The 144,179-nt window shown below is 37.6% G+C and overlaps 7 protein-coding genes across 7 annotated transcripts; 4 read left to right on the top strand and 3 right to left on the bottom strand.

Annotated features, from left to right (window-relative positions):
- Positions 1-27,153: 27,153 nt before the first annotated feature.
- LOC145770326 (uncharacterized) lies at positions 27,154-35,266 on the top strand. Its single transcript, XM_082581925.1, has 2 exons — positions 27,154-27,355; positions 28,185-35,266. Exons 1-2 carry the CDS (start codon positions 27,211-27,213, stop codon positions 28,586-28,588), a joined length of 549 nt encoding a protein of 182 aa, XP_082438051.1. The 5' UTR covers positions 27,154-27,210; the 3' UTR covers positions 28,589-35,266.
- Positions 35,267-37,959: 2,693 nt separating this feature from the next.
- On the top strand, positions 37,960-60,672 carry LOC145770046 (nuclear pore complex protein Nup85-like). The gene is made up of 20 exons (XM_082581633.1): positions 37,960-38,095; positions 40,204-40,306; positions 40,913-41,026; positions 41,638-41,701; positions 44,033-44,106; positions 44,906-44,934; positions 45,660-45,729; positions 47,267-47,418; positions 47,842-47,907; positions 48,146-48,193; positions 53,799-53,921; positions 55,799-55,930; positions 56,325-56,411; positions 56,505-56,605; positions 56,936-57,153; positions 57,325-57,410; positions 57,849-57,981; positions 59,327-59,426; positions 59,643-59,763; positions 60,058-60,672. Exons 1-20 carry the CDS (start codon positions 38,048-38,050, stop codon positions 60,160-60,162), a joined length of 1,974 nt encoding a protein of 657 aa, XP_082437759.1. The 5' UTR covers positions 37,960-38,047; the 3' UTR covers positions 60,163-60,672.
- On the bottom strand, positions 48,792-52,300 carry LOC145770047 (uncharacterized). Its single transcript, XM_082581634.1, has 5 exons — positions 52,109-52,300; positions 51,231-51,357; positions 50,491-50,611; positions 50,288-50,374; positions 48,792-49,784 (listed from the first exon to the last, which is right to left on the bottom strand). The coding sequence occupies exons 1-5, from the start codon at positions 52,246-52,248 to the stop codon at positions 49,585-49,587; spliced, it is 675 nt and encodes a 224-aa protein (XP_082437760.1). The 5' UTR covers positions 52,249-52,300; the 3' UTR covers positions 48,792-49,584.
- Positions 60,673-68,335: 7,663 nt separating the features above from the next.
- On the top strand, positions 68,336-79,126 carry LOC145771328 (uncharacterized). Its single transcript, XM_082583077.1, has 3 exons — positions 68,336-68,483; positions 77,576-77,741; positions 78,318-79,126. The coding sequence occupies exons 1-3, from the start codon at positions 68,387-68,389 to the stop codon at positions 78,457-78,459; spliced, it is 405 nt and encodes a 134-aa protein (XP_082439203.1). The 5' UTR covers positions 68,336-68,386; the 3' UTR covers positions 78,460-79,126.
- A 1,091-nt stretch (positions 79,127-80,217) lies between these two features.
- Positions 80,218-87,213, bottom strand: LOC145771270 (uncharacterized). The gene is made up of 6 exons (XM_082583005.1): positions 86,937-87,213; positions 84,680-84,819; positions 83,737-83,883; positions 82,112-82,280; positions 81,693-81,838; positions 80,218-80,387 (listed from the first exon to the last, which is right to left on the bottom strand). The coding sequence occupies exons 1-6, from the start codon at positions 87,037-87,039 to the stop codon at positions 80,238-80,240; spliced, it is 855 nt and encodes a 284-aa protein (XP_082439131.1). The 5' UTR covers positions 87,040-87,213; the 3' UTR covers positions 80,218-80,237.
- Positions 87,214-89,893: 2,680 nt separating this feature from the next.
- On the top strand, positions 89,894-100,813 carry LOC145771409 (glial fibrillary acidic protein-like). Its single transcript, XM_082583170.1, has 9 exons — positions 89,894-90,093; positions 91,914-92,066; positions 93,064-93,302; positions 96,059-96,215; positions 96,560-96,721; positions 97,308-97,433; positions 97,934-98,099; positions 98,254-98,399; positions 98,927-100,813. Exons 1-9 carry the CDS (start codon positions 89,944-89,946, stop codon positions 98,957-98,959), a joined length of 1,332 nt encoding a protein of 443 aa, XP_082439296.1. The 5' UTR covers positions 89,894-89,943; the 3' UTR covers positions 98,960-100,813.
- A 346-nt stretch (positions 100,814-101,159) lies between these two features.
- On the bottom strand, positions 101,160-126,905 carry LOC145771410 (monoacylglycerol lipase ABHD2-like). Its single transcript, XM_082583172.1, has 9 exons — positions 126,747-126,905; positions 124,364-124,574; positions 123,737-123,904; positions 119,744-119,927; positions 119,191-119,277; positions 118,286-118,402; positions 106,216-106,285; positions 104,291-104,375; positions 101,160-103,818 (listed from the first exon to the last, which is right to left on the bottom strand). The coding sequence occupies exons 1-9, from the start codon at positions 126,864-126,866 to the stop codon at positions 103,649-103,651; spliced, it is 1,212 nt and encodes a 403-aa protein (XP_082439298.1). The 5' UTR covers positions 126,867-126,905; the 3' UTR covers positions 101,160-103,648.
- Between the last annotated feature and the right edge of the window lie 17,274 nt (positions 126,906-144,179).

Below are 144,179 nucleotides of genomic sequence, written 5' to 3'. Positions count from 1 at the left end.
ACACCACCCTACCTGGCTGTTCTGCCTTCTCTGAACACTGATAGCTACTTACCTGATACCTGAGTAGTGAGTAGTCCTTATACCTTGCCTTCACTTTTATACCTACCCTACCCAGGGCCTCCGAGAGAAGTCAGCACTGGTCGGGAAACAATACGAAAAATGGGCCCCATAATATTTTCAGCAAATATACAACTAATTTGTATCTTGCGTTGCATGTTCGTGTTAAGCTGAAATTAGCCTAATTTCCTCAGCATGAAAAGAACTTCGTTCAATGTAAAAATCATCAATAATAATTAACAGAGATGTAGCCTACGTATACGCCGCAAATTCTACGCCGTAGACTTGCGGCGTATACTTTTGTTTAACGCTAACGCTTACGGCCACATTTTTTTGGATAGTTGTCGCTTGAGGCTACGCCGTAAAGTTTTCGCGGTTTTTTAGCGTATAGCGTCAACGTATAGCCTACTTTTTAATGTCTTAGCTGTTGTTTGCATTTTTTTTTATCAAACTGCGAAATATTTTTTTCGCTACATTACGCCGATGCCTTCCAGCGCTGCAGTTAAAAGAATGCTTTCAATGGGCAAAAGACATGTTAAAACCAAAACGCAGCAAAAGGTCAGATGAACACTTTCAGATGCTTGTGTTTCTTCGTGGAAATTCAAAATAAAACTTGTTTGTTTCGAGTGGTTTTTACCGTGTGAATGTTTGGCACCTAGCAAACAAAATTAGTTTACGCTAGTGTATGCACTGACACTGACGCCGCAAACTTTTTTTACAAGTTACGTTGACGCATACGCGTATGGTTTTTCGAACGTTTGCGTTTACGCTGACGGCGTCAATATTTTTTGTATGCGCGTACATCACTGATAATTAATCACTGGATTACACTTGCAGCAAAAATGCCATTGAGGCAAACTATTTTGTCTAGAAAGCTTTGTAAACACACAATAGGCTTACAGGCAACGAAAATAGTTCAACCAAGCATTTAATTCAGGAGTGTCCAAACTTTTTCCCACGCGAGCCAGATTTGATATTAAGTGTTCGCGGGCGAATAGCCACAATAATTTTTCTGAAAACTGTAAGTTGAATTTATATGATTTTGTGTGTCTGCAGGTCAAAAATAACACATTGCACAACAACAGGCGCGGGCCATACAAAAACGTCTCGTGGGCCGGAGTTGGCCCGCGGGCCGGACTTTGAACATCCCTGATTTAATTCAATTCTTTCTGGACTTTTTGCAATTCAAAGTTGCGAATCACAGCATCAAATGATAAAATTTTGCGACGTCTGAATTGATGCACAACATGTATAGTTAGGCTTTTCAATCGGTTTTGAGTCATAGGCCTACTGGAGCGCAAACAATTCTTTACAAATTTCAGTAATTGCCAGTGATGTACGCACATACAAAAAATATTGACGCCGTCAGCGTAAACGCAAACGTTCGAAAAACCATACGCCGTATGCGTCAACGTAACTTGTAAAAAGTGTTGGCGGCGTCAGTGCATACACTAGCGTAAACTAATTTTGTTTGCTAGGTGCCAAACATTCACACGGTATAAACCACTCGAAACAAACAAGTTTTATTTTGAATTTCCACGAAGAAACACAAGCATCTGAAAGTGTTCATCCGACATTTTGCTGTGTTTTGGTTCCAATATGTCTTTGCCCATTGAAAACATTCTTTCAACTGCAGCGCTGGAAGGTATTGGGTGTTGTAGCGAAAAAAATACATTAAAAAGTATGCGTTGACGCTATGCGCTAAAAAACCGCGAAAACTTTACGGCGTAACCTCAAGCGCAAACTATCCAAAAAAATGTGGCCGTAAGCTTTAGCGCAAACAAAAAGTCTACGCCGCAAGTCTGCGGCGTAGGCCTATACGTATATCTCTGGTAATCACTAAAATCACGTTTTCAAAGCGCAACCGTTGGAGGTAGTTACCGGAACACAAAACAAAATCATAACAAAACTATTTGGAAAAACCTTTCGAAAGTTGCAATCAATGATTCCTTGTATTGATTATGGGGTGGTTCGTTTTGGTTGGCAGCTGAAATTTGCGGTGTGGCTTTCTGTCAAAAGTACCAACTCATCCAAAATGTCTTGAAAAATGTCATTGTTGTAGCCTACAAATGGTTTAAATTTGTCCCACATGCCCGCAATTGCACAACAGACATACGATGAAATTTTCATGGAACTTCAAACTCATCGACGATATGTTTGAGTTTGTTGATACATTTGTCAATTACAACAACTATCGAATTCTTTGCAATGTACGGTAGAATACATTTCCTTCGAATGATTCAGCTATAGTTAAGTGGAGTTATAAAAGCGTTTTGTTCTCAGGAAAAGAAAATCATTTCCTTTTAAATTTATAATCGCCACTGCAACTTTAGTTTGCGAGCAGTAGCCTATTCTTTTCAGCTCTTACTGTACTTAGATTACACCTTCCCATAACTTCATTAAATTCATCAGTGAATCTTGTTTAGGACCGTAATCCACATAGGCTAATGCAAAGCAGTCACAAATTTAAAACTGCTAGTTGTAGGCTACTTTAGCATTGACTCAGCTTCCGATCAAGCTTTTATTGGTTTCAACTTGATGCATTTAAAAAACGTCTTTAGAGCTTCAATTGCAAAAGGATAATATAAAGCATTGGGTTTGACTGCACTACGCCTTGATTACCCTCTCGAAGTCAATTTTCTTTGCAAGATGATAGGACAGCTTTCTTTAAATTTTTCAGAATTTTTCCTCTGACTGGGCTATAACTTTAAAGATGCCACAAGCTTACAGATAATAATCAATTAGTCCAAAAATGATAATACATTTGAACAACGCTGTCTGTAGGCAACATTATGAATTCCAACTAGATTTAAGCAACAACATCCATAAACAAAAAACTCAAATAAAGAAAAAACTCACTAGGCCTACCTTCCAAAATGACATCATGAGAAGCATGACCAACAAAAGGCTACTTGACCATACGAAAACAGAAGATCTTTTAACTATGACAAAATTACATCTAATTGCGGCAATAATAAAATCAAAAGTTTTAAAACTGTTCGGCCACACTAAAAGATCACAATTCGGAATCAGCAAAGTTTCCACAGAAGGAAAAGTAGAAGGAAAAAGAAAACGTGGCAAACAACCAAAACGATGGCAAGACAACATCCAATCATGGACCGGACTCAACTTGGCGACACTGGGCGAGCTGGCTCAAAATCGCCACTCTTAGAAGCAAATAACTCATGTTGATGCGCAATCTGCTGCAGGCGGAGATGATGACTGATGATCAGAGGCGTAGCAACCACCCTCCGAACCCTCCGATCGGAGAGGGCCCCGCCAGGAATGAGGGCCCCTCCGCCGAAGTTTTTGGAAGACTATCGAAATACAGGATATAGGCTAATCACATGGTCACAAACGCACGTGAAATAGCAGAGCTTACTGGTATTGAGCAGGTGTTTTAAAAAAACACGGTAGGCCTACCGCGTAGGAAGAGAATGTTTGGTTACGAATGTGCCGATGATTCAAGTCGTCTTTCTGCTGAAGAAAAATTCAAATCGCAATTTTATCTTGTTCTCACTGATCAGGCCATATCTTCGGTTTCTTTGCGCTTTGACCAACTCGTGGAGTGATACAAGTTGTTTGAATTTCTGTAAAACGCCAGCAGCGTGAAAAAGTGTCTCAGAAAAAATGATTGGATTGGTTGGTTGGTTGGTTTTGAATCTTTATCCTCGGACTGACAAAGCCTTAATTGGTTATTACCTGGTAGTTTCGCATACTTGTAGAGACTCTTGACGCAGGGCCAGTGCCGGATTAACCAAGTGCGGGGCCTGTAGCAGATTGATTTAATGTACAGTATTTTACAGATTTGATATTTTTTTATGATAGTGCAGCCGCTCTTGCCCCATCGTGTTTCGTAGATAGGCTAGTTTTTCATCAACTTCAATTTTGAAAATGATCTCTCTCCGGTATAGTTAGTTACCATCATACATAGATAAATGCGTGACAAATTGTCAATGTCAGGAAACGTGGTGTCAATATTGTTTTCTTTAATGGAAGTGAAATAGTTGAGTTCTGGAGAGGAGCAATCAACAGCAATGTGCTTTACGAATTGGTGTATGCCTTGCGACGTTGCTCCAGCGCAGATTGTAGGCTGTCCAATACTGCATGGAAAACTTCCACCGGGAATCTGCCTTTAGCCTACTTGATATCCATTGCATCTGAAACTGAGCAGCCACTGCCTACAATCTCATCGCGCGTTCGATTTTGGACCATTCTTCTTGTGCTTGTTGGTCGGTAATCTGGTACTTAAGTCAGCTTCTACGCCTCTGACTCAAACTTAGCGAATTGTTCTTTGAAAGTCTGTAGGGATCCTGCCAAAGAGGCACACAACGCTGAAACAGTGTTGAGATTTTGCCGCTTTGTTTGAAGAGAGGCTTGACTTACTTGGAAGCGATCGGGTAAGCAATTTCAAAAAACCACTAAGGTTCCAATTTCGAGCAACTACATTTTCTCAAGGAGTCCATTTGCCTGCTGTTGACATTCTGCCTTTTGCTCTTGGTTATTTGCAAGTTTCTCCGGTGCCTCCTTTTTGAAAAGAAAACGTTCTTTAATTAAGTTGCCTAATGGCATCAGTTCTTCCGGACCACCGTGTTTCAGAGAGCTTCTTTAGCACTCCACCACCTGAACACTCCAGAACGGACCACCTGTGTGTTGAAGCAGCAAAGAATAGCCTAGGACAGACATTTTCAACGAAGTCAAAGAACTGAACTGTTTCTGGACACGATTGTGCAGCACATACACCAACTAAATTCAACGAATGAGCATAGCATGGAACATATTCTGCAACAGCACCAATTTTTTTTTTTTTACAAGTGCCTGTAAGCTTACTCCGTTAGGCTATATTTCCCGCTTATGTTGGACGCGTTGTAATAAGTCTGTCTAAGGCAATCGGCAAGATTGATACTCTTCTCACTGGTGTACAGTGCAGTCGAATAATCTTTCAAACAACTAGTATCGTGGGCTCGTGGCACTGGATCAGGCACTTGCCTCAAGAGGAAATTACCGGTTTTTAAAGTTTACAATAATTAGGAAGGGATAAGACGTTGGGACTAAGTAATTTAATCCTAAAACTATGGTATTCTCCCATGCCATTCCAGTTTGCAAGCCAAAAATTACTTACCAACTATGTTCGACAGTTTTTTTGCAAAAAAAATGTTTTGCTCACCAAGCGCGGGGCCTTGTGAAGCGCGGGGCCCGTAGCAGCTGCTACATCTGCTACTATAGTTAATCCGGCACTGCGCAGGGCCGGTTACCGAGATTGGTAGAGTGAAGTTTTCCGATTAATTATTGAAGTGTTGTTACCAGGAAATTATTCCATTTACTAGGTGCCGCTGAATGGAGAGCAGTCCTGAAATGCGTTGCTCAAGCGCACACCCCGAGAGTCGAACTTGCGCCGCGTGATCTTGAGCGGGCACGTAACCACTGAGCTAATGGGGCAGACAATGGAACTGGACAATCACTGCAAAAATATTAAAAGAAAAATGGGAGGCATTGATGCCAATGAATTAATAATGGAATTGAATCGTTTTATTTATGTCATCAAGAAAGAGAGAGGACTTGTCACGGCAAGCACTTTTTTAACGTAGCCTACAAGAACAGCCTTCAGGAGACATAAGCTATCCAAATCTTTGCATTTGCACCAGAATTCTTCTGACCGACCACACCAGCTACTGTCGCCAGTGCTGAAAGGACCATCAGCAGAATGAAACTGATCAAGAATATCCTGCGCTTAACCGTGGCAGATCACAGGCTTTCTGCTCTTGCAATTACCATCGAAAACAAGATTGCCAAATCCCTGGACTATGATGACCCATTACAATTTGCGCAGAACAAGGCTCGAAAGAAGCGCTTTGCGTAATTGCGGAATATATGTCCACACTGTCACTGTAGACCTATCCTATAGTATACACAGTGGTGGGCGCAGCTAATGTAAAAGTTAGCTTTCAACAAAGAAATCAGCGGATTTCCAATAAATTTACTTTCGCTATCGAGTCCGCTAAAATTTCTAAATATTAGCGAAAGTGCTAATCCGCTAACCAAAGCGTTAGCTTCGCTAATTAGCGGTTAGCGGAACTGTGCCCTCTACTGTGCATACATAATATGAACCCTGCATGTTGTGTAAAATAAATACCACATTCCAGTTTCTGCGTTGGAAGGAACCCCGGACTTATGTTCGGAGGGGGCCATGTTCTTTGTTGCTACGGCCCTGCTGATGATGATCCATAAACAAAAATATACAGGATGTACTTTCTTTAATCGTGCTTGGACTGATACCTTTAACTTTCCCAGATAACTTATGTTGGATACAACATCCTATGCCTGGAAAACGCAGATTTTGAAGTTAAGGTTCAGTTGTCAAGCAAAAATAGTTTCCGCTTAGCTAAAACAGCACCAGTTTTCAAGTTGAAACTATCAATACAATCGAAACCGTCCAGTGATACAGAAATCCTTTCAGCTTCAGATTTTACGTCTTGAAGCTGTTCAACATCGCCTACCTTAACACGAAAATGATTTGTTCTTGATGAGAAGCATCGAGAGTGACATTTACAATGATTGAAAAATACTTGGAACTACGCACTTCATTTAAGAATTTGTTGATTGTTTAGTTGGTACATTTTTACTTTAGTACTAAAAATGGGCCCCCCTCAAAAGTGCAAAAACAAAAAACTACTCGTTTTTCCTTTACAATGTTTTGCTAGGGGGGAAACTGACCCGACTTCCCCCCTCTCGGAGCCACTGACCCTACCTGCAATACCCATAGCCTACCCTGCTTTCACCTTTTATATAGGCTACCTAAGTTTTAGTCAAGGCTTTGGAGCAGGTAATATTAAGTTGCTGCAGCTCCGGAGCTCTCTTTTATCATAAATTAGCTCCAGCTCCTGAGGATGTCCGTTTTGCCCTGGGCATGAGGCAAAACGGACATAGTAGCCTACGGTAGGGGAAGGTGGGGATGGTTTGGACACTTTTTTGAAATTTGGCCGTAAAATTTTTTTAAACTTTTTTGAAGCTTAAATTTTATGTTAACTTATAGCTATGTCTTTCTTGAAAAAAGGATGCACAGCATAAATTTCTCAAAATTTGTTTTCTTATTAATTTTCCTAAAATGCTGACATCACTGAATTGTCCGAACCTACCCCAATGAGGGTTAGGTTCGGACAAGGTATGAGGCTATGTCGGACAAACCAAAATATGGTAGGGTTGCCATACCGTCCGGAAAATTCCGAACATGTCCGGAATTTAGGGTGAAGTTTTGCGTTCGGGAGGAATTTAAAAAATGCTCAAATGTCCGGAATTTTATGATGGGTGTTTTGGGGGAATTAAAATTGCGGGAATAATCCTGTAAATTAATGGTGTCGTAGAAAATTCGCTCAGCCAGCTCATTTTACAGCATCTGCAATCGTACTGTGCACACTGCCAATCCAGAACATTGATATTTCGTACCGTGTGCATTTTTTTTACTACGAGGTTGTACGGAACTATGATGTAACAGAGCGTTTTCCTTATCAATGATGTTTACCACTTAGAAGTCAGTGTTATCATTTTAGTCTTTTTAAAACCAAATCTGGTTTATTTTGCAACCGTTTGGTTTATTATTTTTCGATTTGGTTTATTATTTTATTTATTTTTTTTTGATTTATAATATGTTTTTTTAACATACTTTACGTCAGGTATTCGGTTCGTTGCAGTGATTATTTCACTCGAACAAATTTTTTAGTTTATTTCTGCTTCAATTTGGCTTATTCTGGTCTTTTTTGTTTAGCTTCATGTGTCGTAATGCGATTTATCAGTATTGTATGTTGGTTTATTTTTTAGTGTATTTCTGCTTCAATTTGGTTTATTCTGGTCTTTTTTTTTAGCTTCATCCATGGCCATCTGGAGATGCGGCCTGATTTGTCACATTTTGCAGATTTTGATTACAGTTACTGCTAGTGCTTAACTGATATTTTTTGAGATGTTTTTACTTTTTGCGGTTTCCTAATGACAAAAAACTTTTTTGTTGCCTTGGGGAAGCAGCAGCAAATGAGAAAAAGTAAGTTGAAAAACGCAAAATCAGACTGTTATTGAAAATTAACAGTCTGACTAAAATCTACAAATTCAAATTTTCTTTGTTTTTCAACATGTGAGGATGTTAAAACCTATTGTGTCATCTGGGAAAAAGAATAAAGAAAGCGTAAAAATCTAATTTTTAGAAAAATTTATTTAAACGTTCGCCTAAAGTTAGAAAAACCTGGAAATTTCTGCAAAATGTGACAAATCAGGTCGTATCTTTAGGTGGCCATGCTTCATCTAAGCGTCATCAAGTTGAGCGTCGCGACTATGAAAGGCATATTGACTCTTCAATATAATTTCAAAGATATGTACTGTAGTGAATTTTTCTCATTTTTGAAATCACACAAGGCCCTATTGAAGAGAAGAGTAGACTAGACAACCGAAAACAGGCATTGCCGTCGGCTGCATCGTGGGTCAGGTGTACGTCCAAAGGCGTACAGCGATGCATAGCGCTCATGTCCGCTTTCCCGCAATGCAGGATAAAGATATAACAAACAAACAAACAATTAGATCTTCAGGAAAATATGCAAGGCCAGAAAAGTAAATTTGTAGTGACTTGACTTACAAGCGTGTCTTTAATTTGTTTTAAGCATGCAATTGCTTTTCTTCTATTTTCGGCACAACCTAATTCTCATTATTATTTTTCACTCTGAAGTTGAGATTTTTTTCAGTGACGGTCCGTAGCTATATTTAGAGAGTGCTTACCCTGCCTGGTTTGAAATTCTGCTCGTGATAGAAGACAATACTTTTCACTTCGGTAGCTGGCGCTTTAGCATGAGTATCGTACAACGTTTACAGCTTTAGCACTTCGGTAGCGCATATATATGGTCTCATGAAAATAGTCATGCACTGTCCGGAATTTTGCTTTTTCAAATATGGTAACCCTAAAATATGGTTGAAAATAGTCTTGAATAACGTGTATTGTATCAATAATATTTACAAAGAAATCATGCAATTGTTTCATGTTGAAGGGAATAACAAAATATCAAAAATATTACAGAAGGTTTATATAGCCTAGGGGATACCCCGGACACTTAGATATCTTATGTCCGCGGTATCCCCATGGTCACGTGTAGCAAACAATGGCAGATTTCTACAAGTACAAAATGCTTTGCTAGAAAACTCTTTTGCTGTAAAGAACCTGCTATCTACAACGTATATCCTAAAAACTTTACGGCGTAAAGTACGGCGTCAGTTCTAAAAGAATTTGACGGCGTCAGCGTCAGCGCTAATTTCTAGCGCTATTTTAGCCAGGATCTCACAAAACTGAAGTATTGCAACCAAGTTTAGGCTAACAATGGCTATAATAAAGAGCAGGTTTTATGTTTTGAGACTGTATTGTAATTAGCTACCTAGCATTAGTTATTTCCTTATAGAAACACAAGCATTTCAAAACATTTGTCTGACAATCTGCTGCGTTTGGGACGCATAATGTCCTTTCCAAGTGAACTGAAAACATGCATTCCACAGCAGCGCTGAATGGTATCGGTGTGTTGTATTTCAAAAACAAGTCTTGAAAACGTTTACTCGGAAAGGGATCACTGTTTCAAGCGTGCTGTGATGGCTTAGCAGCCGTGGCCGAGTGGTTAGCGCGTTGGGCTCGCAGTCGAGAGCCTGCATGTTCGACTCCAGCCACCCGCACTTGCTGTTGTTTCTCTGGGCAAGAAACTTTACGATGATTGCCTCTACCTAGTGATCGATTTCGAGTAATAGGTAGTACCAAATTTAAGTCATAAGTAGAGTAGACATTCGGAAACAGACATTGCAGCGTGGGTCAGGTGTACGTCGGAAGGCGTACACCGATGCATAGCGTTCACGTCCGCTTTCCCGCAATGCAGGATAAAGATAAACAAACAAACAAAAACAATATATAAATTTAAATATATAAAATATAAAAGATGACATTCATTAATTTTTCGCTTACTCTCGCTGATCCCTCGTTCTCGATACTGCTCACGATATGAGTGATCACCATTTGGCGAACATTTTTCGCTTGTATTCCAGGTAGCCATTCCAATCAACGCGAAAGCGGGTAATTCGGATGAGTCGCGCTGGCCAGAATACATTGTGAAACTTTCGTTGTGAAGCGAGATTTTCCATGAAAACAAAAAATGACGCATAGCGCTTGAAGCTTAAAATCGGCAAAATAGTTGACGGCGCTATCACTTCCGTCAACTAAAAAATAAACTGACGGCGCTAGCCTCAGCGTCAACAAAAAGTTGACGCCGTCAACGTACAACACTGTGTATATACTACACTAAAGGTTGAAAGCTTTACTGCACAAACTTTTTTATAAAAGCTTATACGACGTTCATTGAAAATATTACGTCTTTGAGAAAAAAATATAAACTTCTAAATTTGAACAACTGAAGTTCTTATAACAGTCCTAACGCAGCTGGCAACTTTCACCAATGGTGAAAGTTGGCGTGCAAACTGCGTGGCGATGTGAAAATTAAACCGAAAGTTGCTTGTCCGGGGTATCCCCTTGTCCGAACCTTCCCTTATATATGCTATATCTGCTTTGCCTGGAAGTTTATCTTGTTAATTATTTGTCAAGATGACGCAATTTTTTATAAACTTGTTAGAATGAATAACTATGAATAAAACAGTCAGGTTTGGTGACCAATAAAGTTATTTATAAAAAAAGCTTTTGTCGTCATTGGTCACAGCGGTAAACCATAATCTCTTCGTGGAAAAATTGTAACATAAGATTCCCGAATCCGTTCGTCTGCATGTAATGACCGAAAAAGAAACACTCCTTTAAAACGTCTATTCAAATTTGTATTTCTGTAAAATTAGCCACCTGGCTGTCAAAAATGGAATGCAACGCCGTACACCACTAAAACTTGTCACTATACAGAACAGATTACTTGGATAAAAGACGGAAATTTTCGTCCAGCTGACAAGCACTAAGCAAACCAGTTAAACATGCGACCAACCTCTTCAAGCATCAATTTTAAAATGAATGACCAGAATAGATATCAATATCTCAAACTCACGTACGCAGTAGCCTACTGTGACGTAATAGTGAAAGACATTGTCACGCAATTCAAACAGGTGTTCAAAGGTGATGATGCAATATTTCATGTTTAAACAGGTTTGACACAAGTCTTACGAACGATGGTGCAATTTTGGCTCATTTTTAGGAAAAATTCCATGACGTAAGATTCAGTAGACCTGAACGGTTTTATATGACGTTTGATTTGTATAGAGATTGGCCGTAACATAGCGGCCCCTAGTTATGACAGTCTAACATGGCATACTGTAACTAAAAAGTAATTTAAGGACAATAGTGAGCCAATGAATAAAACACACGATACACAAATTGTTTGAGTCACTCACGTTTAAGTTAATACGCAAATACAAAGGGCAGGCAAAGAATGAACAGCAATAAGAATAAACACGACGATACATAAAATTGGTACCATAGGTACACGCTAAAATGACGCTATGTACAATGGTTGCGATAATAACCGACTGTTCTGGGCTCAGACAAGTGTCGGCCACCGCAGACAAAACTAGGCTCAAATCCTAACACTTAGGTGTTCTTTACGGGGGCGAGGCACGAAGTATCCCTCAACACGTAGTCTACTTTCACTTTCCCTGTACTCTCATTATAGTTGCAGACGGCAACTTTAGCTCTACGAACCACAGGCTTCCCTTTCCTAATTTGTGGAACTACCTCATGCACCCTCCCAAGTTGATACTTCCCACGTTTACCAATGTCTTGGAGAGAACCCACCACTACAAGTTGACCAGGCTCCAAATTCTCGGCCATTTTTAACCATTTTTTTCCGCCCTGAAGCCCTGGCAAGTAAAAATCGATCCACTTACTCCAAAACTGCTGAGAAAGTGACAAATTGAACCGATAATCCCTTCTTAATTGGTCACGATCATGTGGTTTCCCGACAGCACAGTATGGGTCTAAGTATGGGGTCAAAAGTGAGGCAGGGGTGATGACAGTAAAATCCCTAGGGTCGTCACTCAAAGGTACCAAAGGGCGTTCGTTCACAATCCGAACGGCACTGCCTGTGTACGTAAGCAGTCACAATAAAATTGGGCTTACGAATTGAAAAGTCCAAAATGTGAAAAAAGTACTTGGTCATATCGGCCACGAAACCAAATCTACTCAGCCGAAATCTAGCCAAGAGATCTGCCAGAGTGTTTAACAAGTCAGGACCCGAAAACATTACATCATTAACACAAGTTCCTCGAAATTCAGACTTGCCATCGTAAACAATACGCTTTTTTAATTGTGACGTCACAAAGTATGGTAAATACCATTCAAATCCCTTTACATTTTCTGCTTCACCAGCACGCTCAATATAGCCATTAGATTTAAGATCCTTCATGGTGTCAGTAAGGAAATCACAAAGTTCAGGTTGTTTTAAAGCCTTCTTCCTTAAAGCAGCAGCTCTATCTGACGCCAACACAAAATTGTTAGGTAGATCAATATCTTCCTTCAACGGAACAGGTATCTCAAATCGACCATCTTTCAACTCAATATTCGGTTCGACAAGTTCTCTAGCCAAAATATCATTGCGAGACAATTCACAGGTTTCATTTTGCAAAGTCAAATCCTGAATGACTTTATTCAGGTCTGCTATTTCCATATCACGAGACTCAATTTTACGCTGAAAGCCAGGATGACATCCGACTCTGAAGACGTCTGCACTCTGCACACTTTAGCAACGCTTTCAACTAAGGGTGACTTACCATCATAAGCCAACCAACCTAGAGGAGTGAGTAAAGCATGCGGTTCACTACGATTTTCACCAACACGCTCTTCTTTGGCCAACATCAAACAAGCGTTGTCGTTGCCAATCAGTACATCTACAGTACTACAATCATTCAAATGAAACATATTCACGTCATGAAAATGACGGAAACCACTTAAATCCTGTTTATGCGGTAAAGTTTTAACATCGTCAGCCCAAGCTGGGTTAACCACCGAAGTTATATCACAAAACAGTTCATCTGTCTCTAACGACTGGATGTTGAGTTTAACAAGGTTAGCACAAGTAGGTTTCTGACCAGCCAGAGGATCCATTTTAAACGACGCTTTATCATACGGTTTAAGGCCAAGTTTGCACACCAAATCACTCGAAACAAACGTCAACTGCGAACCAGGATCATGCTGACAATACACCAACTTCGATGTGCCAGTCATTGGATTCAAAACACGAGCAGCAGTAATGCGGTTAAAAGCTGCTTTAACATTTCCAATCTTAACATTACGCACAGGAACTCTGGCACCAGCATCATCTTTGCCAATCGAATCTAGAGAATCACGTGACGTCACATAAAAATCATGCAAAAGAAAATAGTGTTTCCTATCGTTGTTAGGCCCACACTTACGACAGTTGTTTGCATGAACGCAATCCCTAACCATATGCTGGCGCAAACAATTCAAGCACTTGCCAGCTTTCACAATAACATCTCTCCGATCTTTAGGTGTCAAGCGCAAAAATTCTTTACAGTTAGACAAAAAATGATATTCAACTTGACCACGTGACGAACAACAAATGCATGCCGGTAGGTTTTTACGTCTGGCTTCACCACCGCGCGGTGCGCCAACAGCAGTCGAGTACTGCGAACTCCCTGACATCCCATCATCGTGGGGTTTTACGGACGTCTGCCTAACCGGACATGAAGGCAATTTTCCTTTGCCAAACTTTTTAAAATGCTGCGACTCACCAGAATCGCCCATTAGCATAATGCTAAAATCAGTCGACTTACGCGTTTCCTCACGAACTACAAATTCAAACAAACTCTGAAAAGTAGGCTCATCAGTGCCACCATACTGATCACCTAAAAAGTCAAGATAACGCTGCTTAGCGTCAAACGGGAGTCGCTTAGCCAAATCCAAAACAAAACGTCCTTCTAATTTATCACGCTGACCATAAGCTTGCCCGTAAAGCAAACACTGCGACAATTCATCTTTAAACTCTTTCAAATCACTGAAAGAGATTGAATTCAATTTGCTACCATAGCGATACTTTTTAATTTCCGGTTCGGCGAAAAGACCTCCACGAACTCCAAAACGTTGGGACAAGCGAGCTAACGACATTTCTATCCTGTCTTCCTCTGACAAGCCAGGAGTGTCGGAAACCAAATTAGCAATCGTTTGCTCAGCTGTTCTAACACAAGCTGCTTGTAACAAAGTCAAACCAGTTCCCTTAAAGGGCGAAGCTGCCATCAAGGCCGTCATACGATTTTTAAAGAAGACAAATGGCATATTATTACCATCGTAACCAATCAAGGCCGCCTTATCGAAAAACGTCCTACTATTTTGGTATTCAAAAAAGCAATCCTGCTGTTGAGAACTCGATTTAGCGGGAGAAGACAAGCTATATCCCTTAAGGGGCTGATGGGGCTCAGTCACGTGCACAGCACGATCAAGATCCTCACAAACGTTAAAATCAGTAGACGCGACACGCCTCTCACAACCACCCAAATTACGTGTAGCTGGGCGATTAAAACCTAGCGGCGCAGAAAACTGTGAAGAGGGCAAAGCATTACTACTAATGGCGGCCCCGTGACCTGTACGCTCTGGGGGAGGAGTGCTGTTGTAATTCGCAGGCCTTGGCTCTACAGCCTTCGGAAGACCCTTAGCCGCGGCCCCGAGACCTCCTGAAACAGCTGGAAACCGTGTGGATTGGACTGGGCCACTTACGGATTGAACAGGTGTCTGGAAAAGGTTATCTAAATTTAACCGAGATTGATGTTCACTTCTGGAATGCCTAGAAGATCCCTTCTTAGAGCTACGCCGGGAGCCCAACTCTGAACGATATTCAGCTAAAACTACTTCTTTACGTTGTTCAGCCCTCAACTGTGCGTCTTTGAGTGCGAACTCAGCAGCTCTTGCTTCAGCTTTCGCGGCAGCCTTAGTTCGTATGGCCTCAGCTCTCGCGGCGGCCTCAGCAGCTCTCGCTTCGGCCTCAGCTCTCGCGGCAGCCTCAGCTCGAATGGCCTCAGCAGCTCTCGCGACGGCCTCAGCTCGTATGGCAGCCTCAGCAGCTCTCGCTTCGGCCTCAGCTCTCGCGGCAGCCTCAGCTCGTATGGCCTCAGCTCTCGCGGCGGCCTCAGCTCGTATGGCCTCCGCTCTCATGGCAGCCTCAGCAGCTCTCGCTTCGGCTTGTATCTGGAGCTCCTCTCGTCTTAGCTGTAGGTTAATTTGTGCCACTATCCGAGACGAACTCCTAGACATCCTAGTGCTTACATTTGAGGCACTATCCTCAGGATGTATGTCAGCATCCAACATATCTGAGAACTCACTTTCTTTTTGTTCGAAGTTATTTTTTAACGAGTTAAATTCGGGATCTACCCTATCACGAAGTTCTGCCAAGATTGCAGAGTTAAAAATTTTAGTCAAAAGAGCATGGAAATGCCGTAAATCCTCTTCCAAAGTAGAGAACTTAGATCTAAAAATTAACAGTTCCTGCTTCACTCAAAGAACCTAGGGCTACAGAAAGTTCCCCAATTTGAGTCAAAATATCCCTTCTAAGATGCCGGGCCTCTCGAACTGACTTAGCCTCATCGTTAATGAGCCCCTCCCCAGAATGGCCTGCCCGACCGCAAAGAACATCATCAGGCTTAAACTCAGTCGAGTCTACGGCGGCCGAGTCCCTGTCGCCACCGAGTGTAGACATATTAAATGTTGGGGCTAAATTAACAATTAAAAAAATTACGTTACACAAACACACAAAATATTAAGTTATAAAAAACTTAACTGCAAAGACCGTAAAAATACAAAAAGAATTTAAATGCACAATACCGTAATTGTACGGGTATATGAAGTCCTAAAGTTCCACAAAACTTGCTTGGATTCTTCGACTTGAATCTTCAAGCACAGATCGATTGTCTTTAATCTTTTATCTTGCCAATGAATGTCAATGTAGCTATTTCTTCAGAACCGACAAAGAAACGCCTTTAATTTTTAACTTGAAGTTCTTCAGTACCAACTGAGAAGAAATGTCTTTAATTTTCTTTTGCTTCTGCACCAAACACTAGACAGAGTAACGTCTTTTATTCTTTATGTGCTTCTAGTGCTTCTTGGCCTACCAGCTAACAAGTCACGTCTTTTATTTTTTATGGTCACAGCGGTAAACCATAATCTCTTCGTGGAAATATTTTTTTGGAATAATTTTGAGAGGGGACTGCCTTTTGCTTTCAAAAGAGTTGATACCTCATTTTTTGTTTAAAGAGAGAAATGAAAGTAAAAAGATCATTTTTCGTTTTTTTTCTCCAAAATTCATGAAAGTAATCACGGACCCCCAAATGCTTTTTCACGGACCCCCAAGGGGTCCGCAAACCCCAGGTTGGGAACCACTGCTGTATAGGCTACGACGTTAAAGAGACGCAAAATCACGTATATGTGAGTCAGGGATGTCTAGAGAAGGGGATATGAAGGCTCGCAGCGATTGCCTTATTCTCGTGACACTACCAGGGCGGTAGTTTGTAGTGCTTTAAACATGTGGTTCTTTTTAAAATCGTAGAAAGTTTTGTAGTGCAGCTGGTACAATGAGCTACAGGAGACAGTTAGCAAATGTTACGTAGAGCATATTTAAAGAATACTTGCTGACAAAGACAGTTGAAAAGTTACCAGTAAGCTATTTTTTTGAATAAAGCCTTTGTAGTAGGCTAGATGTAAAGCAAGTATTGCCTATGGGTAGTTGAATTAACAAGCAACCATGAGCATGCTGTGAATATCCAGGCCTGATGCTAATAGCGCAATGCAAGTTATCATAACAAAATTTATTAAACTACTATTGGTGGCCAATTGTCATTTTACGATAAACTCAGATTATTTACGATAAACAAAAGCCCTTCTATTGTCAGACGTAATAAAAGCCTTCGTATCCCCTTCTTTAGATATCCCTGATGTGAGTGCTAAAGTATCGGTTGCAAGGATGTAGGCTACTCAGTTTGTGTCATTCCAAGCTCTTAAGATGAAGAGCGCAAAAATTCCTAACCACGTCTCAAAATCCTAAAGCACAAATGCACAAGATTGAACAAATATTTGAAGCGTGAAGAATTCCCAGCTAGCGTCACACATATCTGAGCGACACAATGTCCTAAACAGGTTTCATGACGGTAACAAAACGTTAGAAAAACGCATAGCGCTGAAGCTAAAGCATAACGCTAAAGCAGCAACTGCAAATAAAGTTACAAGTAAAATATATATTTTTATGATTTAACATCACATGCAACAATGTTAGTTTCTGTTACCCCTGCCCAACTCTTTTGTTGCCTTAAAATTATCCTCCAACTATTTTACATTGATCACCGTAGTCCCCTACGCATTTCTAAATAATGTACAGGTTTTTATTTTCTGATGCAATGAACCAGTGTTGCCAATTGGCTCTCTGGAGCAGGTATGCCAGCTTGGCATTTTTATGTTGATTGGCATGAAAAAATCCTGTTTGGCATTTTTTCAAATTTTTTTTTTTTCGGAAGAGTGCGGTGCTCTCAAGAATGAAGATAGCTAGGTTGTGCAATAGCAGTAAGTGTAGGCTGAGCTTTGTTGCAGTTTTGTCCAATTTTTACCGAATCCATTACTTATTAATGAAAAAACCTTCGATTTTGCAGCGTTTTGCCAATTGCTATTTGGCATTTTTTTTTAGGTCATTTGGTATTTTTTGACCAGTTGTTTGGCATTTTTTCCATAAGTGGACCTGGCAACTCTGCTCTAGATTGCAAAAAAAAAAAGTAAAAAAAATTAGCAGGTTCAATTCAATTCAATTCAATTTATTTTTCTTTGTCAGAATGCAAAAGAAATGATATTGAGAAAAAGAAATACAGTAACAAAACTAACAAAAGGAAAAGGTGGCAAAACCTTAATGGTTTAAGACGTGCGTGAAAGGATCTAATATTGCGGTATATGCATCAATAAATATAGTCAAGCACGGCCACCAAACCTGATACTTTAAAATAAGTTGATGAATTAGTTAAGAATCAGTCGCCTCCTCGTCCCTGGAACAACTGGAGCGCCAATTCTTAAAGCAATGAGAACACGACTGAACCCAACATCACAAAAACAAACTAATATACACAGTTACACACACATATTGAAATTACATAACGGACTATCAAAACAAGGACTATTTACAGATTTCATTACTTTATTATATATTTATATTGTCCACCCAGGCATCCACAGGTTTCAAGTGAGTGATCAAAGTTGCCCCAACGATAGGGGTAACTTTGTTCAGTAGAAAAATAGATGTTGCACCATTATGTTACTAGGACTACGAACGCAAAATGTTTTCTTGGATAGGTGGGAGGGACCTGTAATGGTTGGTTTTAAATCTTTATCCTCAGGCTGACAAAGCCATGATGACTGGTTATTTCTGGTAGTTTTGCATACTTGTAGAGGCTCTTGACTCAGGGCTGGTTATCGAGATGGACAGAGTAAAGTTTTCCGATTGTTGAAGTGTTGTTGCCGGGTATTTTATTCCATTCACTAGGTGTCGCTGAATGGAGAGCAGTCCTGAAAATGCGTTGCTCAAGCGCACAGCCACACGCCACACCCCTACAGTCGAACTTGCCGAACTCGTTGCCCTACAGTCGAACTTGCGCCGCGTGATCTTGAGCCGGGTGCGTAACCACTGAGCTTTATCCTCGGACTGACAAAGCCTTGATAGGTTATTCCTGGTAGTTTCACATACTTGTAGAGGACAGCAAGTAACTAACTGTGATGGTGATGTTGACACTGAAATTGTGGAAATAGCAATCAATCTTTCTGCAAGCAGACGAAATCCTATTGTTGGGGCCGACGACACAGACATCGTTGTTATGTTACTTTATCATTGGAGGGAAGATTTTCAAGATGTTGTGTTTTTCCAAGAAAGGACTCAGAAGGGATGGAGCTCCGAGGCTGGGTAATGAAAACTGCATACGGAAATTGTTAAGCAATAGGAAAATAGAGTCAAAGGAAAAGGAGTGAAGCTGGAAACTTGAAGACAATCAATTATTCTCCAATAGTGACGGACAATGATGTTGCTCCAGAGTGTGTCCTGCAGGTTATAAGATGCAAATGCCAATCAACTAAGAATCAATGTAGTACAAAGAGATGTTCATGTAAGAAGCATGACCTCAGTTGTGTAACAGAAACCGCATACAGTGGTTGTCATGGTGAAGAATGTGAAAATAAAGAGAAAAGCAGTTTTTCAGTTCAATGATTTCCAACGATGCATTTCTTGGACAATCAAGCTTTAGTCAATAAAGATGAATCTAAGTATGAAAAGTCATAATTCACTTCAACAGAAGTACCGTAAGTCATGTGACCATCATGTTAGTTGTATAGAGTGACTTTAACTATATGTCAGGTGACCGGATGCAACCTAATTCGTACCATGAATAATTCGTATCGTCAGTTCGTACCTTAAAAAGATTGAGAGAAAAAATTAAAAAAGCCGAAGTCACTGATCGCAGTTTCTGCAAACATTTTAAAATTTTCGGCAAACAAAGAAAAACTCTTAGGATCATTACCAGAAATTTTAAAATGTTTGCGGAAACTCCGATCAACCCTAACCCTTTCAAAATGTTTGTGGAAACTCCGATCAACCCTAACCTAAACCCCAACCCTTTTAAAATGTTTGCGGAAACTGCGATCAGCGACTCCGGCTTTTTTAATTTTTTCTCTCGATCTTTTCAAGGTACGAATTGACGGTACAAATTGTTCATGGTACGAATTAGGTTGCACCCAGGTCCCAGGTGACCTGCAGTCAGATCAGGTATTTCATATCTTCAGATCAATGTTATTAATTTTAGGTACTTGAACTCTACGAATCATTTGATGACGATAATGAAGATAGACGGAATATCTTTGATTTATTCTAACATAAGATAAGGAAATGCTAGTACTTGGACATTGGTTACAAGATTTAAAAAACATTATTAACTTAAATTTGTTATAAGTGAAAACTAAAAGTGATCCTTTACTATTTAGGTCGGTGTTTTTTTGAAATGTCCCAAAATATAACATCTTGAATTTCATATTTTTTGACATAATTTCTACAATTTTGGTTTTTACCGGTCAACATTTTTTCAGTAGGCCTATATTGTATTTTAATATCAAAAATATGTCAATATTGGTTTGGGAGTAATTTAGGATAAAATATTCCAAATATATATAACTTATTATAGATTCAGCAACTTTTGAATTTCTACACTTTGCATTTTTTTTTAATTTTCCACTTTTATGGAGACTTGATGTTTATATATATATTAGGGTGAGGCTGGTGCCCCTCAAAAATTAAAAACTTGAGCTAGTCATTCGGCCCTTTGTATATATGTTCTACAGCCTCTCTATAATCACTATTTGAAAGAATAGATGTGAAAAATGACCATTTAAGGGTGCCAGTTTTGATCTAAAGATTTGAAAAAAATGTCGTTTTTGTTAAAAAAACGCCACATAAAGTGCGTTTCTAATTCAATCAAAAATTTGTTTTTGCCAAAAGGAACTTAATTGTCAATACCACTTTTCACAGTTTGATGTTTTTGAAAAGACGCAAGGTTAAAATAGGAATGATTTATAAAGTCAATTGTAGTCGTTTTTTTTTGGTTAGAGATTTGGTTCCGCTCATGTTCCAGAACTTGCAGCACATTTTGAAAGTTTTCTTCCAGCCTACATCTACTGATAAAATCACTTGTGAGTTTAACACCTCTTTCTGCACAATCATTGGTAACCAGCAGAGATTTGATAATCTTTGGCATTAAGAAAATTGATATCCGTTTTCCATGAGCAGACATGCTTATGCAAAAACTCTGTGTTATTGTTCAACACTTCAAAGAAAAACCAAGTTTCTCGTTTGAACCAATCCTTGTATGTAACTGAGTAAGCGAAAGTGCAAATATCAGGAAACTGTGGTTTTTTCAAACCCAGTGCCGTATCTTTTTAAGGGTTTTGATGTTTTTTCAAAAGACAGCAATTTTGTAGTTTTAGCTTGCTTGTCACTTTCATTTACCTTGTCACTGAACAAGATCACGGATTCACGGGGACAGATTCTGCTGTCAGATACCAAAAATGTTTTTTGAAGGCAAATAAAGCTGACTCTGCAATTTCTTCATCAATTTCTTTATAAAGGAGGATTTTTTTCAGAAGCTTGATGTTATTGTAAGCAGCATCAGCAGAGGAACCACATTCTATCCACCACTGAACATAAACCAACACAACTAATTTTACAAAACGTTGAATTTTCTGCATTTGTTTTGGGGTACAAATAGTGGGACTCTTTGGAAGGGCAAGAATTTCTTCGGATAAAAGTGACATTTTAATAGCATAAATCAGTTTTGCCATCCATCTGGCTTCATTTAGATGGCAATACAGCCAGCTGTGATGTGGCCAGTATTGGAGCTGGTGGTATCAAACACCATAGCTCCCACTAATGCTTTGCAGTTCCAATCATCAAGTAGCTTTTCTGTTGCAGTACTGATCAATTCTCCAACAGGTTCTGATGAGCTAGCAGGCAACTTAGGCGTTCTTAGTAGTTTAACGCCACTAGGATCAGAAACAAGGACAGGTAGCAGCCTTTCATCAATGACCTTTAAATTGAGGCTGGACATCAGCTTTCTATGTAGGGATCTAGTTCCAGGTAACGGAGGTTGCCACTTTTCTTTAATGGCACTGGAAATTTCTTTGGCTGTTTCAGTGCGATACCTCAGTGCCTGTGTATAATTAAGGTTTACCTTTAACATGTCTCCACCACACGCAGTGATAAATTCCCTTATCATTATGGAAGCGGCCACAGGATTAATCTTGTTCCTCAAACAACACCCAACTATCGAAGGGTATTTGAGGATATCATAAGGCACCCGAATCGTTGTGCCATCTTTGACGATGACACCTTTTGGAAGATGTTGGCAAAATAACTTCAGTTCCTGAGTCATTATCAGATAAAAAGTCTGCTGTTTCATCAAGTGTTGTGTCTATGAATTGTCTAACTTTTTCCTGTCTTCTTCCTTTTTAGCTAATTCTACAGAGTGCTGCTCTCGTTCCATTTTTCTTTTTTCTATTGTTACCATGTCTCGATCTGCAAATGTGGCAATCCTGTCTGTCATCATACTTTCTAAAAATTTGATATCTTCTTCATTCTCAACTTGAATATGTTTTTAAGCCAAATTGGCAAAGTATTGATTAAAACATTCTGAAAATTATTACATTGCTGTATTGTGATCACGATCAGCGGCATTTATCTTTTGCAACTTTTTTGTCGTAAAAATTAACAATTTTTTCCTCCATCTTCTTTTGGGTAATTGCATTTATGTTTGCAAGTGAATATAATCTAACCATTTGATTAGCAACTTTTTTGGCAGCGTTTTTATTTCATGTTCCACCTGGGTTCAATGCTTGTATTTTATCAGTAAAAGCAATACACCACTGCACTGCATGCCCCTCTGTACATACTTCCATGTTCTATGTTTCTGTAGGCTGAACTGAGATGATTTGAGAACCTACAGCAAATCGTTGACCACATTAGTACATTAGCCTTATATATAGCGTATGTTGCTGCCTTGTTGTTCTGCCATGATGGCAGGTAGCCTCCCTCGAAGCAATGCCTCCAATTCACATGTATTTACAAGCGGTATGACCATTACCTCACCTTGATCAATTGATCATATTCATGGCCTGTTGAGTAGATCCAAAATTGATTAAATGGCTAAAAATGGCAATTTCTTTAGATTTTGCTATACAAAGCTAGAGGGTATGCATGGCACACCACTGCAGGAATTTGAACACGAAACTGGCACCCCAACAGGTCAACCAATTTTTCTGAAAGTTGGGATTTTTACTATTTATATGATGTAGAACATTTGTTAAAAGGGCCAGAAAAATTAGGAGTCGTAGGGGCATCAGCCTCACCCTAATATATATATTGAGTTTTCCAAAATCAGTTTGGGAGTAACTTCGGAAGGAAAGTTCTATGCTTTTTCGTAAGCTCTGGCTTAACCATGAAATAATTCATTGCATGTCCAAGCCTTAAAGCAGACGGCGGCCATGGCGGCTAAGTAGTGCTTGAATGACCGCCGGTGCTACCTCCTCCGTCGGCCAAGTTTGGCCGCCGGTTTCTTCTAGCCAATTATTTAATTTCGCAATAGAATGATCGTGGATTAAATGTCGAAAATATGTAGTATCAAAGAGTGACGCAGAATCAGGTCAGCGCATCATAGTCACTAGGCCTACTATTGTATTGAATATATCCAGCTGCGATCACCAGCGTTGTAAGTTTTGTTTGCAATCACCGATGTTTATTTTAACGAAGTGTTAATCCGAAGTGCTAATTTACATCGGCTGGCAATATTGTCGTTTTTATATCGATTCAATGTTGTCGGATATTGAACCGTTGTTAAAAAGGAGAACTAGGTTAGTTGACATCCGTGGGTAAAACACGTGTCTTCATGTTCACTGGCGCCGACTTACGGGGTTACGGGGTGGCCACGCCACCCCGTAACCGCTATGGCGGGGTGGCAGCCACCCCGTTTAGGTTACATTACTTACTGCAAATAAATGTAATTTGAACGGACGTTTAAATCTTTTTTTGACCATTGGTTTTCGCTTCAAGTCAACGTGAAGCAAGAGGTGAACCAATACAGTATTGCGAACAAAATGATTGTTTTGTCACAAGCATGATACTAGCGAAACATCAAGCAAGCTACGTGAAGATTACGCAACACATGGCTGCAAGTTTTTTTCTTGTTGTTGTTGCGATCGTTTTATTTGTTACTTGTCATAAGTCATTGTTACGTTAGGTTTACAATGGGATTTATTAATCAATAAAATACGATCTTTCTATTGCCTCCCTCAAAAATCTTTTTTGAAAATTTTTAAACTGCTCGTAATATCGCTATAAATCATGACAGCTATAAAATACTTGGAAATAAACTTATCTGGATGATTGATAGCTCCACTCCCTAAATGAATATCTATTTTCAAATTTCATTAAAAAAATGCAATTTTCGAAACTTTTTGAGTTTTATTTAAATAGTGCACTTAGTAAAGTAGCTCAGTTTTAACGTTCTGCAAATTTACACGTTTATATGATTATATTCGAGGAAAGCTACACCCCCTGCCAATTCCCAATAATGAAAGCAACCTTTTTCAATTACTCAAGATTTTGCATTTTGAATTATTTTCCGATTTCAATTGTAGTGTACTGTCATCTACTTCATGCTTTAATTTCTACTTTGTAATCTACTTCATGCAATAATATTGCGTGACAAACTGTGAGGCGGGAATTTATTGGTCTGACATACTGTAGGAGTTGCTTGTTACATCATAGAAAAAATTACGAAAAGTTGTCCTGTAAAAGTCTGAGGCGAGAATTTATTGGTCTGACATAGGAGTTGCTTATTACATCATAGAAAATAAAGAAGACATAAACCCAACGCTTCTGCGTCTGGAATTGCAACAGCTGGAAAGTTTTCAACAGCAAACAGATTTTTGTTTCAACTATATCGCAACTGCTTGATCTATTTGCAAGCAATGAAACAATTTCATTAATGCTTCCAAACGTGGTCTGCGTTGTGAAAATATACTTATCGTTGCCTTCCACCACCTGCGATGCGGGTTGCGGGGTGATCATTTAGTGCACTCAGGCACATAAAAACCTACTTGCGATCTACCATGATGACGCAACAGCGATTGAACCATCTTCTAATTTTAAATGTTTATCAAGCTGAAGCTTCACGGTTACAACTTGACCAGTTGATTAGCAGTTGGATTGACAGAGCTGCTGTTCGCAAAAATACTTTTGCCAAATGTTAAGTGTCAGACCAGCAACGTAATAATAAAATTCACGACATACCTCCTGTGCTTTGTTTTAAAGTTGCTTTGTAAATTGTCGAGCTACAAATCAGGTGTGAAAAGACAATTGCATCTACGAAACACGCTTAGTAAAAATCAAACAAAAACATGCAGTTTGATAGTTTTTAGGTTGCCATATTGTGCTACCGCCACCCTGTGCAAAAATAAAAGTCGGCGCCTATGTTCGTGTTCATAGTTGAGAACGCTGTGGGTTAGTGACTTCACACCCTCAATGATGACATCATAACGGAATAAATGGTCAGGTTCTATGAAAGGCGGTATGTAGTTGAAACAGTTTACTGAGCTGCAAGCAGTTAAAATAATTTAGAGTCGTTAGATGGTCCCGCAATACAAGATTACAATCCCGATAAAGCATTTAATGCGTGGTACAATGATTCTATTACAGGATGTCGCCCAGACTTCAACAACGCTAAGTGATCATTTTAACATTGTTGCAAGTTTAATGCTATTTACTTGTGCTATCGTTATTGTATTTTGGCCTCCAAGCACGCAGATTTGGCCGCCGAGAAGGAGCTCTCGGTAGGCCACGATGGCTGCCGGAAAAAAACACGAGTTTTAAGGCCTGATGTCACTGCTCACAAAAATCCACCACCCTAAAGCCTAATGGTGTATTCCGCCTTATAGTCCGTATAATATTTATTTTTTTAATGGCTAATAACTTCAAATGGGACTAATAAAACTTTTCTGTTTTCATGAACCAACCCAGCAAACTGTCCACTTGAAGCGGTTGACTGTCTCGTATCATTACTATAAGACTTGGTACCTGGGTTTTTTTTTTCGCTCAGTTTTTTTTTTCGCTCAGAGACTTTTTGGTCATTTGTTTGAAATGACTTGAGAAAATTCGGCCATTTTTTATTTATTTCGGCCATTTTTAGTCACTTTTGGTCATATATAGTCAATTGACTATATATATTTTTTTTCGAACATTTTGACCAAATTGACTATATTTTTTTCGGACATTTTGCTAAAAAATTGGTCAATGACTGATAAATGATCGAAAAAAAAACCCAGCTTGGTACTCAATGCAACAAACAGTGTACCAGCCTCATTGCTTAATCATAAGATCGATTTCGCTATAGCGAAATCGATCTATGGTTAAAAAAAAGAGGGCGGTACGCAGGTACACTGTTTGTTGCATTGAGTAACAAGTCTTATAGTAGTTCATAGTTCTTATGTAAAAGCGATTCAGCATTATATTATCTTTCTAATGAGGTATAAAAGATCAATTTTAGACGATTTCGAATTTTTAGCCTATGGGAGCTGCTGCCATTATGGAAAAATGGTCAAAACTCCCTATTCCCAAAGAGGAATAATGGGGCTTTTTTTTGGTGACTCCACATCACCAATCGAACCTCCTAACAAAGTTTCAGCTTAATATTATTTTTTTCCGGGTCAAATCATTCAGTGACTGGACTAATTGTTATTCTAGTTCTTAAATAAACTGTTTTGTCACAAATTATTTATTTGTGCCGTACTTGAGTTCAAGACAACTTGTGCAGTGTGCACTGATGTTTTTCCTCTTTGAATTTCATTTTTCAAACTAGAAATACCAAAGCAAACTAGAAATAGACCAAACATAGCCGTAATAGTTCAGTTTATTTATTTTTTCTGCTGGCAAATAAACAAAAATATGCACAACACAATAAACAAAATTATTTGCCCAGCAAGGATGGCAGCGAAAGATCAAGAGGTCACCAAAGTCAGCTGCCACCTAAACAGTGTAGTGCTTAAATTGGTCCAATTATAATTTGTTGATGTAAACAAATTAATTATTAACTTTACAATAATTTTGCGGCATCTTTAATTGAAATACCATATTTATTCTCGGAATGGCCCGTTTTGGTGAGTCCGATCTCTTAACGGGGGATTTTTTCAATTTTTTTTTTAATTATCGGGTACCGTAGCCTAATTATCATTGCCGTTTTAGGGTTAGGGTTAGAGGTTAGGAACTCACCGAATAGTAGCAGACCCATTTATTCTGGTATAGGTCGCACCTCGACTTTGTAAGGAAACATTTGCTATAAAATTCTGCATCTTATATACTTGAATAAATACAATAATTAGATATACTGTATATACCTATTTTAGAGTGGCTTTAGTCATGCTGAAGTACAATCATTCCTAATTTGTCATTGAAAATGTTCATTCCTATTTGACATTTAAAAACTTGTGAAATATTATTCATTCCTGTTTGATCCTCACTTTTGCAGGTCAACTAAATGCTTTTGAATTGTATACTTGATGAGCTGTGATTAGATTCCTCTTAAAAAGTTATGGCAAACTTTTCTAATCGCAGTAATGCAGATGAGCACATTGACGAAATGAGAATTAACAACTTCACTGGTGGAGAATTTATGGTTAATCAAGTTATAGAAACTGATCGGTTAGAAAATATCCCACGCAATGCCCCACCAGCAGGTTAGTAATTTACCTTTATATGCTTCTTGACTATATATGTAATTGTTAACTTGGAGAGAGAAAGAGAGAAATAACTTGATTTTTGATTCAGACGTGCCTTTAAAAAGAATTAGTTTATGCTTTAAAGTTAATCTAAAATATTTACTTTTGCCTTCTATCGATCCACAAATACCTCACCACATTTAGGTGTACTTCATTTTATTTTTGATGACACGCTATTAAGACAGTCAGATGAAAAGAACTGCAGCTTCGAGCAATTAATAACCTTCTCCCCATATTTAAATTATGTAATTTGAAATCTAATTATAATTTTTTTACTGTCTTTGCATTGTAGTCTTCTTACGAGCTGTTGTAAATAGCAGCTGGAAGTAAACTACCGTATTTTACGGACCATAAGGCGCACCGGACTATAAGGCGCACTGTCAATAAATTGCTTTGATTAGTTTTTTGTTCATACATAAGGCGCACCGGACTATAAGGCGCACCGGACCATAAGGCGCACCGGACCATATATAATAGTATATCGGTTATCGGTACTGGTTTTGAGTGTAGGCAATAAAGCACTACCTCACTTGATCCATACATAAGGCGCATCGGACCATAAGGCGCACGATCAATTTATGAGGAAAAAAAAGAATTTAAAGTGCGCCTTATGGTCCGTAAAATACGGTAATGCAAATTAATAGAATTGTGTATAGGATTTCATCAAATCTCAATTATTACACGCTTAGAAAGTGGTATATATCAGTTAAAAGTCACAACGGAAAACTTGCATAGGGGATAAAAATGAAGAACTGATAATTCTTTAACTTTCCTTCTTTTTCAACAGCACCCCCTTCTTTACCAAGGAGAGTGGTCATTGACAGGGTTGAAAATGCAGCTATGTTTGTTGGACAGAAAATCAAGCTGACTGGTGCTGGCCCCTATCAGTCGCAACAAAGCCAACAGCAACTAGGTGCTAGCAGAAGTCAACCACCAAATTATCAGACATCTTCCATCCAACATCATGTAGCAACCGTAGCACCTGTTGCTTACACACAGCATAGTAGTGCACTCAACGTTAGTGGAAGGCCGCCAACACACCCACAACAAGTCGAAGAAATACGTGTGGGAGTGGGACATGTTCAAATTAGAGACGCACGGCAGGGACATGGACAAAACATGAATATCCGTCAACACGGTGGTTTTGCTCCAGGAACCCAGGCATCTGATGATGTTGCTGAGGACGACTAATTTCTGTGATGGCGATCTTGGTCCTTGTCATCATTTCCCTTTTGCTATGAGCGCAATATTGGATCGACTCAAACAATAATTTCCTGATGATGTTTATTTGAATAACTGGAATGATTCTGTTTTAATGAAACATAAAGTTATCACAAAACAATACCTGTGAAAGGGCAACTATAGAATGGGGTGTCCGACATTTTCTTCTTAAACAGTTTTTCGTAAATAATTCTTTGTAAAACAACTCTTCCCAAAGCATTTCTTTGTGCATGTAATTGAGATTTGATGTGTACGAAGAAATGCTTTACGAAGAATTGTTTTACGAATTTCATTTCACCAACAACTGTTTACGAAGAATTGTTTTACGAACAACTGTTTACGAACAATTTGCCTATGACCATAGAATGGCACATTAAAATATTCCAAAATGATTTAAAAATTTGCTTTAAATTCAAATATATTTTGCATTTGTAACAACATTGTGAACAAGACAAGGTTCTGCTTTTAAAACCCAGTTGCAACTTCAAACGATAGTAGAAGCAGCAATATTGATAAACGCTTCTATTTCCAAACCCAAGGGCTTATTACTTCTCGATTACAACAGATATCCTTCTGGTATATACTTGTTTTCACCTTCTTGCTTGGATGCGGTGCCTATCCCCCATTGCTTCTTTCCATCCTGCAGCCTTTATCTCGATTGTCTTCTCTTTCCCACGTATCTTCAACCACTTGCAAATGTCATCTTCCGTTCTAACTACAAAGAGAAACAAGGCTAAGCCTTGATGCATGCCAATTTTTTGCATTTTATTCCCTTCATACATGTATATACTAGATGTGGCAGATGTTTTTATCTTCCACTCATGCAGCTGTAGACATTTCTTTACTGCACTTAATTTCTTTAACATATATTGATAGGAACATCAAATAAAAGTTGTGCTATCAGCCACATTGAATATTGTCTCATGCTTGCAGATATTGTGTCGACCCACTTGCGATGGAAGCGATTAGATTCTTATTACTGCTTCCACCTCTTTGATGGGTCGGAATGGCCCGTTTCGGCGAGTCCGATTCGGCGAGTCCAATTCGGCTAGTCCGATTCGGCGAGTGCCCTATTCGGCGAGAGCCCTTTCGGCGATTTTTTGGATTTTTTTTAAATTATCGGGTACCGTAGCCTAATTATCATTGCTGTTTTAGGGGTTAGGGTTAGAGGTTAAGGCAGTGGTTCCCAAACTTTTTCAGCTTGTGGCACACTAGAAAAAATTATAAAATGCTTGCGACACACTTAGGCTACAAAAGAAAAGTTGCTTTAAAATTTTTTATTTTCATGTGTTAATAGGATGGATGTGCTTGTTTATATAACTGAAACGAGGTTGCATTGTTGACAAATATTACTCGCATTTCATCGTCAATTCAAAGCAGTCTCTCTCCTTTACAGCTTTTAATTTCAGTCAAAACAGAAAAGCCATGTTCAAATAGCCATGAAGATGCAAATGGCAGTATAATTTTGATTGCTTTTGCACCGATCATGGAATAGGATTTGAAAGCAGACAGCCAAAACTCATCCAAGTTTTTTTGTGAAAACAGCGTTTGAAAAAATGGGTCGTTTCGTAAATCAATGAGCTGTTCTTCTTCTGCAGAAGGATTGCTTGATTCATTGCTTCCATATGGTGGGAAGTAATGTTGCAGTGCAAGCTGAAGTCCGGACAATGTGCTCATAATTTGCGGGATGATTTATTGTTTATGAGTTGATTTATTAAGAGCAGGAAACGAATCAAAGACTTTTATCGAGACCTTTATTTTTCCCCTGCATTGAAGGACAACCATCAGTACAAACAGTCACGCAGTTACTCCATTTCAACTCAGAAAGCAAAATATTTTCATCTACCAATTTGAATATGTCTTCTTTGGTTATGCCCTTCATTTCTTTGGAAAACAAACATTCATTTACCAATGTTTCATAGTTAATGAAGCGAATAAAAGCTAGCAGATGAGATTTTCCGGTTCTGTCAGTAGATTCGTTAACTTGTTAAGACCATAGTACAGATAGCTCCCTGTCTGTAGCAACAAAGTAGTCGCGAGCTTGATTCTTTTAGTTTAAATCTGAGGATAGCTCTTCTACTGTATGCTTCGTGAAATTGTGTTATTTGACAACGGAACTCCAACTTTTTCCGGGGCAGCACTACCAAGCATTTCTTCAACAACAATGGCTAATGCTGATCCAATTACTGATTCTGCATCTGTTTGTGATTTTTTACGGTTTTCCAACAAGTGTGCCACTTTGTAACTTGCAAATTGCAATCAGTCCTTTTTCCTGCAGCTTGAAGTAGACTATTTTAAATATTTATACAGTTCTTTTCGAAAAATTCCAAAAAGATTCGCGGCACACTTGAGAATCTCTGGCGGCACACTAGTGTGCCGCGGCACACAGTTTGGGAATCACTGGGTTAAGGGTTAGGATTGGGGTTGGGAGTTAGAGTCTTATTTTAACGTCTAGCGTCGTTAAAATGATGTAAAAGCGGCAATGATAATTAGGCTACTGTACCCGATAATTTAAAAAAAAATTCAAAAAATTACCGAATAGGAAACTCGCCGATAAGGGCTCTCGCCGAATAGGGCACTCGCCGAATAGTAGCAGATTCTTAATGGGTATACTCTGTTCTTGGCAAGGTGTTTCAACAAATTATTTCCTCGAGGTTCGTAGTAGCACCGTTTTATTATGCTTTTTAGATATTGTCAAACGTTTGAATTTTTTGTCTTTTTTTGTTAAAACTGTTTTAACAAATTTTTGAAAAATTACTAACGTGCTTAATAATTGACTTGTTAACGTCACTTTCTAATTTTTTGCATGACATTGTCAGTCAACATTGCTGATTATTAAATGTAAAGTGTGAAATGACAGTATTTATTTTAGCAAGGCTGTTGCACCAATTGAAAGATCTTGCTGCGGTAATCATGTGTGCCCGTAGTTCATAGTCATCGTAACAATATCAACTTTTGATAATATTTTTCATATGGTGTTGTTTTTAAAAGAGGGTAGTAGGGTACCTAATTTTGTAAAGGTTCTGTGAGACATGAGATGTCCTCTGGTTGGTGTGCTCAAAAGGAGTAATTGAAACTTCTGCTGTAAATAATTCGGTGTTGGTGTGGTGCGGTATGTGATCTACGTGGTATAGTTTGTGATTTACGTTGGTTCAGTGATCCAGCTTATCTTCACTGGGCTTTTATGGCTTAACACCAAGCCCCTCCCCTCTCTCTTTAGTTTAGAGCAGTGGTTCTCAAACTTTTTTCAGCTTGTGGCACATTAGAAAAAATATAAAACGCACGTGGCACACTTACAAAAGAAGAAAAGTTGCTTTAAAAAAAGTTATTTTTACGTGTCAATGCGATGGATGTACTTGTTTATACCAATATAAGCTTCGACTGAAACGAGGTTGCATTGTTGACAAACCTATACCGGAATTTCATCGTCAATTTCAAGCAGTCTCTCGTTTACAGCTTTTAATTTCAGTCAAAACAGAAAAGCCATGTTCACATAGCCAGGAAGATGCAAATGGCAATATAATTTTGATTGCTTTTGCACGGATCATGAAATAGAATTTGAAAGCAGACAGCCAAAACGCATCCAAGTTTTTTTGTGGAAACAGCGTTTGAAAAAATGGGTCGTTTCGTAAATCAATGAGCTGTTCTTCTTCTGCAAAAAGATTGCTTGATTCATTGCTTCCAAATGGTGGGAAGTAATGTTAGCAATATGGTATGGCCATTTTTATTTTTGTTTGGATGCGAAACGCCGAAACATACATAAAACAAAAACTGACAGTGTGCATCCAATGAGAGAGTGCGAAAGACCGTAGCCCTGAAGGCGTAGGAGGTCGTCGAGTCTGCACTCTCTCATATAAATAGTTATACGATAGCTAACATAGCAGCCCAATAGTAACGTGGCAATTACCCTGCTGTATCGGCAATGCCATAATTGGTTTCATCGTCACATGTGCTTATTTATCATCTATTGAAGGAGTTAAAGCGCTTTTAAGTCGCATGCTTGTCTGAATGGCTTATTTTAAATATTTATACAGTTCTTTTCCAAAATTTCAAAAAGATTTGCGGCACACTTGAGAATCTGTGGCGGCACACAGTTTGAGAATCACTGGTTTAGAGTGAAGGGTTGATCCAACTGCAATACATACGTCTATCGTCAATTTAAGGTTAGGGTTTGAGTCAAGGTTTACAATTGGGTGAACTTAAATTACATTAAGATCATGTAGATCACACACTGCAGTACACCGACACCTAATTCTTGTTATCTTTCTATGCCTTTGGTAATGCGTCTTCTTGCTGTCATTGTTTTATGCTGTTTTGCAAAGATATTCACCTCAAAGTTTCTTTGCGCAAACTAATCTTTGAATTTAAAAGTTGATAATCGCAATTTAGATTTGTTACTCTAGTTCTTTACTCTAGCACCACCTTTTGTTCATCGTATGCTGTAGATTATACTGTACAATCAGAAAATGTCAGAGAGCAGCACGTTTGAATCATCCACAAATTGTGAAAATGAGTATCAATTTTGGTGGTAGATTTCAGTTTAAATTGAAAATTTCACCTTTTATTCTTGAATCTCCAATTAACAACAGTTTTGCATAAAGAGTTGTTGGAACAAACAAACAAATCAACGGCATTGAAATCAAAATTGAAAGATTGAATGCAATTGTACAGGTGTGTTGATTTTTGTTTTGAATTTTGATTGTTTTATTTCAATAAGTTATCCGATCTTTTTCTCTTAATTATGTTTTTAATTATTTCTATGACCATGCTCATTGCTCATTCCTATTCTAAATTTTAGTTCTCTAATTGCACTTTATTTTCCAACAATTTTTCACTTTGTTACCGCTGATGCTTAATCGAGGAAATGTTGAAAAAGGTAGTTGAAAAGTCCGACACCGAGATGCGACTTGTCCATATCAATTTCCCCGATTGTGAAACGGTCCTGCTGGTGACAAGAAATATTTACTCTCTCGAAATGCTTCAAACAACGACAGTGGTTCTGTTTTGACAAATTCAAACGTTTTCAAAACTTTCGAAGCTTCAATCGAGCTATGATGTTTGGAAATTTCTCTCTATTTTTTGAAAAATTTGGGCCGGTTGTTGCCTAACTCTGCTTTGGTATCATTGAAAACTTTAATGTATTTTGAAGAAACGTCCAGCAACCCCCACACAGCATGACCGCCGTTTGGTTTGTATGTCAATTGTGAAGTCTTTGTGTCATTCTTTATCGCTGTACTTTTTTGCTTGGTATAGCATAGCACCATGCAAGTTAACCAAACAGCAACAGAAGACTACTCTAATCCGACATTTTTACAATTATACAACGTCTACAAAGGTTGTATCGATATGAAACTGACGGATTTTGCTGTCTGGGTTTATGTATAACTCAAAGCTAGTTGCTTCTTTTGTTTCACCATGCAAATCATTGAATATGGCTTGTTGATGTTCGTTTTTATTGGTAGCAACTTCGATTCCAACCATCTTCCTAGTTTCATCACCAATTGCCATGCCCGCTTGCAGCAGGTTGCGCTTCAACATGCTTGTTTCCTTCTACAAGTTTTGATTTTGTGAAAGTTCATTTAGTGTCGTGAAATTGAGTCCAGTCGCTGTGTAAATGGTTGGTTTTGAATCTTTATCCTCGGACTGGCAAAGCCTTGATAGGTTATTCTTGACAGTTTCGCATACCCTTTAGTTTAGAGGCTCTTGACGCAGGGACGGTTACCGAGATTGGTAGAGTGAAATTTTCCGATTGTTGAAGTGTTGTTGCCGAGGAATTATTCCATTCACTAGTAGCCGCTGAATGGAGAGCAGTTCTGAAATGCGTTGCTCAAGCGCACACCCCGAGAGTCGAACCAGCGCCGCGTGGTCTTGAGTCGGGCGCGTAACCACTGACCTAACGGGGAGAAGTATTCTCGTTCTAGAACGACCCAGATAGATATCGTTTTGGTTGTCTGGGTCGCTTGCTGTTCCAATGAAATCAGGAACAAATCTTTCAGGCGCAGTTTCCTACGCACATAAAGTTACCAAGTGGAGTAATTCTCACTGTGGCTCTTGGCGATTCAAATGTTGACTCACTTTGTCGCCAGATTATTTGCATGCACGCAAAGAGACTCTATTCGGAATAACGTCTAAATGTTGAATAATGTCAACATAAAATGTAGGACAACATTTAAATTGCATGGCGCTACAGTGAGGACACCTATCTGGCATGCACCTATGATGTAATTGTGCCTAAGTGTCGTGGAACCATGAACTATACAGTAATTACTATGCAAACTTTACAGGGTTCAGTTCTTGATCTTTGGTAGGCTATGGCCAAACAATTTTCGTATTTATTGAAACTGCAATTGGATGTGGTTTGTCACTAATAACAATCGTAATGAATTAATTATCCAAATTGAACAATAGGCCTACCGTACATCTTCAATTTTTATGGTTAAGTAGATTTTTGTTTGTTGCTTATAGGCTTATTGTAACATATCTTTGTCCATTAACCGTGTACCGCCATTTTGTGATTCTCCTTTACATGTTTTAAGGCAGGGGTTCCCAACATGAGGGTCATGGCCCCCTAGTGGGCCATGAACCTCTTTCAAGGGGGCCATGGAAAAATTTGAAAAATAATAATTTTTTTAATTATTATCTCTTAAGTCCACTTCAACACTATATAACAAAAGAAATAAACTAAGATTTAACAAAAATACTAGTAGCCTACATTATGCCCAAATCTTCATGAAATGGTCTTTAATTCCCGGTTGTTTCAACATATCGTTGTGAATGTGGGTTTCAACAATGTTACTTCTGAAGACAAAGCAGTGCAGTGTCTTGGATATTCAATATGACATGCGGCTTGCTCTTTCCACCAGCAATTAAGACATTGTCAGAGCAAAAATATGCTCGATCATCACACTAACTGCATACGGTATGTAATAGCCTACTAATTAATTGAAAATTTTGAATCAATCAACTAACTAATTGAAAAACTATCATGTTTATTGTGTGTTGTATTTATATCATTTTATCATTCTAACTACTAGTTATATACTGTATAAACAAGTTTTTAAATTAAAAACACGTTTCTTTATTTTGTCAAAAGATTGAAAAAAATAGGGGGGCCATTGATTTTTCAATAAGGGCCACAGTGTAAAAAAGGTTAAGAGCCTCTGTTTTAAGCAGTTTCCCAAGTAACAAATTGGCACAATGAAACAGCAGTAGCAAAAGCGACTGGTTGCAATTTAATGTAACCCAATAGATAAAACATCTAGGAGTTTTAGTGAAGTGAGACTCTAAACTACAGTAACTGAGCTGCCGTTTTGAATTCGAAATTTGTGCGAATCGGCAAATATTCCTTTTTTGGACTATTTTCATAGGCCTAAAGAGATTGGGCTAGTCAAGGGTTAGTTCTGTCAACTTGGTGGCTACACGCCCAGCGCAAGATCAAGCGGCGCTGGTTTTACTCTTGAGGTGTGCGCTCGAGCAACGCATTTCAAGGACTTTTCTCCATTCAGTGGTGGGCTACCTAGTGGATGGAATAATTCGCCGGCTTCAACAACTGTCGGAATCTCCACTATGTCAATCTCGGTGACCAGACCTGTTTCAGTGATTCAAAGCCTCTGAATCTACAGGTATTCGAAACTAAGATCCTAGGAATAAGCTCTCAAAAGATGCTTTCCCAGTCTGAGGATGAACATCAAATTAGTCTGGTTTTAATGGCAACTAGGCTGAAAATTTCAAAAAAAATCTGGCAACATTGAGTGGGACTGAAGTTGGGGAGTGACGACAGGAGTCTGTTTTTTACAAGTTGATCGGCTACTTTCAGCGTATAAATATTTTATTTATCTAATCGAGGTGGAGTTTGGAGTCAATATCCCTAAGCTATTTAGAGCAGGAGTGGAGTTTGGAATCACAGACGTCAGAATGGAGTCGGAGTCAGGGATATCTAAAGAAGGGGATATGAAGGCTCAGAGCGATTGCTGATTCTCATGACACTAGAAGGGCGGTAGTTGGTACCGCGTTGAACATGCGGATGTTTTTAAAATTGCAGAAAGTTTTGTAGTGCAGCTGGTACACTCAGCTACGCAAGACAGTTAGCAAGTGGTATGTAGAACATGTTTAAAGAATACTTGTTTGAAAAGACAGTTGAAAGGTTACCAGTAAGCTGTTTTTTTTGACAAAACTTTTGCAGTTGGCTAGGTGTAAAGCAAGTACCGTATACGGGTAGTTGAATTAACAAGTGATTATGAGCATTCATTGAATATCCATACCTGGATGTAATAGTGCAATGCAGGTTGTCATAACAAAGTTTATTAAATTACTATATGTGCCAATTGTCATTTTACCATAAACAGAGATTATTTAAGATAAATAGAAGCCCTTTTATTGTCAGACGTAATAAAAGCCATCGTATCCCCTTCTCTAGATATCCCTGGGCGGAGTCCAGAAAAACTGACTCAGTAGTCAGTACACCCCTGTTTTCTAGCAAAGAGCCTACAACTACAAGCAGTGTTGCCTGACTCCAGTTTGCTCACTACAATATTTCACCTAAAATTACACTAACGCCCTAAAAATACAGAAGTGTTAGAAAAGTAATAGGAATAACAAAAATTTACATAGCAAAGAACAAAAATCACAGTTACATGTACAACACACCAATACAGCATGAAAATTAGGTGGAGAATAGGTCAGCAAGGATTACGGACAAACAGTTTTATTGCAACACAACAATAAATATACTTCATTACAACAAAGTAGCAAATATTTTCCATATTACACCAAATCTGTAATGGTGTAGAAGAAAACTTTTTTCTACACCAAGCCGTTTCAAATTACATCATTTTTCCAAAATTGGTGTCGCAGAACACCATCTGGCAACATTTCCTACAAGCAAGCTAACCTAACATAATTTGTAAAGGGTGATCTACTACAGAATACAGATCCACTGTTTTGTTTTTGTCAGACTCAGAGACAGTATCGCGCATTGTAGAACTTTGATACCGTTTCATTGTTGGTGCATAATCACAGCTCATATGCCTAATTATTGTTAGCCTAATTATAATGATAATCAAATGAAAGTTTAGAATTCATGTTTTGTCAAACCTGAAAGACGTACGGTACTGTATAGAATCGCAGGTTGCCAACTCCTTGCCTCTGACAGTCATCATCATAGGCTGCATTTATTTTAATGGTGTGAATTTTTATGCAGAATTGGAGGTTTAATCACAGCAGAGAATTGTATTTTAGATTATGTCAGGCTTTCAGCAATATGTGAAAAAATTGTTTTTAATTTAAATCCAGAAAAACAACGCATGCTGTACATCTGATGCACTTATTTATTAAATGTTTAGTGCACAGTTTCTGTAGTTAATCATCTGAGTTGATAAGCTTAATTCTGGCATAAATTTGTTGTGTGTTCTGCACTTGAAAACTGCAAACATGAGTTCAAGCAATGACCAGTCAACATTAAATCCAAGCAATGATATGGTAAGCTGTCACAGTTTAGTGTATTTGCTCTGAAGCTTATTATTGGTAGACTATCACCCAGTTAACTTGTAAAATGTTTAGGTTCAACACAGTTGGATTTTCACTTTTGTGTATGCTAATACATATCAGTTTAATATTTGTGTCTTTGCGGCTGTGTCTCGCCTCTCGGCAAAGACGCTTAATGGCATGTTAAAATAAGGGGAGCTTGACTTGAAGACTAGTATGTCTAGCTTGACTTGAAGACTAGTAAGACTAGCTTGACTTGAAGACTAGTATGTCACTTTTGTGCTTCCTGTTTTCTGTTGTATCGCATCTGTGATTGTAGTGTACTGTATGTTATGACATTGGGTGCAAAATAAAACATGATTATTATTAAGTAGATTGAATCACTTCTATCAAAGTAATATTATTATTATCTTAAAGGCAGAAGAAAAAGATTGTTATCTTCATCATCTATTTTTTAGGCAATACCGTATGTTTGCACTGCAGCATATTCATGTTTTTCTTTCAAGAAGGTTTTTTTTTCTTAATTTGATTTTAACACCCCTGTTTTCCTAATTTCAGCTTGTAAATAATCTGAATTCTTGTGTAGGCTATATAGTTTACATATTAATTTCTTAACATTAAATTAGGCTATATATATATATATAATACATTTTGCCTAAAAAAACTGGTATATACATTCAGTATATACAGTATACACGATTATGTTTTAAACAATGTTTTAAAGTCTTCAGCTCCAAATTAATGCTTGTTACTACACCACGGGTCCTAATTAGTAGGTTATTTCGAACATAATCAAATCAAAATACTAAAATTTGTGTTAGGTGTGTTTAACAAATAAGTGTTAGTAAAGTTCTGCTTTGAGTTAACTGTATCATATATGTTTGACAAACTAGGCCTATGTACAATAGACCAAGGAACCAAAGAAAGTAGTTACTTTTCATAGTTACTTGTCCGTAGTTACTTTTCATAATGTCTTTTTAGACATTCTTTTTGGATCAATAATGTCTTTTTAGACATTATATACTTTTAAAGAAATAAAAAAGAGTTAAAAGGCATGGAAATTTCACTTTGTGTGGAGCTACATGTACTTGAGAGGTTAACTGTTATTTTTTTATTCACTTGTTGATTCATTCATATCAGTTTGTATCCTCTGTGGATCCTTCTCTAGTATCATGGGCCAATCCTATAGATGTTTGCTGGTACACCCCTTCATTTTCTTTGAATTTTTAATACTTATATGTGCCGCTAGTATCTAATTTCTTGCATTTTAGATCCATCTCAGATGATTGTTATGTCCTAGCTAAGTTGCAAATTCTTGTCTTTTTTTCTAGTTTTTATTTTTAACAAATTCCTGTCATTTCTTAGCACAAATTCTTTCAAAAAAATCACACCTTTCAAATGGCGGTAAAATTATGTTTCGCTGAAGTCCGAAATTAAAAATTAAATCCAGTCTCATTGTCTCACAACAATCACTCAAGTTTCAAATCATCATCTCAACCAACACCTTCAAGACAACTTTCCACGTTCACTTTACTACGCTAAAGAGATCGGAAGATCGAAACACTGGCCTTTGTCCGTAGTTACTTTTCATAATGTCTTTTTAGACATTCTTTTTGGATCAATAATGTCTTTTTAGACATTACTTTTAAAGAAATAAAAAAGAGTTAAAAGGCATGGAAATTTCACTTTGTGTGGAGCTACATGTACTTGAGAGGTTAACTGTTATTTTTTTATTCACTTGTTGATTCATTCATATCAGTTTGTATCCTCTGTGGATCCTTCTCTAGTATCATGGGCCAATCCTATAGATGTTTGCTGGTACACCCCTTCATTTTCTTTGAACCAAAGAAAGTTAGCTTATTAAAAATGGCTGTCCAAGTGTCTAACTCTAATGTCTATTTGAAAATAAAAAAACACCAAAAAGAAACATGAAACATTGTTTTAAGTGACAATATATATTGTCTTTACCTCCATATACTGTATTTGAGGTGTTACGCATGTACAGATCCCATCTGGCAGTAGACCTACTCCAATGATATCTGTATCTTTCTGTTCAATTATAGCTGACAGTTGTGGTCAGTTAAAGTGAAAAACATTTTTAGGTCATTAATGATCCATTAATGGAGGTAAATGGACTAAATGCAATATGGAAATCTGGGAATGCTTTGATGGTTTTTGCTTCTGCTGGTCACCCTAACACGTCAGGTAAGTGCAAAGAGATGTTTGTTGAAACTTATTTCTTTTGACTACAATTACCTGGTTTAAATTTTTTAGAAAGTGAAATGTTTGTAACATTCCAATTAGGTATGGGCACTTTTGAGTAACTGAGGATTTCATTTCAAAATTTCATGAAATAAACCTGTCAAGTACTCGCACTTCAGGGCTGCATATTCTTGCAACTAGATTTTCATGATATATATATTTGTTGTGCTGCTTGTGGGCAGGCTATCAGTTATGAATAACGCAAATGTGAAGTCAAGAATTGAAGATATAAACCGAATCCTTCTGTTTGGTTACATGGATTCAAACAGTTTCGGATTTGGATTGGTATTCTAAATGCCCCTTCCCCAATTGCAAAATGTGATCCAAGCAAAGTGGTTTGTTACATTTTTGTTAAATCACAGTCAGATTTGTTGCATTTTAAAACAAAATCAAGTTGTAGTATATGATGTTAAATATAGTGTGATGACGAACGTTTTAGGTCGCTTACAATACAAATTTAATCTTTTGTTGTAAAACTTGCTTTGCATCTTTTAGAGTTATTGGTTTGTCATTGCTCTAAGGTTTTAGAGACAGCTCATTTTTGTACAGGAAGAAGTCTCATAGACCCATCTCTAAATGATAATCCAAAACTACTGCATGAAGTTAAATGGAACATTGATATGCATGGACGCATCGGTCGAAAGTTAATTAATGAATCACATTGTGAGTTCAATAAACTTATGTTGAGTGTGGTGATTGTAATTACAAAAAAAGAAGTGGCTATTGTTACCACAAAATTCCCACACGAGAGCATGATATTGATAACTAGGTTTGAACATTTGCAATTGTTCTGAAAACAGATGACCTTTCATGGTAACTATAGCAACTGCTAAAAATACAATTACAGTATATATAATATATATATATATTAAAAAAATCTGACATTTTTTGTGTGGCTTAAACTTGTATGCTTGTTGAGAGTTTCTCGTTGGACCTGTATCTATGACCGCCTCATTATGCTTCTGTGTCAGTTCGTAATTACTCAGTGTGGTAGTACCCAATTTGTGTTATACGGTATGTACTTAAATTGTTTAAAAATCATATGTTTTACATGTATAACTTTAGAAGAGCATTTATTCAGCAGTCAAATGTATTTTGTGTCACTTGAATTAATACTGTTAGAATCATAAGTTGAAAAAGGAAAAGTTCTTTAAATCACAAATAAGAAATTGCATGCTATGTGTTGCCAAGTATGAGGTACTTTAAGTATAAAGTGTTACAAATCAATCGTGTTTCTAATACTGCATGACTTTATGTTCTTGACAATTTTTCAGTGGTTTTCATGGCTGCCCAAGATCTCAATGAAGAATCAGATGTCAGTAAAGACAACCGAACACAGTGAGTTGATTGTTTCTTAAATTATTGCTATAGTTCAGGGGTCACCAACTGGCGGGCCGCATGCTGATTATGTGCGGCCCGCGGAAGGTATCAGCGCACAAGTATAACCAAAAATACTTTTCTTGAAGAGTTAAACAGCAGGAAGGCAAAAAATACTTTCTGGGAAGCATATTTTCGCTTTGCATACGATTCCACCAACCGACCAATCAAATTGTAGTTCTAGGTAGGGGTCGTTTAAAGTTATTCCAATACGATGTCCATTGTCCAGTCACACTATTCCAGTGGTTGCTTTAAACGTCTGTTTACGAATTTCGAAAATGTCTGTGAGCAAAGGGTTGCTTATTTTAAGTTTGTAAACGTCCTGTAAACACTAGTGTGCGTTTCACCGTTATTGGGTTTCACGAGCAGTGCTCCTTTATGCAAGTTTTTGTTGGCAAAATAGGTCGGTGTGCCAACTTAATTTATAATAAATTGGAATAATATTATATATAAATTTAAAGACTTTTTCTGGTATTATGAAAATATTTAGCTTAGAACTGCAAAATGTTGTTAATCAACAATTCTTGCCATGCTTATAAGCACCGCAAGTGACATTTGTCTAATAATCAAGGAAAGACGGTTTTATAGACTCTCACAAAAAGGATGAAAAACCAACTCATTGCTTTTTTAGAGGGAACACTGCTCATGAGTTACGATAGAAACGTTTTTTGGTGATTTCCACAAGCGTTTGTTTTATGGTGCCTGATTTCTTTCTCCCTGTTATTGGAGCCTATTTTTCGCTGATATGTTTGCAGCAGGTCACTATTGTTGCCTGTATTGCCATGTGTCAAACATTTCTATGTTTACTGAAACTGTCAATGGCAAGATATCTTTTGTGAAGCGAAGTGACAACACCACTCTTGCTTGGCGATGAATATTCTGATGAAACCGCTCGCCTGGCTATTAGTGCGCAAAACAAGTGGCCTCGTTTATTAGGCAATGTTAAAGAAGTCAAAAGTGTTGTTAAAGGAGCTTGGCCTGACAGTAGCATTGTTCGACTAATTTTGTTGCTGCGGTATTCTAAGATAAATATTAACAATATGTATTATAACGCTGGACACTGGGTACAAAATGCGTTCTTTTCTAGCATAAGAGTCAACCTACCTAAAATTTTATTACTGCGGCCCGCCACAGCTTTCCTAAGTGCCAAAGTGGCCCGCATGCAAAAAAGGTTGGTGACCCCTGCTCTAGTTGATTTCATAGGTAGGTGTCAATTGTTGGTTATTAGAGATACCACCCCTCGGAGACAAAAAATGCACTGAGTGAGATCTGAGTCATCAGGACCCCCATGATCTTTGGGACCCAAGTGATTGCTACCTCCTCAATCTAGGCAGATAGATCGAGGAAGCCAGGTGGGTAGAAGGCCCAACCCTGGTATGCAAATTTTATGCTGATAATTTTCCAGTTGGCTCCGTCTAAGCCAGAGGTGCCCAAAGTTTTTTAGGCCGCATTTCTCTATTTGCAAATCTTGGCAGGCTGCTTTAAATTTTTCACTCACTCTTGTCTTTGAAAATCGGCTTAAATGTAAATTGATTTTCCTGTACAAATTTTTCCAAGTCTAAAAAGATATTTTTAGCCAGAAACGGTATTTATTTTGTAAAACTTAGTTTGAAGAGAATAAACAAAATCAACCACCACACAACCTGCAACTGCTAAAATTTTTCGACTGGCAACATTTTTAAAAATTTTTGCTTTGTGTATTTTACTTTATCTTGTGCGGATTACTCACCACGGAGCAACACGGAACCGAAGTTTAACCTGTACTGTACGGAGGAATGATAGCAAAATGAAGGCGTTATAACACGTAAAAATAGTGAAATTTGTTCTCCCCGCATAATCAAACTAGTTTAGCTTTGTCCCCATGTGGTGCGATTAAGCGAGGTTGACTGGACTGTATGTGCAGCAATTCCAACCGCCTTACAAATGATATGATTTTGCCCAACAGAATGATTACAAACTAAAAGTATACTTGTGTGCGTTACTTTGACTTTTTTGTTTTGCACAGGCTAAAAAATACCTTTATTCTATATTGGGCTACCAGTTTTGAAATATATGCTGCTTCAACTACAAAAAAGTCCGGCAAATCTGTCCACAATGCTAAGTTTTCTTTATCATATGCTATAACCTAAGTAGAATATGATCCCAGAGGGGGGCCGCAGATATTATTCTTGCGGGCCGCACTTTGAGCACCCCTGGTCTAAGCGGTAAACACACTTTCCGGTGTGTTTAGTGTGAAAAGCAAACAACTAAGAAATTTTAAATGTATTTATCTGAATCCTTTCTAACTTGCAGATTGTTAAAATTGAGCCGAAATTATCGGTCGATACTACGGTCTTGTTTTCTTGAGCTTCGTCACATGTTTGGAGGTAGGTGACTAGCTGTCTGCTACATTATATAGCTCTATTTATGTTAAAAAGTTCTCCAAACAACACATTGATTGAATTGAATATGTGTAACAAAGTGTATCAATTGCATGTATTTCACTCGAATTGACGAGTTGATTGGTGGTTGTACAAAACTTGAAAATTGCAAGTAAAAAGTTACACATAGCACGAAGCTGTCGGTTTTCGTCTTCTCTCTTTAGGATAGAACGTCAGAATAATATATTTTATTCTGACTTTAGCTCCAGCAGAGAGTCAGATGAAAACCCACATCTTCGTGCTATGTGCAGCTTTCTACTCGCAATTTTCACTCAAATTGTGGGAAAACAATATTGTAAGTACCGGTAATGGGCTTCCTTCAGCTTCATCCCATGAGTTATCACGTTCATCTGACAACCACAGTCACACGTCGTATACCAATTAAAAATATATCACATTGCATCGATTTCTTAGTCAAAACACGAAACTCAAGGCCGTGCATGGTGTGCAAGAACGATAAAGAACATAGTGGTTTAAATTATTGCACACAACGCAACATCACCTTGGCTATTGAAGTAAAGTTGGCGATCAAATGTTTGACTGAATATTGTGCATCAGTCTTGCTCGGTGCCATGTATTGTTCTCCTGTGGATCACGATATACTGCGATTTATATTCATTGCATTCAAACACATAAATATCGGACGTCGAGATTTTATGTCTTCAACGAGTAATTTCGACTGCTTTATTATCTTCAATTTCCTGCTGGTAAAATATTTTATTATTTTTGTTGTTGTTATTTTTAGAAAGCGACGAAGAAGAACTAGAGGACCAAGTATGTTGTTTAGTATTAATTTATTTAATTGGGTAATAAACGTAAAACAGTAGATATCGCAGCAAATCTGTCTGGATAGGCACAAGTAATTGTGGTCGATGTTGAGGACGCCAAGCGGAGTCGGTAGTTTGTCTCTATTTTGATGTCTATTGATGTTTCACCCAATCAAACGCACGAATGTTTTCTTTATAAACTTCACAGAGAATAAGGTGAGTGGCTTGCACGAATGAGAAGCTTGACAATCAAAGGAAAATAGACTTTTGAGTCGAAAATATGGTTTGGTCTTAGTGCTTTTCAACCAAGTAAGGGAGCGGCTTTTTACTACAAAGTAGTTGTAGTAAATTGTTGGGTTACGCAGCGCCAAACCGCCCTGATGACGTCACCAAAAATTGGTACATTCAAATTAAAAAGCAAGTGTCATTTCGATTCTTCTTTCGTATGAGTCAACTTTTTTAAAGTTTTGAATAGGTGGTGAAAAGCCAGGTTAGGGTAGCTACATCTAGTTTTACTACTATGCAACCAACCCGTTTAGTATTCTACAACATAAGAATCACATCATGAAACATCGCATTGTGCATTGAAGAATTAATCTGCAACTGATTCGTTTGCTGAACGTGCGTTCGGTACGGTCCTTTCTAAAATAACCTTCCTACAGAAATTTTGGTCCAAAGATACGTTTGGGTTGGACGTAGCTGAACTAAACAATGTCTTGTTTGATGTTACAGATGCGACTTTATAGCATGATGGAGTTGATTTGGAGTTTGTGTGAAATTCTTTTCATAGAGAACCTTCCAGGTATATTTATTCATGATATCTTGGCAAGTTGTTACTTTGTCTGCTAAACTAACCAGACCTCGAAATTCACGGCGGACAGGCGGTCATGTCCGCCGTCACAGCATGTGATGTCCGCGGAAAGTACCATCTAGATCGGTCATATTTGTCCGCCGAGAAATACTACAATACAGGAACTAGCAATACAAATCGTCATTGCATAGCACGAACAATTGTTGCGAGAATATAATTTCCCGCGCATTCTAGCGCGCATCTAAAAAATGAAAATAATGTAGTGTATGATATCCTTAGCTTCCATTCAAGCAGGAAAACTTTCGATTTTTACGTTGCTTCAACGATTGATGACATCGAATCAGGGTAACAAAGGTGAATTCTTCGCTAAGAATCGATGGGAGTACGGTTTTTCTACAGCAATCACGCGCAACTAAGTTCAAGTCTTACGTCACAATGTCTGGCCTTGATCTCCGAGTAATATTGATAAGGCAAGGTTGGTTACAAAATTTGATTTCAGTAAGATGTAGCAAAATTTGTTAAGTTTTGGTATTGCAGTAAGAAAGAAAAGGTCCAGGGAAAATTCACTTTCGCTCACATGACACGCAAATATAAACCTAAAGAAATAATCCTAGTGAAACTTTGCACAGCAGAAAATAGTAGCGTTGCCGTTAATGTAGAAGTTTTCCGACTCGTGCCCAGAGCATTGTGACGCAAGAAGCTACACGACCTCGTTCGGTGGAAGTTATTCAGATATGCGGCATATTAAGCAGCTACATGGCGCTTTGACTCTTCAAGCGCACGTCGTTGGTCTTCTCAAATGGCGAAGAATTATCAAGATAAAGTGATTAAGCATGACGATCGACGCTAAAACTCGTGTGTCCGCCGTGAGACTTAATTTGTCCGCCGAGATAGCTGCTCAGACCGGACACGTTTGTCCGCCGTCAACAAAAACGAATTTCGAGGCCTGCTAACTAAAGTATAAAACACTTCATTCTGCTCCTCGACAACAACCATGCAAATGTTAGAGTTAGACGATTATGTATCTTTACCACTGAGATCGCCATGTGCCGTCTATTTGAAGTTTTGTGTTGGCAAGACTGTGTGTCGTTAATATTTTAAACAGATAACCGTGAAAAATAAGTTGCCGCAAAATCGAATGCTAAATTCACAATGTGAATATGTAGATGTTGTTATGTTCGTAATGTGTAATTGAAACGTTTCGCAAAATTAATTCCGCTTTGTTCAGGGCATGTGAGGATATTACTACCTCTACGTCATGAGGACGATGCGCATCCCACAATTGCACATGTTTATAAGCATAACCTCGTGTGTGCTATACAGGACTTGAAATAACATAATATTTTTTTATTCTGAAAACCTTGTTTTGACACTCAGGAGGGATGACTTCATTTTACTGACAAGTATTTAATGGCGTGTCTTGGTCTGTGTAGTACCTTTAATCTTGTGCGTTAAGAAGAAATAGCAACTTTTTCACTTTCGATTTCATTTTCACAATTATGTGTTAAAATATGAAATGTGATTACAGACGGTGTCGTTCTCCTGCAGTTGGTTGAATGGTGCAAATGGCACTTCCCCGTTGCTGACGAGTTAATCACCGAATGTATGGACGAGGCTACAGAGATGTCTCCCTGCCAGCACCCTAAGTACTGGACCGCGATCTATGCACTCGTCCTGCAGGTTGGGTTTCGTTCGTTGCGCGCATATTTCAGCGCATGTTTCTTCTTGTGAAAGCGCAAAACTTTTTGAAATTATGATTTTCTGCATTTCGTAAATGCAGACGAAAAAAATATAAAACACCAATATAATTGCACAACTTGATAAATCCAACGTTACATTTGTGGTTAGACTTGGACCATTTTACATTTTTTTAAAAGTAACTATCGATTACATCGAGTTCAATAGCGGGGTCGATGATGAAAATATCCTCTAAGTCTAATGCCTCATTAGTCATTATATTACCGTAATTCATTTATGACTTTATCTTTAAAATGAGCCTCGTTTCTAACTCATTTGAGTGTGCTTCCTTAACTCGCAATTTACATGGGATTATGCTGCCTTGGCGATGCTGTAATCAACTGATTCATTTGTCATTTCATCCAGGGCCGGGTTTCCGATGCGCGCAATATGCTTAAGCTCCATCCTTCTTATCAAACTCAAACTTACGACGTAGGTAACTTTCTTCACTTCATTTATTTGTTGTCGTTGTTTTTACTTTCTCATTCACCGGATTAAAAGTGGACTACTACTACACTACTACTACTACTACTTTCAGCAAGAAAATAATTGTCCTAATGAAGTTCGATCTAAAAAACACTCTCGTTTAAAATCAGCAGGTGTTTTGGCTTTTATTGATCTGATTAACCATGGACTTGTACTATGTATATAACCTTAAAGTTTATTTCAGGCTTTTTCAAGCATTGATGAGTTGCTCCGAAAAATGCCTTTGTTTCAAGTAAGTTGTTATTACTATTTTTGGTAAATGGAAATGGAATAATATTAGACATTGTTGTCTTGACTCGATGGTTAGATTATATGGCACTGAATGGACTCATCCTAAGGTGCCTACAACGTTAAAGTATTAAACCGGTTGGGAGTCACGTTTATTTCCGACCTTTTACCTACAATACATACTACATACATAGCCTAGTGGTGATAGCCCTCGTACCACGCCCGGAAGAATACTAGTTCGACTATGTTCAGGAGCATGTGACTGTGTCTTTGGCAAGATATTTAATGACACATCTGAAAGTGGACCAAAAGATTCGCTTTATTACTCACCCGTCCGCTTAGTCTAAATTTTCGGTACCCGGTCAATTGGTCGAAAGACAATTGGTCGACAGTCATTTGGTCGACAGACATTTGGTCGACAGGACGTTTGGTCGACAGACATTTGGTCGACAGACATTTGGTCGACAAAACATTTGGTCGACAGGACGTTTGGTCGACAGACATTTGGTTGACAAGATATTTCGTCAACAGGACATTTGGTCGACAGAACGATTCATTTTAGGGTTAGGGTTAACTTACCGTAACCCTAACTCTAACCCAAATGTCCTGTCGACCAAATGTCTTGTCGACCAAACGTCTTGTCAACCAAATGTCTTGTCGACCAAATGACTTGTCGACCAAATGTCCTGTCGACCAAATGTCTGTCGACCAATTGTCTGTCGACCAAACGTCCTGACAACCAAATGTCTGTCAACCAAATGACTGTCGACCAAATGTCTTTCGACCAATCGACCGGCCACCAAATTTTCCACCACCGGCGTACCCTGGATACGACGAAAAAAATTGTGATATACGGCTAGCCTATACTGGTAATACGCTAACAACAAAAACCCAAAAAAAGCTTGAAGCTGCAGAAATGTGGTTTTACCGAAGAATTCTTAAAATTCCATGGACAGCTTTTCGAACCAACAGAGCAGTTCTCCAACAGATGGGCCAGGAGCAGCAGATAATGAGATCTATAGAAATGCGGCAACTGAAGTTCTTGGGTCACAGCATAAGGAAAGGCGAACTTGAAGATTTATCTTTAAGTGGAAAAATAATAGAAAAACGATCAAGAGGAGCTCAAAGATTCACATTTTTGCACAATTTTCAACCACAAATCAAAAACCCTACTAAAATTTGGCAAGACGCACGAGATCGAGCAAACTGGAACATCATTGTACATCGAGAGCTGTATCAGCCATGATACCTACAGAGAGAGAGATACTGGTAATACCATTACATTGTACACTATGCAATATGCATAGCTTCATTGTTTGTTGGATAACGAGGTAAAAAACTAAAAGCCATCTTAATTGTTGCATTTGATTGCAACCTCCTCTTCATTTACGCTCGTCATCTGAACATATCTACAGGAGGAAGAATATATTTGTGTTTCCGTTTGTAGTAAGTTGGTTTTCTGTGACGTTCTCTTTTCATTCCTTCGCTTGTGCAGCTTGAGAAGTAGCTATTTTGCCTGACACAGCTGCTGCTGTAGCCAATCGGAACTTGAGTGACTATTTGGTCACCAATCATTATTTGGTTCGGCTTTTCGTCTAAAAAAATATGTGAAAGGTGTGATCTTATTAAAGAGAAAGTCTAAGAATACCAACAACTATATGTGGTAGATGAATTTGCGCTGCCGCACGTGCATTTTTCCCTGTTTGATTTGAGAAGAGCGGGATTGTGCCTCACAGAATGGATAGTTTGTCGTTTGTTTTTGTTAGCTTAATCTTAATATCGTATTTTGTCGTATCAAAGGTTCTTAGAGGAATGATTGCAAAATTCCCTCTTACACAGTACGCACGTCGCACAACTCAATGATATGGATGTCTGATAAAAACATTTTAAGTTGCACTTTTCCGTCTAGATATAGAATTTAGAAAACAGTTATAACAATAAAGCAAAACCATACTTTCAAATTGTTTCACTTGTTTGACTACAGTATTATGGCATTTATAGGATCGTTTAGTAATAGAATTGTTTAGCATTTGGCAGCCTTCAACTAAAGCAACCCCAAGACGTTGAATGATAACGAACTTGTACGGACGGACGATACCTTGAAGCTTTGTAGATGAGAAGGTCTCGTCAGATGTGACGGATTTCATGTCTTCGCTCACTCGCAATTTAATTTCTTTCTTTGAAGCTGTTATTTCATAGAACTGCGTTAGCCTTACATTTACAAACACACTGATACGAAACTGTGTATATATTTTTAATAGCCTGCCGTATACCATGTTTTGATCTAGTAATGTTTTTTACCCTTTTTTGAATTTTTGTTGCTTTTTCTCCGTGTTGTCCCTCCCAGAAAGTTCTTTAAAAGTTTTGGTCGCTCTCCGATACGCATTCCGTACATAAAGTAATATGAAGGTGTTGTTTCTTCCTGGTCAAACAGAAATATTTTTTGTTACATCTGTCAACACTTTGTGATTTATTGCATTAACTTAACACAGATTAGTTTTATCCTAGAATATTTGAATTTATAACATTTAAAGGCCTATTAGTTGGTTGGCTCTAAAATGAACTCGATTTAAACCAGGTTAATTAATCTGGTTGTGAGAAAACACCGAGAAGTCTGAGATGCCTCTGACTCTTCACAGCATCTCGTGGGGCAAATTTGTAATAGTAGCTACCTTAGATTTTCGCAAAACAGGGGGAATGGAAGAATAAAGAAATTAAAATCATCTGTTTTAGCAAAACTCTGAATTTGAATAGCAAGCTTCCTCCAAAGTAGCGAAGTTTGTAAACTAATAAACTTGCGAGGCACGACATGAGTGAGCTGGTAGATGGAATCCAATACAAACCCCAATCACTGTGAACCGCCACCTGAGTGGACTTGCACTAAGTGGTCGTGCTTGAACGTCGTGGACTCTGCTTGTATGATAAAGTGGATTGAAAACGTACCAGCGTCAAACTGTCTGGCTGTGAAACACAATCACGTGAAATAGTTCCGGCGGTAAAACTGCTGTACCACCCAAGTCAAATTTGACAATCGTAGTTACCTCTTCATCACTTTGTGCTTCAATAAGTTTGTTGTATTTTTCCAAGTCAGCGTTTCCGCTTGTTTTGTGAAGATCTAGAAGCCATTGCTGCATGTTTTCCCATTCGCGGCTTTGCTGATTGGAAACCCTGGAAAAAAACGACAATTTATGCTAGATCTATTGGCGGATATTTTCTTATTGCGGTACCGGATATAGGACAAATAATGGCTAAATTTCTCAATTATTGTAATCGTGCGTACGGTGTACACGGCAAGAGTTTCAACTGAATATGTTGGTCTTAGGTTAGGCATCTGAATGAACGTTGTGTGAGCAGCTAAAAATGAAAAACGTCTAATTGTCATGTTTTTTTGTTGCTCGCAAAGAGACACAACAAGGTCGTTCATTATATCAGTTGAAGCATGAGCCTTGTTAAGAATTATTTTTTCTTAAGCATTTTTAATTTTTTTTTATACTTTGACAATTGACATGATTGATTGATTGAATCTTTATCCTTGGACTGGGAAAGCTTCTTGCAGAGCTTAATCCTGGCAGTTTAGCATATTTGTAGAGGCTTTGAATCACTGACGCAGGCCCGGTCACCGAGATTGACAGAGTGGAGTTTTCGATGGTTGAAGTCTTTTTGCCGGAGAATTATTCCATCCCCATGAAAGCACAAACTATGACGATGCAAAATTGAACATTCCATTGTGTTGTTAGTTAGTACTTACACTTCCACATACACAAGATGAATCAATTTACTACAAAAACGATTGATTTTACCACAGAGTTGCTTTTTGAAGATTGCGCATATGCTTTTATTTGTGTCATAGAGTGAATCATGTCTCGGTAACTGTCCTATTGTCAAGGTTTATGGCACATTTGTTTTAAAACAGACTAACGTGTGTTTTGTTTCTTTTATTGTGCGTGTTGCTTTGTCCAATTTGTGAGCTTCCAAGGCGTTGAACTTAAGAGCATTTTGGTAGTACAAGGAGTCCAGCAGCGAGGGTGCACGTTTTCCTTCATTTTCTCGTCGCTTCATTTTGTGAATTGCAAACTTTTACAGAATGCTTTCGAAAACCTGCAGTCAACAATTAAACTAGCCAAGCTGCAAAGAGATGTAGTTTTTCCTTTTAGGCGTTTACTGGGTAGAAGCAGAGCTTTAAATGGGACCTTGTTGTTTGTTTAAAACCAATCTCGAAAATATATTTGAAATCAAAAAAAGCTTGTAAATAAAACTTTTTAAATGAATCAAATTGGAAAAAAGCACAAACTGGTCAATGCAGAAATTTATGAAATCAATGCCATCCAGAGCTAATCTCAGCCATGACTGTCTTATAAGATGGCCAATGGCCATGCCCCAACATGACGTGAAATCTGGTAGCAAGTTAATACCAGGTTAGGATTTACAAAAGAATCTGTGAAAAAATAGAGTGAAAATGGACATTTCTTTTTTTTTATCCAAATTAGATCACAAGCTTTTGCTCTGTCCATTGATGACTAGGCACATTATTCCGTCTCTGTAAAACACCACACTTTTTATACACTATTGACTTGAGCTGTTTTACTGTATAACAGTAATACCATTTATGTGATGCCACACCCACAGTGCAAACTATGCTTCTGGGCGTGTCGTGTATTAACTCATTCTCAGCAATTCTTGCAATTTCGTTTTAATCTAACTATCTGCTTTGAACTTCACTTTCGTATTCTCAACAACTTTTGCAAACTTCTTATTGTCCAACGGTATTGTGCATTATTAGCTTTTTTAGACCTTTTCGTCATTGGATGCTAAGAACCGCAGCCGTTTCATGCTGTAGCTGGTACCTCTCGACTTGTACAGGATACTTTATTACTTAAATACAGTTTGTCACTGCTTTCACATACAAATCACGGCACCAACCTTCAAAGCACAGGCGAGCTTATACGCCACCAGATTCCCTGCGTGTACAAAAACAAGCACAAATGTTTTCAATTTGAACAATAAGATCTTTTGTTGGCTTTGAAATTTGATATTTATGGATGCTTTACTGTCCCGCTTTAAAGGGCCTTTGTTCTGTTGCGATTTAACGCTGTCATTCGTCAGTCTTGGATATAACATACTAGGCGTTATAACAAGTTACCACATGGTATGCAGACCTGCATTTGTTTTGCGAAATGCTATATTGGAAAGCTTCCACTGGCAACATCGGTTGAATGTGGCAATGTATACTTTGTTGGGTACAAATTTTCAATTTTTTATTATTATCACTTTAATAGTAAACTGTTGCAAGACGTAAATTCAACACCATTAAGCTGACAGTTACCTCAGTACACGGTACACGCCAGTTTTTCAATGTTTTTTTTATATAAACATTTTTTAGAAACGAATTCAAATATACATTCTGTTGTTAAGAATAATTAAGAGACGAAATCTTATCATTATGAGCAAATAATGTTTCATCATGCGTCTGTTATTTTTAATCTTATTAATCAGCATATACAGCATGTTAAATAGGTAGAACAAACTGTAACATTACTACGAGATGCTGTTTCTACGAAATAAAGAATTTTTAGCACTTGTTAGCTTTTACCATGCAATGCTTTTCGTAGCACCAGGAAGGTCAATCATTGAACGAATTTGAAATGAAGTGGCGGCATTGGCATGACGAGAGCGTCAAACGACTCAATGATGGAGACTTTGACACAAAACCAGAATTAAAGACTGTTTGCAAGGTAAGTCATCGGATTGCATGCAATTCCAGCAATGCTCTCCAACCGACTTGTTGCCTGAAACGTGTTGTCTCTTTTGCGGAAGTTGCTTGTGCTGCTGTAATTTGCCTCAAACATACTTGTGATGGAAAAACAAGAATGTTCACTTGACAAGTCAATGGTTAACGGTAATAATGCATGAGTTCACTTTTTATTGCAACAAACCTTAAATTACCGTATGACTCACATGTCTTGACCATAAGTTTTCCACGAGATAAAACACAGTTTCAATTGGCTGAGCGGGCAGTGCAATGTCACGACCCCTTGTTCGACCATGCAAACAGTAAACAGCTGTTCCAATTGACTCGGTCTATGGGCAAATGTGTAGCTTAGTGTTTTTGTTTCGGACTCTACGGTCCTGTTTATAATGCTACTTAAATTATATTGCGTTGGATATTTGGATTTTCAACATCAGCGAGTGGAACGACCCAGAACCTCCCAACTGTCTCTAAACGTTTAAAACACGATAAAGTTTATCTCGATAAAAATATTTTATGGTGAAAAAACTGTACTTGATGGTATGCTTCATCTACCAAAAAAGTTTATGCAAAAACCTGACAAAACAAGGTGTTTTTGTAAAAAGCGGACTTTTTCTATCAACAAACGTTTGTAGGCTACCGGTACTATATGCTCAACCAAGCAGCTGCCTTTGTCGTTATATCATGAGCAGAGATGGGCGTGATCTTGATCTTGAAGATCACTTTTTTTTTTGGTGATCTTGATCTAAGATCACTTTTTTTGTGTGATCTTGATCTTGAAGAACAATAAGATCAAGATCACTTTAAAATTGAAGTTTACTTACTAGATAGAGGCATTTTTTTAGAACTCGTACTGTTAACATTAAGCCACTGTTAATATGATATGTGTCCAACAAAAGACGATTTGAAGTCTCCATCTAATCTGGTCAGTGTTGCCATTTCAAAATTGAAAAAGTTTCCTGTGTTGGTCATAGTAAAGAAGTCAACTTCCGTGTACTTTATGTTGACGTATAATAAAAAATGAGTTAACTTTGTTCACAATTTCCATGTGTGAATTTTAAAGAAATGTTTGCTTTCTTTGACTCAATTTTATATGTTTCAAAAGTTTAGAATGGCGGTGTTAAAAAATCTGGACTCTAGCCGACTTTGGTCATGTACAGTGGTTTATTGCTGCAAATCAACCAGACCAACACTTGTATCTGAGACCTGAGTATGGAGCGGTACCGTATGTCTGACCGCAAACCTCTGAACTTTTTTGATAGCAGACAACAGTATCAAGGTTGCCAGATGGGTAAATGGTTCAATAAACATTGACATAATACAGTGAAAGTTAAAATTACTTAGTAACACGAATAAAAACTCCCACATGAACCAGACAAAAATTTGGTAAAAGATGATGCAGTTCAAAGTTTATTAAAACTAATTGCAAATTTTGCAACTTTTTCAGTACTACTGTAATTAACCTCGGCCTTGGGTGTGACGTTGCGGTTCTACGCAAACTACGTCAGCAATTGATAGGCCTAATAGCAACAGTCACTAACTTATTACAATTCTTAGGCCAGTGATCGAGTAGTTAAAAGTAAAAGTTAGCAATAGCCACTAAATACCTTTACCCAGGTTGCTTATAGTAATTATTTTTTGCAACATCATTGATCAAAAACTTCATTTTTTTTTCAAGTACACAAAAAGTGATCTTGATCTTCAAGATCACGATCTTGATCTTCAAGATCACATAGTTTGGTGATCTTGATCTTCAAGATCACCTATTCTTGGTGATCTTGATCTTCAAGATCACCAATACTGGTGATCTTGCCCATTTCTGATTATGAGGAATGCTGCTATATGTCGAATTTCATTTTCTAGATTCTATGCGGCGACGAAGTGATTGTAGAAGAGCTAGCGGACTTGTGCGGGTCGTGGTATCAGATGCTGGTTTCTTATCTTTTTTACAAAAACCCTGCTATCAGCGTTTTTGATCTCCACTACCACACCAAGGTGACGCATTTGCAGATTAAAAGAAAATGTTTGATGATTCGATAAACCTACGACTTTATTTCGGGAAGCCAACTGAGCTGTGCTTTTAGAAATGCACTGAAAATGTGGGTATTGTAAAGCTCTTGAGAAAATATTCGCATATAGAACAGGATACAGCGATGCATGGAAACAAAAAATATCGTCTTATCGAGATGCTCAATTTCCAATACGCAGCTAATGTTATACAAGCTCAGATGTCAATGTTGTGGAAGATGGTTCACAACGTGCGATGTGCATCCATTTGTTCAAGCGGAATCTTCTAATTCCGCATGATTCATTTGCATCAGCTCGTTAAGCGAAGTTAAGTGTAAGTTTTACGTTCTGCCACCATCGTGACATTACTATTTCCGCACAGGCATGTATCGACATCTTTGGTGGAATGACTGAACTTGGTTCTTTGGATAATATTCTTCTTGCTGCGTTTAAGTTTGACGTCTCTCAGGTTGGTCGGATGTTCAATATTTTCGTTATTTTATTTCCATAATTTCGTCTTCGTTGACTTGAATGTGAACTGAATTCACTGTTAATCTGTCAGGTGATCAGAGAATGCTGCTCCAATTTAAGTAGTTGGTGGCTCCCTGCCCACCTTGCTGACCTCCTCCATTCCATCGGCCTGCTTACCCCTTCTGCATCCGAGTGAGTAGTATGATTCATACAACCACCTTAATATTTCTAAGCGTTACTTTTTGACCAGGATAGTTTGCTTTTTTCTTTCACCTTGTTCCAACAGTTGCATTATTAAACTAACTGCTTTATTGAGGGAAATCATTTGAAAATGCGATGTGATGCCATTAAATAATAAAAACACATCGTGTAACTTATTTCTGACTGGAAAATTGATCTTTTTTTACACTGAGCTAACGTCTATAGATGTTGAATCAATGTTATGAGAACTAGTTTTGCTCTGTGTTCAACATAGCCGTCAACTCACTGCTAGTAAGCCACTTTTGTTTTCATCACATTCAGGAGTGTGGGTGACTTGCGGCAACATCTCATAGTTGAGTATGCCAACAGTCTAGCTAGTGAAGACTGCTTTTGGTCTGTGGTGGCTGGCTACCTGGCTCATTGCGGGCCCCTCCAAGGCCACTACCTTCCCTTGTTCGTTCGCCGCATTCCACTGTCGTCAGAGAGAAAAGCAACAAAAGTGTTGAAACTATGCGGGAAACACGGGTTGACTGATGAAGGTGGGTATTCTCTAACACTTGGAACTTCTGCATTTCTCGCCGACACAGTCTACAAGTGTCACTTACTACTCATCTACGTATGCAAAGAATTATTGTTGATGTGTCTTTTGCTACACTTGTTGTTTAAATTTGATTGTTTCAAAGCAAGTTTGAGGCATTATGTTTTTGCAGCACAGAGCATTTGTCGACAAATGGCAAGAAAGGCTTTGCAATACAATCGCTTGGGAACAGCATTGTCTTGGTCTATCAAAGCCAATGTAAGTAATGCTAAGGCTATTTGAAATCGTGGATTGATCGTGTGTTGCGTGGAATACACAGCGAGCAATATTTATCCTTTTTTTATTGATTCAACGAGTGTGAAATCAATGCAAAATGACCAATTCTGCTAGCTGGATAATGTAATTCTTGGCAAAGAAAGCTTTTTGTATTCTTTGCAAAAAAAGTACCTAATCAAAGTTCATGTCACCTTTACGGTAGCCTATTATTACAATCACATTTGATAAGCAATATTGATATTGTATTAGGTTATGTTTCAGTTTCCAATTTATAATCATACCTTCTTTGCCTATTCCCCCTCCCCGTCTTATCTTTATGAGCTGTATTTTAGTTAGCTCTTGTGGTATGCCTTAAGAGTATCCAGCTTTGCCCTGCAAATAAGTTCGCACAAATCTTATGTTGTTAACATGCTGTTCCAGGATTCTTCGTTTGTTGTCCACATTGCTGACAAGATGTTGAACGATTACGCCAAGACCGGTTCCTTCCCCAACATCGATGTCGTCGACCACCTTGGTGCTTCGGTGCTTGTGTCGGAACGCCTGACGTTTTTGGGTAGTCGATGTAAAACTAATTAATTGTAGTTACAATGAACACTGTCGCTATAATTTGATCTGCTTTTTGTTTGTTTCAGCAGCTTCGTTATGAGCCATCTGTACAATTATACATGTTTTCATATCATGGAGCTTTCCGTACAGTCATGCACAGAAACATGTGATAATACTGGTCTACAAGAATTTTTTACAGGACAAACTAACAATCATTTCTAAGTAAAATTAGTATTGTTTTTGGAAGCTTAAGTTGTACAAGATAGCTTTTAAGTTGCTGTATGTTTATTATAAGCATAGCTCGCAAGAGCTATTGCAACAAGTATGAGCACCAGACCAAGTAGCTCCAGACGAGGTTGATTGAGCATCCAACCAAATTTTTGCTTTATATACAGAGAGTAGACCTTCACTTTACATTCTAATTCTGTGAAGCTGTCCACCAGGGACAAGTTTGCCTGCAAGCAGTACGTTGATATGAAGTTGATTATCAAAACAAAAGCCACACTTTGCATATTGCAGTAGATGTAGTAACACAGAGCTTTTGTTGTGGCGTGACGGTAAAAGAAAGGCAATGCTTTTTGCTCGGTCAATGGTATGGTATGAGCAAACTACTATAGGAATATATAGTGGCTTTTGTACGACAAAAATATAAAAATTTTAAGCAGAAAGAAATCTAAAGTTTAATATCCATCCTTTTAACTCTTTATCTCCTACCATGGTTCTGAGATAGCTATTGGGCTTCTTCCATCTAGAAAGGAAAAGTTCTTATTGGTTGATACTTGATAGACCTGCGTGTTTCTTACAATGCTGTAAACGTTTGGCCACCAAACGAAAATCCTAGAATCGGGAGGAAGCATCCATGTCCAATTTAGCCTACCAGAAATAGTATACCTACCTTCGAGTTGTATTGAGGTTAGCTATTGAATTTAGCTATGGATTCAGATGGAAATGGGTTTGTTTATTTGAAAGAAAACTTTACTGTTAGCAAAACTGATGCCAAACTTTTTTTTTTTTTTATTGGACCATGAATCGAGCACCTTTTGATTAACGATGGCTTCAAAGAATCGTTAAGCTTCCCAATCCCATGCCAGAAGGATAGGTTGGATTAAAAGCAGTAGTTGACAATCTTTTTGAAAAATTCAAGCATGAGCAGTTTAGAGACATTGTTGAGAACATATTGAAAGCATTGTTGCTTGTTAACATTCGTGTTGACTTTTTATCATTGTGTTTGGCTTTCGAATTTTTGTTGTACGCTGATCCAACTAAATCTGGTGCTTGGCATCCCTTGATTGAGTTGTCGTCTGTCAAACACCTCGAGTTGTCGGTTATATGTAATACCATTAACTTTTCAGCTAAATATCGCGACTTTCACAAGCTCTACGCAAACGAAGATTTCAAATCGGCTGCTGCGTTGCTGCTCAACCTTCTCGTACACGGGAAAGCCCCTTCACAGTAAGCCGTTATGCCATGTTTGGCTGATTGTAACACATTTCTCCTCGCACTTACAGCGTATTCAACCGGCCTGTTCTGCTTCTTTAGATTCTAAATCATTTAACTGCTTAAATTAAGCCCGATCCCTCAATTTAAACGTTTTTATTCAAGTATTGCTCCCCGGCAATTAAACAATTTTACATTTTCATCCTCATGCTTTTACTTTTTTCTTTTCAGTTTCTGGTTGTCCCTCCTAATGGATTCTCTCCCACTCCTGGAGAAAGACGAGCTCTATTATGACGCTGACGCAGCGTGTGGTCTTCTCAACCGCCTCAATGCTCTTTATAGAAACAAAGAGGTAGACAATAATTTTAGGCTACTTGTACCTTTTGTGATGTTACTCCAATTTCCATGTCAGCCCAACTCCGGTAAATTGTGCGCTTTTGCAATCAAGGCAACACTTCTTGAACTGTTGGTAATGATGTGATTTCGTGCAGGTGCAGCAGCTAGACAAGGAAACCAAGAAGGGTTTTAATTTGTAACTTAAACCTTCCAGTCTTGTTTTCCTTTTTCCACTTTTTGGTTAGACTCAATCAAAAGTGAAAAATTTCCTGATTTGACTTTGACGATTTATCAATCTACTTCTTTGCAGGCGTTCGTCGACCTGACAGAGGCGGAAAGGGAGAACAATAAAAAGAAGATGGAGCATCTGAGATTAGCTTTATCAAATTATTTGGCAAAAGCTATCGTCAGTTGATGTTGAAAACTTCGATTATGTCGATTATTTGCTGGTGAAAAACATGTGCCGGACACCAACCCCCTACATCAAACCAACATCTCACGACGTTGAAGTAACAGATAGACTTAAAATCTTGATAGCTAAGTTAGCATTTCCTCTCGAGGAAAGGATTGCGACATTCCTCGTCCCTAAATTTAAGCTGCAAGAACTAAGACGGTTTCTATGACATAAAAAAGACGGTGCCGCAGCCGGAGATTCGATATCCAACCCTCTACCCTGCCATTGATGTGGTGAAATGGTCGTATATTGATTTCGTGAACAGTTGAATACTGGAGACAAAAAGTAGGTCGTTTGAAGTCTCTGTGTTTAGTTACCGCGTTGTCTGGTCACTGTCCCAGTGTCCCATGTTCTTGTTCACCGCTCTGTCACTGCTTTGAATTGCCACGTTAAATCATTCAATTTGTTGCATTTTTTAAAATCGTCTCTTTTCTACTTTGTACGTGCATTTGAATGAATAAAGCACTCCACAGTTAAGAATTTAGTGCTTGTCAACCATTTTTGGAATAGTACATACTTTTACGTTTACTGCAAAACTTGTACACGCCTGTCCTTGCAATGCACAAAACTTATATAAACATACAAACACAACGCTTCATCAGCCATGTAATGCAAGCGTTGCTGTTGAATTTCGTCAGCCAATTGTGGAAAGCGAGGTAGTAGTCTTGTTTCGAGTGCCCCTCTCATAACCGTACCAGCATCCACAATTGAGTTTTTTTGGATTTAATTTCAACAAGAGCAGAAAATCCGTGCTTGCAAAGGTATGTCGTGAGCATGCGTATAACGATGGAAATCGCTTTTGACTGAAATTTCGGTAGGCTATTCAGGAATGTTGGAAAGAGACACTCAAAATTCAGTATAGTTTTGAAAGGTAGACACTTTAACAAGCAGATTTCTAATAAACCATTAACCAATCAGAAGCTACGCTGTTCATGACGTCATTAAGATTGCGTTTAGGAAAAACGCAAATTCTAGCTAAATTAAATCATCGCTTTGCCATCGGTTGACTTGGGGCAGAGGGTTAGGGCGGTGGTAGTCATTTATTGACGTGGGTTTGACTCCCACTTATGCTATAACCAGAGATGGGCAAGATCACCAGTATTGGTGATCTTGAAGATCAAGATCACCAAGAATAGGTGATCTTGAAGATCAAGATCACCAAACTATGTGATCTTGAAGATCAAGATCGTGATCTTGAAGATCAAGATCACTTTCAAGATCACTTTTTGTGTACTTGAAAAATATTGAAGTTTTTGATCAATGATGTTGCAAAAAATAATTACTATAAGCAACCTGGGTAAACGTATATAGTTGGTATTGCTAACTTTTACTTTTAACTACTCGATCGCTGGCCTAAGAATTGTAATAAGTTAGTGACTGTTGCTATTAGACCTATCAATTGTTGACGTAGTTTGCCTAGAATCGCAACGTCACACCCAAGGCCGAGGTTAATTACAGTAGTTCTGAAAAAGTCGCAAAATTTGCAATTAGTTTTATACTTTTTATTTATAACAAATAAATAAAAATAAACTTTGAACTGCATCATTTTTTACCAAATTTTAGTTTGGTTCATGTGGGAGTTTTTATTCGTGTTACTAAGTAGTTATAACTTTCACTGTATTATGTCAATGTTTATTGCACCATTTACCCATCTGGCAACCTTGATACTGTTGTCTGCTATCAAAAAAGTTCAGAGGTTTGCGGTCAGACAAACCGCTCCATACTCAGACCGTAAACAAGTCTTGGTCTGGTTGATTTGCTGCAATAAACCACTTTACATGACCAAAGTCGGCTAGAGTCCAGATTTTTTAACACCGCCATTCTAGACTTTTGAAATATCTAAAATTGGGTCAAAGAAAGAAAACATTTCTTTAAAATTCACACATGGAAATTGTGAACAAAGTTAAATCATTTTTTATTATACGTCAACATAAAGTACACGGAAGTTGACTTCTTTATTATGACCAACACAGAAAACTTTTTCAATTTTGAAATGGCAACACTGACCAGATTAGATGGAGGCTTTAAATCAGTGATTCCCAACCGCGGCTCTTAGAGCCGCATGCGGCTCCAAGCTAGCCTTCTTGCGGCTCTCATTGATCCCTGAAAATCCCACAAAAAATATAAAAAATCTAATTATAATAATTAGGGCGATTACTTGTTGATTTGTCAAAATTATTTACTAAGTCAAAATTGTTAACAAACTGCATTGTCGTGGTGTCGTAGAGGTTGCACTGTCAGTGAACTTTTCATCTTACACCTTGTAGCCTACTTTATAGGCCTACTGTTGTGAATGGCCCATTGTCGGCTTATTGTGAATCATAAACCATTAAGTGAAATAATTAGGTTGATATGGTGTGGTGCTCAACGCACCTCAAAACGTGTAAAATTTCTGGTAGGTCCTTTAAAACAGACTGAGAAAAGCAGTAAGTTATTGCCGCTATAAAACTGTGATAGGATAATCAGCAATTCGCTTAAGTTTTAGTATATTCAACCAAAAATTATGTCAGATCAGCCTTCAAAAAAAAGCACGTACTCTTCAGCAGGAGAATCGGGTCTTTCAAAGCGCTTGGGAAGAAAAATATTTTCAAATTGAGGTAGACAACAAAGCGCATTGCCTTCTATGTCCTGTGGTGATAAGTAGTGTAAAATCTTTTAACATTGAGAGGCAATACAAAACTCATTCTACAAAATATGATTGATACCAAGGAGAATCAAGGAAAAGAAAGTTGGAATCTCTTAAGTCGGCACGGAATAAGCAAACAAATATGTTCAAGGTTAGTAATAAATCTGAAGGAAAACGCAGCTTGCAGGTGGTGTTACAACACATTTCCCAACGCTATCTGACCATCGAACCAATGGATCATTTGAAGCATACAGGCTACAGCAGACTTACCAGTAACTTGATTGATGAGTTCAACCGCCGCATTAACGGAATGAATTTATTTTTGCCAATGGTGAACATGTTTGCAAATCCTATTGCAGTTAATGTGGCCACTGCTTCTGATAATTTTCAATTGGAGTTGCTAGACATGCAGTCAGATATCGAGCTCAAACAATTATTTCAAAGTGAAGACCTACTTAAATTTTGGAGTCGATCGAGTTCCAGAGGGAAAGTATCCCAACTTGAAAACCAATGCCCAGAAAAACGCCTCTGTATTTGCATCAACTTACGTATGTGAAGCACTTTTCAGGAAAATGATCAGAATCAAAAATAAATATCGCAATCGGTTGACCGATGACCACCTTAAGCAGCTACTGCATCCTCTGCATTTGCGCCTCGCTTTGACAAACTTGGCTCAAACCCAAGTTGGACATTAAATTGATTTGTGTTATTTTTCTTGTTATTGTTGCTATTCGTTGGTAGCTTTCATGCTTTAAAATTTTCGTTATAATTACTTGAATGTTTTCATGCGGCTCCATATGTACTCTGAAGTTTCAAATTCGGCTCCGACACCAAAAAAGGTTGGGAACCACTGCTTTAAATGGTCTTTTGTTGGACACATATCATATTAACAGTGACTTAATGTTAGTAGTTGCCACTAACTACTTTGTACAGTACGAGTTCTAAAAAAATGACTCTATCTAGTAAGTAAACTTCAATTTTAAAGTGATCTTGATCTTATTGTTCTTCAAGATCACTCAAAAAAAAGTGATCTTAGATCAAGATCACCAAAAAAAAAGTTATCTTGAAGATCAAGATCACGCCCATCTCTGGCTATAACTATTTTTTTCTGTAATGACCAAACAAGTTCAAAGTAATAATCAATTCTCTGGCTGAATTCTGGAATGGTCACGATTGGACTGACAACGCAGCATCTGATTGGTTCGTGGTTGGATTGGATATCTGCATGTTAAAGTGCCTACCGTTTTGAAATGCTTTAAACTCACCAAATCTGGTCGTAATTCAATAAGACCCCCTATTTCTTTACTGAATAAGTAGTCCAAGCCGAACTCTTCATTTCTAAATGGCTGCACGGTCCACAATAGAGCAGTGGTTCTCAACCTTATTGTCTTGGTGGACCCCTTTTGGTGTCTTCGAAGCGGTCGCGGACCCCTAAAAATTCCAATTTGAAATTTTGGTATATCGCGTTTCCTTATGGAGTCATATGTTACATAAGTTTCAAAGCAACACACTTAAAAGAATTTGCTGAATTTGCAACGCACTTGAAGATTGATGTGATTGACGAAATTATGTTATGACTTATGAGGTAGCCTATATGTTGGCACACAGGATCAAACATCGGTAAGCTATATGCTCATTTGATGTTTTTCTATAACTTTTATCAAAAGTTAATAGAATACTTGCGACTGTTACAAAGAATTTAATTATCCCTTTTTTCATTTGAAATCAATATTAATTCGTTATAATCGCAGTCATTGCAAAACTGTGAGTGGTGATAGACTGCTGACCAACGTTTGCATTTCCAAGTTAATCATTGATCAACAATCTGTTGTCTTAAAAGAATTTAGTTGAACATAGCCAACATAGCCTTATTAAAAGGTTTAAGTAATTTATATGGTATTTTAGTTAAGAAACCAAACCTTTGTGCAATGTCCTTTGCAATTTCAAACGACGCACCAGTGCGTTGCGACTTACAGTTTAAGAATCACTGTAGGCTAATACATAAACAAAGCACAAACAATTTTTAAATTTCTTAATTTATCTGTCATGTTGAAAACTCGGAAACTTTCGCGGACCCCCGGAAATTGCTTCACGGACCCCTTGGGGTCCGCGGACCCCCAGTTGAGAACCACTGCAATAGAGGATCAAGATTCGAATAATCGTACTCTGGAAAATTTTGCTGTAACACATCGAGATGTTCATGTAAAGTTGATTTTATTTTTAATTCGATGTTAAGGTTTTGGATTTTCCAATTAGGCTACTAGTCTTGATGAACCTGTTCCAGCATTCAAAATCAGAAAAATTGCATTTTGGCGCATTAATCTTCCACAACTTCAAGTTGGATTTAAAATTTCAAAATAAAACTTCGTTACTAAACTTTTTATCAAACGTTCTTATGATTCAAGTGATGATCCAAAGGATGCACAGTGTGACAAAACATTTAAAACAAAGTAAACAATATCACGCCAAATCAGAAAAATCAATTTATTAATATATAGAGCTTTTGCTACACAAGTGTGGCTTCTTCAGTATAGTCTTATTCAAATAGAATGATTATATTCTATAGAATAGAATGAAATTTTTCTGATTTGGTCTGATATCGTTTACTTTGGATTTAAAAGCTTGAACTTTACTGGCAACTTCAAAATATTACATCGTTTTTCTTGCATCGACAAATTCAACTGCTTTGTGCTTTTAAATATTGCAATTAAGTAGGACAATTATGCAAGCCAAAAGTTATCTTCAAATTTTGCGGCCATTACGTGTTCTCCTTGAGCAAGGAAAACATACAACTCTTTTCGCAGTTGAAATACTCGCTTCAAAACTTTTCTTCTGGATAACCAGCGTACCTCTGCATGATATAACACAACCTCACTTCTTCTTCCATGTCTTTGCACAGTTCTGAAAAACTTCCATGTTTCTTTGGATGGGAGCGAACAAAGTTTACAGTTCTTATAACATCACTAAGAACAATCTTCAGATCGCATCTCTGATTTTTTTTTCTTGGTTCAATTTTTTTACTACAAGTGCCTCTCAATGCATCATGCAATGATTTAAAACACAATTGTTAGAGACTTTTGCGCTACTGTGAAAGTAGCTCGCTACAATACGCCAAAATAGCTTCGCTAGTTGCTACCGGTCTACCGCCCCTATGAATTAAGTAGCGCGCGCTACTTTTGTTTTCAACTGACACGGAAAACCTCTATTCAAGTACAATGTCAAGTCAAAAGGACCTTAAAAACGAATGATAACCTTTCAGCACTACATTCGTTTACACTGCCATTTCAACGTCGTTATGGAAAAAAAGTTCTTGGTGAAAATCTATTTGTATGCTCTTGTGTTTCTATCATAGTTTCTAAAAATGACTCATTTCTGTCCACTTCAAATTACAAAGTAGCGGAAGTGCGACTGAAGCAAATGTAGCGCCTCTGCTTACGCCAGCTTGGGGAAAAAGTAGCACCTCTACTGCAGCCGTTACTCTAACAAAAATGTAGCGCCGCTATTGTGCTACCAAAAAGTAGCGCGCTACTGTCCACCTCTGGCTATTAGGGACATTATGTGACTCTTTAAAACTTTGTAGCCTAGCATTAGTTGCTCCACTAGAAAGTGTAGCGGCAACAGAGTTTGATATGTAGGGTTCCTGTTACCACACCAAGAAGGCGTGAGTTCTGTCGCAGTTTTACAGGCAGGCCTATAAGCATCGCGATTTTCCCAAGCTTTTTTTTAAATCAACTTCTGGGTTGGTACTCAACCTTCTCGTACACGGGAAAGCCCCTACGCAGTCAGTCGTTCTGCCATATTTTGTTGATTTTTAAAGGTTTATTCTCACACTAGGAAAGCTTATTCAAACTGCTGGAATACAATATAAAATATTTCAGCTTATATTGTAACTTACTTTCTTCAGCTCATTAACGTCAAATGGCATTTATAATTGTCATGAATGACTTTTCCGCACGATTATGACGTCAAGCAATAATTAAGGCTAATCACGTCAATCAAGCTGCAGTCTCAGTTCCAAAACTTTAGCAAACGTTTGCCGGCTCAGAATACTTACATGATTTGTTGTAACCGTGAAAAAGGTTCTGTTGAGAAAAGCAATGAGATTTAAATTGAGGTACAGACTGTACAGTATAACATCAGGCAAATTTGGGTGACAGTAAAAATGTAAGGTAGGCAGTATAGGCTACATGCAAGAAAGAGTGAAAAGACGAGGTTTGCTGGTTACTAAATGCTGTGCTGCTGTTAAAGTTGCCACACGCTTTATGATGAACTTACATGTTACCAAACCTTACAGTTTTTATTTATGAAGTTCACAAAATATTGCTGATCTTGATAACTAATTAACAAAATGAACCATGAAGCAAAATGTCGTACTATGTCCGTTTTACTCCACGGCCGGGGCAAAACGGAACAGACACCGAAAATAAACAAAGATTGAAAGATATCAAGTTTTATACTGTGGACATTAGTTGTTAATAATGATAGGATTTTATTTTTTGTTGCTCTACCACAGCTAAGGTCTTTTAACGACAGGGCTGATTTTTATATCAGGTTTACAATGTCATCACGTTATTACCCAGCTTATCTTCACTGCGTTATGCAAGAAAGAACACAATCGGTATCGTTTTTAAAGTCTTCGGTTTGATCCGAACTGGAATCGACGTCAGATCTACCAGAGCCGAAGGCGAAACCACTCTGCCACTGACCTGGTGACAGTTGTTGTTAAGTGACATGTTAATTTAAATAACGCAATAGGTCCATGGTATCTGATTAGATTGCTCAAAAATTGGCCCATCTTTGCTTCTGTTTTGCATCCAAAAAACTTTTCCAGTTATTGTTGGCTATATTTTTCTCCAAGCCAACAAATCTCTGATGAGGCCTACGTCGTTACACATTGCCGCAATGATAGTGTTTGCTCAAATGATGAGAGTTGAACGATTCAGTTGGCAACAAGAAAAAGGGCGAAAGTAGTCACCGGACTTGCCAATGAGAGCGAGAGGTTTCGTTGTTGAGTTGACTTGGTGACTCTGGTGAGATAGTGTAGATGCAGCTGAACCATCTATGGTAGAACCAGGCTCAGGCAGTGGTTCAAAGCAGTGCCTATTGGACAGTCGACGTTTCAAAGCTTTCATTTCACAACTAAACAAAAATGTCACAACTCTGATCAAATTAAACTGAAAAGCATTTATTTGTTTCTGATTGCTGCTAAAAAGAAACATTTAGTTTTTGTTGAGTGCTTTTTATGAATAGCCTACAATCATAGTTTAATTGCGTTGTGTTTGTAACTGTAAGATATGATTGGCAATAAACATAAGCTCTCGAACTAGTATTGTATTCTGTAGACCAGGTTCACAGTTAATCCATAAAATTTATTAAAAGGAAACTTTGCAGGTCTGGCTCCTGGTTCGACCCAAAATAACTTATCGACGGTATAGTACCTTGAAGACAATTTCCTTGACGAAAACAAACTTTGTTTATGGCATTAATTTTGTTTTATGAAGTTTTAGATTCACAATTACAAACATTTGAGTCAGATACAGTGTAATATATCATCGCATCATGAAGTACAGCCATCAGAGGTCAGGAAATTGGATGAAAATTGTATTGCCCGTTGGAATCGTCGTCTTGGTTGGATTGACCTTCGCACTGCTATACAGTAAGAATTGTGCTTCAACACATATGTGCTTTAACGCTTGGATTGAGATACTGAATTTCATAGTGTGGAATAATTGCTCGTATTCGTTATTTAGTTATTGCTCGTATTCTTGCAGAGGAGAGGCAAAGTTTGTGTGAACCAGTTCGCAGAAATCTCTTAGCTAGCGAGAAGACAGTTTCACGTCATTTCAACATCGCTAGTTGAAACAATCTAAAAATGATAACTTTCGCTGGCGGGTTACAAGGTCACAAGTTATCCGCGATTGACCGAGCTGGTTTATTTTCGATGGCGATGTTCCTTTTACAGACGAAAGCGTTGCATTGATGTAAAATCAACATTGAGTGTTATTCAAGCAGGCTGAGGCTTAAGACTAACTTTGTGCCTTCGTGTGTGTGCAAGGTTTCGATAGAGCCATGCACGAGCCAATTTTTAATGCTATTTTTGCATTACTAGACATTGAAACGATAGAAAACGATTACAGTAACTCCATCTTTGGATCTGTGTAAGCCCTGGCGACTTTAAAGCAACGAACCGTAAACATTTGATTCGGTTGATGACATTCACTAAGGCTCTTCAGTTATTTTGTTTTCATTGTTTGTTGAACAGTGAAAAGTTCGATTGTTCATCACCATGAGTTACTCTTTCGCAAGCGGCTCCAGTTTAGGACTTTTAGATTACTTCTGGTGAATTGGAAGTGAAAGCAGAAAAATACAAGTTAGATGAATGCTTTACGTTTCATGCCTTAACAATGCACATATTCAAAGCGGATAATGTACACAATAGGGAAAATGCATACGCAAAAGTACAAAATACTACTAATACTACTGTTGATGAAAATACTAAATAGTATTCAGATACCGGTAGTCACTTGTAAGTGGCTGAATCTTTGGCAAGGCACTGGAAGATTACTTATATAATAACAAGAATACTGCGGCTTCTGTGTTCGCCACAAATTGTATCTCGAAAGCAAAGACATAAGTGTTATGCCGGAAAAAGTAATCAAATTTAGTTGTATACTTAATTACTTAATGTATGATGATGAGGAAATACATTAGTCTTTCGCGACCAGCATTATGTACTTTGGCTATTGAAACTGATTTTGCGAAGTACCGTACAATATATACACTGTGGGTAAAGCATTTGCATTTTGCTTCCATGATGATTCAATGTGTTGATCTTTGACCTGTCAATTATTCATGGAATCCTTTCTAAATTTTCTGCTGCTGATGTATGGTTGCACTGCAGTGTTGCAGTGAATCAATCAGTGAATTGGTGTAGTAGCTTTAGACTACACCTTTCCTTTTGGTGGATACTTTTTCTCAATACCACTGGCGGACGGCAAGGGATGAGCGCTACAATGACACTGTTGATTTTAATCTTATGAAGAGCAGCGAGAGCCGAGAATACATTATACTGAACAGCAATTTTTTGGAAGAATTTTGTTTAGCAAAATATTAGAGTGTTTTTCTATGCTTTTTGGGTCGCTAATTTTAAAAATGGCGTAAATTTGTTTGTAATGTCATTGGTTCTGTCACAAATTATAATTTTATAAAATGATGATTTTAAGTTAATATTACAACTAGCTCTTGCATGGCGTAAAAAATTGCACACCACAACATAAAAAGGACAATAAAAACATAGTAAGACAACCAGTCTGGACACCTAATCAAAAATGCATATTGGTCAAAGTGATTCATTTGTACGTTGTGTCAAACTCTCGTACCAAACTTCAAATATAACCTCCCATCATGGCTTTATTCCACCTCATTTGGTAGCGTTTTTCCATAACTAAAATGTCGTGATGAAACCGTTCACCATGCTCTTCGCTCACATCGGCCAAGTTATCGCGGAAAAATACCAAATGAGAATGCAAATAGTACAATAAGGGCAAGCGGCATCCTAACTTTCAATCAAATTTGACATTACCATAACGTGGTTTTCTCTTCTATAGTTACAAAGAAATCCTTTCACTGTCATTGTAAAAGCTTGCCATGCACTTCCAAAGCAGTTATTGATTCCTGCAGTTCTTTTGATGCCAACATTTTTCTTATTTGGGGTAACAAATATCCCACCCTTATACTTTAGCTTCAAAAAGGTTTAAAAACATTGAGCGAATGTGTTGAAAGGCATAACTTGCTGGACCCAATGCTTTTACAACTATTTAGCAAGCCCAAGTTTTATGTGTGTTGGTAGAAGGAATGCTTTATTCCATTCAATGAGAGGTACGTTTTGACATTGTGGAAGACTGGGATGAGTTTTTTGCATGCTGACCAGTTTTTCATTAAGTAGTGCTGCTCATCTGCTCTTGTATTCCACAAATAAAGAAAACAAGAATGTTTGGTATAGCCGCCTAGCAAACTCAACAAGAAAGCAATTATTTAAAAATCACCACACACGTCCCATCTATGGTTCTTGTATTGTGCAAAATCCAACAATATATTGACAGATTCGTGATCTTTTATTTAAACAGAATGTGCAATTTAGTAGCTTAAACCACCCACCTTGGGTCACTGGGGCGCTTCATTTGCTTTTTGACTTTTTTACCAAATTAAACTATCTAAAAACATGCTAACCCTATTAACTACACACAGTAAACTCCATTAGTCATTAGCGCCTTTACCTTTGACTAGTGACTATGGGTAAAAAAGAACATAGACTTAGCCACTAGCCCAACTCTCCAAAAATGTGTCCAGTTGTACTGTAAACAGCCAAAATTTTAACCTTATTACATATTGAAAATTTTCTCGTTGCAAGTTTGTAGCTTTTCACCATCATCTAGCGCATGGGTGACGAACGTTTTTGCGGTCGCGGGCCACTTTGCCAATTACACATGAGTTATCGGGCCACACAATTTTTTAATCGTAACCTACTATGAAATCTTTTAGAAGCGACTCGATATTATTCATGAAAAGTAACAAACGGCAGATAAAAGTAATAAAACCCACACAGTTGAAATTATCTTACGCAGAATCGAAACATACAACAGGAAAAAATAAAAACAAATCAAGTTTAGTTTAGGGCAAGAAAATAGCACAGGAAAGTTGCACCAGCGAAGGCATAAAACAGCTCTGAGATGTCTTTTGTCTTTAATGCATGAGCGATTGTCAAATTGTTTTGCGGGCCGCAAGTTCGTCACCTCTGAATTCTAGCGAGTGGTCAAAAGAAATAGTAAATTATTTAAGCAGGTTGTATGATATTGAATAGCACTTTAAATACAATTTTAATCTCAACTAATGTAGGCTACAATATTTTGACTAATTTTCAAATATCAGTAAAAACTTGTTTCGCAAATATCTTCCAAACCATTGGCACTGGACAAAAACTAGCACCAAATTCGGCGTCATCGACCCCAAAAACATATAGCAACACTGAATATGACAGTTAAACAATAAATTGTTGTCTTATGAATTACCTGACTAGGTCTCCCGATGAAGGATTAAGGGTACCGTACAAGACTATTGTTTTAGTAAGGCTAATGTCTCAATGAAACATTGCATGGTTTTTGTGAGCTTTTATTGAATTGTTTTTCTTGTCATCAAAAATGTAAATATTTGCCCTCGTCGGCGTCACCCTTGGCTTTCAATCCTGGTACAAAGCTTAACGTGTTAATGACAGATCATTATGATTTTCACCTCTATATTTGCTGATGTGTTTACCGACTATTGTATAGTTAACAGTCCCATTAAAACGGATGACAATGAGATTATGCGGCATATGCGCTACTTGCAGCAGGCCACATGTTCACAAGACTGGTGACACGAAAATGTGACTGTGAATGCTTTCCCTGATGCTTTCCAAAGATATGCAACGTTTTTCTACCAATATTAGTCTTTTTACATCGTTTTAACGTCATAAGACATTGGTTTTGTACATAAACATTCTCATCCCAGGGGAAAAACTTTTCACTGGCAGCTTAGTTGTTAATCAGCCAAAGTGAAAGGAGAAGCGCGGTAGAGAGCGTTCAACTCAAAATTTACCTGATGCTTCAAAATCACCATCATCAGATTTGTCACGAAAGACTTACTCCAGAGGTGTCCAAAGTCCAAGGGCAAATTACGAACCACGGTGCGTTTTTCTATGGCCCACGCCTGTTGTTGCACGATACGTTATTTTGGCCCGCACATCATAAATCAGCCTACACCAATTTCACTTGCATTTTTTTAGATTATTGTTTGCAAAAAAAAATTTAAGCTTGTTCAGCCCATAAAGTAAAACAGAACCGCTTGAAATCAAATTTAGCACTCATACCACTACTCTCGAATCAGACTTGACCTGGGTGTAGAAATCAATACGTCAGTTTCGTTCTTCATATTAACACAGCTATGTTTTACAAAGTTTCCGAATGTTTTTATTTCTGTTCAAAATGCAGATAACGTGTAGGTATCGCGTGATGTGTAAATATTAAAATGTTTCAAATTGCATGTTGCTTTGTTGTATGAAATGTATAACAATGAATCGGCTGCATAGCGGAGTGGTGAGAGCCCTGGAACGGCAATCGAAAGGGCGCCGGTTCGACACCGCTCAAGAGTATGCAGCTGTGTCTTTGGTTGGACACTTAAAGACATGCCTGAAGGTGGACACGAAGATTGGCTTCCTTGCCTTCCCGTCCACTTAATCGAAATCTTCAACCACCAGTTGTAAGCCTGGATACGACAAACAAATAACAAAGCATTTTAATACAAAATAAATCTTAAGTTGTGCACAATAAAGTAATCAAGAATTGTTGGCCCTCAGGCAGTTCCACAATATAAAATCTAGTCCGCCTGGAAAAAAGTTTGTACATCCCTGACCGACACCATTTACCAAACTAAATTAAAAGCAATATTCAGCATTTTTGAAACACATATGAACCGCGTGATAACCTCAGAATCAAATCTCAAAATCGTTGTATGTCTTGAAATTGCTTGTATATATTCAGTACTTATGACGATTGAAGAGATTACGAGGCACTTGAGTTAGTGTTCGTTCTTTGTGTAGTTTTTTGAAGTTGGAAATTACAGTACTGAATAGCGACGTCCACGTTCATGTTCACAATCATTCTTGCCCATGAAACTGCAACATATTTTTCCAAATCTGCCGTATATTCTGACGCCATTTTGTCAACATCTGGCTTATTTAAATGATTCAAAACAGTTGAGGTAAGGCCCACTATTGTATTTGTAACAGATCATATTAAAAACCATTTTAAATAATACTATATTTGTTTTTTTGGTCAAAGGCTTACATACCTGTTTTACAATTTCCACGCAATGAAAGGTATTCAATTCGTCCAGTAGTTTGCACTTCTGCAAGTAGAACCTATTGTTCTTCTAAACGTACGTTTTTCTGAGAACACTCAATATTTTTGTTGAAATAAAATACATCTACTTTTCAAACTATTGTGCCTTTCGAAAACTTGGCTGCACTTTTTCCCGAAGTGTAAAATAATACTGAAATCAAATACAAAACTACACGCAAGTAACTTTACTTTCATCACACTTTGCAATCTAAGTGAAAATTTCGACTGCAGCAGGGGTAAGATAAACCATCGAAAGAGTGCTGAAAACGTGAAAGAGATTCAAAAAGTTGCGGGCTTACATTCCAGTATTTTGCTTCAAATCCAGCATTGTTGAAAAAACTTTGATTTTGCAAACGTCGAAACTTTAAACCAATCACACAAGAAATCTTGTTAATGACGTCACGCTTGGCTGAGGTGTTGACTGCATCTTTTACGGTTGATTTCAACATTCCATTAATATTTCATTGAAATCAAAGAAACTGAGTTTTTTTGTTTTCATACGTCGTATCGACACAAATGTGCATCTTTGCCTAAATATTGAAAATCGATCACGACTCGAATCTTCTTAAATCGACCATTCACTATTCCTGATGAGCTGGGGTCGCTGAACCCAATGGCCAAAATCTGTTCAGGACTTTGTTGTATTATTAGAGGTGTATCGCGTCAGCTGCGTAGCCGCGGTGACTTCTTTGTCCTCCCTCCAACTCAATCTTAATCTTTAACCATGGCGTAAGCTTCGATACGACAGATTCGATTGTTTATGATTCATAAACAAATTCCTTAGATCAAAACAAAAATGTATTTTATATCATGGAAATTTTCTTACAAAAGACTTAATTTTGACGTGACTACGTACGTTCCAAAAATATGTCATTTGTTTGAAAAACTACAAATGTTGTGAATATTCTGTTGCAATTAAAAAAAATAAGAAGCTGAAATCTCTTCTACAAAGTGTCAAACTCATAAAAACGTTTGATATACGCGAGTCAGCTACATGTCTTGGAGATGTCTTCCAGCTTCTTTTCTCAATTGAATTGGATTGACGAGAATATTGTGTTCAAATGTTGGCGAGATTCATTCGACTTAAGGTTTTTTCTACTTGACTTGCTTGTTGCGGTTTTTACATAATTAAGCTACATGTTAATACATCGCAACTTTTCCAAACGTTGTCAGTGGACTGTGTTTCATTTTGTTACTAGATCTAGATATAGCATAATCTTTGCATGATTCCAACGCTGCAAAGTTGCCTACGCTTTAAAAAGTCAACATGAGACTGATAGGTTTGAAACAAGTGATTTGCATAAAACTGTTGTCTAGAAAGGGCACAAGGAGCAATAGCGCCCTGATGGCTGAGTTCAATCCTTATCCTGTCTCTGGCACATCAATTTATTTTACATTTGGCTGTTTGGTCGAAAAAATCAATGATTCTTATTTTCTTAACGGTTGAACGTATTCATGATTTAGTGATTGAACCTTTCAATGAATTACGTTGTGTCTATATCCAGCCTGTAAATCATTTATTTTTTTACATTAATTCAACGTCTTCAGACCGTACTTCGCCCTCCTAGCAGTTGTAAACAACAAAAAGGTAGTTCAAACATCAGTTAGACATGAGCTTAGAGTATATTTTGCATCAAAAGCTTCCATTACGAAAGGTCACAACCGATTAAACATCAATATGTAAATACTATAAAAATAGTTAACTTCTTATAACTATGAATGACACAAATCGAGGTTTAAATGTATTTTTCATTCAAACCTTTGCTTCAGTGATATCTGCCAATGCCACATGAATAATTGATTGATAGATGATACAATTTTAATCTAACTTAAACTGTTTGATAGATGACATTTGCAATCCATTAAACATAATTTTCAGTGGCAAATGGAATAGGCGTTTTTGCAAAATGCATTGAAAAAAGAAGATCGAACCAATCAAAGAAGTAGCCTAGGCCTGTTTGAAAAATAAATGAACTGTGCAGGAAATTTTCGGAACGACAAGCGATATAACTTTTAAATTCGAATGGATATTTTTAATGACATGTTTACCATTTGCACCGCAGGCAGGGATTGACCTGAAATAAATAGTTTTTATGTTTAGCAATGTCATGCTAGCCTTGTCGCGTTTATAAAGCTTGTCAATCTCTTTTCATCACAAACGTAAAATCAACCAGTTTTTGATGAAATTTTCTGATTATTTTAAGTGAACATTGACACTTGTGCACGTTTTGGTTTGAGTCCAAACTTATTGGCAGGCTTGTGTTCAACAATATTGATACATGTTAAAATAACATTGCAACGACACAATAATTATTATTGACATCGTTTCTAGCACTGGTTGACATTTCAAAGAAATCGCTCAATGCCTAGCAGAATGCCAAGCAGAAGGAATTAAAGCAAATATAGTTGCTACACTCTTAAAAACCATTACAGTTTGTTTTGCGTTTCGTGCGATCTCCACATTTTTATTCAAATTGAATCAAACATCTAATTGTTTGAGATGCTATAGATTCTATTTGAATAAGAATCTTCTGACGATCGTAAGGGTGAAGCAGACTGTTAAGGTTTTTAGAAGAGTGGCAAAAACAACTTTATTTGCTTTATCATTTGAATCATAGCGCCATACTTCGAATAATATGAACTCTACAAAGGCCTTTGAGAAGATGATTTGGCTCAAGAAATTCTCCCCCTTTTCCCCCCTGACTACGCCTTGGTTACAAACAAGAACATTCCTGCAGTTGCAGTGAAAAGAACCCACTTATTGTGTTTTATTTTAATAATACCAGGTGGGCCACATAAATGGATATCGCATTCCGTTCGTTGGTTCACCTGTCATATGTTGCGCGCTTCTGCCTTAGAGGCTGAAAAACTTCACTCATATGTTACTCATAATTAAACGAGGAGATTGAGAATGTGACGTCATCAAAACAGTTAATATCTGAAAACCAAATCGGTCTTATTTAGTGTTAATGCAGAACTGTCTTGAGTCTTGACACATGTTTGGTAACAGCCTACTTTCTCCCGAAAGACAATTCGGGATGCTCTTCTGAGCTTGACACTGACAGTAAGCCAATATATCACAGCTTCTATTCTGTTTTTCATTTAAACACGAAATTTCATTGATTAAATCGATTATTTCTTTAGATTGACAATTTTAATTTCATTTTACTTTGACTACGCAGTGCTTCCTTTTCAACTATCGATCTTTGCGTTGGCATCTTTCGACCGCTGCAGCTTTTCGATAATAATAAAACCTTTGCTTACTTAAAAGATGTCTGCTGTAACCCATGTGAATTAAGCATGATGTTTCAGTGCAAAACCCGAAATGTGGTAATATATCGTTCAATAGGAAAGTTGGAAGTAAAAGTGTATGTGAAAGCTTGAAAAAGTTGTTTACGATCACGACACGAAGATTACCATGCGTCCATTTAAACTGCAATGTTTGAAAGTTTTTCCCAATGTTCAGTTTGACTAACTAGCCTGCAAATTGCAATGGTTTGTCCTGGCAGCGGTAAGCGAATGCCAAACCTTAAAATAAAAACTTTTCTCATGGCCTTTTATGATTATTTCTAAGTAATTGTTTTAAGTTTTTGAATGGTGATGTGTGAAACCGGTTGGAGTTTGAATGGAAACTCTCCAATCTAATGCAAACGTAATGATAAGTAGCAGTTTTTACTGCCATCGTAACTTATCATAGAAATTAAAAAAGAATCACATCACTTGTTTTGAACACGAATGAAGTTTAATAAGACAATTAGTCATTTATATATTTTTGTTCCTTATTGTTTTAAAAACATTTCACTTTTCTCGCTAGGTATGGATTATTTACTAGCAAGAGAGCCGTATTACAGCAAAGAACAATATCTTGAAGACAGATTCATTTGCTCTGATAACTTCACCATGCATTCCGCTCAGCTCCATCGATCGCTGATAACGAAAGATCTCAAGCCTGGCGGGAATGTCACCAACGAGTTTTGCAGGTTGGCAGCATAAAGCAAACTATTGGTTAACTACAGAAGAGCTAAAATCTAAAAACCTTTTTTACAACATCTTTCTTGGTTTTGTTAATTGTCTCATTTGCATTTAAAAATTTGAGACAATGGAATCCCACGTTTTAGAATCGCATACATTCGGGCGTAGGCTTGTATATCAGCTCCCAATTTTTTATAGAAGCATTCAGACACCTGAGTGAAGCTAAAGAGTCAGAAACAGGTGTCAGAGAATACTGGATGTATCCAATATTATCCATACAATAATATCAAAACCATCGAACAACAAATTTCCTAGTTGCTTGATCTGCACTCAGCCTCCTGAGAGTAGACCTGAGGTTTTGGCGCGAAAATATTTTCAAGCAAAAGAACTTGCTTGAGCGAGTATTTGAGCTTAGCTGTTCGTGCTGGGGCGTAATTGTTCTCGCTAACTCGTGCTTGATCTCGCATAACTTTCACTAAGCGCCACACCGCTCGATCATCTTAAACAAACTAAAAAGTTAAGCAAGAAAACAGTCATCTTACAGAGTGTTGACGCACCTTAATAGTCGAAGCATTTTCTTACAGAATTTGGAGAGCTTACGTTGAATGTCGAAGCGAAGCAGAACGCCGCTATGACGCGCCATCTTGCGACAAGGATTGGAAAGCTGCCTGGAATTTCAGTTTTTGTTCACAAGTTGTTGAAGATAACTTTACTGTTGCGTCATAATGAATATATGAATATTGAATATGGTGCACTTTGAGGCATAAACTAAAGTGAGTTAGCTCTCTGTGACATCGTCAATGAAACCTCCACTGACGAAAAAACCAACGAGATACTGTGGTAGACGCACACCAACAAAACATATTCAAAAAACAAACGACAAATCTAAGCAATGTAGCAAGATGAGTGTTGGAAGGTGCAGTGGAGTGAAGAAAATTATCACTTTAACAAATCCGTTATCTTTAACTGTGTGGTCAAATTTCAAAAGCACTTTCTGGGTTGAATAAAGAACACGTTAATCAGGCTATATGTATGACTTCCTGCATCTTCAGTGTCTATCAACACGAGATTATGAACAAACTTTTGTGGTTTTTTCGCAAACAATGTGGTGAGATTATCTAACACTCTGAAAGCTGTCGGTTCAATTCCTGTCTTAATGTGTCTGTGTCTTGTTAACAAACTTGTCCGCATGTAAGGCGATACAACAAAAACTTCTTCGTTTTCCCTTTATCCGAATTGTAAAGGTTTGGAAATAGAAGTCTTTCATCGTTTCTTGTCTATTGTGAATTTGTTACCACCCTATTAGAACTGTGCTACTTGCCATCGCATGTTATCATAACGAACGAAAATCAGAAATGTTTTAAATAAAGAAATTTTTAAACATACTGTCTGCTTAGAAACAGCACAATTTTTTAAGAAGAAACATCTTAACAAAAAATTTGTTAGCAAGGCAATTTATCAAGGGTACAGGTTAAAGTTATCACCATAATTGTGCAAACTGACAAAAATATTAAACTGGTATCTTTACGAGTAGGCTACACAGTAAACCCCATAAGCTTCTATCCACTTGGTTCTATGTTAGGCTTCACTTGAGAACACTCGAAAAGTAGAAAAAATGCGTTTGGCTCACTCGGATCAAAGCGAGCTCGGGAAAGTTCCGCCCCGTTAGCTCAGTGGCTATAGCGCTCAAGATCAAGCGCCGCTGGTTCGGCTTTCAAGATGTGCGCTTGAGCAACGCACCTCAGAACTGCTTTCCATTCAGTGGCACCTAGTGGATGAAATAAAGTTATGCTAAGTATGGCATACTGTATTATTGTTTTTCATCTTTTCGATGTGATGGTCAGAAATAAAGACAAACTGAACTGAACAACACCAACAACAATCAGAAACTTCACTCTGTCAATCTCGGAGACCGGGCCTGCGTCAGTGATTTAAAGCCTCTCTAGTATGCGAAACCGCTAGGATTAAGCTCTCAATAGAAGCTTTCCGAGTCCGAGGATAAAGATCAAATCAATCAATCTTCACACTATTATAAAGTTTCCTATTGTTAAGATAACAGTGAGAATAGATTTTTTTGTTGATGAACTAAAAATCACGCATTTAAAGGGAATTTAAGAACGTAATAGAATATTCAATATTGCATCGAGAGTCTGACCTTTAAAACCACACTATTTTTTTAATCTCGCAAGATCAGTAGGAAAGTTGTTCGATTTTGCAAAGTTTATGAGTAAAATGTTGATTATTGAAGAAAGGTGTTGCAACCGTGCAATATTTTAAACTAATTATCCTGTTTCGAATTCAAGCACGTCATAACGTTTGCGATTTGACACTTCTACGTTTTTCTAGACCTCTGCCATGTTTGGCATACATTGCTTTTCGTTGTGATGGTCAGATATAAAAAGAAACTGAATTGGTGTCTTTTAAATGTAGAATTGAGCTCGATTCTCAAGCATAGGCCTATTGTGCATAAGCGACGGAAAGCGATATGAAAACAAATGCGTTTATTATGTTTGTTTCGTTGCCCGATCATCTCCAGCTGCATCAATTCTTGCCACCAACTTCTCATTTTGTTGCGAAGGGCTGCAACGCTCTTCTTTTTGGTAAGCAATCTCTTTAAATGTTGAAAACATTTTTTCTCTGCGCTCGATTTTTTTCTGAAAATTTCAAACAATAAAACAAAATTTATGTTTACTTTTTTTTTTTTTTTAATCTTACAGAGTTTTAGAAGTGTGACTACTTTTGAAACAAACAGCAAAAAGCAGTCTTCTGTAAAATTCTTAGCACCTTGTGAAAATATTCAAGCTTAAATAAATGCAACAGCAATAAAAACGTTTTAAAGTCCCAATAATTTTTTATGATCAAAAAAATTTCCTGCGCTTTTCAAAGTCGGCAGCAAAATTTGCGCTCTCCAGGTCCAACTTTAAAAATAGACTAACTTAATAAAAAATCAAGGCCTGGAGACACGTCAAGTTGGAAAAATTAAAAACAGAATTTGTTTGTGGTTACTGCAAACAAAATTTTTCAAAATTGATCAGGAATTGTTAAAGAAAATGCGAATTGAAGAAATGTTAGAAATTTGCTGAACCAACAAGTGGAAAGAGACCATAAGTGGGCTTACAAATGGAAATTGACTCAATTATAAAAAGTAAACTGTCTTAGACTATTTCTAATAAATGGACGATTTCCTTTTTTAAATGTGTTGGAAGGGGAAGAAGAAGACGTTAAAATATTCTCAAGTATGAAGAGCCTTGTACAATTTGCAGTAACAGATGGACGATTTTTACGATCAGATGGATTTAAACAACTTGCAGTAGACATAGATGAAAATGATGGTTTTTCCATCTTTCTCTTTTGTTGGTGTCAAATTCGTATGTTTACTTTGCTGTTCTGTACATTTTTGCGTCAGCAACAAAAAAAAACTGAACTGAATTGAGTTGACTTAATCATTGGATTTTTTACTTCAGAAGATCATGCGGCTGCCTAGAGAGCCTACGGCCCGATTTGTCACATTCTGCAGACTTTTCCCTATTTTGCCAACATTTGGTAACTGTCTGAGTGAATTTTTTGTAAAACAATATTTTATCTTTTTGTATACTGCTTTTCTAGGTGATAAATTGGGTTTTTACTTCACCTGGCTTGAAAAACAAACACAATTTGATTCAGAAAATCTCAATCAGACTGTTAACCGCTTGTTTAACAGTCTAATTGACCGTTTTGTAACTTACTTTTCTAATTTTGTACTGCATCCCCAAGGAAGTAACAAGCTTTTGTATCATTACGCGCCAGGAAAAAGTAGAAAAATCCTATAAAATTTCAGTCAGACAGTAGCAGCAGCCTTAGTCAAAATGCGACATTTTAGGTCGCATCTCCAAATGTCAAAAAGGAAAGAACGTAGATGTAAAAATTGAAATGTGGTACAAAAAAGTTGGGTAATTTATGCAATCAAACGGTCATCTTACTTGCAGTTCCTTGTCAGGTTTGCTTAAATGTATCGCAGCAGCAATGAAACCGCACCCTCCCCCAACAAACATAAGCACACCAAGTACTTGGCCAGCTAGCAGGTTGCTATTTCCACTTGAGAAGCAGACGGCGGTTATAACACAGCCTAAAAACCAAGACTTAAAATGTTTGCAGTATGAACAGCATGCTACACCAACGAATAGCCTAACGCATTTGTGCATAAAGTAAAGTCTAAAAGCAGTCTAACAATATAACTATTGAATACTAACCTGATACTAACAAAGTTTTTGTTTTTTATAAAGGTTGTTTGCACACATACAACAATAGCAAGTAAACATATACTAACCACCAACAAGGTTAGTATAAAATTATTGTACTGTAAGGAGTAGGATAATTGCCTACAGCTGATGCCACTAACCTGTGACAAACGCCACTCCACTTATCCCAGCAATCATGTGCATCAGATGTCGTCTTCTGGTAACCATTTCTTGCAGAATACTGGACGTTCCATTGCCCCCTAACGTATTCAATGAAGGATCGCTGGCTTTCCTACTGTTTTTACCGTTTTGGGGCCCTTCCACACTGGTCTAGTTTAACATAAAGTGGTAAGTGATGGCTTTAGTAGTTCATTTATGATACTTAATAATGATGTTTCAAAACAAGCAATAAAATGCCTACCGCCCATTTTACTTGATAACCACATAGGATAACAAAAAGTGTACTATCCACTCAAAATTACCATATTTTCATCATAAAAAATGGGAAAAATCTAGCCTGCTTGGAGGGGAGTCATTGGGAGCAACTGCTTCAAAAAAAAATTATACCTTTTCCTTTTAAAATAAAGAATATATTTAGCATAATATTTATATATATTTAGCATAATTTGATACGTTGTGCCATCCAAATTTAGTGTAGTTCTAGTTTCAAATAAATGCTTTGCTTTAGTCCAGTGGTTCTTAACCTTTTTTCTATCAAGTCCACCTTCAATAATGGTCATGTGCCTTGCGCCCCCCTAAATTTTAAATAAGTATCATACCAAAAAATTGCATTTTTGTCTGTTTATTGTACACATCAGTGAGATACTTGGCACTGCTTCTTAGCGACTAGATTTTTAATGCGAGGTTTAACTCCAGAGAGTGAACAACGTAAGTCTCTTTCAACTCTCAGCCGTAGAAATGAAGCCGTAGAAAAATAAAAATGAAGCAGCGTCAAGAAAATTGGATAAATCTGAAGGAGTTCAGCGCAAAATAGCTTTGTAAAGTTCTGGTCTAACTAATAAAGCAAGAATTACTGAATACAATATAAAATAAGATAAAATAAGGAATATGACAAACAGCATAGGTCCTAGGACATGAAAGTAATTAAAAAAATTGAAATTGTTGTAGAGCTCGCGCCCTCCTGAGAGATGCTTCACGCCCCTCTGGGGAGTGCCCCTCCCCCCCGATTAAGAACCACTGCTTTAGTCAGTAAAATATTCGCTTTATTCAATTTTTGCTTTCTAAAAGGTTCTGTTTGGATACATCACTGCTCGGTAAACCAAACTGACATTGTAGTTAAACGCTGGACGTAGGCTATACAAGCAGAGAAACTACTGTAGCTATTTAACAAGTAGCCTCGATTGATTGATTGAATCTTTATCCTCAGACTGGAAAAGGTTTTTGCAGAGCTTAATCCTGGCAGTTGCGCATACTTGCAGAGGCTTTGAATCCCTGACGCAGGCCCGGTCACCGAGATTGACAGAGTGAAGTTTCCGATTGTTGAAGTCTTGTTGCCTGGGAATTATTCCATTTCCATCCATCAGATGCCGCTGAATGGAGAGCAATTCTTAACTTGCGTTGCTCAAGCGCACACCCCGAGAATCGAACCAGCGCCGCTTGATCTTGAAGCTTTTTCGTTCCAGAAGTAACGCGCCAACCAATTGAGCTATCGGGGCGGATTCTTAAAAATGGACATCCTTCTTATAATGCAAAAACTGTTCAAAGATATTTGATTTTAAATGTATTTTATCGTTATAAAAAATAAACAAAATGAAAGTCCGTTTACTTGGCTGTTATGCTGTCCTGGAGGCACATGGTGAATTGTAGATAATCTGGGACGCGACGGAAGCATTCTCTCATCATACGAACCTCGCCTAATGGCTACTTTAGCTAATCTTCCCTGTTGAGTTTGCGACGATGATTTTAATGCTCTCTGGTAAAACATAATTTGTTTTTAATAATACTTTGTCCAGTTTGCCATTCTTGACCACTTGGCCAAGTCTCAAGACAATAAACCTCTTGTTAACTGCAGTGTTCTTCCGTTTCATGCGAGGAAGGATAGCCTACCTTGTTTTTCCGAGTAGCCTACGCAGAGACGAATGAAGCCACAATGCTAATTATCACGCGGTGGTCACAGCGAAAAACCATAATATCTTCGTGGGAAAGTTAAAACAAAAAATTTCCGGATCCTTTAGTCTGTATGCGATGACACCGAAAAAATACTCTTCTGAAAACGTCTTTTCACGAATTGTATTTCAAGAAAAAATAGCCACAAGCTGTCGAAAAGAGGACGCAACGCGGTACGCCACTAAAACTTGTCACCACAATACAAATTACTAAGATAAAAGACGGAAATTTCGTCTAGTTGGTAAGCACAAGCAAAACAGTTTTAATATTCGACCAACCTTTCAAACGACAATTCTAAAATGACAAAACTGACTTGAGATATTTTAAACGCACGTAACCAGCTTCTGTGACGTAACAGTAATAAACATTGTAAAGCAATTCCCACAGGTGTTGAAACGGTTTGTGCAATGTTTTACAGGTGTTACAAAAGATTGTGCAATCTCTGCTCATTTTTTAGTAATATTCCATTACGTAAGAGACCTTAACGATTTTATGTGATGTTTCATTTGGGGATCGATTGTTCGTAACACGCGAGAAACCTCACCAACAGAATTTTTAATTATGGGCTGATACCACAAACAAAAAAACTTGTTTAATCTTACGTTGTAAGTTGCACTCTTTGAGTCATGTATACTGTAAGGCATTCTTTCATCAAATTTACTTAGAGTAAGATTGGATTGGCGAAGTGGGATAGCCTCCACCGTAATGTTGTTTTCAAACATTGGTTTGAAATTTTGCCGCCCTAAACAAAACATAAAGTTTAGAAGAACTGTTATCACTCAAAAGACATTTTAAATCACGTTGATCACGTTTGCGAAAAGGCAAAAGCTAACATGAACAGACCAAAAGAATGGTTCATAGAAAAGTCTGGCAAAGTTTTGTTCATGCAATGATGCAAGTCTTAGGCAGGGGCAGACCACTTAAATCAACTTGGACCACAACTATCCTTCAAGTCCCGGATAGTAAAATACAGGGATCCTTTATCTAAAGCTTTTGAAGAATATATGCAGTCGAGCATCTTGATGTAGCATACAACAAAATGGATTGTTGCATATTGGGGTTTATATTGGGGTTTACGGTTTTAGGCTAAATCTAGATAGGCTATTTCAAATCTGAAAGCTCGTCTTTTGTACCTCGTAAATTTCTGGAAAACCGAAAACTGTTATTTTTGGAATTACGTTTTAATTTTACCTAAAATGATCACACTGACAAACTAAGACATTTTTTGATCAAAAATAAAATAAAATGTACAAATTTGATTCTATGAACGACAGTTCGAATTCGAAGTAACACAAAGAAAAATCCTTCACTAAAGATAGGATATTATCTAATAGCCTTTAGCTACCGATTAAGAAAACAAGCCGACTTAAACAGTTTCATTTGTGAACAGCTTTTTCTGCGTGCACCAACACCACAACAGTAATCAGCTGATTAGAAATCCCGATAATTGATCAAGCTATAAAAGTGGTTCCAACAGCACCTATAGACTAGTCACTAGATCAACAAAACTTGTGTGCTTATAGCTCAAACGGTCGCTTAAAATATCTGTTATTGGTGCATCCAATCCTAAGAAACTTAACGCGAGATTACGTGCAATACACTTAGGCCTGGCAATTACAAGTTAGTTTCAGTTATAGCCTACTGTAGTTGTGTAGGCCTACAGTTGCTGACATAACGTTGTAACATCCTTTGTTGGCTTTTTTTGCAATTTTTTTTGTGATCGCTTCATTTTCGTTTTGCTAATACAAGCAGAATTGTGCAGAATTTTTTTTGATCGTTTTTTTTTTTACTTTCTTAAAATTTTAGCAAGTTTCTTTTCTGTGCATTGTAATCAAAAACAAACACTTTGAGTTTGAGCTCTTAGTAGGCTATGCAGAAAGTGCAATAAATTTAAATGCACAATTTAGCAATAACCTGCGTTAATTTAATCATTCAACTAAAACAAAATATTTCGAAAACAAATTTTAAAAAAGAAGAAATTAATATGCAAAAAAATGTAGACAACTTAACGTATTATAGAATTAAGCCGGTGCAAGAGAGATCTAAAGAAAGCGGTACAATGCCTGGAAATTCAATGTTTAAAATGACTGTATAAACCAGGGCTACTCAACTGGCGGACCGCGGTCCGAGTCTGGACCTTCTGGGTGTTGATGGTGGACCTTGAGCTATTGAAAGAATAACCTCATTGCCACGTTTCAGGGCTTCTTTAAACAGATTTCTACTGGGAGGAAGCAATTTTTACTGTGATTATCTTAGTTGCTGGGGGGCTTCGACTCCCAGACTCCCCAATAGTCACTCCCAGATAGTTTAACTTTTGTGATTGCGTGTGAAATAACGTATTCACCGGATCACTAAAAATATTTAACTTGTCATATTGGACCTTTGTTAAGATTAGTTGAGTAACCCTAGTATAAACTATAAATGTAGGCCTATGACGAAGTTCAAGTAACAATTATCGCGTTACATACCGGTATCGCGATTTCAAAATTAAATTACGCGTTGTTTTGACATGAAGCTCAATTGCTTTCACTCATTTTTCAATTTACATTTTTGGGAATAATTCCTCTCCGTTTCACTTCAATAAAGGCTACCATCAAGTATTCTTTTTAGTCCCAATTAGCAAAATCTGTTTTTTCCCTTTACAACCCTGAGCTGTTGAATCCAGTGGATCATATTATGCTTATTTCACCCAGTGGCGGATCCAGAAAGTGGCGATTACCCACCTCCCTAAAACACAGAAAAGTAACTTTATTCATGGTGTATTTGCAAGGTTTGGTTAATTTAAACTTACACATCATTGTGTTTTGTGGAAATCCCCTCCCCCTTAAGGCTACTTGCTGAATCCGCCCCTGATCTCACCTGAAGCAATTCCTTTATTTGAATCCTGCTGAAGCCTGACCTCGTCAGACGGAGCTGACGATGTGGTGGTTACTGTCAACGCTACGTTCTTTTCTACAGCCATTCTGACCCGGTCGCCCAACACCGATCTATAACTAATTAATTACTCGACCACAAAAAAAAATTTAACAAACAAGTTATTTGCTTATAGTTTTGGAATTAAGTAATTAACATTTTATTCTATGTTACATAAATTACAAATAGCCTGCAATGAACTCTACGTTGATGTCTCATACAAAACTTATCCAAGTCAAATGTCAATGCACATTGCACAACCAAAACCCTCAAAATATCATTGTGACGATTTCAGCACTATGACGTTTTCATGAACTGTTGAAATTCCTTGGCAACGCATTTCATCATGGCAAAAAACAGGTCAATTCTAAAAAATAACTCTATACTGCTGTTTCGTTAAATAAAAAGGAATTTAACTTAGTCTACTGTAGTGACGCAAGTAGACTAAACACCAGGCTGAAACTGTTTTTTTTTTTTTAAACTTTTTGAAGACCTCGCTGTTTATTAATTAATTATCATGGCCATGTTGATTTATAGTTTACTTTGTTTTGTCAAAGCAATGTTAAGAAGACCTATTTTTATAAGAATATTGCCAAGAAATTGTTTACAGTGTAAAACCAAAGGTAAATGCAAGACAAATAAACTATAGGCCTGAGTAGAAGCAGGAAGAATATCATGCTGAATTAATTCGTGAAAGAGAAACAAATATTCTGAAAGGTGTCTCAACTCACGACAGTGTTTGATATGAACGACCTGGTCACGTGTATCAGACTTAAAATACAAACAAATTTACTTTCACGCGAGTCAGTTCAATCTTAAACAGCTAAAATGCTAAACGATCCATTTTGATCTGCTGGATCATATTCATTTAAGTTTATTCAAATGGATTCCGTTTGAATGAACTGAAGATGATTTAGCAAGTTGAAATTGATTTTTTAGTTGTATAAAGTTGACCTGATTTATTTATATTAAAGTGATTCATGGACGACTCTATAACATGATTTCGTTATGGCGGAGACCAGCCTACTACAAATTATAACTTATCAAATACATTTCTTAAATTTAATAAAATAGTTTGAAGTTCAGGCCGATAAAATAATTCGTGATCGAGTGATCAAAAACTTAAATGGAAAAGTTACCTGAGGTGGAACGTTGCAAGTTGGCTTTATAGATTTAAGCCATTTTGATTTGAATAGATTTAGAAAAGACTTCAGTGAACATTAGGCCTATATGCAACATAGGGACGGTACATTACGGGACGCGCAACTCCGTTGTTCCTTCAACATTAGAAGGGTCAATTGCCAATTTGACAATTTTTTTACGCTTTACTGCTGGCTTGCTTTCAACTAAAAACCTTAAATTACTTTAAAACCAACTTCACTCTTCTTATATAATCCATAAAAAGTAAAATATTTTGTAAATTACAAAAAAACGTAACCCTTCTAGTGTTGCGGATAAGCCAAAAGCGGATGAAGTTTCGCCTCCCTATGATCTACAATCCCTAATGCAACATCTTAGGAAATCTTTCTTGCTGCTCAGCTAAACTTTCGTCAACAGTTCTTGATTATAAAAAGGCCTGTCGTCCAATTTAGTGTTCGGACAGTGTCACAGTGGTCTACTTTTCTACATACAGCAAACACGCAGCGATTTATCGCTTTTGGCAAGGTCACTAAACCTGTTTAGTGTTCACAATGTACCTAGTTCTTGTCCGCATGCTGGCGTCACGTGCAACATCTGTCAGATAATCATAATCATATCTGTGAATGATTATTCTCAAACATTCACGATCATTATATTCATTGTGCCGCTCTTACTCAAGCATCCACAAACGGATGGCATTTCGTTGACAATCATGCGGTAGTTGTGCGACTCGCGACTTAAACCAGTTGTTTATCGAAAGCAATAGTTTTTTTTCGTTCACATTTTGAATTAAAAACCCAATTTACACCAAACGTTACTCTTTCTATTGAAAACAAACAACCGAAAACAATTCTTCGGGCCACCAAACTTTAGCTCGCAAGCTATACGTCGGAAAACGTGTGGATATGATAGGCTATCTTTCAACCAGTTGACGCTATCACCTCATGTGAGCAGGCCTAATGGGATGACAAGTGACGAAACAAAGTTCATTTTATTAAATGCTTTTCAATTTCCAAGCAATGACGGCATTTGCTGTTTTGAAACATATTAAGTTAACATTGGTCTTTACAGATGGCGCCATAAACAAGCCTATGACAGCCTGGGGCGTAGCACGACCTTTGGCTATCGCTTTTGCGCACTGCATGAAAGGCAAGGTAAAGTTATGTAGCCGGCTTAGAAGGTCTTATTGCTTACGGCTTGACCTTTTACGGCTTGGTATAAATGTAAAACCAGAAATAAATCAGCTCATTTGGTGTATATGAAAAAGTCGAACTTAGGTTACATTAGGCTTTGTAGCTGTAACGTAGAAATTAAAAACTTTCTGAATTGAACTCTTGTCTAGCATTTCGACTCAAAGCCTGTTGTAGCAAATTAGCCCACAACCATTCACATTACTTTGTCGTGATATTGTATGAAGTTCTATCAACTTGAAAAACGTTTCAAACAAGATGTCAACTTCCATTTCTTGCTACAAAGCAGAACTGACTGAAGTTAACGAATTTCTTACAAATGCCTGTAAATGAAGTTTCAAAAGTGGAGGCTCATTTGTTTAAATGATAAAATGGAAGAGTCTTTAAAAACTCTACTAGGCGATCGAATAAAACCTAGGGTTACTGTTCATAAATCTCAATAAAAACCAAGTCCCAATATAAAGTGTAGGTAAAGATTTTAAAAACTGGAACTTAGTATTCACCGAAGTTTCGTAAAAAAATCACTTGTAGAAGTAAAAAGCTGAATTGTCTTGGAATTTTATTACCAGGTTATCACACTTTTTAGTTTTCTGCTGATTTGTGTTACCGTTGAAACGATAAACATGCAATCTCCAGGGCAAGGTGGTCAATCTAGCTCTTACAGAGTAGTCACTTCTTCCAAGACATCTACAAGCTCCTCCTCTAGAGGAGCTGGAGGCAGTGGAGCTTCTCCTATTAGGTTGCCGGATCTTCAACAAGCGTTGGGAGGAAGGGTAAGTCAATTGATGACTTAAACAACAGAATTAATGTTTTCATATTGACTGATTTATTGAATCTTTATTCTCAAACTGAGAAAGTTTCTTTGAGAGCTTGATCCTGGTAGTTTCTCGTACTTGTACAGTAGAAGCTTTTAATCACTGTATGTTTGTTTGTTTGTTTATTGGCCGCTGCGAAAAAATATGTACAATAAATCAAAACACAATGTACAGTAAAACTGTTGAAAAGTTTACAATAAAAAAAAAACGAGTAAAAAAATGATGGTAGCATCACAGCAGCGGGAGGCTGCGAAGTGACCGTTCAAGGTCTTCAAGTCAAGCAGCCACCCTTAACTCATCAATGATAATTATAATTGAATAATTGAGACAAAGACATAATAGTACATAAATAACGGTGAAGCTGTCCAAGATGATAAGAAATCAAAAAATTGATTAGTAGGTTAATTTAGCATTTGTTTAATATGAGTCAATAATTTTCTTTTTGTACATTCTTTTAAAAGTTGTGAATGAGGATTTGCGAATTTCATCTGATATATTGTTCCAAATTTTTGCGCCAGAGTATTTTATTGAGCGTTGTAGTTTTGTGGTTGTGTATCGATAATAATAGTAATCTAGGTTGGTCGAGTTTCGAGTAGAAAAGTTGTGAATTTGGTTACATTTTTTAAAGTAGTTTTGAAAAGTGTCGGGTAATAAATTAAAACTAAACTGATACATAAACTTAGCAATTTCAAAGTTGTACAGATCTTTTAACTTTAGGATATTTAGTTGTTTATAAAAGGGTGTGACATGGTCAGCCCATTTGCCTTTCACAACAGCTTTGACTGCCTTATTTTGCAAAACACCAAGCTTTCCAATATGTGTTTTGTATGACGACCCCCAAATTGTCAGTCCGTATATGAGGTAAGGATGCACAAGAGAATAGTAAAGCTGAAGCATAGCTTTGGTAGGTAAACAATGTTTTAATTTAGAGAGTATGCCAATAGATTTGGAGAGTTTGGAAGAAATAGCATCAATATGAGGAAGAAAAGATAGATTTTTGTCAATTAAGATACCAAGGTGTTTAGCAGTGTGAACATCTTTTAGTTGGGTATTGCCGTAAAATACTTCAACATTAGTTGATTTTTGGTTGGTCTTGGGTGCAATTATTAAAAAGTTAGACTTAGAAGCATTTATCGTAAGTGAATTGGCTGTGATCCAACGTTTGATTCCTTTCAGTTCAAGATTAATTAAATTTTGAAGACTTAATAAATTATCGGCTTTAATAACAAGACAAGTGTCATCAGCAAATAATCTAGGAACAGAAGAAACACAGTTAGATATATCATTTATATAAAGTAAAAAGAGAAGCGGTCCTAATATGGACCCTTGAGGGACACCAAATTTTATTTCTTTTAATGTAGAATTTTCTTGACCAATAGACACAAATTGTTTACGATTTTTCAAGTAGGAAGTAAGTAAGGCATTGGCAACTCCTCGAATTCCATTATGATCAAGTTTATGCAAAAGTTTTTCACTGATGAAACTGTAGCAGGCCCTGGTCACCGAGATTTACAGAGTGAAGTTTCCAATTGTTGAAGTGTTGTTCTTGTTTGTGAGCTATTCCATCCACTAAGTAGGCTACCACTGAATAGAGAGCAGTCCTTAGAATGCGTTGCTCAAGGTCACTAAGGTATGATTGTATGAATTTAGTGAGCAGGAACGAATACAGTCTAATGATTACGCTCTCTAATCTATGTTAACTTGTTTAACAGTTTCATAGTGTTTTAATAATACTTAATTTGAATGCATAGATTAGTCTAACTCTGTCTATTTTGTAGACGTCTTATGGTATGTATTCTTCCAACTATGACTCGGGATACGGAGGCGGAGTAGGATCAGTCTACGTCAGCGAAAAAGACATTCAAGACCTTGGAGGAGCACAAGGAGCAGAATTCCGAAACATGAGATCAGGAGAAAAGGAAGAATTAAAAGTGAGATTACTTTAAACTTATCGTAACTGCTCTACATAATAGAATTTGTGAAGACAAAATAGCATATAGCTCTTTTCTAAACAAAAGATTTCGAACACAAATTGCTCTGAGAAGTAAATTAAATTGCTTAATCAACTTGTTTAAAAGCGGTTTACGAATAAGTGATATTTGTATAATTTCAAGATAAATTGTGTGTTATGTAAGTCTGCTGGAAAATATAGGCCTAAACCTCCCGAATATTTTGAAGCCAAAGTACAACAACTGCTATAGTTTTAACAAATCGCTCAACAAGAAAACTACATCGAAACAACCAAACTCTTAAAGTATTGCACAAAAAGTATGATATTGAGTTTAACGTTATGTCGGCAACGGTTGAGGTGTGTAGGTTAGCCTGCACCAGAGGTAATCAAACGTTTTTGAGAGCAGGTCGGATGACGTCAAGAAAGAGATGCTCGCGGGTTGAGTGATAACTTTGTTCAGTACAGGCTGCAGTGGTGATTCAACCAGAATGGGTGTGGTTTATTCATCTGCAGGCAACAATTGACACGTTTGACTGTTGTAGGCGAATTGGTTATGGAGGAACAATCTTATTATTTTATTACAAGCTTTTAAAGTTACATATAAGTTAGCTCACTTAATCTTTGAGAAATGGAATTTTTTTTTAATTTTTTTTATATTGAATATGAAGACGAGAAACGGAAAATCAGAACTTCACATTACTCCAGCGTTGACTTTTGATGGGATTTTTCTTTAATGCTAAACCACATTCTTGGCACAGTGCGGCGGGCCAGACGGGCGAGACACGCAGGTTGGATCTGGCCCCCTGGTCGTAGTTTGTGACCCCTGGCCTACACTACAGCACAGACTACAATAGGTTGTGCTGAGACAAGTTAATAACAATCAAGCAAAAATTCATTAACCACTCAAACACATATACTGCAATAGAACTGCGGTGCGGAAAAGTAAACTAAAATGAAAATTTAAACATTTGTTATAGGGTCTGAACAACAAGTTTGCTTCTTTCATCGAGAGAGTGCGGTTCTTGGAACAACAAAATAAGCTTTTGGAAGCTCAATTACGCCAACTATCGGTAAAGTATGAATCGAAACTGGGAGACTTGTACGCCAACGAAGTTCGTCGTCTAAAAGCAATAATTGATTCTTTGAAAACGGATAAAGCACTGGTAGATGCAGAACTTGACCACATGAGGCAAGACGTCAATGACCTGAAAAGAGAGTAAGTTCATTAATACGTTCCACTCGTTAAGCATAAATAATATTCAAGTTAATTCTTAGGATTTTAGCAATACATTGGGACAGATAAACGAATAGCTCTTTTCAGAGCGGAAAAAATATGCTGATAAGTGTTTCACTGTCAGTCATATACAGTACTGTGGTTGAGCAACAAGCATGGCCACAACTAAAAAAATACGTTGTAGTCTGTTGAGACTAGTCTGTGGTCAAATTGGTTAGTTTTGAATCTTTATTCTCGGACAAAGCCTTGATAGGTTATTCCTGGCAGTTTCGCATAGGTTGCTTGTAGAGGCTCTTGACGCAGGGCGGGCTACTGAGATTGACAGAGTGAAGTTTCCGATTGTTTAAGTGTTGTTGCCGAGGAATTATTCCATCCATTAGGTGCTGCTGAATGGAGAGCAGTCTTTAGAATGCGTTGCTCAAGTGCACACCTCCAGAGTTGAACCAGCGGCGCTTGATCTTGAAGCTTCTTCGTTCACGAAGTCACGCGCTAACTAACTGAGCTATCTGGACGGGCATTTGAACTATGGAATAATGAAACAAGGAAAACAATTTTCGAAATTGTGAAACATCGCACGAAAGTTTTTGCAAGACAGAGCAATGTAGTGCTTGTTATTTTCATTTTGCGTTGCAAAGAGCATAGCCTATAGCATGATATAAACGAAGTTTTTCTTAACAACAATACATCAATACAGATGCGAAACATATCCTTGAGCTGATCATATTGAATACGACATGCGTCATGCCATCAAAATAACGTGATTTGATATTTTGCTTGGAGATAAGCAGCCTGATATTTACTAGCCAAAGCAACTGAGTCACAGCTTAGTTTCAAAAAAAACATTCCAATTGACATTTCAAAAATTGCTTGAGGCAAGAGACGCTTTTAGTAGCTGAAAGATCTATGCTCATAATTGAGATAGATTAGCTTTCATGCTAAGCTTTGAGTTTAGATTTATGAAATGGTTCGACTTTTTGTCACGTCTGCATATTACTACTGTCATATTAACATCATGACCTTTCTTCACATTTCGAAAGCAAGATGATTTATCCTTGCTTCTGCGTTTGATTTATGCTTAGCTTAGGCTACACCTCTTTCCCCTATTGTTGCATAAATACCACTCTTTGCTATCATGCATATTTAAAATATAAATATCTAAGTTAGTGCTTAAATACATACGTTAACGGTAGGCTATGCTGTGTTTGTATAATAGACAACTGTTAGAAGTTTATATTTTTCAGAAAATATGATAAAAACTAATACATCTTTTCAAAATAAGCCTACACGACTCATTAAAACATGCATCGGCCGGAGGCGTTGTATATAAGATTACAGGCTTTTTGACGCATGACGAAATGCTTTCAGCACCATATTAAGTCATGTAACAAAACAGGTTCTTTAAGCTTGTTTTGAGTAAAGAAAGATGGATAATAATGGCATTTTCTTTGAAATTCAGCAACCTTTTTTTTCTCTTTTTGGATAGTCTCTGCACCTCAAGTTGCTGATGTTTCTGCATTTTGAAGTAATTGTACATAAGCTCACTTAGCTGTTCTTTGTCACAGCCTACTCATAGGTTACTAAGTTGTAGACTTAGATTAAATGTATCGGAGCTCAAGAAAGCTAAATCTTTGTGTCCACCTTTAAGCGTGTCATAAAGCGTCGTGCTTTCGGGGCGTGGCGCTGGAGCTACCATCACTCGGCCGTATGAATGATCACTGCTGTTTAATTAAATTAAGTACCGGTAGGCTATGTGATGTTCAATGGCTCAAACATAAAGTTTATCATTCGTGTCCGAAGATGGCAATCGTGTTGTTGTGTACGAGGCGAAAACGAAGCATGCACGGATTTGTAAAATGCTGTTAAAACCGATCGGGGGTTTAGGCCTCTGTTGTACATCCTCCTGCGATAATAAAAAGGAATATTGTACACCACATGATATAGCAGTGCTGTGTGGGTCCATTGAGAAAACGTTGGGACCAGATCAAACAAATATGTTTTTGCTTCTTGAAAAAAAAAACAAGGCATTTCTCAAAGAAGGCAATGCATACAAAAATCAATTTGATTCAAAAATCAATTTGAAATTGATTCTATTTGAATAACCTTAGCTTAACTGAAGATGATCTAGCTTCTAGCTGATCGAAATCGATTTTTAGCAATATATGATTGAACTGACTCGTGTGAGAATAAATTTCTTTGCATTACAAGACATGTAACCGAGTCGTTCATATCAAGCATTGTTGTGGGTTTGACACCTGTCAGAAGATACTTTATTTTCTTGATACAAAAATCAACATTCTTTAAATAGAAAGATCATTGCACGGATAAATTACAAGATAACAAGTGTCTCATAACAAAAGGCACTTATTGTTATCGTCGTATCCAGGCTTATGCCTGGTGGTTGAATATTTAAATTAGGCTAAGTGAACAGGAAGGCAAGGAAGCCAACCTTTGTGTCCACCTTCAGGCATGTCTTTGAGTGTTCTACTAAAGACACAGTCTCGTGCTCTTGAGCGGTATCGAATCAGCGCCTCTTCGAGTGCTGTCCCAGGGCTCTCACTATTTGGCTACGCAGCTGACAACCTATGTTAGCAGTAAACACAGATTGCGGCATTTTCTCTCATTTTTATCACACCCGCCTAATGAAAAGCTTCAAGGCCTTTAAAAAGATCCCCATTCGGCTACACAACCAAAATTAAATAAACCTTTGAAATATGTAAACTAACGTGATGTTCTATCAGACACGACACTGCAGTCAGTGAACGCGAGGAATTGGAGCGAGAGTTATCCAACCTTCGTTCAAACGTCGATGAGTGCACGATCAGCAGAGTTGATCTCGAGAGGAAGTTGGTTTCCCTGCGAGAGGAGCTTGACTTCGACAACCTTGCTCACAATGAGGTAATTTTGACAAACTAACTTACCCGATGAAGCCCCGCATTGGACAATAAGTCAAAGATGCCCATTGTTTTGCTTTTAGAAAATATAATGTTGGGGTTTTGTACGAATATACTTAACGTACTGTAGGTATGTAGGCCTATTTGTGTTTATGAAGGAAAGTTTCGAATTACTGTAAGATTAAAACAAAGAAGTCAAACAAATTGAGCTTCATTTTAATCGTAGAATCAAATCTTGCTTTAAACTTGTCTTTAATAGCCTAGTCTCTACCAAAACAATGCCTTTGAAAGATCGACACCATAAAGCTGGAAAAATTGTATAGCTTATAACAAATTACTATGTTTCAGATTGTGAATGAATTGAAATCCCAACTGGTCACAGATCATGTTCGTGTCCAAGTGGACACGCACGGTCCGGACCTGTCCGATCTCTTGCGAGATATTCGAGCTCAGTACGATCTCGCCGCAAAGAAGAACAGAGAAGAATCGGAAGAATGGTATAGTGGAAAGGTAAGACTTGAGTCTTGGGTTGCCGAAAACTTCTTATAGTGTATTGCAGATAAACTAACTATTTTGCTCCAACTGACTGAAAATAACAATTATTATAAGCTAGTTGTGACAATGGGCAAGCTAGCTAAAAACCATGGCACATGGAAACATATAACCCATGTTTATGATCAATCTGCTACAAGCGGAGATGGCGATTGAATATAATTGTGATCTATCATCATATCTTGAAGGAAATTGAAAAGCTTTTTAAAATTTACTACTTACTGTAAGCTAATCTGAGTGATGAAAGTTTGCTTGCGGTCACAAGTCTGACAATGTTGCCAACTTGCAGTGTAGGTTATTGGTAATTATTCTTAAAAAAAGTCAAGAGGTTGCATTTTTCTAACTATTGCTTTTAAACACATGAGAGACAACTCTGTACAAGTTTTTGGAGTAGGCTAGGCTATATAGTTATTTGAAAAGTAAGCTCAGTTATGGTTTTGTTTTTTGCAATTCAAACCAATTCAAATGTTATGACATGTTTGCCATCATACTATAGCCTACTGTACAGAGCAAATCCGATATTTCACCTATTTTCTTTTTACAGTTAAACGACTTGAACATGAAGGTTTCTCAAGACGCAAATCGTCTCAAAGACGCCCAAGGCGAATTGAGTGACTTACGTAACAGAGTGGGAACGCACACAACCCAAATAGAATCCCTGCGGTCCAACGTGAGTGCAAATTGAGGGCAATTATTATTGCATAAACTAAATTCTTGCTCATAAATTTATATTATCTAAGTTATAAAAATGTAACCAATAGTCCTAGCGTACTGTATGGTACGTTTATTCTTTTAAACTATCTTTCCAATGCTAGGTCTATATAATTAAAATTAGCTGGTTACGCACAAATGTAGCTTCATTCAATTTTGCTCGTCTCATCATCATCCGTTCTATTGATTTCGTCTCTTGGTCACTCTATAAATCATCTCTCTGTCGGCTGTCGACTCTTTACAACCTCTTTGAACCCTTTCATGTCCATCCCGCTGTCATTCGACACTGTATCGAGCCATCTCATATTGGTTAACCCTTTCCTCTTCCTCCGCTGACCAAACCAATATCTTTTTCCACAGATGTGCTTCTCATTATGTGGCCAAAATATGAAAGTTGTTGCTTGACGATAGTAGCTTCTAAGGATTGCTCGTCTCATAAATTTAACATTTTGTTTCCAGAAAGATTACCTCGAACGTCAACTAGCGGATGTTGAAGAGAGGTTCAGTCGAGATATTGGAGCCTACCAAGACCAGATTGCGGATCTCCAGGCACAACTGGAGAAAATTAAATCTGAAATGGCAGAGCGTCTCCGAGAGTATCAAGACCTCCTTGCGGTCAAATTAGGTAAAAATATTGGTAGCTTTCATAAAAAAGATTCAACAATTTGTTTATTGAGTCTGAAAACTTAAAATCGCACCAAACTTCACAAGTTATACCATTTAGCTTCACAACCGAATGTCATTGCTCAATTTTATTTTAAATTAAAAATATTTTTTAGGACTCGATTTTGAAATCAGCACCTACCATAAACTACTAGAAGGAGAGGAGTTCAGATTACAAGGCGTTGCCCCAACCCTCAACAAGACTGGGACAACTTATTCACTCCGGAAAGTTGTCGAACAGTATGAAAGCGCCTACAAAAATGTGAGCGAAAATTTAATTTTATGACTATGTTTATCTAAATCCTGTTATATCTTTGCTTCTGCTGGTGGTTGTACCCTTTTTGACTGTATTAACTAGGTAGCCTAAATGACATAATTATATTTGCTACTAGGAAACACGATATTTTCCATACCTCATAGCTTACCTAGTATTTTTTGACTAACTTAGGAATTGATAATGTTCTCAAAACCAATACGTAGATGCCGATATTAACTCACGCCAGGCGCAGTGCCGCTGTAACCTGTAAGCAGTGTTTTTTGGTAGTTTGATGGCCTTGTTTTGACAAGTTGCGAGGTAGGCTATTTAGCTATTATTTCTTGTCGTTTGCCTGCCACGGCCCACTTGTGGAGAGAGAACAGTTACTGAGAGTCATAGCCTACATAGTATAGGCTAACTTGACTTCACTTGTTGTTCAACATGGTGTAGGCTACAGTTTTCCACGTGAGATAAACATTGCTAAGTAGCCTACTCTTTCATCGGTACCGTAAATAAAACATTTTTTCATGCAGGCGCAATCAAAGGATGGGAGGAAATCTCCATAAAACCTCGAGAAAGCATGATAAAGATTATGTCGTTTACTTCCCTTAGCGGCCAGCACCATTCTAACAACGTCTTCTCGTCACGCAGCATTACGTTACCGCCTTAAACTTTGCATTTAATGTCAATTCCAATCGATTTGAATCTGAAATCAATTCTCAGAGATACCGAAGTAGGCTGGTTTCCAAAACAAGACAGTCCCGGAAGCGAATTTTTCCCACGAGATTTCTGTCTCATTGATTCTAGTCACTCTAAAAGTAAGATTTTCCGAAAGTGTTTTGAGAGATTTGTTGATTCAGATTGCGAAATAACTATTTGCTAATGAAATTCTGCAATGATAATAAAATATAAGCTTTCCCTAACCCTACTTTTTTGAAAAGCTCTTGTGCATCGCAAAAATTAATTCAATGAAAAAAAAAAATTGATTTCGACGGGCGTCGAACCCTCGTTCTCACGAACACTAGGCAGAGGATGAAATCACTGATCCAACCGTGCCAACGAGAAAATGTTGCATTCACACGGTTTTATAACAAACTTTTACCAAAATATTAAAATGAGACTGAAATCTCGTGTGAAAAAAAATTTCGCGTCCCGGACAGCAAAACCCGCATTCAACGTTAAAACAATGTAAAAGTAATGGATTATATGACGATGAATTATTTGCCCCAGACAGCCTGGGGCATTGATTACATTCTTGGACGAGAATTTACAATCTAGATCGTTTTCTTTCCAATATAGCTTTTACCTGTGAGCTTATCCACTGCTCAAAGGCTGCAAATTAGAAATTAACTTACTAACATTTTGTAAAAAGTATTAAATGTCTGATGATCTCAACAATCGAGTTTTGTGCTAAACTGTCCAGTTAAAGGCGTGTTTGCAGCAAAGCAGAGCGAAACTTTAACTCGAATGCTTTGGGTGCAGACTTTGTCATCAATTAATCATCCATTTTTTTAACAAAAACGTTGCCAAAGAAAATCTACTATGATCAAGTTTCTCAAACTAACATAGCACAAAAAAAGTAGCTGGTGTATGCTGCAACCTATTCAGGCTTTCAATCGCAGAAACGCTATGTACAAAATTTGTTTTTGTGTTACTAATAAAGATATTAGCCTAGCCTATGTATATGAACTGTATGCATGTGGGTGGTGAAATTTAAATTGGGTGTTATTGTGGGTGCGCTATATTATCATAATTGTCACAAAAGAGCACTATTTTGCACTTGATTTGTCGACTGAAGCTGCTATCCTATGACCATCAGTTGAAGATTTTTGACAATAAGCGATTTTTCTCGTTTATCATTTTGAAGCAGCAGGCAAACAATGTTTATTACTTTTTGCAAACCACGTTTTTATGTAAAATTTTATCGCATGTCTCTTTCAACGATCAAACAAATGACGTTCCTGAGAATTTTCAAAATCTTCTTGCGTTGTTTCAAATGACTTTGTAAAAATTACTGTATATTGAGCTTAATTGGCGAACAATCAAAGTGCTGACATTCCAGTGCATCAAACACATCCACGTATTAAACGTTTGATAGAGGTGCTGAAACTTTGTGAGTAGTTATAATCAGGTACCGGATGCTGCTACAAGTTCGGTAGTTTGCTGTGGCACAAACTTGCCATGGCCATGTCTGTGAGTGGAGTTTTAATAATTATTACGGTACCGTACCTCAATACACAATTGCCCAGCAGAGCGAATTGCATCAAATATACTTAATAACTGCATTTGATGTAATCTTTACTTAAATATATAATATGTTAGAAACCAATTTTAATGTAACCTTGCCTGTTCGCTTGCTGTGATCGGTAACGCTTTCTGTCTTTGTTTGTGTGGGAATAAACGACATTTTCTTATCAAAAGGCAATTGCAGTAGGCCTACCTGTTTGTCTCGGCTGATGCATCGAAAGCCAGAATAGAAACAAGTTGACATCGAACGGCAGTGGTCATGAATAACAGACTTGTCATAGCGCAATAAACCTACATTGATTTTACTTGCAGAACAAAAATTCGCCTTCACAAATCTTGTTTCACACATGGGGTTGACATTAGTGACGTGGTATTCAGCATGCTTAGTCTACTCTATTTAATGAAATAAAGCCAAACCAATTTTAAAGAATGCAGTCACATCAAGACTGCGTGGGGCTTCATTGCGCTCAACATCTGCTGTCTACCAGTGATTAGACTAATAATGGTAAACACGCTCGATCGTGGATATTGAGGGGATCGTTTGGAGCACCATCTTTCAAACACAGTTGATCAATTAAATTCAAAGTAGGCTAAATTGAAGATTAAATTTGTCTGACAAGTACAGATTAATACAGTTAATCATAAGATCCGTAAAAGTTCATCAGTTTTCGAAAACACCGTTCTGACATGAGATTTAAGTAGACTAGAATATGTTTAAGGCTAAACAAGCCGTTTAATTAAGCTGTAGATCATCATAAAGCGCAAACAAAAGGCATGAAATAACGAAGTAGGATGAAAAATCACAAAATAACTACGTTCAACGGCGAAGCAAACTGTGACGAAAACAGGCAAGAAAACATCCAAGAAAATGCGCAGATGGATCCAAGCCAGGGAGGCATTGACGAAGAATCATTCTTGTTGGAAGTTATGACACAATGAAGGCTACGCTTAAAAAATTAAGAAAATAAATTAAGTTACTGAACTAAAGATAAAGTAGCAGGCGTTTTGGTGCGAAATGGAAGTGGTTGATCTGAGATGCAACCAAATACAGTCTTTCTCAGTAAACTGAGCCAAACAAATACGGTACGTTGAACATGTTCATCGAATACAAAGTAATTGCAATATTAAAAAAATGCCTTTGGATCCGGATTTCCTGTTGTTGGACCCAGTATGCCCCTTTGGCTCGATGTCGATGAGCCAACTTCATTAAACTGATCTTATTTGAGGGAGGTAGGGCATTTCATTTCATCTATGCAGATTACGTTGCTTTGTTGAGAAATATTTTGAAAGATTCAGCAGAAAAGCGAACATCCGCGACAGGGCAAAAAGTGATATCACGTGAAGACTGCAAGTGGTGAACCTCGAGTTCTAAGGCGAAATTAGTGGTCATGTGGAAGGAACGTTGCAACGTATGTGAGTATACACAACACATGAGATAATAGCGATCACTGCATATTGTAATGTAATAACCAAGCTAGCAAAACATACCCATTTGCGATCAATTCAGCATCTGCAAACATTGAATCAATGTAAAATGAAAGACTCTGCTGCTGGGTAAATGTTAGCTATCATATTAAAATCAAATAAGGCCAGACAAAACTTTAACGTCTGAAAAAAAAAACACAACATTAAGAGAATGGCCGCACAACAAATACAAACATTTGATGACACAGAAACTCTTCTAAGGCGAGAACTCGAAACACATTATGACAACACAATGAGTTAGATGTAAGAGCTTTTTACAACGTTGACCTCAAAAGCCTACCTGTGTAATCATCTAATTTGTAAGCAATCTTGGGTAAATTTCATATTGAGTCGTGACTAGTTCACTTCTTTGCTTTGTGCACAAATGATAACTAGAGACAATGTTTACGATTAATTGATTGGCAACACAGAAGAGCACAATTAAGAACTACAGTAGATAATTGTTGTGTTTCTTGAACTTTCAGGGGTCGAGAACCAAGCTAGAATGTTTCAGATGGAAATCCTTGCCAGTGCTAACAGAACTTGTGTAAAGTCACTAGTGATATGAGAAGCAGAAAACAAAAATTGTCATTTTTATACAATTCTTTGTTTTTGATGTTGTTTGGCTCATATTGATGTCAAACTGATGGATATTACTGAATGGGTTGTGTAAAGATTATTTTGCAATGTCTAATTAAATGGTAACTGAATACACGCTATTTGCGTTAAAGAAACATCTCACAATAATAAATCGACGTCGCAGCAACAGTTTTTTGCTGCTAAAGACCTATTGGAAAGTAATTACCTTGTGTAAATAAATACCAACAAAACACAGTGGGAAAGCTGGTAGTGCCACGTCACAGCATTTCAAAACAGTTCAAGGCATAATGCGTTCCACCATGGCCACCTGGAGATGCGGCCTGATTTGTCACATTTTGCAGATTTTGATTACAGCTACTGCTAGTGCTTGACTGACATTTTTTGAGATGTTTTTACTTTTTGCGGTTTCCTAATGACAAAAAACTTTTTAGCAAATGAGAAAAAGTAAGTTGAAAAACGCAAAATCAGACTGTTATTGAAAATTAACAGTCTGACTAAAATTTACGAAATCAAATTTTCTTTGTTTTTCAACATGTGAGGATGTTAAAACCTACTGTGTCATCTGGGAAAAAGAATAAAGAAAGCGTAAAAATCTAATTTTTTAGAAAAATTTATTTAAACGTTCGCCCAAAGTTAGAAAAACCTGGAAATTTCTGCAAAATGTGACAAATCAGGCCGTATCTTTAGGTGGCCATGGTTCCACTAAGTGGAATGTGACACATTCAGTGCGTAAGTGGTGCAAATTCAACAATGAAGAACGCGATCTTCCAGGAGTGATGATGTCACATACCAAAGAACTCTGTGGATGGTTCGAATCTAGAATATCCTCCGGAAAAATATTAAAGAGTCAAATAATTCCAAGAAGATTAGGTATTCTATTTTTTGTGCTTTTTCAAAAATGGTAATTATTTCTCTACATTGTTACAACGTCGATTGACTTGTAATTACGGAGATGAAGACGTTCCGTTTAATGTAATATCTAAAACTGCCTCAACGAACTCCATGACGTAAACTTCCACCATGGTGACGTCATCGGGACGGTACCAGCCGCCTTTGAAAAAACCGAGGTGTCCGCCGTGCTTGGTGGTCACAAACAACGCGTTGTCTGTTTGTTCTGCAACATAAACAAATCAATACAAAATAACTGTTACAGTTCATTCAATAGTGAGACTACTACTTCACCTCAATCCGTCTCTGAGAGTCCTGCTTAAACGTCCCATATTACTGGGAGGAAAAGCAACAAAAAACAAACAAGTTACGTCAATGCTGGGAGAAAAAGCAAAAAAAAACAAGTTACATTAGTACCAGTGTCAATAATTCTTCAAAGATTGAACTCGTTAATATATAATTGTGATAATTTTATGATTTGAAAATGCTTCACTTGAGCAACGTAAGTGGATTCACAGTGCTTCTATGACGACAAAGACGGATCACAATACCGAGAACGATAACGTTGAAAGTTCTCTAACAGCTTCTCGGTGTAGTCCGGAAATAGGGTCAACCTGGGGTGGCTAAAGGATAGACCCTTGGCTCCAGAAGCTTCAGTCCCGACAATCCTAAAGAAACAACTTCATATGTCCACTCACGTGAAAACTGCAGGGGCACATCGTGGACATCGCTGACTATCAAGGGGTCGTCTTCGGAGTTGAGGAGCATAATGGGTATGTTGATCTACAACAAAATTACAGCAGATCTTCAATTAGTTGATCGTGCAATAAAATACCGCTAAGGATGGCCTCGCAACGGCTTTCTTAAAATTACTCCACAAGAAACAACAGCAAAAATGGCAAGGTGGAAAGGCTTGTTGTACAGACAATAAGACATGACGATAATACTACGGGTGACAAATTATACGGCTTAAGAAATTATTATACAGAATGCCAAGTTGCAGACTTAACGCAACTTATAGTTGGCTGCATATTTATGTTATATGATTACAACGTGAAGTAACTGCGCGCGTGAGGTAGGCACATTATACACAATATCGCAAAATAGACAAAATTAGAGATACTTTGTTGCAATGTGACAAGAATTTTCATTTTCGCCAACTATTGGTTTATCAGATTGCACAATCTATATATTTTCATTGAAATTTTCGAAATTGCGATATCGCTTAATACAATCTATTATATGTCATATTTTACAAAAAAACATAATCCTAGAACGGGAAATAGACAAACAAACAAAATTAAAGAAAATGGTCGTAGGGTAGACACTCGATGTGTAGACCAGTGGTTCTCATCGCATCCGCAGTGGCACACAAGTGTGTCTGTTTGCGCAAGATACAAAAATGATCTGCAACTAATGTTAATGCGCATTCTGCTGCAAGCAAAAATGGCGACTGATGATGATGCAGCAAGTTTTTAATTCAGCTTTTGAGAGCTTTTAGCACAAACTTTAAAATGGAAACATCCCAACCCCAGACCGCGTATCAACGTGTCATTTGTAATATTTAGTTCATTTTTAAAAACAAACAAAGAAAAGTCATTTCATTTTCCATCCGTTTCCTTTGTTATGGCAAAACACAGTAGGTTGCCACCACGTACACAGTAATAGCAAAATGTAGGCACGGCTATGTTGTGCAATGTGCAACTGTTTGCTTTTTGGGTTAGATTCCATTGCTTGCTTAGTATGCAATGACTGATAGCATATCGCAAAACATGCGTTAAGAGTCGACATATCTTCTTGGTCGCAAAAAAGCAAATGTTAAATCTACAGGTAGAATAAAATTTACAGCTTGGAAAATGTCCCGGTCGTAACCCTGATCTGATATCCTTTTAAAATTTTCTATAACATGCTGGTCTAGGTCAGCTGTGACAAACTTGATACATATTGAAATAGATCTGAAGACTAATTTTCTTTACTTTGAACCTCTACTTTTGGACTATTTGCTGTACGATAATCATCCGTAGGCCAGCAATGTAGCTTACCTCTGCGGTGGCCATAGATGCGATCAGCAGTATAAAACTAATAAAAATTTTCAAAGTCGTGGTGATACTATGAATTTTGCGCAATTTCATGATGGTTAATAAATTAGTTACTGCTCTTAGGAGTAAATTTAGAAGAAAAAAAAGTTTTTAAATGTTTTTTAATTTTAATAAGAAACTTTTTAATTAAGTCAAAAAAAATTAAAGTAAGAAAGTGAAATACTGTCCTATAGTATGCGGTGTTCTTGTTGTAACATTCTCTTATTTCTTATGCGTGACATGGTGTTGACCCCCAAACCTAACTCAAAAAAAAAAACTGAGAGAGCGACACTAATCTTTAGCACAAAAAATTGAAAGTAAACCAAATAATAACCAAAAGGATAAATTATTTTACACCTGGACGTCGAAAAATCGCTTTTGTTTCGACGCCAGACTCCTCAAAACCTTTTCAAATTCGATCCCGACTCCATAGCCGTGCTGGGAGCCAAGTCAACAATAGAAGTAGACAATTGTTACAGCAGTATGTTAATAAACAAAATAAACACTGTTTCCTATGGCAAAACTGGTTGAATCTGTCATCTTACATTATGAATAACACGTTCACATCCGGACTGGAGCATGTAGTCTTGGGTGCTTGCATGACCATCAAAGTGTCTGTGGACACAAATAAGTGAACACATTGTCAATTGTCATCCACACTTCTGGTGTTATCATTGCTTAGAAACAACCATGTTGGTATTAAACAATAAACAATAATTTGAACAATAAACTTCAGTTATTTTCAACAAGGAGTAGTACGCGCAAGTCAGACATTAACGTCATTACGCTCTGTAAACATGGGTACCCGGTCATTTGGTCGACAGGACGTTTGGTCGACAGACATTTGATCGACAGACATTTGGTCAACAAGACATTTGGTCGACAGGACGTTAGGTCGACAGAACGATTCATTTTAGGGTTAGTTAACTAACCTTAACCCTAACCTAACCTTAACTCTAACCTAACCCTAACATAAATGTCCTGTCGACCAAATGCCTTGTCGACCAAATGTCTGTGGACCAAATGTCCTGTCGACCAAACGACCGGTTACGGTAAACATGTAACTCAACAATTCAACGAATCATAATACATTGAACTGTTATCTGCAAGGCATTGACATGACCAAGTCTCCACAGTCTCGATTCAGGACTCGACAAATAACCGCAAAGTACCCTTCCCTATACAGTACACTAGTGATGTGGAACCTACGGCATGCCGTAAAGTCTGGCCTATTTTACTGATTGATCCAACCTGAAGTTTGTAGAAAGGTGCAGTAGCAGAAGAGTTAACAAAGGAATTTCATGTTTGATCTCAATTTTATTTTCCGTTATCGTTTGCTAGATCACATGTAGACGTAATGTTTTAGCTTGGCTGAGCAAACAGTTAGAAATACATGTCTTGATTTCAGTAATCAATAGTGAAGGCTGCACTGGCAAAAGTTATTGCATTTTATTCAATAGGGTAAAATGTGAGAAGGCAAAGTGGGAGAATACGGAGAATAAATGAATAAATAAATGTGAGAAGGCAAGCACATAACAGTGATATGAAACTTGAAAGTATAACTGGAAGTGCAATGGGTAGATTTAAAAACGGTGAGGAGGTCTGCTCTGGTGCTCTGCAAGGAAAAGAAGATTAGATTTGGTACATTTCCTTAGAGTATTCATTGAAGAATTAAGGCAAATTATGATACCTTACGAGCTTCACGGGTCTTTTGACCTTAATTTCTTGCTTTTAAACATTGTTATTGGTACTGCGCAACCAACAGTTTTGGTTTCACTTAATTTAAAACCAAGAAACATGATCGATCAATAAGTAACCACGTTCCTCAAGTGCTTTCAGTCTGCTTTACCACGGAAGTACTTTCCATCAACAGACATCAAAGTGCAGTACAAAAAGCTCATGATCGTAAACAATAGTGCACTGCATCCAACCCTCAATACGAGGAAGGACATGACGATGTCAGAGCCTCGGTTGTGCTGCTTTTGAAGTAATGTTACATTGCATGGTTGCAAACCTGAACAAAACTAATTCTAAAAGCAGCAATTTTTTTTTCATTTCAACATGAAATCATCATCATTATGTTAGTTCCTCGTACTGAGGGTTGGATACAATTGCGCCATTGTTCTCGACCATGAGCTGTGCGTACTGCACTTTCATAACTTAATTTTGTCCATTTAGTGATGTTTGTTGTGCAAATCATTCTTGTTCTGCTTTGTTTCTTTTACCGTTTATCTTCCCTACTATTAATGATCTTTGTAACGAGTTTTACCTGATCAGCGTAACAACATGAAATAAGGCTTATAAAATGGTTAATGGAAAGGATTTTTACGTTTACGAAAGATTGCTTTTTAGTGACTAAAAAGTTCTTTTTTCTTGCTTTTCTTCCATTTAGGTGCGGGCACATGCACATTGCTCACATCACTCAAAGTAAAAACCTTAGCAATAGAACCTTCTACAAACAGTAGCCATTTTCAAAAAACCTACCAATGATCTATTCTATATAATTAGATGCACATCTGCTTAGTGAATCACAGGAGGCAAGATTTTGGCCGGAGGAAGGATGTTCCGGCCAGACAATGTCAACTCCGGCCGGGGCTTCCGGCCTTTGTTAATATCTACCCCATATAATCAATGTTTCAACCAAGCGATTGTTGGCAGTAGTGTAGACAGGGTGGTACAGAGGGTATTTTTGCATCGGGGGGGGGGGGGATTGTAAAAGCTGTAACCATTCCAAGGGGCCCAGGAACATGAAAAAAACCACCTCATATTTGTTGCCTGTTGGATATGATGTGTTTTTCCTAAAAGTGTCTGAACTTCGGGCCTGAGAGTCTCATTGATATTGGGCCCAAATTAACCTTGCTATTGGGCCCAAAAACGGCCCTGGTTATTGGTACACCACTCGTATCAAGCAGTGAAGCAATAAGCAGCCATTCTTAAAAAAATTGCTTTAGGCAATACTTACAGTCCTATAAAGAGGTTCATTTAAGAGTAAACATTTGAGTAGATTTCAAATTCGGCTGTGTTGTCTAATGTCTATTCACCTGATGTAGTATTGTTTTTTAAGATTATTATTGACTTCCTTGAACTTGTTTTCTTGATACTTTCAATCTTACATGTACATTTAAGACCAATGTTACAGCCAACATATGTAATTGTGTATTCTTGCATTACTACAATACCACAATGAAGCATAAAATTACATTTATCCAAGATCATGAACTTGACCACAACCACACACAGTTAGCACACACACATCCGGCTCCGGGCCAAAGCCACTATCACCTCCTGGAGCCGGAGTTTGGGTGGAGCCAGAGATTGTTCCATCACTACATCTGCTGCAACGTCAAAGTAAAAACAAACCGTTTTTTTGATTTGAAGGTTTTTCAACAAAAAACAGTTTGGTTCCAACTAGAGATGTACCGGGATACTAGAGATATCGGTATCGGTGATATCGGCCATTTTTTGAGTATCGGTATCGGCAAAATTTGGCCGATACTAAACACGTAAAAAAAGGCGTTTGCTGCAGATTTTCTACAGAAGCAAAGATATAAGTTTTTTAAAGTAGTAACTAACGTCACATTGATGTAGAAAAATAACAACCTGTTCAAATTTTTGATACGTTACACTCCCATGACTTCTTGCGCGCAAGTTTTAACATTGGTTGCTTAGAGTGATTCTTTCACTTATACAAAACATTTTGTTTCAGCGGTTTTGCGTTGTTCGATTCTTAAGTTGTGTAAGGAGACTCAATTTCTCCAATATTTATCATTTGTGTTTCTTTTTTACTCTCAGCAGAGTATCATCATCATCATAATCCATCGTCGGTTTGTTCCCCACTAGTGGGGGTGGCCGATTGTTTCCGCGCAGCAATTGTTTTTATCCCTCTTCTCCATTTCACCCTGTCCCTTGCATCTTCCTCCTTCAGTCCGACTTTTTTAAATTCATCCTTCACTTGTTGTTTCCACGTTCTTCTTGGACGACCGCGTTTCCTCTTCCCATCCACCTTTAGATCTAGTGCCTTTCTAAGAAAACTTCCTTCCTCCCTCCTTATCACATGTCCATACCATCTTACTCCATTTGCCCTTGCCATTTGGTCTATGGTCTCTCTCATCTCTAGCATATCCAACAATTCTTCAGTCCTTTTTTCCCTTCTCGTTTTCACCCCACACATTGCTCTCACCATTGACCTTTCCGTTCTTCTCAGGATTGCCAGTTCACTCTCTCTCAATACCCATGTCTCGCTACCATATAGCATTGCAGGCCGCACACAGCTCCGATATACTTTTCCTTTCATCCTTAGTGAAAATTTTCTGCCATACAACATTTCCCCACATTCCCTGAACTTTGCCCAGCCCAATCTTGCCCTTGTTGTCACCTGGGTTTTTTTTTTCGCTGAGACTGTTTGGTCATTTGTCCTAAATGACTTGAAAAAATTCGGTCATTTTTTATTTATTTCGGTCATTTTTAGTCATTTTTGGTTATATGTAGTCAATTGACTATATATTTTTTCGGACATTTTGACCTAATTGACTATATTTTTTTCGGACATTTTGCTAAAAAATCGATCAATGACCGATGAATGACCAAAAAAAAAAACCCAGGTTGTCACCGCTGCTTCACATCCACCACTTCCATCTATCCGATCACCCAGATAACAGAAGTCTGTCACTGTTTCGATGCCATGGCAGAACTCATCATCATGGCCTTCCACTTCATTCCTTCCTTTACTGCATTTCCCACACACAAAACACTTCGCCAATCTTGTTGCGGCTCTCTTGACATTAGCACATCTTGCATGTACCCACTTTCCACATTCCTTGCATTGCATTGAATTTCTCATCACTCTCTTGCCACATATTCCACAGGGATCTACTTTGCTCTCAACAACTGTTCCTTCTGCTCCACTCACCATCACTTTTGTTTTTTCAAGATTCACCTTCATACCCTTGGTTTCAAATGCTTCTTTCCATTTCTCAAACTTTCTCTCCAGTCCCTCCATACTATTACTTGTCAAGACCAGGTCGTCAGCATACAAAATTTCACTCAATAAGCCCTCCCTCACTCCTTCAGTTACAACGTCAACCACAATAGCAAATATCAGAGGTGACAAAACTGATCCTTGGTGTACACCAACCTTCACAAAAAACTCGTTTGAATAATTTGATCCAACTCTCACTTTTGTTCTTGCATCCTCATACATGGACATCACAGCTCTCACTAATACCTCTGGTATACCTCTTTTCCTCATTGCCCACTCCATCACTTTCCTTGGTACTCTGTCAAATGCCTTTTCTAAGTCGACGAAACACATATATAGTTTTCTCTGCTTCTCTCGGTATTCCTCCTGCATTCTTCTCAATATAAACAGAGCATCCACTGTACCTTTTCCTGGCATAAATCCAAACTGCATATCATTTAATTTCACCAATGTTCTCAACCTCTTTTCTAGTATTCGCTCCACAATTTTCATTCCATGCTCTAGTAGTTTTACACCTCTATAAGCACTGCAACTTCTCACATCCCCTTTTCTCTTGAACAGTGGAACAACAGTACTATGCTTCCACTCCTCCGGCATTCCCTCTCCATCTAATACCCTTTGGCTAAGTTGTAGCATTACTTCAATTCCCAACTCTCCACTTGCTTTTATCATCTCTACGCTCACTTCTGATGGACCGGCTGCTTTATGCAGTTTCATTTGCCCCATTGCCTCCACCACTTCATCACGAGTCACCTTTCCCACTGGGCCCTCCACCAGATCAACCTCTGTCATATGATCCCATACATTCTCCTTATTCATAACATTTTCCATATGTTCCTTCCACACTTCTCCTCTGCTTTCCGGGCTGAAGTGCAACTTCCCATCTCCACTCCTTATACATCTTCCCCCTACAATATCTTTCCCATCCTTTTTCATTTGCTTTATGAGTCTGAATACTTTGTTTTGGCTTTCCCCCATTTTATTAAGTTCCTCCTCAGCACCATTCTTCATAGCTCTTGCAACAACCCTCTTTGCCTTCTTTTTCATACTCTTATACTTCTTTTTATTCTCTTCTGACCCATTTTTGCGCCACTGCTTGTATGCATCTCTTTCCTGTGAAATCGCATGCTTCACCTCTTCATCCCACCACCATGTGTCTCCACGATCCCTCCTCACTTTCTTTTTCCCACATACTTCATCACATGCTGCTAGGACACCTTTCTGAAATGAAGCCCACAAGTCATGCGCACTTATGTTTACCAGCTCTTTTGCTCTTTTCACAAACTTAATTCTCGTTTCTTTTTCCTCCAGTTTCCACACATTTCTCACAAAAACTCGTTCTTTCTTCACAATTTTCTTCACTTTTTTCATATTTAAGTCTCCTACTACTAGTCTATGCTGCAACTCCCACGGAATTACTTTCACATTCTTCAAGTACTTTCTCTGTTCCTGCCCAACCACAATAAAATCAATTTCCGACTCATGTCCTCCTGAGCTGTAAGTCACCTTCCTTTTCACCTTCCTTCTTCCATAAAACTTGTAAAAGTTTTTCATCCATACAACGTCATGAATTAAATTATTATATCTCAAATCGGCATAATAACGTGACATCATCTAATTCTAAACGTAACAGAAATAGCGAAGAGCAAGTATCACTATAAAAAAAAACACAAAAATGCAACGCAAATAGGCAACATCAAACGACATATATATAGATGTTCTTTGACTTGTCAGCAGCAAGTGGTGACAACTGTGGCTGTGGGAGTTTGTTGCGCAGCCTACTTAGCCTACTCTGACATTGTTTAAGCTTGATGAGTTTATTACAACGAAAGGTGGAAATTAAATCACAAACTGATAGAACCAGCTTACTAAAAACAACCAAGTTGCATGTTTTTTATTAAACGTTTAGCAACGTAAAAACGATGCAAAATTATACATTTTTGCTACCTTGGTAGTCTTGGCCTGGCAAAAGCTTCTCAACCAAACGACAAGCGCCCTTAGGGGTAGAACCTATGACATACTGCTATCCAATTGAACAAACCCGAACCATCAGATGTTAGGTTGTCCGTCCAATTGTGGCCATTTCAGCATTCAGCCAGAGAGTTGATTATTACTTTAAACTTTTTTTGGTAATTACACAACAAACAAGAGCAATAGCAGTGGTGGGAAGTTGCATTTTTCCTTTGTTCCGAGAAAAGCAACATTGATGACGTCATGAACAGCGTAGCTTCTGATTGGTTGATGGTTCGTGGTTCAATGGGATATCAGTATGTTAAAGTGCCTACCGCCCTTAGGTTGCACATTACTTGTCGAATAGTTTTTGTACGACTACACAAATGACTTGGTTTACATTTTACATCTTATTATCAATTATGATTGCCTATTTGGAGAGTTTGCGCAAACCCTTTATTTATTTTTCAGAAACCCCAATTATGATATAATGTTTCTTCCCTTATACCCCAGTTCTCAATCACGATGGCCTTTCATTACTAAAACCTACTACAGTAGAATTCGCCTATAACGGCACCTCTAGGGGATTTGCAAAAACTGACGTTATAGCCGAATTGACGTTATAGACGAACTATCGCAAACTATTCCAAAACTGTCTTTTGATTAAAGAAAGAGGTGTATAGTCCAGTCAGGTTTACTGTGTACAACCAAACTGACAAAAGTCATGCAGAAAATACAGTAAACAAAGAAATTGTTTAAAAAACAATAACCTACAGCAAAAAGTACAGGAAATTTGCGCAATACAGCTCGTTACATACAGTAGTAGAGAAGTTCATTGTTTATTAGCAAAAAAGGCATTGATCTTCAGCTGTTTCGGTTTTGACACGGATTTGACACAGCTGTAGAGCTGCTTTTTAGACGTGATAGTTTTTCACGCGGGAAAAAAGTTAATTCAGTTAATTAGTTTATACAGTACTGCACGTACAACTGTTGCTTTGAGTTGTTTAAAGGTCAGCTGTAGAGCTGCTTTTCACACGTGATAGTTTTTTACGCAGGAAAAAAGTTAATTCAGTTAAAGTCGCCGCTGCGAACGACGTAGCAAAATAAAGGGAAGACATTTTGCAAGCAGCAGCGCTAACTGGATTAAAAGACTGACCGTTCGTGGTGAAGGTGATGGCTTAAAGTGACGTTATAAACGAACAAAAGACGTCTGGGGACCAATAAAGGGTGCTGTTACATGCGAATTGACGTTATAGGCGATGCTGTTGTAGCCGAACTACAATGTACGTAAAAGATAGGAATTCTGCCGGGACCGAGCGAAATGTGACGTAATAGGCGAATTGACGTTATAAACGAAGCCGTTATAGGCGAATTCTACTGTATTATGACACAACATTGAGTTGGGATTGGATTCTTGAATCTTTAAGTGCCAAAGACTTCCAAATCCGTCCATTGTCACTCATAATGACGTAATAATGCCCCCTTTGGCACCTAATGTTGCCCATTTGAAGTTCCCCTTGCTGCTCTATAAATTTCCAAATTTGGTTGGTTTTGTGGCGTATTTTGGAATTTATTTATTGTAAGGGCCAAACTTGAACACAACTAATTTTGAATTTAGGGGATTTTTTGGTTTTAGACTAATTTGTCACTGTGTCAGTCGCGGCGGTGCCACGGCTTGTGCTTTAGCACAAGATCTTGTGGTTTTACTTTTGATCTTGTGCTTTAAGTTTTACCTCATTTGCATAAAACTATTAAAAAAAGCTTTGAATTGGCATAATATGCCAATTCAAAGCTTTTTTTAATAGTTTTATGCAAATAAGGTAAAACTAAGCATTTGATATATATATAATTACTTGCAAATACCAAAATTGCTTCTTTTTGTAACACTAAACTACTAAAGTATCGGCCAAAATATCGGGTCTGCTACTATTCGGCGAGTCCGATTCGGCGAGTCCGATTCGACTAGTCCGATTCGGCGAGTTCCCTATTCGGCGAGAGCCCTTTTCGGCGAGTGCCCTATTCGGCGAGGTTTTGAAATTTTTGAAAGGAAATTATCGGGTACCGTAGCCTAATTATAATTGCCGTTTTTACATCGTTTTAACGTCGCTAAACGTTGAAATCGTGCAGAAAGGAATAAAAATAAAATGTTTGAACTATTAAATTAAAATTCGTCATGTCAGTTCAGTTGTTTTTATTTCTGACCATCATATGAAAAACAATACACGTCAACATAGCAAAGGTAGAAGCGACAAAACGCGAACGTTAAAACGTGCTTGAATTCGTCATGTCAGTTCAGTTGTTTTTCTTTCTGATCATGATATCAAAAACAATACGTCAACATAGCAAAGGTGTAGAAAAGGTAGAAGCGACAAAACGCGAACGTTAAAACGTGCTTGTGACCGAAGTAAGTTATTGAGTTGAAAGAAATTTGGCACGGTCGCAACACTTTCAGAAAAATTTAAGATATGAAGGAAAAATAAAACAAAGAAAATGTTACAAAAAAAAATAAAATAGATCATGTTTATGTCTATAAGTTAGTACTTTTGAATAGTTAAAATGATTAGTTTGAACCAACAAATGTGTGGCCTACAGCTTGGATTGAAAGGAAATTATCGGGTACCGTAGCCTAGTTATCCCGACCAGCAAAAAATTGTTCCAAGAACACAGTTCATTTTTACATTGTAGTAACAGAATGAAAAGGCTAAACAAATGTGTGGCCTATCGTGTTAACGTCGCTAAACGTTGAAATCGTGTAGAAAAAGGAGCTTTTGCTGACTAGGATACTTTGAAACTGAGAAACATTCACAGAAGCCCTACGATTTGTTCCAAGAACCCATTTAGCATAACATTTCATTTGTACGTTTAAGTTATTTTGGCAGCCGATTGTAGCATCGAATAGACAGCGATAGACACGTGTTTCGCCCATGAACGCCTTTCTTCACATTGACCTACCCCTGGCACCTGCTGGTTTTGTTGGCTCTTTCTTTCCACAAAGATAAGAGTTAAACTGACTGGTAAAGCGGCGGTCGATTACTCAAGTGGCAAGAATACGGTGCCATACTGATGAGCCCAGCCTCATGGGCGAAACACGTGTCTATCGCTGTCTATTCGATGCTACAATCGGCTGCCAAAATAACTTAAACGTTTAATTGGAGGTCTCAATGGCTGGCGTGGAAGCTACACCGTTCTGGTTAGCGAAGCGTCACTGCAGCTCGCTGTGCTAGTGAGTAATCAGCCTTGTGCTGATAGCCGGGAAGAACGCCTTTCTTCACATTTCATTTGTACATTGATTCAACGTCTGAATACATTATCTTAAAAATGCAACGTATCGTAGGGCTTCTGTGAATGTTTCTCAGTTTCAAAGTATCCTAGTCAGCAAAAGCACCCTTTTCTACACGATTTCAACGTTTAGCGACGTTAAAACGATAGGCCACACATTTGGTTAGCCTTTTCATTCTGTTACTACAATGTAAAAATGAACTGTTAGGCTAACTGGGTTCTTGGAACAAATTTTTGCTGGTCGGTATAACTAGGCTACGGTAGCCTACCCGATAATTTCTTTTCAATCTAAGCTGTAGGAGTGTAGGTCACACATTTGTTGATCCAAACTAATCATTTTAACCATAGGCGCCTAAGCCGTGGGGGCCAGGCCCCCACGCATATTTCCGCGTGGGAGCAACTTTTTATGCGGCATTGATACATAAAACAATAGATGAACTAGCGATCGGCAGCAGGAAAACATTTTTAAATACAAACCGCAACGAGTAGCGATGCTACAATCCCACCCCAGACAAAAAAATCTGTCATTTTTACGTTGATTTAACGTCTACAGACGTTGAATCAATGTAAAAATGACTGATTTTGCTGCCTGTGACATAGCAAAAATCTACCATTTTGCGTCGATTCAATGTCATCAGATGTTGAATGCACCCAAAAACAACATAATTTGCTACGTTGACGCAGCGTGCGTTTAACTTAATGCGCTTGCAAACAGTCTCCTGTCGCTTTCGAAAGTCGAAACCTCTGCAGAGAATTGTCGCGGCAGTGAATCGGTTGCTGTGAAAATGAACTTGAAGTCTCGGCCCGAGGTTACCACTAACCAAAGCAACAAGGGCTGGTACAAACCGCACTGCCCACAGTCGCACAAGCAGCATAATCAACACAACAATCGCGCAAACTGCATGGCGCACACACGTCCGTTGCCATGGAAACCCGATCAAAGGCGGGGAATATGCGCATCTTTTGTTTCATCTGCAACACGAAAACGGGCGTATTACAGCAAATTGAAACTTGAAAGCTGGTCTGCGATAAGTTGCGATATTGTACTGAAAAGGGAGCAATGTCAAGTCGAAAACTTAATCAAACGTCTCTCTGTAACTATTTTTCAAGGGCTGTTTACGGATGTCAGCAACTTTTAAATTTATTAAAGGTGACGTGCTGTTGAATTGATGTAAACATGAATGATTTTACTTTCAACAGGTATATTTTCAAGCATATGATCAAGTTAGTATTTTCATTCCATTTACAGTATACCTTTTAGTAAACCTTTTCGTCTCTTGTTTCATGCTAATAAATCTAGTTCGTTGCTTAACTTTATGTTGCGCTTAGCTTAAAGAGTCGCAGTCCATCAACCGCTAGCCAACGCAGACGCATAGCATGTGTTTTGGTCGAGCTTTGTTTATAATAATTAACGGTAGGTCGAACGTAGCGATAACTCTGAGTGTGGCAATAAAAGCAATCCTAGTGTGACGACATAATTACATCATCCATCTGCGTGACATTTCGCTGAATTTACGTTGCTGCTGATGAAACACGCTTTCGCCCCCACGGCCAAAAAAATAGTTAGGCGCCTATGATTTTAACTATTCAAAAGTACTAACTTATAGACATAAACATTATTTTTTTTGTAACATTTTCTTTGTTTTATTTTTCCTTCATATCTTAAATTTTTTTGAAGGTGATGCAACCTTGCCAAATTTCTTTCAACTCAATAACTTACTTCGGTCACAAGCACGTTTTAACGTTCGCGTTTTGTCGCTTCTACTTTTTTCTACACCTTTGCTATGTTGACGTGAATTGTCGCTTCTACCTTTGCTATGTTGACGTGTATTGTTTTTCATATGATGGTCAGAAATAAAAACAACTGAACTGACATGACGAATTTTAATTTAATAGTTCAAACATTTTATTTTTATTCCTTTCTGCACGATTTCAACGTTTAGCGACGTTAAAACGATGTAAAAACGGCAATTACAATTAGGCTACGGTACCTATAATTTCCTTATAAAATTTCAAAAACTCGCCGAATAGGGCACTCGCCGAAAAGGGCTCTCGCCGAATAGGGAACTCGCCGAATCGGACTAGTCGAATCGGACTCGCCGAATCGGACTCGCCGAAACGGGCCATTCCGCAAAATATCGGTACCGGCCTAAAAAAGTGATATCGGTATCAGCCAACATCTCTAGTTCCAACTTAACAAATTCAAAGCATATTTAATGCACAGACAGGAATAATTAGCAAGAAACGCAGAAGGAAATGACGCTAACGCGTTGAATTGGTGTATTAGTTTTATGATTTTGTTCAACCACCAGCTTAACAAATACAAAAAAAACAAAAAAAAGCAATTCATCTACTTAAGAACCTGCATAAAACACCATGCAAGCATGTAGGAGCAGTGGAGCACTCACCTCAGCAAGCCGTCTTCAATGTCTTTCAACCGTGTTGCCGACTTCACCTTCTTCTCATCGAATAATTTACTAGAACTTGCATGGACATGGCTCTCATGGAGATGAAACAAATCCTTCCTAGTGTTGTGATGAAAACATTTTAACTTGTTTCAAAGCACAGCGCAGAGATAGGCTATTTCACTAAACGCATGTACTGTGGTTCTTGGTTTCTACTAATTTATGTCTACACCTGAACCAGGGTGGTCGGACTAAATCTGCAAGTCGTAATTGGTTGACAGTTGCATTTCCTATGTCTCAGAAGCCATGATTAATTCTAGCGCATGTTTATTGCAGTGACCTCCTGCCAGTAAAAGACTGCTAAATTGGAGAAGCAGTTGAGATTCACTAAGAGTACCGGTACAATCTTAAATTCATCAGTATCGTCTAAGTACAATAGTTTTGGGACATGTCATGTTCCAACATAAAACACATTTGTTCTGAAAACAAAAAAAAACTTACAAAACGTTTCAAAATAATTTAATCAATGATATAGGTTTTGTTTCGATATTTTCTCTAAAACGTTTCAGTCAATTGCTTTCCTTTCTAATCAAAAAAAATCTTTAACTGTGTTCCTAGTAAAAAATATAGGTGTAAATAACTCATACAAATGCTTCAATTATATAAATAATTATCGTTTAGTAAATGAACACCTCAGAGGTGAAGAACACACGTATTTCAACGAAACAGATTTATATTTAAGTTAACACTTTTAGCACAAGGCTCAAGCTGAGTTGTAGATTATAGTTGGTTTGATATCGACAATTATGACATTTGAGAGTATCCTTGCAGTACCCAACCGAGTAACAAAAGTAAGTTTAAAACAGAAGCATCTTGGTAAGATATTAATTGAATAGCATAATAGTTACCAGTGAGGTTGTAAAACACTCAAAAAGTTCTTTGTTAACATGTAATTATAAAATCTTCGAAGTCCATACGACATCGGGTTCGTGGATCTTGGTAAAAAAAAACACATGCATTAGAAAATCTTCCAGAAGTAAATGCAACAGTTGCAGGATAATTAACATATGCAAAACGTAATGCACGAAGTCAATTCTGACATGATGTTATTGCTTGGTTTACATCATATTCTGGAGGGGCGCAAGACATCTGACTGCAAGCACAACTCACCGCGAGACCAATAGGCGCAAATTCTTTTTCATCCATGGAGCATATGTTGCCTTGTTTACCACCATTGAAGTCTCATTACAATATATTTTACTTGCGACGCAAAAGTTATCCAAAATTTGAAACAAGAAAATACAAGTCAAAATGTCCTGATCTCTACTGTTTGCAGTGGTGTTGCACGAAGCAACAAAGCGAAGCTTGCAATTCCAAGCGACATCTACATTATACAATCTAGTTTACTTTCTTCACAGAAGTATCAACTGCAAGCAACAAAAATTTTGCTTCATTTCCCACCTGATGCCATCATAGCCTTGGCACATGCTAACCGCACAAAGAATAGTTTCCTGATGCTTGACTTCCTCTCCCAAATATTTAGCAACAATATTTCCTCCCATACTAAAGCCGATTGCTACAAACAATGATTCAGGGTTTCGAGCTTGAGCGGTTTCCACCATCTTTGCGAAGTATTTCGTTTCTCCTAGCATGTACATTGTACAAGATGACCAGTTAATTTTGAAGTGTCCATTATTTATGGTACAAAATATTGATCACGAAATTTTCAAAACTGCAAAGGCAAAAGCCTGTTTTATACATGTTACAAAAAATTACATATTGTATACTTGAAAACAAAACAGTTTTTCGTCATGTGAGCCTCTGGGGCCGAGGGTCTTTCCTTTTACTACGCCAAATTCACGATGTTCCTAGACTACACTCAAGCCTTAAAGCAGCCGGCGGCCATCGCCGCTAAGTAGTGCTTGAATGACCGCCGGTGCTACCTCCTCAGTCGGCCAAGTTTGACCGCCGTTTTTTTCTAGCCAATTATTTAATTTCGCATTAGAATGATCGTGGATTAAATGTCGAAAATATGTAGTATCAAAGAGTGACGCAGAATTACTGTAGGTCAGCGCGTCATAATCACCACTGTTGTATTGCGCGGGAAGATATGCTATTGTATGTATGTACTGAATATATCCAGCTGCGATCACCAGCGCTGTAAGTCTTGTTTGCAATTCCCGACGTTTATTTTAACAAAGTGTTAATCCGAAGTGCTAATTTACATTGGCTAGCAATATTGTCTTTTTTATATCGACTCAATGTTGTCGGACATTGAATCGTTGTTAAAAAGAAGAACTAGGTTAGTTGACATCCGAGGGGAAAACACGTGTCTTCATAGTTGAGAAATGTTTCCGCTGTGGGTTAGTGACTTCACACCCTCAATGGTGACATCATAACGATATAAATGGTCAGGTTTTATGAAAGGCGGTATGCAGTTGAAACAGTTTACTGAGCAGCGAGCAGTTGAAACAATTTAGTGTCGTTAGATGGTGCCCCAATACCGGATTACAATCCCGATAAAGCAGTTATTGCGTGGTACAACGATTCTATTGCAGGACGTCGCCCAGACTTCAACAACGCTAAGTGATCATTTTAACATTGTAGCGAGTTTAATTCTATTTACTTGTGCTATCGTTATTTGTATTTTGGCCTCCAAGCACACAGATTTGGCCGCCGAGTGTTACGGACAATTTTTATATCAAACGTCATATAAAACCGTTCAGGTCCACTGAATCTTGGCGTCTGACGTAATGGACTATTGCTAAAAATGAGCAGATTGCAGAATCGTTTGCAAGACCTTTAAAACATTTGCAGCTGCAGCATAACATTACATCATCGTTAAATCTTTAATTACTTGAACAAGTGTAAGCCAACCTTGAGCAGGTGTGAACTAGACTTGAGCAGGTGTGGGCCAGGCTTGAACAGGTGCTTGAATAACTTATCATTGCCTATCATTATTACATCACATAACTGCCTACGTGCGATTTGGAATATTGCAAATTATTCTCTCATTCGTAAAATTGTAGCTTGAACGTTGGTCGCATATTTAACTGTTTTGCTTAGTGCTTGCTAGCTGAACGAAATTTCCGTCTTTATCCAAGTCTCTCTCGTTTGACTTGTAGTAGCTTAGATTGGCAATGCCTCCTCGTGCAGCCAAGATACGGTAGTTGGGTCCAGTTGTCGAATACCAGTGATTCCACTTGGGGGTCGTAAGATGGGACATTCGTGGAGTATGTGTTGCATTGTTTGTTCTACCGCTCCGCAGACACATATCGGCGAATTATGCAACCCCCACCTAAACAAATTAGCTCCAGTACAGCCAACGTCACATCTGATCCTGTTCAATGTGACCCATGCCTTTCTTGAGAGGTCTGCTCCAGGAGGGATGGAGAGTGCTGGCATGACTGAAAACTGGGGAGGGATATGTGGCAGCTCGTTCCATTCTTGGGTCCATGTTTCCATGCAGCTGAAGTTCTTATCCACAAGTTGTGTAGCATATCGATGGAATGGGCGCCTTGATGATAGGCGTTGAGGTCTGACTGGTCCATTTGTTTGGGAATGAGTAATTTCCAAGTAAGTAATTGTAATTTAGTGAGTAATTTCCAAGTTTCCAAGTAATTTGCATTGTAGTGACAAGTTTAGTGGTGTATCGCGTTGCACCCCAATTTCGACAGCCAGTGAGGCTAATTTTACAGAAATACAATTCTCGAATAGACGTTTCGGAAGAGTGTTTCTTTTCGGTCATTACATACAGACGAACGGATCCGGGAATCTTATGTTACAATTTTCCCACGAAGAGATTATGGTTTACCGTTGTGACCACCGAGAAGGAGGTCTCGGTAGGCCACGATGGCTGCCGGAAAAAAACACGAGTTTTAAGGCCTGTACACTAGAAGGCTATTAGAGAGCAACCAGTCTTTGGTTTCATTATCCAAGACGCACAGACTTTCCACTTTGTTATGTGGCTTGAAGATGGTACAGTCGTTAATGATGTGGTCTGCAGTCTATTCCTTAGTACCGCATTTACGCCATTCCCCATTGGTGCATGGTTGAGCGGACAAGTCTGATGCCCTTGCGACGACGGTTGAGGCGCACTTACACCTGTCTTTGCAGTGTCAGGCCGATGAGGCTTGTCAGCTTCAAATATGAACGATGAAGTCTAGTGGTACTGGACCCATTCAGAATTCCATTTATGGTCCGCTCAATTAGTCGCAGAGATGCCTCGTCCATCAGCTTCATTGAACAGAAGTTGAGTGCCTGGCATGAATGGGTATCTTGATTTCAGTCAACGAGGGGACTCATTTGAATGCCCCTCAACCAAGAGCAATGGGTATCTTGATTTCAGTCAACGAGGGGACTCATTTGAATGTCCGTCAACCAAGAGACAGCAAAAAAATGCTAAACATCTTGCTACTTTTAAAGACAATAATTTGTAACTTTGTCCTTTTCAAACTTGTGACTGTGCAGAGAATGAAAACAGTGCTAGTGATGGAACAGGAAGTTATTGTACACTACAGGAAAGGACAGGAAGTTATTGCTTTACAAGTGGAAACAAAAAAATGAAGATATTAAATGAGAAAAAAAACAAAAAACGATTGCCTTTGGTTCTGTCTGTCCCGACAGCTGAGGTGGTTAAGTGTCTGACTTTGTGTACAAAAAAACTCCATTAAGCAGCACTGGTTCGGCTTTCAGAGTGAGCTCTTGAGGGACTCAATCAAAGGACTGCTCTCCACTCAATCACAATTGGATAGCTTAAATATTGCAATAAAATAGCCTAGTTGGTTTCTTGATTAAGCAAAACACAAGAAAAGAGCAGTCTTGCAAAACGATACTTCAACCACCAAAAATAATATACCGTATTCAATTTTTTAGAAAATTTATTATATACATAGAAATGATATTAAATTTCAAGTGTTGATTGTCTGACAGGATGAGTAGACAGCTGCCTGGCTGAGTGGTGAAAACGTCTGCGTGACATTCGAAAAAACGTGAGTTCGACACTGCTCCAGAGCATGCGGTAGTGTTTTGGCAAAGAACATTTAATGGCATGCCAAAATAATGGGAGCAATTGACCAGAAGACTATATATATATATATATATGACACTTCGCTGCTTCCTGTTGTATCGCATATGTGATCACAGTGTACTGTATGTTGACGCAATGGGTGCAAAATACAACTTGATTATTATTGTAGGCTACCTCCAACTAAAAAAAATATGATATTTTGCTGTATTTTTTGATATTTTAAAATGAAAGCACTCATAATAATCAGTGATTTTCTGCAGTACCCAATATGGTACACCTTTGTGGTACGGTACAGTACAACAAAAATTTTTTAATTTTATTTAAAGCGAACATGTCTTAATGTTCATTCTAAAAAATAGTTTACTGCAAGATAAATGTGACATGTTTTTATATTAATCAATACAATCAAGTTCACAACACTTCACCGTAAGTAAATATCTTTGGGGATGTCAACTTCACAGATGGTAGTACACCAATGTGGTTTAGGACATAAACACCGTAACCTCTGTTTATTGTAAACTGAACAAAGGTGCGGATGTATTTCTTCTCAGAAGAATTGCATATTCCAGGACAAACAAGAAGAGTGCAGCAAGCTGAGAAATACCACAATTAGTAATAAGCATAAATCAATGAGTCTTTAAGTATTAAAGATTGCAGTTTATCTTCATAGCCCCATTATTAAACGTGTAATTTTAAAGAAATGACAAAGTCAAGCGACAGTGGTTTTCCCCTCAGCATATACCATTCAGCAAAAAATTTACAAATGACGTTTCACTCAACAAAAGAGAACGGGTGGAATAGTTTGTAGTCAATTTGATTACAAAGTGGCAAAACCAAACCTTGCGTCAGTGCTTCAGTATTTCTATTTACTATACTACAGTTTATAATCCTCTTTCGAAATCAGGATTTTCTAAAGTTTTCTTAGTTCTCATAAAACTGGATCAGTATTCTCATAAAACAATCAGCTGTTTTTTTTGTTATCACTCTTTAAGATTAATTTTCTGACAAATGCAATCTATTATTCGATTATAATACTTAAGTTCATTACACACTTTTAAACTTGTTTTCTTGAGAAGCTTCAAATACATCATATGACATAGTCTCTCCAGTGTCCATGGTTATCATGTGACGTTTTCCGGATGGCTGAGGACAATTCCAACGGCCAAGTTTTGCATAAATTGCTGTTTGAATATGACCGCTTTTTCCCCATAGCAAGGGAGGATGATAAACTTTTGTCAGTTGCTTACAACGCAAAAGGACATTCTAAAAATACATAAGGCAGTACATAAAAATTACATAAGTTCATAAAAAAAAAAGTTTATAAGACAGTATATATATAAGCAAAGCTTTCAAAAGCTATTGCAAAAATCAAAAAATAAAGTGCCCAAAATTTATGTACTAAACTCATGTTTGGCAGTTTATGAAATATGAGTTTAGTATTTACATTTATAATCGGCTCTTTATTTTTTGACTAGATGGAGCAAGCGTTTAAACCACTTTGCTCCTATTGCTTTTAATTATTATATATGATACATTATTTATTATGTTGGTTACTGATTAATATGAATTACAATGAAATTACTATAATTTTAACAATATTAAATTAAGTAAACATACAAACACTTTTTCCACTAGCTTGTGCTAGTTAATGTATGCAGACATTTATATACGATGATTGCTACTGCAATATTGAAAAGACATATATGCTATATGATAGTTTAAGTTAACAAATAAGGGAAGCATAGCTTTTGTGGTTATGGTTTCCATTCCATGCCACGCAAGTATTGAACTATACACAAACAAGCTCCACATCCACAAACATAAAACCAATAAAACAACACTAAAACAATAAAGTATATATAATAACAAAAACATAATAATAAGAATGAAAAAATAATAACAAAAAAAACTTAATAAGAACGAAAACATGTTCCACAACATAAATTAAATTATATTTATTGAAATATATACTATTGTGACTGTTAGCCTGGTCAAATGTTTTAAGGTTCAGACTTTTAGGGAAAAAAAGCTATTGATTTGTTTTCTTAGTATATATAATATACATTAATATTTTGAGATTAGTAAATTGTTAATTTGTAGAACCACCAAACATATTCGTTTACAGTGCAAATATTGCATGAATATATATTGTACAACTAGTCATTCCAACAAAGCTAGACTAATGTAAAAGTGCACTTAAAAATGAACTATCTAGATTCTAGAACTAGAGCAAGCAGTTGTACAGTGAAGCATGCACTTTTTTGATCTAAACATGGAGAGATCCACTTTTGCCAATCAAAAATTTATCTAGAAAATTCTTTAATTCCAACACAATAAGAACAAACCTATAGCAAAAATAATTTTCACCGAGAAAATGTAAAATGAAACAATAATGATTTCACTTAGTGGCTATTGTCACAACACAATTAAAAAGGCAATGTAACAGAAAGATGAACAGAAAAAAATCAAGACGTGCCAATTTTCAATCATTAACTACGATAGAAAGTGAATTGTCAGGCACACTTTGTGGCAGAATGCTTTGACTCACAATTTGAAAGAAAGGTTGTACAAGACATGGGCTTTTGAAAGTTTTTTTTTTTTTTTACCACACCCTAGGCATAGTGTGTAAAAAGTGTGATGTGTCATGGAAGTAAATGCTGGGCGATGAAGACGACATTTATTAGGCAAATGCAAATGAGAGATGAGAATGGTTCGCATGATGTGTGGCAAGACACTTTTCGAAAAAATTAAAAACGATGTCTTGAGAGTGGACTGATGTTGAGAATATTAAAGAGTTCTTGTGTGGTCATCGTCTGAGATGGGTTGGACATCTTGAACGAATGGATGAGAACAATTTGACAAAGCGAGTTTGAAATAAGGTGGTGACAGGAAAAATGGGAAAAGGAAAACCAAAGAAGATGTGGGATAACATGACAAAAAAAAACTGAAATCAGAAGATGCCAACAATAGAGATGGAGGAGCCGCTGGAGACAACTGGTCGATCCTGCTGTTTTAAGATGAAGACCAGGCTTTTTTGAACAAAATATGGATGATGATGATGATAACTATGGTAATCTGCCCAAAAAGAAAACAATTCTGAGCAATCAAATGAAGGTCTCATGAACCTTCGCATAGACACTTTGCACCATTGAGCAATACAAAAACGACAAATTATTATGCCATCAACTTTGTATTTGTTCATTATTGACAAATGAGCAACTCTGCAGCTAAAGAGGAAGGAAATTTTACAGGCTTTTGATCAAGTGGAATGAGGAAACATAACCATACAGGCTATGGTTCCCTTACATGGTAACTGTAGTCATATTGACACACTTCATTTTAGCTGAGGGTCTAATATTCTGTCATAATTGGTGAGCTAACCAAATTAAGTTACAATAGGTTATTAAGTAATCTACAAATGAAATATGAGCATACTTTGACAAACTGTGAATCAGAATGATATACTTTTGGCTTGGAGGGAGGATCTAATAACTTCAAAAACTTTAATCCAACCACAACCACAGAAACAGAAAATATAAAAATAGAGATTAGCATAATTCTAGTTAATTTCAATCCAATCACAAGTACTAGCGTTTTGCCTAACCTATAAACAAAATGAATCAGATAAAAGTGGACGATGTCTTGAGCAACCCAAAATGAAGTACACACCGATTTAGCGAATGGCCAAGTGAATGAAGTCTATGGCTAATGCTGTGAAACAGGTGACTGACAGTAACTTGATGGGATTGAATAGCTTTATTCAAAACAAATACAATACACTAATAAAATAATAACATACTAAACTCAAACGATTTCAACAAGTAGGTTTTGCCCTCTTCAGGTAGGGGGGTCATTTAGCTTTTTTTTCCTAATCCAACTTTAGCCCTGGTTTTAGGATACAACGGTTCATTCCAAAATGTCTGGAAAAAAATTTAAAACTTTTGTCCAAAAAAAAACTCCCTGAAAATTACTTTGCGTTTAATTGCCTAACATTGTATGAACGTCATTTTTTGCTAATGTGGCATTTAAAGTTCAAATATCATTTGCTACTGTATTAAAACATATCAAATGTTGCAAGATTGCAGCAAACATTTTTCCGGTCTTGGTTTCATCGTAAAACACGGAAAAGTGGTCATTTCGATTTGTGCGCATGACTATTGACTACACGCATGCACAAAAGCGTGACATTAATGTAACCAGTTTGTATGAAACTGGTTCTAATACATCCAAAAGGGCAATTAGACAATAAACTTAAAGCAAATGTAATTGCTGCTTGCTATCTTGTCTTGTGAAGTTGTGATTACACTCATACATATCAACAAAATGTTAACACCTTTGGTACGGTATCTGTTCTTCAGTTGTACTTTGTACTTAGTTCAGTGCATATTGCAGTTATTTATTTGTCTCTTATCACTACTATTATTTACAGTTATTTGTTTCTTGTTTAGATGTAGCCTACTGTATTAGGTGACAAAAATGAAGATAAAAAGTTCTTGCCAAAAACGTTTCAGTTTAGTACATATGTTATTATTTTATTAGTGCATTGTATTTGTTCAAGTTGTTGAAGCCATACATAGTGGCTACCTTGAGCACTGACCGGATATTTTTTTACTCCAAGCAAAAAGTTAGCAAGTTACACAATTACACATACTTGAAAATGTAATGTTACACACTATAGTGATCTAGCCTATATCCAGTGGCGTAGCCATCGCAAATTTCAGGGAGGAAAACCAAAACAGCTGTAAAAGAACGTGAGAGATCAGTCCCCTTCACATGGTGGTCCCCCCAGGTAAGTAGTACTGTCATAATTCAGTTTTAATCTGGTGATGTCCCCGTTATCGAGGGTGGCCGGATTCACCTCAAATGCATTCATATCCCGCCTACACATCGATCTATCGAAGTAGGCTAGGCTATCCAATGCATCCTCTTTTGTCAAGCCCGCCTTGCTGCTTTCCTCCTCAACTTGCCTTGTTCACGTTTTCTTGGGTTTTCCTTGTTTCCTTTGTCCCTCCACTCGCAACCCCAGCGCTCTTTTCAAAACATCATCTTCATCCCTTCTTAAAACATGCCCATACCACCTCACTCCAATTTCGAGGCCTTCAACTTATTTCGTCCCCTGAAAAGATCAAGAAAAATTTTGAAATGTTTGTGGCAACTCTGATCAACGACTTTGGCTCTGTTGTATTTTTGTCTCGATCTTTTCAGGGTACGAAATGGGGGTACGAAGTGTTCAGGGGACGAAATAGGTTGCATCCAATCTCGGTAAATTGCCCTGCGTCAAAAGCCTCTACAAGTATGCCAAACTACCAGGAACAACTTATTAGCCTAAGGCTTCGTCAGTCTGAAGATAAAGCATTCAAGTAAAAGACTGAGCAACGAGAAACAGACTAAGTCAGAAATCATAGTTGCAAACACTTAAAAAAGTCTCATAATCTTGATTAGAAAAACGCTACAGTAAGCCAGTGGTTCTCAACCTTTTTGTCTTGGTGGACCCCTTTTGGGTACCTTTTTTCATTTGTAATCAATATTAATTCGTTATGCATATATATAAGGCAGTGGCTATTTGACCGGCGCCGGTCTTTGAATCTGAAACACTATTTGACCGGTCATGACGTCACTATATAGGCATTTTTTTCTTTTTCTCTTTCAAAGCAAAAGATGAGAAGAGTCCCTATATAAGTTCTAAATTCAACGTTTATGTTCAACTGATTCTGGGCCCGTAGGATACGTATCGGGCTAATGCTCCAGAGGGAATGAGTTCGATACTTCGCGGAAGCGTTTTTTTTTTTTAATTTTTAACTAAATTTTGACCCAAAGTGACTCAATCGTTAGGCTTCTGCATTTTTGTGGTCAATTTTTAATTTGAGTAGCCTACAGCCCAATTTTTTATGTATTTTCAAATGTGAGTAGGCCTAATAAAGTTAGAGTTTTTTTAATTTTTTTGCATTTAAGAATTTCTCTGGATAATTTTCCATTTGTCATAAGAGGATGTAACCGTGTTTGCCGAACGACGCAAAAATGTAATGACAAACGGAAAATTATGACAAACGGAAAATTATCCAGAAAAATTCTTAAATGCAAGAAAATTAAAAAACTCTTAACTTTATTACTCATATTTGAAAAGACATAAAAAATTGGGCTGTAGGCTACTCAAATTAAAAATTGACCACAAGAATGCAGAAGCCTAACGATTGAGTCACTTTGGGTCAAAATTTAGTTAAAACTTATAAAAAAAAAAACGCTTCCGCGAAGCATTGAACTCATTCCCTCTGGAGCACCAGCCCGATACGTATCCTATGCGCCACAGAATCAGTTGAACATAAGTGTTGAACTTACAACTTATATAAGCACTCTTCTCGTCTTTTGCTTTGAAAAAGAAAAAAAATGCCTATATAGTGACGTCATGACCGGTCAAATAGTGTTTCAGATTCAAATACCGGCGCCGGTCAAATAGCCACTGCCTATATATAATATAATCACAGTCATTGCAAAACTGTGAGTGGTAATAGACTGCTGACTAACGTGTGTATTTCCAAGTAAATCATACGAATTAAGTTGAACATAGCTAACATAGCCTTGTTAAAAGGTTTAAGTCATTGATATGATATTTTTTAGTTAAGAAACCAAACCTTTATGCAATGTCCTTTGCAATTTCAAACAACGCACTCAGTGAGTTGCGACTTGCAGTTTCAGAATCACTGTAGGCTCATACATAAACAAAGCACAAACAATTTATAAATTTCACAATTTATCAATCAAACTTAAAACTCGGAAACTTTCACGGACCCCCGGTTGAGAACCACTACTGTAAGCAATAAGCATTACAATCGCTGTACACAACCACACAATGTAACATGACGGCAAATCTACGTGTGTATGCAGCACTAGCCAGAATGCCACTAGACATTCTCACAAAAATTCGTTGCTCACAATCGCTCAAATTGAATTCCCTAGCTAGATTTCCAAACGAAATGTGGGATTGCACTAAAAGTAAAAGCCTGCGATATTGTATGTACATTAGGGAGGGCCGTCGGAAACAGATCGCTTAGCAACTCGAGTTTCTTAGGAGGTTTGTCGAGTAAATGGCGAAATCGAAAACCATTTTTTAATTGAACGCCAGGAAGACGGCGCACAACTGGCTGTCTTTAAATGTAGCAAACCTAGCAAACCTCGCAAACCTAGCAAACGTAGCAAACCTCGCAAACCACAAAGTTGCCAGATGGTATTTTTTTTAATTGTATTTTTTTTTCTTGGCGTTTTTTTTATTGGGTGCATGTTTTTTAAAACCCTTTTGAATATGTTATTTGTTTAGTGTTAATGTCTTATTTTTATCAGTAAAAAGATATCAAAATCTCTGCTTTGTTGGTTATGGTTAGTTTGGATATAAATACATTTAAAGCAATGCCTTTGCGATCAACATTTGTGAGATGTTGAAACTTGAAAGGTAATATTAACGCAATATTTGGTAGTCAGACATTCGAGAATAGTGTTGGGCGATATATCGAATTTTCGATACGATACGATATCTTTTCAATATCGATATTTATTTCAATATCGTTCGATATTTTAACTATTACAGCCCTAACTCGTAACTGCAAACCCCTACAAAACCGTTGCCGAGGCCAAACGGCAAAAGTTGAAATTGCATCGGCAATTGCTATGAACGTTTATTACTGTACTAAAAAATTGTTCCAAAACATGTAAAACGAGAAGCGAAAAATATACTAGAATAGTCTATCCCGACCGCACAGTTTGATTTGTTGTGATGTAATAATACCAAAAGTAGCGATAAAGCGAGCAACGCGACACGCACGCTGTTACGATAATTCACGTTGAATAACTCACGGGGAGGAAAAGTAAGTTAATTTTGGGTTGATTCAACGTTCGAGTCAGCACAAATCGATTTAATTTTTCCGGCGGGTTATATTGCGTAACAACGATGCCCAATCAGAAATTTACGTTTGTTTTACATTAATTCAACATCTAGCGACGTTGAATTATCATAAAATAACGTTAATTGCTCAACCAAGTACCGGTAACAAATTAATAGCTTCCTGCGAGAAGATTGCCTCAATTTACGTGTGCACTAACATAATTTCGGCACAATTGGGCTACTGCGAGCAACACAAAGTCTGTTTGATGAAGAACTAGATGTCAGAATCGGTATCATCAGAGGATGAGGTTGTCGTGTCATCACTGGAATCGGACACATCAAGAGGCTCATCGCTTGGCTGTAAATCTACACTGTCTTCGCCGTTGTAGCGTGTAGTATAGCGTCCACGTTTAGCCGCTTTCGTGCTTTGATACCCATCCACACGCCTCTTTCGCATAGCTCCATCAGGGAGTTGACTTAGGAGCAAATGTATGGCTGTGGCATAACGACTGGGAGGAATGTCTGACCCTAACCTTGCAAGCGCTCGTGTGGCCTCAGCATTTTTATTGCCGACGCTAATGCGCCATTCATGCATCTGCGTCGGCAATCACCTCGACACTTGCCGACACTAATTTCAAGGATTGTGAAACTCTTTTCTTAGTTAGAACAAAAATATCGAAAAGTATCGAAATATCGAGTATTTTTTCAAATATCGTATCGTTTTGTTTTTTTCAATATCGCCCAACACTATTCGAGAATCAGTACTTAATCCCTTAATCCCTTAGACCATGGTTGGGTGAGTTCACTAATCACTGGTTCTCTAAAAACCGGGCTGCAGACGATAAATAAAACTTAACTTTTGCAGGTGACCGTAGTTCCTGGGCTACGCCGTGTGACACAAAAGGAAGAAGTTCCTAATGACAAGTTTTTGTGTGTGTTTAGAATGTAAGGAATATTTTTTAAACGAAAACCGGTTTTTCCAAAAGTTTTGGTAATTTGAAGTGTGTTTAAAATGCCTATATGCTTTGGCTCCTTTTTGGGCTACTTGCAAAAAAAATTGGTTTGAAACGTGTTTTTGGCTGGGCAATTTTGTGGAATCTGGCAACTCTACAAGGTTTGCTTTTTTAAACGTAGCAAACCTCGCAAATCTTGAGAAAGGTTTCTACAATTGATGGCCGATGAGGTTTTCAACTGTTCATAGTTTGCATCAAATAGATAGGCCTAGACTACAGACAACCTTATCATTACTTGCTGCTAGTCTAAATCTATCTTCTTTAGGGAGACTATGAAAACCTATTGCGGTAGGCTTTCAAATGCAGAAACCTTCTCAAGCTTTGCGAGGAATTCGGAGTTCGCGACATTTAAAGACGCCCGCTGAGAAAACCTCATAACTATCAATTGACAAATGCACAGACCTTATTAAAAGTCATAGCCTAGATAGTAGCTACCATCACTAGGTAATTGTACAAATGTACAAACCTCTTTCCCGCGCTTTTATAAAGTTAACAGCAAAGATTTTGCTCTCCAGGTCTAAATATATAAATTGGACTCAAGAAAAACTAAGACCTGGTGAATAACTAAATTCGGACAAAATAAGAAAGGTATTTAATTGTGATCATTTCAGTAGCAAAACTTTCGAAATTGAAAAAGAACTCGTAGAAAGAGGTCACTATAAAGAAACCTTGATTTAGGCAAGCTAGAAGCTATCAGTGAATTTGGCAGCCATTCTGTTAGTTGCATTTTCTGAGTTGGATTGCTCAGAGTTAATTTGAACTTTGAAGAAAAGTAACAAGAAATCTTTTCGGACGTCTTTATATTTTAACTAACCGTTGTCAACCTTCATTCTCACCCAGAACAAGAGAAAACCCTGTCCAGGTTTGGTGCTGTAACCATTGACTCAGAAAAAGGTTGTTTATGACCTACCAAATCAATTTTCTAAAGGATTAAATCTGGACTTTTTCATTGTCGGCCTACTGTATGTTACAACTCTGCCTTTTCTTTAATTTTCTTTTGTTGGCCAATAGTTTGTAGTTCACCACTAACTTTTTATTGTAAATTTCTACTTAAATAACACTAACTTGGTACGTACGGTAGAAGGCTGATGTTTTAACTTCCTTGTTAAACTTGTTTATTATGACGTATTAATAGTGATTTTGTTTCTAAGTTTTTTCTCACACTACTTCGACTTGATTTGCTGTACGTTCTATTTAGTCTTAATTAATTGCAAGTTCTTGCATTAAATTGTCTCTTTTGTCACCCATAGCCTAAGTAATTTCTCAGTTCTGTTATATTGATTATAAGATATAAATGCAGGTGTTGGTGGTTTATTCACTTATTTGTTTTGTTGTACAATCATTCCGTTATCTTTTGTATCCTATATCATTGGTTGTTTGTTTGTCTATTGGAAACATTTTCTTTCTTGCAATGTCTGCTGACTACGTAAATTCTTACTCAAAAAACTCCCTCTCTAGTAACAAAACATATTCTCATGACCAGAACACATTTACTACGCCTGCAAATTTTGCCACTGAAAACACGTCAAAGAAAACCATCGTCACCACCTCTGAGTATGCAGACGTTGCTGAAATACGTACAAAACTAAAGCATGGATCTAAAAAAAAATTCTCAATATTTCACTTCAACATGGTTAGCTTAATAAAAAACAAATTTAAATTAGAAGAATTAATGACTCAGTTGGATTTTAAACCTAATATAATGTGCATAACGGAAACAAAATTAAAAATGGAAAATCCATTAGTTAATATTGCTGAATACAAATTCATACAAGCTGATTCTCCAACCAATGCTGGTGGCGTTGGAATGTACCTTCATAACTCAATCATTTACTCTAAAAGACAAGATCTACAATTTATAATCGAAGACTGTGAAAACATGTGGATAGAGCTGTCTCATACCAATTCTAAAAAAATTATTATAGGCGTTGTATACAGACATCCATCTTACAGAAATTATGAAGTTTTCTTGGATAAATTCAGTGATACTTTACACATGATTCAAAAAGAACGTTGTGACTTCTTCGTTTTGGGTGATTTCAACATTGATTTAGCCAAATCTAATAAAGAATCCAAAATTTCTTCTTATTTGCAAGCTGTAACTGCTTTGGGATGCTCAAACTTGATTAATGTGCCTACCAGAATTACCGAAAGTTCGTCAACATTACTTGATCACATTTATACTAATAACAGTGAAAGTGCACAAACTAATGTATTGACTTATGATATATCTGATCACTTACCAACATTTTTATTAATCAAAACTGTACCACGCAAAATGAAAAAACGTCCGTATTTGACAAGAAAAATTGAAGAAAATAAAATTGATGCTTTTTTGAGTGAACTTTCAGATCAACTTGAAAACCTAAAATTAACCACAAGCTATAAAAATATTAACGACAGCACTAATAAATTGATACTTATTTTGCAAACACTAATCAACTCTCATTTCCCATTAAAAAAACTCAGTAGGAAAAAGTCTGGATTGTACAACAAGCCATGGATCACAAAAGGAATTCTGGTTTCAATCAAACACCAAAATAAATTATTCAAACTTTGCTACAAAAAAAATTGTCCTGAAAAAGTATCTTTTTACAAGAAATATAGAAACAAATTAACTCACATTAAACAAATCTCAAAACAAAACTACTTCAAACAACGCTTCAATGAATCGAGACACAACTCATCAAAAACATGGAAATCTATCAATGAACTTCTTCAAAAAAAGAAAGCTAAAACGAATACTCTTCCCAATGAACTTATTGCAGAAAACATTTCATACAAAAAACAAGAACAAATATGCAACCAACTTAACTACCACTTTACACATATTGGCGAAAAATTAACCTCACACTTAAAGCAAAAGTCAAACTTTGATTCATTCATGGGGCCTGCTTTAAAACAAACATGTGCGGTATATGAAACTGATGAAAATGAAGTCGAATGCCTAATAAACAAACTAGATGTTAAAAAATCGGATGGACCAGATGACATCTCTTCTCGAATGTTAAAGTTATCAAAAAGTATTATTGCACCTCATTTAACTAAACTTTTTAATGCATGCTTGAAACAAGGAATATTTCCTGACGCTCTAAAAATTGCAAAAGTTATTCCTATTTTCAAGAAAAAGGCAAAAGCAGATCCAACTAATTACCGTCCTATTTCCTTGCTTTCAAATATCAGCAAACTTTTAGAAAAAATTATTTACAAACGCTTGATGAGCTTTCTTGACAAATTCAACGTGATTAATGATCAACAATTTGGATTTAGGGAAGGTCATTCTACAACGTTAGCATTAAGTAATCTTCATGAAAGACTAATTGAACTCAAAGAAAAAAATCATTACGTTTACCTGTTATTTCTTGATTTAGCAAAAGCGTTTGACACCGTTAACCACCAAATACTTCTAAAAAAGCTGGAGTTTTATGGCCTGAGAGGTTTAATGGGAGGCCTTATAAAATCTTACTTACACAACCGCCAACAATATGTTTCTGCTGATGGCTTCAAATCAAAGCATGAAAATATCACATGTGGTGTTCCTCAAGGATCTATACTTGGACCATTGCTTTTTCTGCTTTACATAAATGATTTGCCTCTTATAACAACTTTCGATTCTCAGCTATTTGCTGATGACACTGTTTTTTTTACTTCAGCAACATCTATTTTGCAATTGCAGCAAAACACTGAAATTGAGATGCAGCGTATCACTGATTGGTTCAATGCAAACAAATTATGTATCAACTACTCCAAGACATTTTACATGTTACTTGAACGAAAAGGAGGGTCAACTTCAAAACTAAATGTAGTCTTAAACAACACAAAAATTCAAAAAACAAACAACATCAAATATCTTGGCATATTTCTTGATGACAAACTGAGTTGGAATTATCACATTGAAGATCTATCTGGGAGATTGGCAAAAATATCTGGAATATTTTATAAAATTAGAAACTACACAAACAAACAAAGCATGTTAACACTGTACTATGCTCTTGCACGATCAATAATACAATATGGCATTTTATGTTGGGGTTCAAGCACACAAAAACTGCTCAAGAAAATTTCGACAATGCAAAATCGAATCATTCGCACAATAACCTTTAGCAACAGAAGAGCAAAACTTTCACTACTGTACCAAGATCTCGACATACTTCCCATCACTAACTTGCATCAATTAGAAATTTCTAAATTTGTCTTTAAATTTAAAAATATGCTATTGCCAAGTTATTTTGAACCTTACTTTAAGGAAATTACTGAAGTACATTGCCATGGCACTAGAGCTTCTCAAAAAAATAACTTTCACTTACGTAGTGTCAGCTCAAGAAAAGGCCAAGGCAGTTTGAAATTCTTAGGCCCAAAAATATGGAATGATTTACCTTCTGAAGTAGTAGGGGCTACGAGTGTAAAAACTTTCACAAAAAAATGTAAAATTTATTATATGAAAAAACTTTGTCTGTGACTGTTTTTATTGCCACAACATTGACGAGTGTTATCGCAAATTTTTCGGATTGAACATTGTTGATACTACGTAGACCTAGGTCTACTACTCACGAACTAGTGCTAAGTACTATTTATTAATGGCTGTCATCTTATGAACTGTATTCAAGTCGGCCTATAAACTGACTGATTTTGTTAAGGTTTAAAGTTATATACTATGATTAGGCCTACTTTTAGTGTTTCTGTTTCGTCTTTTATGCTAGCAGTTAGAAGTTGTTGTTTATGCATAGTTTTTTGTTTGTTTTTTTTCTCATAACTTACTACTTTTGTAGGGCATGATATTTTTTGATATTTGAATAAAATCACAGCAATTCACTTGACTGTCGCAGCAGTAAACAACTTTTTGTTTTCATTTTTTACGGAACTTAAGCTTATCCTATTTTAACGCATATCTTGGTTTCAACGTAATGCCGATGTTTGACATTTGTCACATTAAAAACACGGGAAGCAGCTGACTCGATGACTAATATAGTCTTTCGCTGCTTCCTGTCTGTTGTAGATTCTAGTTATGGTGCTATTTTATTTGCATTGTCTATATTTTGTACCGTATACTTTTCTCGCAACAGACAAAATAAAAGGTTTCTCTCTCTCTCTCTCTCCCTTGTGAGGTTTGCTACATTTAAAGAAGCAAACCTTGCAGAGTTGCCAGATTCCACAAAATTACCCAGCCAAAAACACGTTTGAAACCAATCCCAAACACAAACCATTTTTTTGCAAGTAGCCCAAAAAGGAGCCAACGCATATAGGTATTTTAAACACACTTCAAATGACCAAACCTTGGAAAAACCGGTTTCGTTCATAAAATATCCCTTACTTTCTAAACACACACAAAAGCTTGTCATTAGGAACTTCTTCGTTTTGTGTCACACGGCGTAGCCCAGGGCTGGAACTACGGTCGTCTGCAAAAGTTAAGTTTTATTTATCGTCTGCAGCCCGGTTTTTAGAAAACCAGTGATTAGTGAACTCACCCACCATGGTCTAACTAAGGGATGGAGTACTGATTCCCGAATGTCTGACTACCAAATATTGCGTTAATATTAACTTGCAATAGGCTATCTCACAAATGTTGATCGCAAAGGCATTGCTTTAAATATATTTATATCAAAACTAACCATAACTAACAAAGCAGAGACTATGACATCTTTTTATAGATGAGAATAGAACATCTGCAACATCAACAGTTCAACACTAAACAAGTAACATGTTCAAAAGGGTTTTAAAAAACATGCACCCGATAAATAAAGGGCCAAGAAATTTAAAAAATACAATAAAAAATACCATCTGGCAACCTTGTGGTTTGCGAGGTTTGCTACGTTTGCTAGGTTTGCGAGGTTTGCTAGGTTTGCTACGTTTGCTAGGTTTGCGAGGTTTGCTAGGTTTGCTACATTTAAAGACGGCCCGCACAACTGGGACCTAATCGGTAAATCACCCCATTCCAGGGATGTTGCCAGAGTTGCCATACCATCCTTATTTCTAAGATTTGTCCTTAATTTGAAGAACTCTATCTTAGAAAATATTACTGTCCTTATTGCTAGGAAATGTCCTTCTTTTTGATTTGAGTCCTTATTTTGTCTTATTTTCAACAATTAGTGAATAAACTTAGTGGAATGACAGCCAAATCCCTTCTACAGTAAAAGTAAACCTAGACCTGAGCTGTTGTGAGATGCATATAGTATTAACAATATGGCATGTGATATGTAATGGCTCGTATAAATGCTGAGATTTGTTCAAAAGCGTTTGTTTTATTTTGTATGAAAATTTAATTTTTCTGTTGTCCTTATTTTGGGGTCCATGTCGATGACAACCCTGGATATTGCAGTGGCGTCTATTCATATGTGTGCGTCGCACACCCATCAAACATGGTTGATCCATCAATTATCATACAGTTAAACATGCAAGTAGGCTACTTGGTAGCCTATATAAATGGTGAAGGCAGGGTATACAAGTAGCCTAAGTACTTGGTAGCCTATATATAAAAGGTGATGGCAGGGTATACAAGTAGGCTTCTTGGTAGCCTATATAAAAGGTTAAGGTTTGGTATGCAAGTAAGTAGGCTACTTGGTAGCCTACATAAAAGGTGAAGGCATGGTATGCAAGTAAGTAGGCTACTTGGTAGCCTATATAAATGATGAAGGCAGGGTATACAAGTATGGTAGCCTAAGTACTTGGTAGCCTACATAAAAGGTGATGGCAGGGTATGCAAGTAAGTAAGCTGCTTGGTAGCCTACATAAATGGTGAAGGCATGGTATGCAAGTAAGTAGGCTACTTGGTAGCCTATATAAATGGTTAAGGCATGGTATGCAAGTAGCCTTGCAAGTAGCCTACTTGGTAGCCTATATAAAAGGTGATGGCAGGGTATGCAAATGCAAGTTAGTAGGCTACTTGGTAGCCTATATAAAAAAGGTAAAGGCATGGTATGCAAGTAAGTAGGCTTCTTGGTAGCCTATATAAAAGTTGAAGGCATGGTATGCAAGTAAGTAGGCTTCTTGGTAGCCTATATGAAAGGTGAAGGCATGGTATGTAAGTAAGTAGGCCACTTGTTAGCCTATATAAATGGTAAAGGCATGGTATGCAAGGAGGCTACTTAGTAGCCTATTTAAAAGGTGAAGGCATGGTATGTAAATATGTAGGTCACTTGGTGGCCTATATAAATGGTGAAGGCATGGTATGCAAATAGCCTAAGTACTTGGTACGGTAGCGTAGATAAAAGGTGATGACAGGGTAGCCTATGCAAGTAAGTAGGCTGCTTGGTAGCCTATATAAAAGGCGAAGGCATGATACGCACGTAAGTCTGTTTCTTGGTAGCTTGGTATGTAAGTACGGTGTGTACGGTACGGTATGTAAATATAAAAGGTGAAGGCACGGTATGTAAGTAAGTAGGCCACTTAGTAGCCTATAGGGCTTATAAAAAGTGAAGTCAGGGTTTTTTTGTTTGTTTGTTTGTTTATCTTTATCCTGCATTGCGGGAAAGCGGACTTGAGCGCTATGCATCGGTGTACGCCTTCCGACATACACCTGACCCACGCTGCAGCCGACGGCAATGTCTGTTTTCCGGTTGTCTACTTTACTTATGACTCAAATTTGGTACTACCCATTACTCGAAATCGATCACTAGGTAGAGGCAATTATCGTTAAGTTTCTTGCCCAGAGAAACAAGGTATATGGACGACACAGGTACCGTATCAGATAAGTATCAGTGCTCGCAGAACAGGTAGGGTGTTACCCTACTGACTGAAGCAAGTACCATAATTGGGTTCTGTTTCAATGAAACATAACTTATAATCATAATAGTGAAGTGAAGGGATATTTAAAACACAATTCGCAATTTATTACAGGTATTCAGGACAGTAATTCGTAATAGTGCTAGTGGTAGCCTACCAGTCGTATTTTACGTTGATTGATTGAATGCAAATAATGACAACATACTAGTTGCTCCGGTGGAGTCAACAGAAACTCACTGAGCCATCAATTCTACGCGATTTTAGCATCTAACAGCTCACAGAGCTTTTCGTCGAGACCGATGTTCCTACATCGATTGACAATTTTCCATGCTGCACACAAGCAGTTGAGCGCGCAGTCAAACTCGCCACCGAAGTGAGCAATGAAGTCATCGGCCATGATAGTAGACATGAACTTATTCTGACGCGAACTGCTGCTCGTTCACAGCGTCCACGTTTTAGTCAAAGAAAGATTACGTTCTGTGATTGTTTTTGACTGTTGACGTCGTTTTGTGTATTTTTTATTTTTTTAATTACTTTTTTTTAGAAAAACAATTTTTTTATTTTTTATTTGGGTGATATTGATTTTTTTGTGCGGCGTCTTCCCGCGGCCCAATCTAAAAAAGGTTTTCAGATTATTTGTTTGTGACCTAAGCCTCCTATCTGAGCCGAGTTGCTAAGGGATTTGACAAAAAAAGTGCATTGACGGCCCTCCCTAATGTACATTGTACAAACCAAGCCTCAAGCCTACTGTATCCCAGGATGACACGCCGCGACGTCAGTGGAGCGAAGCGCGTGACGTCAGACAAAGCTCTTTGGCGCTACACAAAATAATCTCCGCATCTGCATATCACCCTCTCCATCTCTGCACATCTTCCATGTAGCCTACCCACTTCCTGCATTTCGTACATATAACAGAATTGTCTCTTACTACAAGAGTCAATTTTTCTCATTCTGGTTTCTCCTTCCGTTTCACTTATTACAGTAGAATTCGCCTATAGTGACTTTGGCTATAGTGACACTTCGCCTATAGTGACACCTGTTGCAAAGTCCCGTTTGCAAACCATATGTTTTGCATAGAAATGACTTCGCCTATAGTGACTTCGTGTATAAGAACACTTTGCTTACAGTGACACCACACTTCTGTCCCTTGGGCTCAAAAATTTCCGTATAAGGACACTTTACGGTGTATTTCCAGTTTAAGTTGGATTGTTGGAATCATATTTTGTCCTTATCAGCATTCGCCAGTTCCCAGTCAGCAAATCCATCTTTTTACATTGATTTAACGTATGCAGAGGTTGAACCATAAAGGATTGATTTGCTGACTGGGTTTGAATTAAACCAACATGGGATGCGCATGCGCAGATACTGCACAAGTGACGTTATCAACGACGTCATCATTCGGCTATAGTGACACTTCGCTTATAGTGACACTTTTTCCGCGGTCCCTTCAGGTGTCACTATAGGCGAATTCTACTGTACAAACTTTGTCTTTTTTGTTATTGGTAGGCTACATAGCTATAGCTATAGCCTTTAGGCATGGTTTAGGCCTAGCCTACGTCATCATCAATATGTTTTTTTTTTCTGCGTATGCTGTTGTTGAAGCGCGGGAACGTTTCAACGTTTTATTTTTTCTCTTGTACCGGTAAGCTTATTTTAAATGGCAAAATCGTAATTTCCGTAGGGTGGCAATTGACAAGTAGACCGTATGGTCGTCTCGTTGTCTCCCTGTCGGTATGGGAACTTGTGTAACTTTTGTATTGTGTATATTGCATATTTCAAACATGTACCTATGTTCCTGTTACTGACAAATAAATAAAACATTGATTGATTGATAGCCTACCTTGGTTTGTTGTGAATCTTTATCCTCGGACTGACAAAGCCTTGATAGGTTATTCCTGGTAGTTTCGCATACTTGTAGAGGCTCTTGACGCAGGGCCGGTTCACAGGTTTCTAGACTAAGTGTCTAGATATCTCTGGTCCGATTGTTGAAGACAAGGCAGTGTTGTTGCCGGGGAATTATTCCATTTATACTAGGTTCCGCTGAATGGAGAGCATTCATGCAATGCGTTGCTCAAGCGCCGCGTGATCTTGAGCCTATCGCTGAGTTCTTGCTACACTCGACTGCCGAGAAACACATGTTTTTAGGAAAAGTCTTGACGGCTAGTGTGGAGGCTGCACCGGTTTGGTTAGCGAAACACAATGCTCGCTGTTCTACTGTAGCCTATAGCGAGTAGTTAGGTAGTGCTGACGCCAGAAAGATCGCTCCTTCTCAACTGTGCATATCCTTGGCGACAGTTGGTTCAGTTGTTGTCTTTCCACAAAGGTAAGAATTCAATTGACTGACAAAGGCTGCAGTTGAGAACTATGTGACAGGAACTAGCCCAGCCAGACAGACAGAAAAGGTTGCGCGACAGAAAGAAAAAAAAGCCCAGCTATTTGAAACTTTGAACGATATTGTGCTCTAGTGGCACTGGAGACAGTACCACCAAAAGTGACTATCTGAAACTTTCCTTTCCTCGCCAGAGCGAGCTATCATTGAACGCACAATTACCTAGGCAGCTTTTTGTGTAATAACAAATTTATCAGTCTAATAGTCAAACAATAACATGTAATCATCGATTTCCAAAATGCCCCACCCTCGTCCCCCTCCCTTATAAACTTTGCCAAGAGCTCCCCCAAACCATCACTGTTTACAAGCCAAATTCTACATGATTTCTGAACACTCCCCATAAAGTTTTTAAACTAAGCAACAATTAGATTGTACCTAGTAATTAAAACTGCCTTGTTATTCTAGTAACTAAAACTGCTTTGTTACTTGAATAACTGCCTTGTTATTCACCGCCGTCTTTGCCTACTCTTTTTTCCACAACGCTACATTTTTTGTTTGCCATGACGCTACATTTAATTAGATAGATAATTAGATACATTTAATTAGTTATCGCTCTACTTAGTTTGTTTATCACTGCCTTCGACTGCCGTGTTTCGCATATAATTTATGTTTTTCTTAGCTGTAATTTACCACGACGCTACATTTGCAGGCTTTGCTCACCGCTCTTTTATCAATTCCCGTTTATATATTTGATATGTACTTTACTTTACTGCCGCTTGGTTTAGGACTAGAGATGTAAAAAAACGTTTTTTTTGTTTTTAAAAAAAACGAGCTTGTTTTTTTTGTTTTTATCGTTTTTTTTTTGTTTTTTATTCGTTTTTTTTGTTTTTTTTGTTTTTTTTACCTATTTTGACATTAAATGTCACAATATGCAGCAATTAGGGTAAACTCATTGCAATAGCGTCTCTTTCAACAAAGAAACAGTCTCATAACTGGTATAGCTTATTTCAAATCAGACTATATGTCTGGTATAGGCCTATGTTTTCATTGCAATTTTGTAGATCCCAAGTCTCAACACACGAGCCATAAAGATTTCTCATTGTCTCAAATAGTAGTAACAGTGTCCTATGGTTGGCACATCTCAAGCATTGTCTGTAATTTGGTCAATCCAGTTGTTAAATGCAGTACCACACTCATGTACAGTTTCGAAGCCACCTGGGATTTTGGTTAATGGGCATGTTAGGACCAGGTGGTCAGTGTCTTGTTTCTCTACTTAACAAAGGCGCTTTTGACCAGCTCTCCACACCTTTTCCAGTACAACGTCAAGAGGTTGTTCCAGTTGATGTGCATTTGGTGCAAACTTGATGAAAATCACACAAGCGGTTCTCGAGTTATAAGTGAAATAACCTTAGCCACTAGGTGGCTTCATAGATAAAAAGCAACAGAAAAATGGCAATATCTCAAGAACCGCTCAACATATTTAGATAATTTATAGCTTTACCCCATGTTTTCTGGGTGGGCTATCTGTTTATGAACATTAAAACAAGTTTTGGCGACTACTTTTTTTAGATAATAATAAATTAACTTCTTGTCGTTACGCACCAATAAAACCATGATGCGTAACTTTAAAAAAAAAATTTTTTTTTAATTGGGTAGAGGAAAGATTGATGAAAAGTTTGGCAAAAGCAGTGTAGTGCTAAGGTCCCAACTTTTAGCCCAAATCACATTTAAATGTAGTAAAAGATGGAAACATTTTGATGTTTTTTATTTTCCATGAAGAGGTTCAATACTCCTTTGTGATGTCATAGTCATGTTTGTTTTCCCTTAATCACACCATTGTGCTGTCATAGACATTTTTAAAAGAAGTATATATGGTTGCACTTAATCCATCCAATTTGCCAATTCCGAGACGCGCGATCACCATATTAGCGATA

This window comes from Aplidium turbinatum, chromosome 5 (assembly GCF_918807975.1).
Source record: "Aplidium turbinatum chromosome 5, kaAplTurb1.1, whole genome shotgun sequence".
Classification (NCBI taxonomy): domain Eukaryota; kingdom Metazoa; phylum Chordata; class Ascidiacea; order Aplousobranchia; family Polyclinidae; genus Aplidium; species Aplidium turbinatum.
Note: the sequence above shows the minus strand (reverse complement) of the source record. Positions and strands in the feature narration are given on the sequence as shown.

Excerpts from the sequence above, each read along its gene's own strand:
- LOC145770046 (XM_082581633.1), top strand. The coding sequence starts at position 38,048 with ATGAGTTCAAGCAATGACCAGTCAACATTAAATCCAAGCAATGATATG. Across the intron at positions 41,702-44,032 it reads AGTAAAGACAACCGAACACA|ATTGTTAAAATTGAGCCGAA; the intron begins GTGAGTTGATTG and ends TCTAACTTGCAG. Across the intron at positions 53,922-55,798 it reads AATTAAAGACTGTTTGCAAG|ATTCTATGCGGCGACGAAGT; the intron begins GTAAGTCATCGG and ends TTCATTTTCTAG.
- LOC145771409 (XM_082583170.1), top strand. The coding sequence starts at position 89,944 with ATGCAATCTCCAGGGCAAGGTGGTCAATCTAGCTCTTACAGAGTAGTC. Across the intron at positions 96,216-96,559 it reads ACAACCTTGCTCACAATGAG|ATTGTGAATGAATTGAAATC; the intron begins GTAATTTTGACA and ends ACTATGTTTCAG. Across the intron at positions 98,400-98,926 it reads ATGAAAGCGCCTACAAAAAT|GCGCAATCAAAGGATGGGAG; the intron begins GTGAGCGAAAAT and ends TTTTTCATGCAG.
- LOC145771270 (XM_082583005.1), bottom strand. The coding sequence starts at position 87,039 with ATGGCTGTAGAAAAGAACGTAGCGTTGACAGTAACCACCACATCGTCA. Across the intron at positions 83,884-84,679 it reads CAAAGAGTGCAACTTACAAC|AGAGCATTAAAATCATCGTC; the intron begins GTAAGATTAAAC and ends ATGTTTTACCAG. Across the intron at positions 80,388-81,692 it reads AACCTGACAAGGAACTGCAA|AAAAAAATCGAGCGCAGAGA; the intron begins GTAAGATGACCG and ends TGAAATTTTCAG.
- LOC145771328 (XM_082583077.1), top strand. The coding sequence starts at position 68,387 with ATGAAGTACAGCCATCAGAGGTCAGGAAATTGGATGAAAATTGTATTG. Across the intron at positions 68,484-77,575 it reads GACCTTCGCACTGCTATACA|GTATGGATTATTTACTAGCA; the intron begins GTAAGAATTGTG and ends TTTTCTCGCTAG. Across the intron at positions 77,742-78,317 it reads GTCACCAACGAGTTTTGCAG|AATTTGGAGAGCTTACGTTG; the intron begins GTTGGCAGCATA and ends ATTTTCTTACAG.
- LOC145770047 (XM_082581634.1), bottom strand. The coding sequence starts at position 52,248 with ATGAAGCGACGAGAAAATGAAGGAAAACGTGCACCCTCGCTGCTGGAC. Across the intron at positions 51,358-52,108 it reads ATAAAAGAAACAAAACACAC|GGTTTCCAATCAGCAAAGCC; the intron begins GTTAGTCTGTTT and ends GTTTTTTTCCAG. Across the intron at positions 50,612-51,230 it reads AAGCACAAAGTGATGAAGAG|GAAGAAACAACACCTTCATA; the intron begins GTAACTACGATT and ends CTGTTTGACCAG.
- LOC145770326 (XM_082581925.1), top strand. The coding sequence starts at position 27,211 with ATGGCAAACTTTTCTAATCGCAGTAATGCAGATGAGCACATTGACGAA. Across the intron at positions 27,356-28,184 it reads ACGCAATGCCCCACCAGCAG|CACCCCCTTCTTTACCAAGG; the intron begins GTTAGTAATTTA and ends CTTTTTCAACAG.
- LOC145771410 (XM_082583172.1), bottom strand. The coding sequence starts at position 126,866 with ATGCTAATCTCTATTTTTATATTTTCTGTTTCTGTGGTTGTGGTTGGA. Across the intron at positions 119,278-119,743 it reads CAAGGCTATGATGGCATCAG|ATCCACGAACCCGATGTCGT; the intron begins GTGGGAAATGAA and ends TTTTTTACCAAG. Across the intron at positions 104,376-106,215 it reads GTGAACGTGTTATTCATAAT|ATCAACATACCCATTATGCT; the intron begins GTAAGATGACAG and ends ATTTTGTTGTAG.